Here is a 144,179-nt window from a genome sequence, read left to right on the forward strand (position 1 = left end):
TCGAGTACGTCGAGTACGTCAAGTACATCGAGTACGTCGAGTACGTCGAGTACGTCGAGTACGTCATGTATGTTGTGTATGTTGTGTACGTTTTGTACGTTGTGTACGTTGAGTATGTTCAGTACATTCAGTATGATGTGTGTGGTGAGTATGTCGAGTACATTGAGTACGTTGAGTGGTGTTTTTGAAATAAGTTTAGTTAAAAATAGCTTTAAACTGAAAGATTAATTTTGATGTCAAGTTTTACAAAGTTTGTAAAAGCTTTGCTTGAGTTAGGCTTGGTTATACCATAATAAAATTGGTAGGGTATATTCCTATTTAAAACTTGTGGCAAAATTATTTTAATATAATTGGCAGAGTTTATTTACCATCTTTCTGACTGCGGATGTTGTATACTAAACAAGTATACTTTGTGATTCTTAGGTTGCAACTAGTTGCAAAAACTGTTACAAATAATGTATTATAGTAGCAGTAAACAATATATTGTTACTTTCTAAAAAAAGCTATACGTTCAAATTATGTTTTGTAAATGCTTGCATGTAGTTCTCTTATCGCTTAATGATATTTAGCAGTTAGTTAGTTTTGACCTAGTTTTAATCTTGCTTTATTGAGGTTAAAACAATGTTAAAGCAATGTTAAAGCAATTTTAAGCAAAGTATAAATAATAGTTTGTAATTTAAACAATCCAACCGATAATTTGTAGACTCACAAAACATTTTTAAAGTCAAATGGTAGTTATGAGATTGATGAGACTTTTGTTGAAGTTATGCTTTCAAACATTCGGATATGACTGGTAAGTTATATGACTCCATACTTCAATCGACTAGACAATTCAATTTAAATTTAATAGCAGAATTCATGAATTTTGTAAGTAAAATATGACAAAGTGATTTGCAGAATGAACATGTGGATGTATCTATTTTGGTTTCTAATAGACAAATAGCAGCACGAGTCTGCTAATGAAACTAAAATGTTAAGAAAGCAAACAGTGCATTGTTGCTCGCCATACTTCCAATTTATGTTTAGTAAGTGTTTGCGTACAACCGAGCAATGTCTTTCCTAGTGTCAACTAAAGATATTTAGCCATTGGTCCATTTTAAAAAAAAGCTTTAACGTTGTTTTAGCGTATTGACAAACTAATCACAGTAAATGACATTTGAGCAAATCATCTAATGACTGCAATAGCTGAAGTGTAACACAAAATCAAAAGCCGAATCTATTTTAGTGACACTTTCAATTTGCAGAAAACAAAAAAAGAAAGACTTTCAGCTTAAAAACTCAAAAATGATCACAAGAGTTAAAATGGTGAAAAAGAGACAGCAAGACTGTTGGCCTAATCAAGTGAAACCAGCTCATCTAAAGATCAATCACTAACCAAAGCTACACATCATTCAATAAGGATAATCAGTTTTACTTTGTTATTCTTTTCTTTTTGCATAATAACTTTTCTTTCTTTTTTTTCTTTCTTGATGTAGCCATAGAAAATGAATTATTAATTTCAGAAGTTGGAGTTGTTTTTGCTTCATTTGAGTTTGCTGAATTTGTGTCTGCTCCAATAGCTGGATCGATTGTAAGTCGAGCAGCAATGCCACACATTAGACTATCGATGAAGCCATTTTACTACCTAAAGTAGTTGGTTAGTGGGGTACTATGAGTCAAGTTTATTTACTCCTCATGGCATTTGCAACGGCTTTCATTTCTTTGGATAAATTTCAGCTTACATTTAAATTTTCTATAGAGCAGAACAGTGTAAAACCAGTTTGAAGAACAAGCTAACAAATCATGATAATCTTGCTCATTAAATTTTAGAACTTTTGTAAAGGACTGTGCTATTATAATATATGCTAATGAACAACAACCCAAGCTTACATAATTTACTGATAATCTTGCTTGAAAATAATTTTTCATCAACAACAAATTCGTTAGATTATATATATATCTATAACTGCATTGACAATAATTTTAATTCAAACATAAATATCTCCCAAATTATTCCATAGGAATATCATGAAAAGCGAAGCAATTACAAAAATGGCAACAGTTGGTCATTCAAATCAAATAAATAGTTTGACAGACATTGAGTAAAATACATTTCTCCATTAAGTCAATCTGCATGTATATCAGCGTATTGAGAAGATTTTTTGTTAGGCCAAAAATGAGCTTTGTTTAGTTTTTTACATTAGCAAACATTTAGCTATCCCAATCGTAACCTATTACAATGCGTGCGATCTTCACTACGTCTATCACGAATAAAATATAATATTGACAGAGTTCTCATTACCTAGCAACACAATGGAGTTGAAGGCTAGCAAGCATTCTCATTGGATAAAGATTTCATTGTGTGTAGCAACTCAAGAATTTGAATAGGAAGTCTGTATCAAAGGAACATATGATGCTAAAGCGTGAAGAAAACCGCAACGTATAATGTAACGTAATAGAAAACCGCAACGTATGATGTAACGTAATAGAAAACCGTACTCACAGTATTCAGTTTTAAAAAATCAAGCTTTAGTGAGCAGTCATTTATCTAAATTACATTGAATATGTCAACACTAAAAGGACCAGTAACTTTTGTAATTATAAACAAACTTTCTTTAAACAAAAAAAAGTCTTACCAACTACAATGGGTTTCCAAAACTTGTGTACCTTTTTGTATTTTTTTATTTTATGTTCATCATAAAATAACGACCATAAAATAAAAATTATAGGAGTAAAAATAGGTTTCGGTTTAAGAATCCCATTTTTACTTCTATTAACTTCTATTAATCTTATTTAGTACTTCAAATCTGTATTAAATATTTTAATACAGTTAAACCTATAGCTGTTACATTGGGTTCAGCTTAACTACCTTCTATTTTAAATTACAACATTTTATATTGCATATCAGTATATGCCATTTAACAAAGCTGTGTGTTGTGGGTAGATGCTATAATAGTTGATAGAGCTGGAATTTCTTTTGGGTGAGGTTTTTTCCTTTTTGCTACATAAATTCTAAGCAATTCCTTTTAATTATGCTCAAACCAGCCTACATCCTCATTGGCTTATAAGATACATTTTAATCAAAGCTTGGAGACCAGTTATGAGTGGCAGTTTTTGGTTGTCATGAAATGGCAGCTCTCTAATTTTTTATTTGTTAATACTAAAAGGAAATATTTTTTGAATCTTTAGAACATGTCAAAAATTTGTTATCTTTTGGCAGTCAGGGGTTGATTGTAAAATAAGTATTAACGTTCCCTGAACCTGAATAAATTTTATTAAAAGAATGTTACAGTAGAGTATAGCTCTATTGATTTTAAATTTGCAAATTTGTTGTTTTAAATTTGAAAGCTAAATTCCTTCTGAGAAACCTTTTCAGAGTTTGCAAGCAAATTTGTAGTAGTTAGGGTTGTTAATAATTCCTATTCTTTTTGTGAGCAAAAGTAATCTCTTCAAGCCATACGAGAAAACTCTGTAGATACCCAGGCATCTAATTAGACAGTAAATGGAATCGGAGCGGAAGCCTCTGAAAAAGCCAATTTCACTCTCTCAAATTCCTCCTTTTGAACGGTATTTTAATACGATTCAGTATTTTTCCCATCAGTTTCTGGAAATTTGTAAAGAATTGGCCAAAAAATTCTAAGTATTTATTGCTTAGGCGCTTATTGCAACCAGTTGATGCAACTTTAAGTTTTGCAATTTGTTCTTGTACTATCATTTGTCAGCATAGATAAAGATTTTGAATGTTTGAATACAACTTTTACAAGTATCATCAAAGTCTTAGGTATTGAAGAAATTTTAAAAAACTATTGTGTAGAAAAATGTCTAGCACTGCACAAAAGATGAAAAAAAACATACAGTTACATACGTTAACATTTGCTGAAATGTAGTTTCAAACCAGAACAACTATGGAAACATTATCTTATTTCTTTAAAAGAATTTATGATTCTTTAGTGAAATTATTTGGATTTTTTAATCTGTTACATCTGCGGCTTGCTAATAGTCAAAAGCTACTATGAGGATAAAGCTAGCAAAACTTTTTTAAACCGCTTTTTGCAGGTTTACCAATTTAATGAAAACTGAGGGTATATCCGTGTTCAGCTGCCTTGTAATTAAATGTGTTGCCGACATTTGATTAGTCATTTTAAATGCTTCAAGTATTAGTCTAACAATGAAAGCCTCTGGCTATAAATCACCTACTACTCTGGTGCGCACAATATTTTCTGACATGCCGTATTAGTCATTGTCACTAGCAGATGCGTTGCTCCCTTGTGTATGACAAAGTCAGATGACAGAGTAGATATATTGACTTTATACAATTTTTTTGTGTCGTTGTTAGTTTTCGCTTTTGGAGTAGAACCACTTGCATTTTAAACATTTACCATTCTATCATAGCTTATCTTATGTCTACAACAAGCTAGGCAATAACTTGCATATTGTATATAATGTAATATCAAAATTTTGCGACTTTTTTATTAGTTTCATGTGTTTGTTAGTTTATAAAAAATTAGCTATTGTTTTTTTATGTTTGATTGCCTTAAACATCAAAAACAATAGCAAATTTTACAAGTCGGTAGACAGCACAAGCTTTTTCCAAGTCACTTAGAGTTTAAAGCTTTTGTGAGTTAAACAGAAATTGAATTAATTGCTAGTGACAATAGCTCTCTGTTTACCTTTGATGAATATTACCGGCTTATTTTAAGTAATGCAATTAAACACATAGCATTTGCATCATATTACCTACAGAGCAATGAGCAAGCAGATTGGTTAGTTTAAATGATCAAGTTATCACAAAAGGAAATCAGTGAACCATGCGAACAGACAGTGAATAGATTATTATTTTGTTGCACAAGATCTCAGACTAATAACGGAAAACGCCCTAAAAATTGCTCTATTGTTGAAACTCAAGTGACTAGCAGGCATACCTGTAAACAAATCTAATTAGACAATGCCAGATCTGAAACTGAGTCATTGGTCTGGTACCAACACTACCTGTCACTAAACAGAAAATGCTTAGTTAAAAAAGTGGTCAATGCTATAGGAAGCAGGATTTTTTATGTTCAAAATGCAAAAAATCATGAATACAGCTACAACATGATCATGATCAATTACACCCTTGATCATTTCTAGGCCATCAAGAGGATAATCAAGCCAGTAAGAAAAGTTGGGTAACGAAACTCAACCAGTTCATTCTCTATATCTAGACTTGACTCAGTTTAAAGTAATGAATCAGAAAAGAGATAAAAAACAGCAATGTTCCAATCATTCAAGTTGATACACCTATTTTTGTTAAACGTTCAATAATGATAAATCAAAAGTGGTACTCCATCATGACAGTTTCAAAGACATAAAATTCAAATAGATTGAAGTGAAATAGACATTTTCCAAATTTTCTGAAAGACAAGTCAGAATAAGCTCTACACTACTACTCTTTCCCTCTTCTTCTCCCTCTTTCTCTCCTTTTCCCCCCGTCTCTCTCCCTCCATTTCCCTCTCTCCTCTCCTTCTCTCCCCCTCTCCCTCTCCCGCTCTTTTCCTCTTTTTCCCTTTCTCTCCTATTCTCTCTTCCTTTCTCTCTCTCTCACCCTTTTTCTCCCTTTTTCCTCCCTTTCTCTTTCATTTCATTAGCTTAGACTAAGACAATTTGTAGATGAGGTGGTGCAACAAATATAGCAATAATCTTTTCATGCACAATAAAAAGTTATCTTCTCGGAATCTTGTTACACATAATTAGTGGTTATCTACTCATACATTACTATATAACTCATCAATGCACTTGCTTACTGACCTCCATACATGCACATAAATTCTATTAATGATGCACCTGAATAAAAAAGCAAATCATTCAGCCGAGTCGACTACCAGAGTAGCTTATGACCGTGACCAAAAACTGGTCTGTTGTATGTCACACGCGAATTTGTGTAAACCATCTAGGATACCGTCGTAATTACTATCGCTGACCTCATCTATCTACCGCTACAGGTACTAACATAACAAGAGGCATAGTCATAGGTATGTATTCTTTTTCAAGTTGTTGTGATTCCAGCAAGTGACCTTTTACTATAGCATGAAATTTTAACCATCAATCTTTGAAGAAAGTAGCAATTTTTTTCTGAAAAGAGGTCAAACTCTATGCTCGCTTCTTTAGTCTAACTTTCATTAACTAATATGCACAATCATACAATATTTTAACTGTTTAAGAAACTGTGGGAAAACAAAGCTAGAACACAATAAGCCAAACAGATCAAAAAATAAGTAGAAATACTATGTAGACGAAGTTAGATTAAAAAGAGTAAGGGACTGAGATTAAAGAGGATGGTATTTTTTAGTAAAGTGTATCTGTGACCGTCTAAAGAAGAGTTAATGCAAATACATGTATATCTACGTATTAATGGTTTTCAGTGTGATGCATTTAAAGATAAACTTGAGGGTAACAGGAAAAATCCTTATCAGAAGTTTGTGAAACAAACATAAGCTGTAACTGTGGAAGAATAGCATATGCAATGTAAATTAATTAAGATAAACCTGAATAAAATGTGAGTAACAAAGATTCAGCTTAATTGCAGGTTTTTTTAAGATTAGGTGAGTCTAGGAGACATAGTAATTGCAATGGATATACGTATTTATGAGAATTTGAGTCACATTGCTATTGAAAAGAGGTTCAATTGGAAAAATTAGCAATTCATTCAAACGTCAAGTACGTGAAGTCACATCGGTGACAGATTTACGTAGTTATCAGTCTTAGTCATTATTAGTCTTAAATTATTAATCTTAAGTTTTATGGTATCCTTCCATATATTGTTGGAGTATGCTGGTAGTTGGACTGTTTAAGTAGGTAGTACTAATTCTGTCAGTTTCTTTGTCACTATAAAAATAAGGCTTCTGCTTTTGCTCTATTTGAGCGTTATAACTGTGATCAAGTTTTCTCTATTTCACTTCAAAACATACTGGCAGTCAGGTCATCTTAACCATTAACAACATTCGCAAGTATTAAAAATGCGCTCTGGTGAAATCTACTAAAGATTTATGTAAAATCATCTTTCAAAGCATGTTGTGCTAAATTGAGCCAGCTGTTGTCATGGCAACCTAACAAATATATACCATGACATGTCTTGTGAGGTTATCATGAGTCGCAATTATTAAGTACTTGTACACTGAACGAGCTTTAGCAGGCTAGTAGTTTCTAGTTGGTTATACCGGATATCAGAGCTAGTTAACTTTTTAAGGTGATCGTTTAATACAGCAACACATGATTCATTTTACTCGCTAACAGAGAATGTATGTAAGGGTGGATAAAACTCAACCTTTTGGAGTCTCAAACTTCTATAGCCATTTGGCAATCTTGAGCTAATGAGTTCAGCCAAGTAAGTTGCTCAACATTTATACTTATATCATATACTGTAGCAATATCTAGCCAAGTCGAGCTTGAAAATGGTTGTCTTGTTTTTAATCTTTAATGAGCAGCCTGCTAGACAACAACAACCAAAAGGTAACACTAAAAGGCAAGCAAGTTTCGCATAGCAAAGTTGCTGCTTTCAAAGTTTGCGAGAATGTTAATGAGCTAGGGTTTTTTCCGGAAACCTGTCATTTTTTTGTTTTACTCGACTAATGATAGGCTTTCTTGATGAATGATATATGACATTGCTGAAATTATAACTGATTAAGATTTGATGTGTTTCTATAATGAAAAAGTTGTAAATGCATATAGGTAAGTGACACTTGTACGTACAAAAACACCATCATGATACTTTAAAATTAACCAAATCGTACAAGGAAAAAGTGTTTTGGCCAGTTCATTGTACATTATATTAGCAGTGGATTGGAGGTCGTTAAATAACGTATGGGTCAAGCAAGTAGTTTTTGCATGGCTTATTGTAGTTCCATTATTCTGTACATGTACATTGCATTGTTGCAACATTGTTCAACTTTTATATTGTCAATAATATATATATGCACATTGTGTAATGGCAATATAATAATAGTTAATACACTTAATTAATTTTGTCAACTTTTGTACATAGAGAGGTTGTCATAAAATGGGAAACTGGTAGCAAGGCTTACTTAATATGGTGTAATAAAGTACACCTATAACTAAAATTAGTAATTTGTTATTTATATATAAGCATATATATATATATTGTATATATATATATATATATAAATATATATATATATATTTATGTGTGTATATACTGTATAAGCATACACACGCACACAAGCACACACATACATATATATATATATGTACGCGACATACGTAGGTGCTGGCAATGTACGTCAGCACATTGACTTTCCTAAAGTCTGTGGCGCAACTTAGTTGTTTCATGGCAGGAAGTCAACTCTCATTGGTAATGGGATTTGTGTCCCTTGCCTGAGCTCTGAGCTGCACTGATGAGGCTTCAATAGCCGAAACAGTACTGTCTGTAGCATGAGTATATCTGTATATATGTATATATATATATATATATATATATATATATATATATATATATATATATATATATATATATATATATATATATATATATATATATATATATACATATATATGTATATATCTGTGTATCTGTGTATCTGTGTATCTGTGTATCTGTGTATCTGTGTATCTGTGTATATATATCTGTGTATCTGTATATGTATATAAATATATAAATAGTCATGGGCAAAAGTATGAAGCTGGCCTGTGTACTTGCATGACATATACATTACATACATTGCATATGAGGGTATATGTATTACTAGATACACGTATATGCGTAAATATGTATTAATATATAATACATAAAGTTTGTATGCATTATCATATATTAATGTACAATAGCGTATATATATTAATACTAACTCGGCATTGTCGGTGGTAAAAGCTTTTGCCATAATTTTCCCATGACCAACCAGAGCGGAGCGAAGTTTGAGAGTTTTTATCTCAAATGCATGTGCACACAACTCCCAAAGATTATTCATCAACAATGAGACGAACCCTTGTTTTGAAATCTCATCAACAAATTTAACCATCGTTTTGTAGTGTCGTTAAAGTATAATAAAGATACAAAACACATATAAACCTATTTAAATATGTTACCAAGTCGTTGTAAATTGTCGTTATTATCATAAAACTTACCCATCTGATCGGATTATACACAAATAGACAGATTTATTTGGACGAAAATTGCCACAAAACGTTTGAAAAGCTCGGTTTAATAAAAGGTAAGACCGCAAATTGAAACGCCAATAAAGCCGTGCGACAGATAGTAGAACTATTTAGCGCATTTCACCAGGAAACTTTGCTAATTTCATCAGTCTATGGCCTTGTTTACTTGTAATCGAATTTATTCGAAGGTTTCTGTAATAAACGTGGACCGTTTGAAGCGTAGACCGATTTACAGGTACGAAATTGTGGTACAAAGTTTATCGGCCTATGTTTTTTGTCCAATCACCGAAGGTTTTATTGAACTATTTAAAACGTTAGCCAAAATTCTTTACAACTTTTGCACAAGCTAGGGCCGAACTACAAGCCCCTTTATGACGAGGCATTCCTCTCAATCTAACATTGGGGTTTGCCAATACACAAGAGTCATGGTCCTACTACGGCTAATGCTGTCATTGATATAGGCCACCACGGAATGACCGCTGGAATATCGTTTGTTGCTCTCTCTCGAGTTCGAAACATCAATGACTTACTTGTTAACAACTTCGCTAGGGAGTGCATCACTCGATTAGCTATCAATGACCAAATCTTGCAACACAAAAGAGAGGAGACTAGACTGCGCGACATTTAACAGATACTGTATAGCTTACTTATAACAGACATTGTAATATCAACAATTAACCAATAACTTGTATACCTGGTTTCAACCCAACATTACCTCCAAAATAAATTGTTAGTCGCACCTTTTTAGAGTCGTGCTTCCTCAAATTTATTTTATATCATCTCAAACAAGTCTCATTTACACTATACTTGGTCAATTCCTGCTGAGAACTACTTTTTTAACAATCAACAGTACCCTTTTTTTTTCCATTATCACTTTGGTCGTGGGCGGTATGACAGTGGAATTTCTAGTTATATATTTAACGTACAACAACAGTTAGCATTTTTATTATCAAACTTCAAAAAAGGAGAAAAGCGTTTTGTGCAGTTTAAATAAACTAAAAGCGAAAAGAAAATAACTGTATAGGTTTTAAAACTTTGTCAAACAACTGTAACATTCAAACTTCGAAACATAAAAAAAGGTTTTGTGCAAGCCAAAAAAATTAAGAAACAAAATACAACAAATATAAAAGTGTTTAAATGTAAATGTGAAATAATTAGCAAGTAGTAGCTAAGTTAAATCTGTTTTGCCACGTTTACAATGAAAGCTGATTCAGTAATGATACAATCAATATAAACTAAGAAAACAAAATTATAATTCTGAGTATGTCGGATTATTAATAACAGTTTGGGCATACATGTAGAAGTGTGTGTGTGTGTGCGTGTGCGTGTGTGTGCGTGTGCGTGTATGTGTGCGTGTGTGTGCGTGTGTGCGTGTGTGCGTGTGTGCGTGTGTGCGCGTGTGTGTGCATGTGTGTGTGCGTGTAGGTGTGTGTGCGTGTGTGTACATGCATGTGTGTGTGTGTGTGCATGTGTGTGTGCGTGTGTGCATGAGTGTGTGTGTGCGTGTGCATGCGTGTGTGCGTGTGCGTGTGCGTGTGTGTGCGCGTGTGTGTGTATAAAGGTTACTGTTCCAGCAGAAGCAATCCATCAAAACTTTGATTACAGTGATACTGGTACCTCTTGATACTGGTACCATTGTAAAATTGGATATTGGACTCTCTTTGCCTGACCAAACGGAGAGAATGTAGAGACTATTCTTACTCGAGATATTACAATATTTCTGGATTCAGCAACTGAACCTTACGGAAAACTGGATATAGGAGCTCACAAAAGCGCGAAAAAGCATCGCGTTTCATAGAGTTAATAGAGGTATTAAAATTTCAGCTAATACTTCATTCAGTGTGTGCCACCGAGAAAAAGGTTGTATAGAGTATATAGTAAGAGTAATAAATTGTAAGAGCTTGCGTATTCTCATGGATAGAGAACTGGATTGCAAACCTTTGGCCGCAATCTTGGTGAGATTGAGTCCATCAGGGCGCAAAGCTTTACTTCAAATATTTTAATAGTTATAGCTCAACACACCAAAGAACAGGCAGATGACAAACTTTGAGAATTATATAGACATATTATTATACTTATGTATGCATAGATCGCAATTGCGATATTCATGCAATCGCGTTGCTATCTTCAAGTTTCTACCTGAAGATTGAAACCTGATTGCATGAAACTGTTAGTAGTAATGATTTTAACCTGTAGTTTTTAATAAACTTCATACACGTCTCTAATTTAATTGATTTTTGAGCACTTTTCTTTACAGTGTAAACTACATATACTATTAATATATATATATATATATTATAAAAATGCATATGTATCAATATATCATCATATACATACATATATGTATGCATGTGCACACGTAAAGTCATATGTATGTTTGTTTGTATGTATGTACATGTAAGCCTGTATGTATATTTATATGCATTTACATAGAAGTTAGTATGTTTTAATATATCATATATTGATATGTGCATATGTATGTATGTATGTATGTATGTATGTATGTATGTATGTACGTATGTACGTATGTATGTATGTATGTACATATGTACGTATGTACGTATGTACGTATGTATGTACGTACGTACGTATGTATGTATGTATGTATGTATGTATGTATGTATGTATGTATGTATGTATGTATGTATGTATGTATGTATGTATGTATGTATGTATGTATGTATGTATCTATGTATGCAGGTAACTATGTTCATACATATTCATGCGCCTGTGTACGAGTTTATGTATGTACATATGTATGTATATACAGATGTATGTATATATTTATGCATGCATGTACATATGTATGTACATTTGTACAAGCATATGTACATGGGTAAAGAGGTATACCTACACACATATGTATGTACATATGTATGTACCTATGTATGTGCATATGTATGTACATAAGTACTCATGTATACATGTATGAGTACGTTAGAATTTTATCCGTAATTTCATTTTAAACAGAAATGTTTTCTAAGTTATGCCAAACAAAAAATTTTGATGTCTATTAATTATGAAATGTACAACAAAAAATTTCTTTAAAATAAGTTTTGGTAAAAACAAATTCCCTGCTAAGGATGGGCCCCTAAAATTGTTTTAGTTAGTTCGACTCCATAATAGAAGATGAAACTGCTGGCATGATTGTTACAAGTCCTCCGCCACTTACAAAAGTGACTTAGTATATTCCTGTTGTTTATTGGGCGCTTACCAAGTAGAAACCCACGCAAACCTACGGCATTTATCGTTGATCGCTTGCTTGCACTCCATTTATATCTTGATCCTTGTCAAACTTGTTTTTTAAACATTTTGTGGTTACATGAGTTCATGATAAATTATACTAATCAGTTAGCCTACAGTTTCGCGTAGTTTCATGGTTGACTTAGTATTTCATGCATACTGACTTTTTATTAGTTTGTACCGCATGTTTATTTCTTAGGTAATTTCATATCTCATTTTGTGTGTTTCTGCTTCCAACTCGCCAATTTTCTTCTATTGATTTATAGACTTTTCATGTAGAATAGAAGAGAAGCGAAAACTTTTTATGTGATGAAATATAGTGATGAAACCACTGATCGGTATGGTCAGACATGGCTGCCTGCTTCAAAGCATATTCTAGGTGTTATAAGAGCTGTGGATTTTAGCTCAAGCAGAGATTGCTGTGTTCTGGTAAAATGCGCTGTAAAAATTACTGTTCTAAGGGCAAATTTTTCGTGCTTCCTGAAGAGGGCTGCCTAACAAACCTAAAGCCGGGCTTCTCCGGCAGGGCTGCTTAAAAGTTTTTTTTTGGCAACCAGCCTGACTTTCTCAAAATGGGACTGTCTGATAATGGCAAGAGACCTCAACCTCATAGGACAAGGTAGGACAAAGTGTGAGTCTCACGTCGAGTGTTTACAGCTGTACATTCGCAAGAGTAAAAAGTCAGCCCGCGGACAGCTAAGTGCTTCTTCACTGAGAAGCCTTGAATAATTGTATTTTTAAAAGAAAAGCTCCTGAATACTTGGAAGCTTTGTTCTGAACAATGACACTATGTTTTTTTATGAACATGGCCTAAAGGGAAAGTTGGCCAACTTGTAAACCAGGCGCTAGCACAGGTGATAGCATTGTGATTCAGACCGCCAAGGTCAAGCTTTCTACTTTGCTCAATAAAGGGAAAAGGTCTATTCTACAGTTTCTTCTTTATATTGGGTTAAAAAATGCCCAAGAAGTCATGCAGAATTTATTCAACGTTGCAAAAAAATTTGAGTGCAACAAGAAGTCTGGCACTCTGAGTCCGAGGTCTGAAAATACAGGGTCTGAATGCAACTTGCTCTCCCACAGGAGTTCTAAATCAAAAATCTTTACTCTCAATCAAAGGGAAGGGTGTGACCTGGATTGGCTTAACTCAGGCCGAACCATCTCAAATTTTTGAGTGCATAATGAAAATGTTTAGGAAAGGTCACCACCAAAGGTATAAAAAAGAAAAAAGGAAGGAAGTAAGTAAGAACACCCTCTGCATCTTGCCTATATGTGTACAGCTCTATTTTAATCTAAATGCTAATATACATAATACATACATATATATAAATGTGTATAATTATATGTATATACATATATATAAATGTATATAATTATATGTATATATATAAATATATATTTATATACATAAATATATATACATATATATATGTATATATACATGTATATATATATATATATATATATATATATATATATATATATATATATATATATATATATATATATATATATATATATATATATATATATATATATATATATATATATATATATATATATATATATATATATATATATATATATATATATATATATGTACAAATATTGATCTTGAACAAGCTTTTTGATTGAGATTTTGTGTAAGGCATAGTAAAGAAGTCTTTCGAACTTCCTTTGCAATATTTTAAACTTTTTGATTACCAACAAGTTATGCAGTTTGTTACTAACAATAAAATAATACAACAATAAATAGTGCATAACTAACTTTAAAAAATGAACCACACTTTTAAATTGTTTAGTAATGCCTGTATGTCTGTTCGATGGTAGCTGAAAATATCCTGTATTTAGTTGGTTATTAATCTAGCGTTAATCTTGCTTAAGAAATATGAGAAATCAATCACAGGAAATGATAGCAGAGCAGTTTATTGAATGGCAATCAATATCTGAAGCATAAACATAATGCATTTGCAGGTCCTGATTTTAGTTTTATGACAATTTCTATTTGCAGAAAAAAGAAACCACATATTTCAGCTTAGAAATTCAAAATGGATACAGAAACTTTTGATAACAAAGAGGAGACAGCAAGACTATTGGCTGATGCCAGTGAGGCAGACTCCTCTAAAGATGACTCTCCAACCAAAGTTAAACGTCATTCAATGCTCACTATTATTCTAACTTTAATACTATTCTCATTCTGCATAGACACCTTTCTTTTTCCATTCTTCCCCAATGTAGCCACAGAAAAAGGATTATTGATTTCGGAAATTGGATTCGTTTTTGCTTCATTCGACTTTGCTAGATTTGTGACTGCTCCAATAGCTGGATCAATGGTAAGTTGCAGAGCAAGAAAATAAATTTTAATTACTAATATTAATCATTTTTATACAAAGAAAAATTTGTTGCATATGTACTGAGAATCAGATTCATTTAGTCCTAAGTCCATTTCAAAGAATGTCATAATTTGAAAATACAATTTTCTCTGTCAACTAATTTTGCGCCAGAGCAATTAATCTGCAATTGAGTATTTTGTTAGGTTTAACAGCCATGTTGATGAGTTTAATTTAGCGAAACCAGCAAAAAAAGCCTACAAAATATAATAATCAGGCTTATGAAGCTTTAGAATTTAAGGAAAATGGTAATATTCTAAATTCTAAAATTCTAAATTAAAATCTAACGTACAGCAGCAAGAAGTTAACAAAATTACTTGATATTAAATAAGCTTCAAAGAACAAGAAAATATTTTTGTAAAAAGTGAAAGGTGATAACAATTTGCCAACTAGAAAAGGTCTCTAAAATCTGTTTGACCTTCACTATGCAGGTACTAGTTTTAAATTTTATTGCTGTAGTATATAGTACTTAATTTGCTTCTATTCATGTCAACTTAATTTAGCAATATGGCTCTGTTTTGAAAATTTTTAAGCGGTTAAAAACTTTATTACGGCAGTTTCTAGTTGATTAGTTTCAGCCTTTAAAACGGTGACATTTCGTGTTGCAGTTCACTATATGCCAACCAAAGAAGCAATGTGCTGTAGGTGCTTTAATAGCTGGTGGCGCTTGCATATCCTTTGGGTAAGTTTTATGACGTCGTACTACACAAATCTCAAGTGTTGCTTTTAATTAACAACATTTAACTGATGGTTAAATGTTAACAACATTTAATTAGTGGTTGCTACTCAGTAGCAACCACTAAGAAAATAATCACTGGCTTATAAGCTACTTTCTAATAAAATTTTGGAGGCAATAGTTGAGTGACTGTCATTATGTGCCATGGGCAGACAACTTTCAATTTTTCATGTAATAGCAAAAAGGATTGTTTTTGATTGACACCTCGAAAGTGTCTCATTTATTGACAGTCAAGGGTTAATTGAACAATAATAAATCATGTTCCCTAATCTTGAATACAGCGAAATATCATTGTTTAAAAGTGCTGCACTGACCTATATACCTTTGTCGGTTTGGATTAGGTAAATTTCCTGTCTCACATGTAACACTAGAAAGTTTCAATAGTGTTCCCACACAAATCTATACAAGTTGAGACTATTGCTAACCCTAATCGTGGTTTACATGTATGTAAAATTGCTCTTTTCAAGCTTCATGAAAAGGCATCTGTATATACACGGATGACTGTTTTCATGCAATGAAAGAGTTGGCACAAAGGCCCATTGAAATATTTTGTTTTATGCTCTTAAATTTCTCATTATAAATACTACTTGGACAATATTTTAGTATTTTCAGCACTTTGGCTTCTGGATATTAAAAAAAAATCTGGTGATTATTGCTAAAAAAATTTCCAACTAATTAACTGGTCAGAAGCATAGGTATAGGTTTTAGTAATTTCCAAAACATTGATGAAAATAACTTTATGGTTGTTTTTATTTTTTCAGGGTCAACAGTTCTGTCAGTTTTAAGCTAACCAAGTAGCGTGACTTCTGAACAACTCTCTAATAATGAGTAATACTCCCTACCCTTGAATACCACTAAATGTCAATGTTCGAAAGTGTTACACTGGCCTATAACCTGGTTGGTTTTGGATATGTGAATTTTCTGTGTCACATGTAAAAGCTGAGGCACACTAAAGGAGAAGCAGCAAATTTTTAAGACAAACTTATACAAGTTGTGGCTATTACTAATCTTAATTCTTTTTTGTAAACTTGCTATTTTCAAGCCACACAAACATTTGGTTTATACTCGGGCATCTTTTTTCATATCAAATAGAATTGGTACTCTTACCTCTTGAGATACCCTGTTTTACAGTTTTAAATTTATCATTATGATCAGGATTCCAAAATGGTTTGATATAGTCGGCCTATTAGCTGACAGTTATTTAAAAAGTTTCTAGTCATCAAAGGCAAAATTTTGTCGATATATATAAATTATTAGTCAAAAAAATCGGTATAGGCTCTTGAAGATTTGAAGACATTGAGGATAAGCACATTTTTGGGGGCTTTGTACTTTATCTGGGTCAGCCATATTATTGTTTTTAATGCAACCCAGAATGTGAATTTTGAGCAGTTGACTTTACACTTATTTGTAGTCAGAGCCACTAATGTTTTATTTAGTTGGTTCAAAACTTCTTAGCGAGGTTGATTTTGAGTATTTTGCATTGCAACTATAGATAATAATTTTGTTCATCTAGCAGACCAACCTTTGATGCTTATTGTTTGTTTTATCAAAGCTCTATAGTATGTACGGAATTGACCGGTTTTTCAAAGGTATTTGCCATAGACTAAAAAGCTGACAGGCAAGCTTATTTACTTTGTTCAATTATTTGATCAATCATTGTTTTTATTTACACAAGCTACTATCCTACCGTATTGTTTTTTTAATAAATACTTTGATGATTTGGTAATAGTTTCAAGTATAATAATGTCTCCAACATTATTGCATTTAACTACATTAGCTGTTTGTGAACTCAAAAGTTGGATGAGGTTCCTCACCGTTTACAAATGAACTTGATTAAGAAAATTTTTTTTAGTGCTTGTCAGCTTAACTGGAACAAAAATTGTCTCAAAGATTTTAATTCCTGCGCTGTACTAAAGCTAACTACATATGTATAGTGGCAGTTACATAGCTCTTGATTACTACAAAGTGGCTCTCAAAGCAAAACTATTACTAAAACATTGACTGATTTATTCAAAAATATTCTAAGGTTTTTTAATTCAAGTGACTCTGTGTTTGTAGTCTGTTGTCTTTATTACTGGTTAATAATTAGAAGCCACTGTCAGAATACAGCTAGCAAGCTTGGCTTATCAAACATCTTTTTTACAGGCTTACCAACTTAATAAAAACAGACAGCCTGTTTTTTGTCAGCTGTCTGATAATTAGATGTATTGCTGGTATAGGATCAGCTATGTTGAATGTCTCAGGAACCAGTCTATTAATGAAGGCATCAGGCTATGAATCGCCAACTATTGTGGTGAGTACAATATTCTATGAACCAGCATGTTAGTCAATTTTCCTAAGAAATGAATCACTCAATCCTTGCTGATTTCTTTGCTTTTGGATAGCTGGAGTAGGTCACAACTAATTTTTTTTAAGTTACAGCATCACTACTTTCTCTCAATAATATTTTAATAGGAGCTTGTAAAAAGATTTTAATTTTTTTATATCTTTTAACCGGTCTTCGATTGTCGTTTTTTCAAAGAGCAAAAAACAAATAGTCAGAAAAAGAGGGCTAGATTTTAAAATAAACTGAATTACTTATACTAAAAGTTTAACTTACGTACTGAAGTTTAACATTTTTGTATCATTTTCTTTTAAATTATTCTAAAAAAAACCTTAGAAACAATTACTTTCTAAATAACTCAAAATGTAGCTTAACATTTTTTGTATTATTTTCAATTTTGACAACTTCTTTCATTAGAAAATTTTCAAGAAACTTCCAACCTTTGATACCTATTATATGTGTACTGTTGTAAGACCATTACATGTTTATAAACATGTAATTACATGTTTTTAAACATTTAATTACATTTTTGTTCTAAATATTGCTTGTAGGCATTTGTGGAAACAGCCAACATGGTTGGATTTTCCATTGGACCGGCAATAGGAGCGTTTCTCTTTCAAGTAAGTTTGTGTATTGTTTACTTTGTAAAATTTATGAGAAACAAGTCAAGTCAAAAAACAGGAAATGAAATCAAGACAAAGTTTTAAAGTTTAAAGCAGCACCATGGTTTGGCAATATAAAAAATATGTTAACTAAGTAAGATATTATTAACTTATTAACTTATAAGATCAGCGAGCATAAAACTTCCCTTTTAAAGGGTCACTAATTACACAAAAAAGTAAAAACTTTATTAGAAAAAAATTATCTAAGTTGCAACTTGCCAAGATTTTAAAAGTGTTTCTGTAAGATGCTATTATTTTAGGACAAAGTCTGATACAGCAACCAACCTGTGTTGAAAATTTACAAATAACCCTTCTAGCTATGAGCTCAAAATTGCACACAAATTCTTCTCAACACTAAAAATCGATGCAAAGTTACTCAAATAAATCATTAAAATTTAATGATACAGGACAAAAAATGTGTGAAACTGAGGTTATTTTTATGATTCTAATATCACTCAATGTCAATAACGTTTGTTTTTGACGGAATAATGATTTAAGCTGATCGTAACACATAATAAGTAGCTCAAATTCAAATAGCACCTCTTTTTTCCCTATTTTAATACTACTAACACCCTCGGTAATCTAGCGCACCAAAATAGATCATCATGAGTAATCAGTATATTGAGACTTATTGAGTGTATTATTAGGGCCGCTGAGGGGTGTAATGGTGGCCTGAATGCAGTGCAATCGAAATTTTGGCGTTGATTCCCCTGAGAGGTAATCTTTTCTTCTAGCGCACATTTTTAAGTCGTGAAAACCTAATCTTTGTCAGAGACGCATAGAAATCGTTTCAACTTTTGAAGCCCACAGTCTATAAAATATATTTTAAAACCAAGTTAATTATCATAATTTTTTACTTTTGCCAATGCCATCAAAAATACAGCAAATGTGTTGTAAAATAAAATTGAACCCTTTTTGCTATTTTTGAAAAGGGCATGGCCGAATCAAACGATTTTTAATATCATAACAGTTGATGACATTATTACTACTAAACAAATATGAATCATACTTTTCAGTAGTATTAATGGTCAATAAAAACCACCCAAGTTTCAAACAGTAGATAAGTAAAAATTCATAGCAGTAATGAGCTTTAAACGTCTGGTCATTGCTAAAAATAAACTGCAATAACAGACAATAGATTTTGCAAAGCGAAACTACACTTGAGAAAGGTTTTATTAATTTTTGCCTCAACGCATGCAGATGATTGTTTATTTTTGTTCAAGTATAGATATTATATGGTAAATTAGAGCTCTTGTGTTTAAAGTGTCGGTCTTTAAATCAGAGTGGCTGAGTTTAATTCTTGCGTCAGGCCATCTTATTCTTGGTGCTTTTGGTATGGCTTCGGACAGACTGCAGCATGGACACAGTTCTTATTACAGTAAAGATTATTTCAAAATTTATTCTTACTGTTTGTAAAAAAAGGAACAAACGCATTACATACAACTGCAAACATTGAAGTACACAAACATTGCAGGAGTATAGACTTTTTTTTCTAATTTGACTATCAACTAAATAGTTATAGTTTTCTGAAGTTTTAGCCTTTTAACTGCCTAATATGTATCCAAATAAACCTTCAGTTTGTAGGATATATCTTGATGTTTGCAATTCTTGGAGCTTGTCTGATGGTTGCTGTGCCAATCTTTTGTTGCGTTGTTCCTAAAATTGGTAAGTTCACCCTGATGCAGAGGTTTGTTATAATGAAACTTACAAATGTTAGTTTGACTTGGCTGCACAAACAGAGTGTTCATACTCTAGAACGAAGCTAACATGTGTATATCTATATATGTAGTTATAGCAGATTATTCTTATTTGAAAAAATGCTACATAGCAAAGGCAGCGCATAATTTATTGAGTGATTCAGATGGTTTTTTGCCTAAAGTTATACCTGCTGTTAGATGTAAGAGAAAGTGTCTATTTGCCAAAAAAGCCTCAGCCATTCTCATTTGTGCTATTATGTATTTCACTTTTATTACAGAAGATGAAAGTTCAAAGATAAGTGGTGGTTTCTTCTCCTTTTTCTCAATTCCAGGACTGCTTCTCATGTTTGGCACTTGGATATTTATAAAGCTCTCAGAGACAAGCAGAAGTACCGAGCTCACCAGCTACTATCATTCTACTGTAAGTAAAAAACTTTGCTAAATTTGAGTATTGCAGTATGGTGAGAACTTTGGCCTACACTTCAGACATTTGTTTGTCACGTTTCAGCAATTAATAGTGACTTGTATGAATCAGTTTGCATTGGTTTTTGGTGTTGAGAATAATACGTTATGTACCCAATTTGCGGCACCCAAAGTGATTGAAAAGTTTGATCAGTATGGAGTTATATTTCCTCCACTACATTGTGAGATTTTCCAGCAAAGAATTTGTGCCTAATATGTGTTGAATGTTTAATGTACTAACGCCAAAATTAAAAAAAAAGTTGCTCTTCGAGTTTTAAAAACTTATCAAGCTTTTGGAAAAAGATAATTTCGGTGAATTTTAGAAGTGTGAGATTCATGACTGATGAGCTCCACATCACATATTTTTTCATGAACAATCTCTTGCACTTGTATTTTAACTAGATATCTAAAAACAAATTACAAAAAACTCTAGTTAACTGTAACCAATTAGATTTTGGTGTTGTTTATCATTTAAAGACTAGGCCCAAGATATTGCTGCCAATTGTTTGCATACTCAATCTTGCGCCCAGGCAAGATTGTATTTTACTTTGCTTTTTTCATATTTGCTTACCCAAAGATACAAAATAATAAATATGAATTGCTTTCTGCATTTAATTTTTCAGTATAATTTTCAAGTTTTAAACAAATCAATCTGTTAGTTTTTTAGTTATTACTGACAGACCAATGGCATTTATAGCTGATTGAGAAATGTAAAATGGCTGCTGAAATAACACTGATTTATAGTTTTTAATGATTAAAATTTTTAGTCATGAATAATCTACAATAAATGATTAAAGCTACCACTTTTTTAGCTATCACAATTGTTCTTTAGTTACCTGTAATATTTAACTTCTTAGAAAACTGCCAAACACTTTATTCTATAGATTTTTTGGATTCTTCAGCTGAACTCTACAAGTTCAGAGCTTCAAAATAATATTCAACTAAAAATGACTTTTATTTTTCTACATGCCTTAGCAGTCAAGTTAGTTGTTTATGCAGTTTAGGATCAAAACTTCGAGTTCTATATACACGGTTATGGTAAAAAGTGCTACACTGTATACATGCCCAGTATTTAACGAAGGAGTTGTTTCCTCAACATATTAAACATGCATAATCTTCAAGTTGTCATTACGGAGTGTTAAAATGACTTCTCACGTTTCAGTTTGGTTCAACCTCATCAACCATGGGCTTGCTGTTTACTATCTGGTCTATATGTTCTGCCGTGGGAACTGTTTGCATCGCCAAGTTCGTTAGTAAGGCAAGTCTATCTACTAAATAATTACCACCACTCTTTATTAATTGTAAGTCTAGCTAGTAATTTATTAACTTTGCTGTACATTGCTTTGACAATAGTCTACTTAAGTATTAATGTATACATGCACTATCACCATTTTCAAATCTTGCACTCCTGCATTATATTGCTTGTGTAATAGAATCCTACTGTAGTAAATTACCTATTCTATAGCAACAATACCTTAGTACAATATGAAAATACAACACAAAAAATGTCAACCGATAACGTTGTCATGCCACATAATAGAGTATCCATGCGAGTGTGAACATTCACTCTTGTGATGATGTACTAGTAGGATAATACAAAAGTGTCATTACTTGATAGAGTTGTAATGTAGTAGCATCATCATTTAAAATTGGGCTAATGTAAAATTACGATTAGAGCATTTTTTGCTTTTATAGTCCATTATTTTGATGGTGACATCAATGCAAGGCACATCCCTTTTGACTTCATGCTGTACAGCAAACGATTAATTTGTAATCTTTCGGAAAGTGCTATATCATTTATCTTGGGCAAGAATCACATTAGGGTTCATAGTATAAGATTTTATAAACATTATTAATGAACTTTAAGAAATGAGTAAATATGTTTGATTAAAAATTAACTTGTTTACATATGTTTATTTATAATTGCATTTTGGAGAAATCCTGAGCCATAGACTCTGATTTAAAAGACATAATTGGATGTAAATAGTGTGTATACAACTATTTCTAAAATATGTTTTACATTTAGTCTATACTGTAAGCTCTAATGCATTGAGTGCCAAGCTCATGACTAACAAGCTTGTAGCCTTCCTCCTAGACATACAATGTTTTCAATTTTGTCAATATTAGTCTTTCTATAATATAATCTAAATAATTTGTTTTAGAAAAAAGCACCATATATCCTATTAGCAGTGTGGGCTATTTCTCTTCCTCTCATTCTACTTCTAGCACCTTCTCCTCCTCTTAGTTACTTCTTCAGAGGGAAAAGGTTAGTATAAAATAATTACATTCTTTCCTAAACATGTAGCTAAAAACTAGTTGGTGGGTAACTACGTAGTGGGAGAAGAAAGTCTAAATCTAGTTGTCTAGATAGCAACAATAATTAGCCATATTTACAGCTGTAGTCTAAATATTCTGTGCAGCAATATGAAGTGTAGCTATTGTCTAGATATTCTCGCAACAGCACAGGATTGTTTTAATGCTCTGACAAGACATATGCATGCAACCAATAAACCTTTTGTCCAGTTTAAAAATCTAGCGACATTCATAATTGTTCTACCATTAACATAAGATAGCTTCAATGGTATGTAGCTTGGGTGGTGTGCATCTTCGGTGAGCTGGAAATTAGAGAATGCTAACTTAAAGTTATTTGCTAGTTTTAGCTATTTCTACCCAATACAACAAACAAACGGGACTTTGTTGAATTTTTATTTGATATTATAAACTGATTGTTTTGTTTGTCTCAGACCACATTTACTATACATACATTTACTTTAGAAACAAATTTTGTAGGCTTTCTTCTTGCCACATATGCATACTCGTTTTATATACACAAAATGTGTTTGTACTATAGCTATTTAGTCAACCCTTTCATCTCATTCTGTCGCTGAAAATAAAGATAGGCCAACTAAATTAATGTATTGGGCCGCCACTAACACTCCTAAGCCTACCAATTCACTCTTATACAGCCATGTGCATATGCTTGTTCTAAAACCATGTTTACCTTGAATACATTTGTCAATGAATATAAATTTATTTGTTACATCTTTATTTATAACATCCAAACACCTCTATGTTGCACAAAGACTAGGCTTAAACGGAAACATATTGCTCGTTAAATTATTATTAATAATGATGGCATCTGGAGATAGATCTGAGTAATCAGAATAAACTGAAAAGCCTAGAAAACAAAGGAAAGATGGTAGTGCACAAAAGAAGGCTAAAAAGCCAAAGGCTTTTAGCAACACAACCGGAGAAAATTGCTTATGCAAACGGTAAAAGTGCTTTGAAATTGTGGGTGCAGCTGACACGCAAAAATTATTTACTGATTTTAATCAATTTTACACCACAAAGAATCGACAAGATGCTTATTTATCTTTGCTAATAACTGTGGGTAAAGTGGAGAGAAAAAATCCCTGCTAGGAGTCACATTCTTACCGAAGTTGTGAAGTTAGATTTGTTCTGTAATAGATACGCTAGACAGAACACAAGCTATACACCCATTTACTATTTTCATTGGCTTGTCCATGAGAAAACTTTTTTAATAAGATCACAATAAGCTATGCGTAGACATTCTTACATGCAATGTGGTTGAGACATTATTGCGGCGAATTGCAAGTCAGATATAGACCTACCGTCTGATTGGGTAAAGTTGTTCTAAAATGCTCGCAAACATCCTAAACCCTTTAATGTAAATCATCTCAGCAGCTCAAAATTCTTTAATAACACATAATATATTAAACAGATGTACCAGACAATTTGCCCAATAAAAACTAGGCCTATACGTCAAGTGAAAGTTGCGAATACGGAAAGCAAAGTCATGGTGTTTTATAGAGAATCCTGGAATGGCAGTTACATCGAGAGTGCTATTAAAAACCATCTAAGCTTCCTCGTTGAACTCAATCAACTTGCATTACCACCAGTCCATTGCCAATCAGCAAAGCAAAATACCAAGATTTGCAAGTCCTTAGACAATTTTGCAAATTCGAAAATCAACCATTTTTTTGACAATCTTACAACCAGTGATGTTGTGACCGCAGATAGTGATGAAATTTAGACATTATAGTGAAACTTTAAAATTCTATTAATTACTGGTTGTGTTAATGTAATTATATTATAGCTAAATATAGTTTAAAGTTAAAAAAAATATCATTTTTTATTGAGCAAAACCTTTTTCGTGCATTTAAATGGAAAAATAGGTGATGTCCTTTGCCAACATGCGTGTTCATTTTTTACTACTGAATTACAAAAAACCAATATCCAGAGTTAAAAATGTTATTTTGTAAGCACAAAACTATGTATTTGTCATTGAAGTTACTTATCTTTTCATAAACTGTATTTTTATTGCATGAGCTAGTCTCAAAACCTAAAAATGGATTTTTTCAAATCTGCAAAAGTGTGACATCACTGGTTTTTCTATTCTGGTCTTCAAGTGTTCTACCGGTGGCCCGGAATTATACAGGATCATCGCCAGGAAAGTGAAGCTAAGAAATGTTAGCAGATGGGACAAAGCTGCTGTTCTATAGAATCATCAGACCGTCCAACCGGTTGAAGAACATTGAAACTAAAGAGGCCTTTTATAAGTAGCCACTTGAGAAAATATGAAATATTGAGCACGTCAGTCTTGAGGGAGCACCAATGCTCCCTAAAAATCGGATCTGTACAGACCAGCAGAGACGATTGCTGCAAAGTGCAATAGCTAAATGACATAGTTGAACAGGAGTAAGGATGGAAATTCCATTACATTGCTACATCACCATTAGCAGCTATTGTCCCAAGGGGCTGTCAAAGCATTTTTTGCGGATCTCATGTGACGAGTAGCCTGAACCGACCCGGGTTCAAAGGCAAGGTTATAGCTGGGTGTTTCAACTTGAAAGGACAGTCATTGAACCTCAGTTTTGGTAACACCATTAGCACATACACCAGGGTTGAGACTCACTAGGTTGGCAAAAAAGCCACTTGCTATGGATGCTCATCTAAGCCTTCACCAATAGAGAGCCGGCCAACATGGTAAACCTGTTTGAATTAGCCCAACTTTAGTATCTACAAAACCAGCCTAGGCAACGAGGTGGGCTGTGCTACTAACCCCTTGTGCAACCGTGTTCATCTCAGTGACAGAGAGGTGGGGAGGACTTTGAAAGTCAAACATTCCATCCTGCTCGATGAAGGGACACGTCTCACTTGACAAACCTCTCATGAGCTTGAGTTGAAAAAAAGAGAAAGACAGAGAGGCAACTACAAGGTTTGCTCAGAAAAGTTCTCATCAAATTAGTAGGAGGGGTTGGAGCTAACTTGTAGTGCTAGTAAAAAGAAGAGGAAGTCACATCTTTTTATTAACTATCGACATTGAAACGTTGTTACTGAACAAGATTTGAAATCTTAGCTAAGTTCCAGTATGCTATGGATCACTGAGCCAGATTATTTCAGAAAAATGCCTGCAATGTAAAGTCATTGAGTTGAGGCATGGTTAACCAACCAAAAAAAAGCTTGCCATAGAAAGCCAGGCCTTGCTAGGTAGACTCGAGGGAAATCCAACAGCTGTGTCAGGGATCACCTAGACTGTGTACAAAGCAGTCAGTCATGTGGGCTCTACTGATGCCGCTACGACAGCTGGGGAGAGGGTTGACCCAGAGCTGACCTAGGCCACCCTTAGACTATGCGATAGGGCTCGGGTAAAGATTCACGGTTAGCCTGACAAGGAGTTGGCCCTAATGCAGACTACAGGCCAGGGACCTGTGGCCAAAATGTATCAAGCATTCCTTTAAGCAAAAGCAGACTGAAATACAATTAGAGCCAGGAGACAAGCAGTTTTGGCAGCTGCACAGCCTCTCATCTGGCCATCCTCCAACTACGACTGAATGGAGTGTGACAGGCCCAGGCAGTTCTCACAGTGAGCCTTGGTGGTTTACTGTCTGCCCAACAACAAAAGAGAGAGCACCATGTAGCAAACAAATGCTTTTGCCTGCTTAGGTGTAAAAAAGCAACCAGCTGCCTTTGCCTTTGATGGTGCTTGAAAGAGATGAGAGCGGCAGTAAGAAGTCTGGTTGAGAGCCATGCAGTATTTCAGGCAGCAAAATATGGAGGGACAAGGACAGCCAGAGATTGACAAGGGTTGTATTCAAGACGCCCTTGACAGAAAGTGGCCATGCACCTAGTAGAATTAATACAAAAAGCACTAAGAGGGTACAAGTGGATAGTAGTGCTGACCAACTACTTCATCAAATGGCAAAACACCTTGGCCTTCCTAGAAACCATGGTGTCAGTTGTGGCTATTGCTTCAGATGAGACAATCTTTTGTTATATGAGCTTGGAGAAACAGAGTCAGACGTACCAAAAGGCACAGTTGAAGAGTCAACTAATGACCAAGCTGTGCTAACTATGGCGTGTGAAGAGGCTGCACAGCACTCCTTATCACATGCAAGCTGATGAAGTACATGTAGTTGAGTAAAATAATCAGCAACTAACCGATTACTCAATCAGCAACTCACTTTGAGATTTATTACTGATGCAAAGCCAAGAGGATTGAGATAGATTGCTTTTCAATTGGTGTGCCTGTATAAAGGAACTCCTTGCTCAATGATGAAATAATTGTCTAACCTGCTGATGCTAGGCCAATAGTTGTAATTGCCCGATCAGCCGGAGTATTATTCACTACTATGAAAGGCTCATCCAACACACGATTGTTATAAGACACTCCAGTGGTCAAAAAAAGTGTATAATATCTTTTGTGACAAGTAGTTTTCTATCAGGCAAAAAGACAAAAAGGAGCCACCCCTCCATGCCTCAGGATAGTGGTTGTTGTTGATGAATAAGCAAAAGAAAACACAAAACTACCAGCAAAGTTCATGGAATCATACCAAGTTATACAAGCTAAGATTCACCTGACATTCCTTATAAAAAGACGGGGACAGAACTCGATTTATGTAAATTGAGAGCTTTTTAAAACCTTATCTTGTCTGCTCAGAGGGGTTGTGATGAGCCACTTCTACCATTGAGCATTGTCAAAGTTTTCACATAAAAGGACAAAAGCCAGAAAAAATGAAGCTTAAGCCGAGTTGGAAATTGAGCTGGAGTTGGCCAAGCCAAGAGCAAAAGTAACAAAAAACTCGAAGTTTAGTAAATAATTGGCAGATCAGCTAGAAGAGTTTTGAAATAACAACTAGGCATTCCGGAACGGTTAGCCAAGTCTCTGAATTCAGGGCCAGTAGCCCAAGCAATAATTTAGCATAACCCTCTGCTATCTTGAACTACTCTCAATCTGACAGATATACATGTAGATAGAGAATGTGGCTATCCAGTATAGTTGTCAATACTGAGCCACATTTCCTGAGGGATGCAGAGACCGAGAGAAGGCGCCAAACTTAAAAGATAAGTAGAACGAAGCCATTAGCACTCGCACACCACGACGAGCAAGTACTATACAGGATACTTATTGATCTTCGTCTGGCAAACCACCTTACGAACATGTCACTATGGCTCGACGAGGTAAGACTGTTAATTCCTTTAAAGACATGCTGAGCCAGATAATGCTATTAGAGGCAGCAGCAGAAAGATGCTTGGGACCTCTTTGAAGTGGTCAAGAGGTCTGTACCTGTGTGTCAGAGCAGGAGCAAGATAGACTCACATGAGGCAGTAGGGTCCTCCAACAACAAAGAATGAGAGCATATTGGCTAGGCTGCCTCCATAAGCAACTCTTTTTCCAACCACAAAAAACTCTTATTGAGTCACATCTAGTTGGGGCTCTGTTTTCCATCAATTGATTAAAAGCAGCAAAGATTGTTCTTCATAGGAAATAGTTAATGTTACCAGCAAGGCAAGTGAATATGAGCCTCTACTATACAAAATTCACCAGAACTTCAATTGGCTAGAGCAAGTCAAGCAAGCCAAGTTTGCCAAAAGGGCTTGTATGAGCATGCCTGACCGACACTGAGCTGACTTAGGAATTGTGCTTAGCCATAAGGCCGATAGAGTTGCTAGAGCCAGCTCAGCAATCTTGAGTTGCTTTCCTACAATTGAATCGGTCTGGATCTGCTAAAGTGCTGAATCGAGCCAGTGTCCAGTTTACTTACCAAACTGACAAGACGTGCAGAGGAGATCACAACACGGCCTAAGTTATGCACAGTGCAAATGTCCAGCGTGCTATTCCACGGACCCACAGACGAGTCTATGAGCTGCTGCCAGAAAGAGCAAGCCCGTCAGCTATAGGAAGATGGCTGTTGTCAGTAGGAGTTTTCAATCGGATCTGAGAAACTAAAAGAGGAGGTCTGAACCTTTGCTGAATCAAATGAAAAGCCTGACAGCACTAATCTAGTCCATACTGGTCTCTACTCCCGACGCTTAATGGTGCTCTCAAAGCATCTACTGAAAGAAGTAGTGTGGTGGCCAAATGCGATGCCATTGTTCAGCTACAGGAAACAGCTGACGCAAACAACACCATGATTGAGTAAAACCCCGACTAGGTAAAAGAAACAGCTCCTGGTAAAACACTCCGTCGTCCAAGATTTGGCTACTGAGACAACCCTACAATTGAGGGGCAAAGTCAAGAAAAATCCAGGAGCTATATAAGATCACCTTAGAATCGACTAAAAGCATAGCACCTGAAAGTCTTTTGCTGTGCAGTTACTCATATGCTTATTGCATTATTGACTGTACCATTGCACATTTGCTGCAAAATATATACTTGTTTGCTTTGTACACAAGTGGTCTGATTCTTGGGGAGCAAGTAGAGAAACTTATTCAATTTATTTACACTGGCAGTGATTTCTGGGTATGAGTAACAGTTCAATAGTTTAAGCTATCTAATATTTTAACTCTGGCATGGTTGTTCTCATGTTTTAGGTTCTTCCTGCTCTCTGCAACAATCTATGGCATCATTTCATTTATTGCTGGCTTTTTCTATATTCTTCCATTCTCCATGGCTCTACAGATAGCTAGGTAATAACTTCAACGCTCTAAACCCTACAAAAAAGTTGTTTGGTCTTGATTTGTTCATTAGATGCCTTATTACTTAGTTGAATTATTTTGCATATGTCTTATGAGGCTGTCTAAGTTTTTAAGTATTTTACAGTTTCTTTTTCTATAGGTGGAGTATGTTTTGTATTTTGTTTAGAATAGTGAACTATTAAGAACAATTAAAACAAACAAATCGTATATGGTTAATGTGAAAATTTATTCAAACATTTTTTGCAACCGTTTGAAGATTTTAGCTGTGATAAAGGTAAAGATTGATAACCTTTTTAGACAGATATAGTTTATATAACCTGAACAAATGCTAGAATGTCAAGATGACCTTGACTTGGCAACTTAAAATTTAGATGGCAACAGGCAAGGGCAGAACATAACATTAGAGACATAATGATAGACGGTTAAGTTTATACCTGGTCCAAAGACGTTTTCATACTAAAACATTTTTGGCACTTCTCGGAAAGTCTAATTTAATTTCAGAAATGCTTTAAAAATTAATCGGGCATCAATAATAAGTGCATGGTGCAAAATTCCTAACACCCCTAAAATTTGCAATAAATCATAGCAATCACCTAATCAGTCATTAGTCAATAAGCCAGTCAGTCAGCCAGTCAGTCAATTGGTCAATCAGTCAGTCAGTCAGTCAGTCAGTCAGTCAGCCAGTCAGTCAGTCAGCCAGTCAGTCAGTCAATCAGTCTGTTGGCTTCAGCTAGATTGCTTTAACTGATTAAAAATTTGAAATAATTATTGTTGTATACAATTTGTTTATTTGTGGTTGCTGTAAGTTGACCGATAGCATAAAACTAATAAATTATCTAAATTTGTGAGTTTTTAAAATCTTTAGCTAGTCAGCAGAGTGGTAATGTTTTTGTGTTTAAACTCATCTGGGCAAAAAGGTGAACTGGAACATAATGTTTTCAGCAATAAAGTGCTTGACACTGTGTGATAGCAATAAATCAGATAAGCAATACACTATGATAAATTATAGGATGGGTTTGGTGAATTTGCAAGTAATAGACAGCCTTAAAACAATTAGTTTTGAGCTGTGTTTACAACAGCCAATTTTCAAACAGAGTTTTGGTTGTGAATAGCAATACAATTTTATGGGAGTTATTGGCCCGGGTTTAGATGAAGAGTGGGCAGTTTTGCCATTTTTTGCAGGCTCTGATTAAGTCATCTGATACACTTTTAGTGAGTCAAAATTTACGCTAACACAAATTTTTCTTACACGTTTTTTTGCAAAAGTTTCTATTGAATTGAAAAAAAATTTTTCCTGCTTATTTTATGTTTAATTATGGATAACTACAAAAAAACATTTGTTGCTAACATAAACTCCTTCCATTATTATTGGTGCGACATAATCATGTGAGCAGATGACTCAATTCTTTTGTCTTTGTGATAATAGTGGAACATGAGCTATTATTCTGTTAATAGCGCCCTTTAGGGATGCTATTAACAGAATTATAACTATTAATATACACAACAGGATGCTATGCTATCACCACACCAACAACATATGCTATCAACCAACTTGATGATTATGTTATGGTGGCCTTCAGGAGTGCTATCAACAAAACTAGTCTTTGCATTTGAGGCTATAAAAGAAGCTGTGCACAAAATTTGAAACAAGTATGGCATTCACTTTAAATGAAAATGGTTAATTTGCCGTAAAAGGGATTTCATTGGCTGCTCAATTGGAAATTTTTCTCGAATCTTCTACCAAGCAGACCCAGCCCAATGAAATTTATCTCTTGACAAATTCCGTTTTGAGCTTATTCGAGCCTTTTTACGTGAGGCTTTTATCCAACTTGGTTAGTGGAAAAAGCGGTCTAGGCAATTAACATGAAATCAGCTGGTTTTAAAGCAGTTTTATGCAAAGTAACTCTAGTGTTGAATTTTTTAGATTAAAATAGTACTTTGTTAATATTTTTGGTCTGTTCCAAATTATCAAACTTCAAGCTAAAATTGTGCAAACTGTTTTAGCAATATTATTGTAACGGGGGTTTTGTCTCCTTTTCTATATGCTGCTTTGAACTTTTATACTGTTTAGGTTAAAAGGTTACCCTGAAGACAGTCTGCATACATATGGATTGCTGACTGGACTCATGAACAGTGGTCTCTGTTTAGGAAGCACTATCGGTCCAGTTCTGTCTGGAGTCATCTCCGACTACGCGGGTTTTCCCTGTGTTGAAAGTGTTATTGCTCTCTTAGCTACATTAATGGTTAGTATGCTTATAGTTATGTTTCACAGCATTTACGGTGGGATGTTTCTGTACGCTTTTAAATTATGAAATTATACAGAAACAAAATATTCTTATTTAAAGCTATCAGCAAAAGCATAAAAACTCACCTAAAACAACTTCTCCTAGTCAGGCCTTGTAAATACCCTAACTAGCAAAGATAATACTGTACGTAAAAGCTTTTTGGCAGCTACACAAGAAAGGGTTGTGAACTCTTGAATAGTAAGGGTCAGATTGGACTAGGTAGATGCATTAGCTTGCTAAGCAAATGTGTCATAGTTTCTGGCTAATTCTCCATTTCAAGCGTGATATTGTTTCTCTAGCAAGATAGAGTGAACACCAACACAATTGCTAGTAGTGATGGTAACCTCACACTCAACCCTTTGTTGACAAACCTCCGACTTGTAAAACAATCAGCACAACATAATGTGCATCTGCGAGTTCTACGCGAGATATAACTAAGGTGCTGGCTTGTGGAATACTGCAAGTAAGAAAAAAATAAAGATATGTTTCTGTAGAAAATGAGTTTTTGATTATTCACATAAGGAAACGGTGATTATAAAATGTTGGATAAAAAAATTGTGCCGTACAAATTTCAAATAGTTCAGTGTATACCTTAAACAGCTCTGAAAACATGAAAAGTTGCTAACCTGCAATTTTTTGATCCCAGAAAGGACCTTCTAGACTTTTCTGAAAGAAAAATAGTTTTGAGTGTTGAGTTGTCTCAGAGAGTTGTCAAAGCCTTAGTTATTAGAGTTTTGTTTTTAAAGATAGTTGATAGCTACCAGCACTACTTGGCCTAACAAAAAAAACTTAATATAAAGCTATTTATATAAAGAAAGTTACTACAGCTGCACGCTCTGAAAAAAATCAAAAAAATGACTATTCTTGAATTTTTCACAGCTGCTTTGTTGAGTGCCTAAGATCACATTTTATGCACTCAAGAATGGATCTACAAGCTAATGGCAGGAGCTGATGGGTGCTTAAATACCGCATTGAATCTGTCAATTTTACTAACTATTACCACTGCTTTTTTGCATATTATACCTAAACCCTAAAGGTGGTGTGCTGAAAAAACCAGATGGATGTTAGTTTGACAGCGCACCAAAATAAATTCATTTTGAAATAGACAACAAAAACCTTTATGCAAAGAAAAAAAATGAACATTGATTTGTTAATACACTTTTTTGGTCTACATGGATGCCATTTGATTGAATTATGGTATAGAAAATGTGAAAAGCTTATCTTGTAAAAAGCGTACCGTACTGCATGCAAATCGCCTAAGAACATCAACAGTTACTATTATTGACATTAAAAATCTGCAAGTACCTGAGGATTATGCAAAGCGCCTTTAACCATGAATGCAAAGTTCATCACAAGTATATTACAGTTACAAAAAATCCCATTAGCATACTCTACAAAACCAGCTCAATGCCTGAAACTAAATCGCTACAAGCAATGCCTACACAACGTTGGTAACAAATTACCCAGCAAGCATAACATGGTGGAATAGATATTCCATCAAGGAAAGATATATAGCAATTTGCAAGTTTCTGATCATGCACAGTGCGCAGTATCCTATAACCAACATTTCCTGGCTGTGTTGCCCTTTGGTAAAAAAGATGGTGGAAGGGGAAGGCTTAAAATGTGCAACAGACAGTAAAAGAAGAATAGAGCTTTTAAGCCGAAAGAGCCTTCATGATTAAAACTGACAAGTTTCTAGCTCCGCTAATGGCTATATTCTATAGCAACAGACAATTCCTCTCAATATCTATAGCAATAAAACTACACACTGATGATTAGGCACCTGATTAGCACACCAAACATTTCCACTGCCCCTACTGCTGGCAGACATTCGAATTCTACACTCTCCACCAGACCTATTTGCGACTGGACAATGATGACTGTCGAATGAAGCAGATCAAAATGAGTGATAATGCACAGCTCATAATGCAAAAAAAATGGGAGCAAAGAAAAATTAGCTCAATTCAACGTACTCAAAACAGTCACTAACTACTTTACATAGTGCATAACACAATGCATAGCGGCAAGCATGGCCAAATGTAATTTAAAACGAAATAGCATGAAATTTCACATACACAAATGTGAAAAACCTTGATATATGCAATATAAAATATTTCACAATGATCTACATGAAACAGTTAAATATGAGTCCAAAATAATCACAACACAGAAGCATGGGCTTCTAAGGATGCAAGTCTAAGCATAAATCTATAACATTAAAATGATTTTAGATGCTGACTGTGCAAGGATGCACCAGAGCCTGTTTGATGTATATTCAGTGGTGCAAACAGCCAGCAAGCATTGAATACACAAATCAGCATATTCCTAAAACAAATGTAGCTTGAGGAAACCTTCTTGAAAAGTATGGCTGCAACAAGTCCCACATTGGCAAGTCGCTTGTTATAAAGTCAACAAGATGGCCATGATATGCTGCTTTAGAATTTCTACACTCAGACATGCAAGCACATTTTGGGAAAACATATATGTGTTGTGTTAGTAAACAAGAGGAGCAAGAGAACTATTATTACAGATGTAACAGTACCTAGTGACTACAACATAGCAAAAACAACAGGAAGTATACAAATATATTTCACATAAAAAAACATTAAAAAATGCTGGCATAAAAACAGTGTAATTCTCTAAGTCATCAGAGCATTGGGTGCCAAGTTATCCACAGCACACATCAAATTTGATTATCCACCTACCACCAGCAATCAACAGTAGAGAGTTGCTGTAAAACATGCTAAAGGGTTCGACTAGTATTTTGACAAATGCTCTCAAACTACCGTGTCTTTGTTAAGAATCCCGAACTTGAGAAGATTTACCGCCCACTTGGTTTAAAAGGAGGAAGAAAACAATTTCTTATATATAACACATTATATTTTATACTTTATTAAAGTGCACTGTATTTTATGTATTATGTCATATGAGACTCAAATATTTACATTCCCAAACTGCACATTTCTATTGCAATGTTGTGTTAATAAACACTTTGAACTCAGTGTACTGCAAAGCTGGCAAAATATTTTTTAAAACTTATGCTTGGTAAAGTAGATGGAATATTTAAGAACACAATGCTACTGGAAAAAAAATCTACTATAAACAAGAATGTTATGAAGTCAGGTATGATTATCTAGCCAGGCTTGTTTTAGAGGCAAGATTTTCAAAGTTTGCCTAAAGATTTTGGTAGCTAGGTGCTTTAGTGGCAGGTTTGGTGAGTAATTTGGACACACTAACTGTTGGTTATCTGTCAATTGTGGAAAGAGTAGTGAGGCCAAAATTCTAGCAGGTATCCACAAGAACACAAAGTAGCATCTGGAAAAGTTATGTGCTGAGAAAAACTAGTTCCATTTTCAGCATAAATAAACTTCACAACCATTTTAACAAGCAGCTTGTTAAAACTTCAAAACTGTTTAAGCGCTTAGCTTTGAAACTGGTTCTCCATAAGTTTTAAATTATTTTAACCAAAATTTGCTCATTATTTGTAGATAATCTTTCATGGAAGTCATTTGCTATATCTGAAATCAACCAATCAGCTATCAGCACTTTTAATGGAGGATAAGGTGGATGTCGAAATGGTAAAAGATAATAATGAAGACATGGTAACTAAGCAAGTAGTGGAAGCCTGTTCGGAGAGAATGAAGTCTTGCCTAGATAAATCAATAGTCAGCACTGAATCACAGCAGCCACCATATGAAGACTGAAATAACCTGCACTAACTCTGTTGTTATTATTTTTATAAATTCTGTTTATCACTTCTTATAATAAAGATATGGTATAACAAACATACCAAATATAAAAAATATGTAGTCTCATATAAAAATAGCTCTTATTTTATCAATATTTAACAGTTACCAAATTAAATATTGTTTCATACCACAGGTTACTATTCAGCTTTGCAGTGAGATGACTAACAAGAATACTACTTTTTTAAAAATATTGTCAAGTTTTAAATAACCAGTAGAAACTCTGCAAAAAATACCTTTTTTATGGCTGTTATTCAAAATTTGTCTTATAAACACAAATTAGAATCTACAACATTCCAGTATATTTGTTGTGTATATGGTGCCTGGTTGTTACTGCAGGGCATACCCAGTGCAATATACAGAACATACGCAAGCCAATGAAGCAGTCCTAGTTTTTATATATCTAAACAGTCACTTAATATGCATATCTTTCAACGATTGCTAAGTGTTACAATTCAGAAGCATGAAGCAGCTCTCCAGAAATTAATTGTCGCTCCTTTTTGTTCTTAGTGATTTTTTTCATTTTTTTCTTCTTCTCAATCAGAGTAGCAACTGGAATTCTCATCTGGTCTCTGTTTGCTGTCCCGGGCAGGTTCTGATCAATCTGGTGGTTTGGCACCAGAAGGCTCGTCAGTTGCCCATTTGGGGTGAAATTAACTTTTCTCACTCATCTATGATAGCGGTAGTTGTAGATAATTACTAAGATGCCCACACATAGTTTCTTCAGATTGAGGTTGGTCATAGTCAGAGTAGTATTCATTCACAATTTTGTAATAGTTTGTGTTTAAATTCTACAGTTTGACTCTACCAATTAAGTAATGGGCTTTCTTGCTGAGATTCTATTACAATTAATTCTTGCTCAAACCACAGTGGTTATGCCATCCGTCTTTTGAGCAAATACAGCTAACTTAGAAAAAATGTTATCCTGTAAATAGCTGTCCAACAAATACGGTTTGTCTTGCCCTTTATTGTAAAAGAAAGTATCAGGATGATTGCTAACTGTAATGAAAATGCTTGTCGTGCCAAATTTTTGTGTGGTATTTTATGTTTTGTAATAGCTTAAAATTTTGAATATATTTTACATACGGAACTAATCTTTTGCAATTACTAAGTTTGTCAAAAGTGTGTGTTTAGTTTCTACAAATTGTTAAAATATATCTCGATGAAACTACAACTTTTGGATTGTCTTTTTCAACTCATTTCACAATAGTTAGGATTGGTTTAGCAACCATTAGGTTTAGAGATCGTTGTTGATAAGGTAGGTAATTAGCTGCTACCTGGCAGTTAAACTTGCAACTGCTTTAAGAAAGATGAAGCAACTACAAATCTATAGTGTTCAATAGATGATGTGTATACAATAGTTGATGGTATTCAATGGTTGGTGGTGTTATTCAATGGTTGTTTATATTTAATGGTTAATGGGCTGACAACTTCATTTTATTTTACAATAATCTTTTTAAATTCTTACGATAGGAATCATTTAAACTGGTCAGTTTGCTATCTTTTTAACTTGCCCAATAAAACAGGCAATGAAAAGGTCTACCCACGCCTGGTTGTCACCCAGTGGTAAACATTGCCTATCATTAGTTTGTTTTATAAGGCTTAATATAGTCTGTGGTGTAGCAGGCATGCTACCATGGTAAGGAATAAATGCTCAGTTGTGCTCATCCTAACAGTAATTGGTTTCCCATACCATAGCAGTGAAACAACTCCCCCAACAGCACTAGTAAAAAATGTGACCTGATTACGAATACATCCTCTATGAGAGATCATGTCATTGGCTGTCGCTAAACTGGTCCACTTAGCAGTAGAACTGCTGTAATGTAATGGTGAGTCTCTCAAACATCTCTTAATGCTTCAATAATCAAATAGCATCATTAAAATTGATGCTTCTTAATTCATTTGTCTTTTTGAAATATACATTTCACTGGTATTGAATTCAGTATATATCAACACAGCATTCGTATTAAAAGTGTACTAGTTTTACTTAAATTTACGGCGCCAATCTGTACGATAGTTACCCTAGTAATTGAACTGAATGAAGTAAGACAATGTGTTGGTAAACTTGTCGGAGGCGCAGTAGACTCGTTTAAATTTGTCAAATAAACTTTTCGGTAAATACAAAATAAACACTTTATTACAAATTAAGGCATGGTGCTAAATCTAATGTAATCTAATTTTGGATTTTCTTCATAGACACCCAAAAGAAAAAACGGATGAGAAAATTACTATTTTAATACTTTAATAGAATACCACAATTTTGTTTTTGTTTCTTAAATTTTCATCTTTTTTGCGTAATGGATATTGCACTTCAGATTTTATGTAAGGGTAGTTATGAAATTGAAGTTATTGTGCGATGTCATTAGTAATACTATTCTTTTAATTTTACCTGGTGTAAGTCTTTAAAAAACCAAAATACTGAATTTATGTAAGATCCTAATGTAGGTCAAAATGGCATTCACACCTTGACATAATAATAGACAAGTCTTAAATTTTACAGTAGTTAATAATCCAATGTTAAGCAGAAATTATAAAAATTTTGCTCACCCACATAAGTGCCAGCTTTTAGGTAACATAGATTAGCAAAATTAATCTGTTGAAGATCTTAACATATAATATAATAATATAGTTTTTAAAACTAGTATGTACATGTAATTATTTTGTGGTTTGGCAGCAAATGGCAGTTTGCATAAGTTTTTAAAGCCATGAATAGCTTTCTCCTACTCAGTCGGAGGAAGTGTGGTAACACAATAGTTGACTGATTAAAAAAATATCAGTCTACTTTACCATTAGAACTGGCAATTAAATTTTCTGTCTTTTGGATGAAGGGCAAGTGACAAAATGTTGTCCGAAACCAATTCTTTCCGCCTCACTACCAAGAAAGATTAAAGATATAACTAGAAAAAAGAAGAACACAACTGATATAGCTGATGAAATTGGCTTTCTACTCCGTAGAACATTAAATTGAAAGTGTAAAAAATGCATTTTACTTGTGTCAGGAGTTGTTAAGTAGAAAGCTCAAAGTCAGCACTACAACCACAAACTCAGCAGAACGCTATACTTACTGACAACTAGCAGTACCTAATGATAGATTGGGATGTGTTCAAAATGGGCTAATAAACACATCATCTAACTCTTTAACAAGTATTGTCAGCCTTGGAGTTCTAAAATACAAATGACCAAGTTCAATAACATCCTACCAAATTTGAAATAATAGCTGAAGTTTAGTCAGATCTCTGAAACTGTTGGGCGGCGAAAAACCGTCAAACACTAGCAAAATTGGCATCGGATTGAGAATTTCCTCTACACACACTTTGTGTTCAGAAATATTAAACATGTCACATTGCGTAGTTTAAATTTGAAGTCTTCTCATATCAAGGTTTGACAAAGAGCCAGCTTTAAACAATATATGACTTTGGGTGAGCATCAATTCCTCACTACTACAGACCATTGCACCACTGTGAGCATACCTAAAGTTACAGTCTCCTATTTCTACTGACCTATATGTTCTCTCACACCTGCAACCCTACTTTACCAAGTACAAAAAAACTATGTTAATACAATTAAGCTATTTAAGCTAATTCAACCACAAAGCTAATTTTTTGATTAACTCCAGCAGCTGATATAAGCGTGCAGCTCATAGAAAAAATAACTGCTTTGGCGAATCTGGAATTTTTTGCTTTTCTATGCCGATGAAATAATGGCCTTTTTCAAAGATTTTGATTCGCAAATCTAATGAGGCTCCACGTTACAACAACTCTGACAAATTTAAAACTTAAGCCAAACATGTGTGAGCTGCTGCAGAAAAAGGGCACGTATTTTGAGCATATTCTTAGATGCTATGTCAAGACTTCCACAACTGTGTGAACAAGTTCACTGCAATCAGCTGCAAATTTTTGATGCTTTTTGAAGACTTTTTATGCTTTTAAAAAAGAACTATCCAAGAAAATGACTGCCTGTTATAAGGTATCCTAATAGTTATCCTTTACAATCTACAACCTTTTTATTTGAAGAACTGCATCATAAACATGTTGAAATAATAAAGATAAACAGCTGCTGAAAATATTTCTAGTAACCTGAACTGAATGAAGGCAGACACTGCTACAAGCAATACCAAAAATGTCTCCTGATTCGAAATAAACTTCCTTCTATCACACACCACTGGGAACAAGCAGATGGACCTTAGCAGAGAGTGCATTTGTAATTTGCAAGGCCACTGGGTGAGAACATGTTTCTGTTTACCATTGATGCATACTGCGAATGACAGGAAATATATCTTCTTCATTCAAATAATGCACTAGCTATAATAACAACATGCAAAATTTTGTTGGCAATAAATTGTCTTACCTTAATATTTGCCAGTGACAATGGCTCTCAGTTTACCTCTTCTGATTTCAAACCCTTTCCTTTGAAAAATGAAATTAAACACATAGCATTTGTTCCGTATTACGCACAGAGAAAGGGGCAGGAAATGATTAGTATAAAAATTCAAGTCATCATGGAAGGTAAGAGTTGGGCTAGGTAAGTAGAGAGTAGATAGACCTTTGCGTAAAGAGTGCACAACAGCTCACATCATTATTAGGTAGTTAGCTCAGAACTGCTCTGTGGTCTAAACTCAAACCATTAATAGCCATGCTTGTAGACCAGTCTGTGTAAAAATCACAATGTAGCAATAGATATATAATCTGGAACCAAAAATTAAAAAAACACCAAACAGAAAACAAACACCAGTTAACTGAGGAAGTGGTCAATGCTATACATGTATGTAAGAGTAAAGCACGTTTTTGGAATATACCACTATATACCACTATCAACCGCACCCTCAATCAACTCAATGCCATCAAGAGGAACAACAAGACAATGAGTGTAACCAGGTGACAAAACCAACCAGCCCATTCTCCACATCAAAACTTGACTCAGTCTGAAGAAACAAATCAAAATAGAGATTGTGTGAGAAATTAAGTAACAAAGACTCAAGTTAATACATATACCAGTGCTGAAAATTCACCACCCAAAGTGCCAAAAATGCTCTATCACAAAGATTTTAGACTCATCACAATAAGCAGGATTAATTTGGGCTAGATATTTTTTGCATATTTAGAAGACCTTGCCAAAATAATTTATACACTACTATCCTTTCTTCAACCTTTTTAGCAATCCCCTATTTTGAAATTCTACAGAGAGGTTGGTATAATGTATATAGCGTCATTTTTTATATTTATCATATCTAGTAGTTATCTTCTTTTTTCAGTGTTACAAACAAGTAGTGGTTATCTACTCATAATATTATATCACCTATCAATGCATATGCCTATAAACCTCCACCCATGCCAATGACTTGTATTAATCATGCACACAAATAAAAAGACCAATCATTCAACCGTGTCTGCTACTAGAGTAACTTCATGATTAGCGGCTTAATCCTCGTCTACTGTATGTCACACAACCATGTGAGCACGTCGTTTGCACGAGATTGCCGTAACTACTATTTCTGATGCTGTCTATCTATTGCTACAGGTAAGAAAATAACAGTTAGCACAACCCTTTTAGATATTTATTATTTATTCTATCTCGTTGCTGCGATTCTGGTAAGTAACATTTCATTGCAAAATGACAGTTTAACAGTCACTCTTAAGAGTAGGAACTTATTTTCCTGAGATGGTGTCATATTCCATTTTCCATTTTTGTGTTTTAATATTTTTTTGCTAATCTCCACATCTGTCAAACAATTGTTGGCAAATTAAAAGACTGCATAAAGTCCCGGTATAAAAAAGCAACTCGAAAAGATCAAAAATAGGCAAATACGTTATGTAGTGCAAGTTAGATGGAAAACGGAAAAGGGTCAGAAGGGTGGCTGAAATGATAATGAGGGGTTTGAATCTTATAGACGCGTTAGTCTGTGGTAGGTGTAAAGATAATTCAACGTAAATGAGTTTACATGTAGATAGTTTTTTGCGCGATGCATTCAAAGATAAAGTTGGAATTAATAAAAAAGAACCAGTGAAAGTTAGATGGGTTGAGTTTGCAAAACGTACATAAGTTGTAGCTGTGATTTAATCTGCGCATATTAACTAAAATAGGTTTGAATGAAAAATGAGTAACAGGGAGTCAGTTCAATTGCAAAGATCGTTTGTGAATCAGCTGAGTCTAGAAGACATTTTAGTTAACATGGTTACATCTATGTATGAGAATTTATATCACGGAGTCATTGGAAAGCTAAGCTAAACTCGAAAGACTAGCAAATAAATTTCAAGAACTTGAAGTCAATTCAGTCACAAAATTAGTTGTCATCGGTTAATGTTAAAGATGATTGTTGATAAGGCGTTCAGAAAAAAAACATTTCGGTATCCTTTCATATGTTGTTGCAGTATTTTAGTAGCTGGACTATTTAAATAGTTTGCAGCAATTCTATTTGGTCTGTTTGACGCTATCGACACCAAAATAGCACCTCGATTTTTCTGAGCAATTTAAACCCGATCAAATTTTGAAGATTTCAATTTTGAAACATAATGGTAGTCAGATTACCCTAAACAGTAGCAACAATTGCAAATGAGGAAAAAGCGAATACACTCTGATAAAATTTACTCAAGTTTGATGTAAGTTCATCCTTAAAAGAGTGCCACACTGAATTAAAGCTGGTTGTTGTCATGACAACATTGGCAATTACAAATGCTCTATCAGATCTTTAGAGGTTATCATGATTAGCAATTATTTAGTACTTAAGGAATGCAAGTCTTAGCAAGTTAGTGGTTTTTAGTAGGCTAAACTGGATACAAGAGCTTATTAATGTTCAAAGTTGAGCAGTTAATACAGCAACGCATGATTCATGCCTCTGGCTAGCAGAGAACATACGAACGAGTAGATACAGTCTAACCTTTTTTTGATTTCAAATAATTATGCTTGGGTTTTTGGTAATCATGGGCTAAATTAATCACTTAAGTAAGATGCTCAGTTTCATACTTGCAGCATATATTGTTGCAAAACCTAGACAAGTTAAGTGTAGAAACAGTTGTCCTGTTTTTAATACTTAATCAGCTGCCAGCCAAACAACAATTCCAGTGAGATAATATTGCAAGGCAAGCGAATGTTGGACAGCCAAAGTGTTGCTCTTAAATTTTTTGGTAGTGTTGATGGGCTAAGGTCTTTTTTGCAATACAAATTTTTTTTAGAACTGTCAATGCATGTATTTCTATAGACAGTCATAGATTTTAATGATTAATGGTAGAAAATGATGTCAAAAATGCATCTAGGTAAACCATACTTGTCCATAAAAATAAACATTGATTTTTAAAATAGGAAATGACAGTAAAGCAAATTAATTTTGTTTAAACACTTTTATATTGCTTTTAAAAAAGCATATGCATATATCTTTGGATTATCTATAATGAAGCGAAGCTTACATGGAAAGATTCTTTTGCGCAACCCAAATCATGCTAGCTAATTTTTAAAGGCTGTCAATAACTTGTCGATCAACCAAATAGTTACTGCATGATTTAGTGTATTTTCAATGTTCTGCAAATTTATTTTTTTTAAATTAATCAATTTCATGTGCTATCAAAAATAATAGCTATTACACTAAATTAATTTTTTAAAACTTTTGTAGATACCGAATTTCTCTTAAAATAAAAAACTGCAATCAAGCCTCAGCTATTATAACGAGATAAAATCTGCAGACAACTTAATATTAAGAATTTATTAAAGTGTCTTGTAAGCAAGATAAACAGTTTAAAATTAAAAGTGTTTACTGTGTTTTACTGTTAATTATTTGTCAAAATTATTAATTTTAAATGATTTAACTAGTTTTAACAAGTTGTAAAGTATTACATCACATTTAGTATGAGAACTGCCAATTTATAAAATTAATTAATAATTACACAATTAATAAATTTAATAGAACAATAAAATAGTAATTTTATTTTTATTGCTTTGTGCACTCAATTATGCATATTTGAAAAGTAATTTCAGATTTTAGCGATTATTAATTTTTAACTAATATTTTGGCTATGTACATACACATGTAAGTGTGGACATGTGTACATATTTAGGATACATATGTGCATATATACATACATACGTATGTATGTATGTATGTACGTATGTACGTATGTACGTATGTACGTATGTACGTACGTACGTATGTACGTACGTACGTATGTACGTACGTACGTATGTACGTACGTACGTATGTACGTACGTATGTACGTACGTATGTACGTATGTACGTACGTATGTACGTACGTATGTACGTACGTATGTACGTATGTATGTACGCATGTACGTATGTACGTATGTATGTACGTATGTATGTACGTATGTACGTATGTATGTACGTATGTACGTATGTACGTATGTATGTACGTATGTATGTACGTATGTACGTATGTATGTACGTATGTACATACGTACGTACGTATGTACGTACGTATGTACGCATGTATGTACGTATGTACGTACGTATGTACGTACGTATGTACGTACGTATGTACGTACGTATGTACGTACGTATGTACGTATGTATTATACCTATGTATGTACGTATGCATGTAACTATGTATGTACGTATGTATGTATGTACGTATGTATGTATGTACGTATGTGTGCATGTACGTATGTGTGCATGTACGTATGTTCATATGTACACAAGTACATATGTATGTCACCTTTTTATCAATAACCTGATTAAAAATAACTGTTTTCCAAGTCATGTCATATAGAAATCATGAAATAAAAAAGGGCATAAGTTAGGAAATAAAATCAAACAATTGGTTTGACAAATTGTGTTTAAAATACTTTTTGTTGCAAAAAGAACATGTACTAGGTAAAAACCGATTAACTAGCTAGCAATGGTGTTTTCACAATATTACTAAGAGAATTCAAGCAATTTGTTTGTGTCATGTAAGCTGATTTGTGTTAGAAAATGGTGAATAGCATGTAAAAACTAAACATGCAAAACATGAAACATTTCGGAACCTATAGTTGGTGTAATATAAATGTTTAGCTTTTGGGCAGAGTAAGAAAATGCAAAGATTTAAAAAGATTGTTTGTTCAAGTAAAATATGGTTAAATAGGAAAGTTCCAAAATTTTTACAGCCTATTTCATGCTTCAGTGCACTCTAATAGAGTCAGTTCTCACATGTTATTGCATTATATAGTATTATACAATGCCCAATTTAAATAAATTGAGATAACTTTTTACTGAAAATAACTAAACTCAAAACAAAGTGTCAAAATTAAAAACTGTTACAAATTTGAGTTTCAGCACATATTTAGACTGTTTGCATATGCATATTGTTTTCTCATTTTGCCTTTTCAGGTGAAATACTGCTTTCAATTTTTTTATATTTAAAAAAATACCATGATTAGTTCCAAAATTGAACAAGTAATCTTAAAAGTGTGCAAAGAAATGTAATGATTAAATAGTTATACTGTTTTTGAGCAAGAAATTTAGTTAAATATTAGAATTACAGCTTATATCATAAAAAAAATTCACGAAAGTATCTATCCATTATAAAATGTATGATGAAAAACGGTCTTTAGAATAACTTTAGCCAAAAATAGATTCACTGTTTAGAATAGTCCCGGAAAAGTGTTTTAGTTAGGCCTGACTCCATACTGGAAAATAAAAATGCAGGCATGGTGGTTACAAGTTTTCTAGCACTTACAAAAAGAAGCAATTTATGTTTCTTTGTCATAAGGTTACCGGTCACTTACCATGCAGCAACCCACTTAGACTTACTGCATTGAGTAAGAATAAGTCTCTTACACCGTATTCCTGTTGCTATCCTTACTAAACTTGATAATTTAACATTTTTGTGGCAACATAAGCTCATGATAAATCTTACTAGGCAGTCTGTTTAAAACTGCTATGCAGTTTTATGGTTGATTTAGTTTTTCATGTATGTTGCCTTTTTAGTACTGTAAATGCATGATGTACGCATAGGTCCTAGCTGATTTAAACACACATCTTGTGATTCTATTTCCACCTCAAAATTTCACTTCTAATGATTTTGTAGCTTCTCATTTCTATGTATGTACATAGGGCAAAATGAACAGTTCCTAAATGTTATGATATGAAAGGTATCATTAAGCTAATTAACACTCTGCAATGCTTTCTTCCAATTTGAATGAATCAAAAAATTAAGTTTCTATTTAAAATTATTTTCAAGTTAAGGTATACCTGAATTTATAAGACCATTGTTTTAGTACTTCTGGCGTAAATTAATTTATGAGCGGTGAAAGGTATGACTATAAACTTCAAACTTCTGACTAGTCTGTGTTCATTCAAAGACATTAATGAAAACTGGCACAAATAATATTAATTAGCTTAAACAACAATGTGTAGAAGTAGTGTGGTCTATTCTTAATCAAATACATGTATGTCCTCTGTGGCCTGAGCAACGCAAATAATGGTAATATACATGTACACCACTTATGTGAGGATTTTACAAAGCCTCTTCCATAATTCGAATGTAAAAGCAAAAATAGCATAAATGGAATGACAGACTCTAATACATAACACCTTTTCGGAGAAGTTTCAAATTGACAAACAGTATGTGATAGATTAATTATGTATAATTGTAAAATTGCGCTCTATAGTTTTAGTGAATTAAAGAAATAACCAGTGTGACAATGAACTCAAATTATAAGTATGATAACCAGACCCCCCGAAATAATATGAAAAATGAAGCTAGCCATTGTGTTAACTTCCCTTTGGTTTATTTTGGAGTGATTTTTACTTACTGCCGATACACCAGTTAGCGCTGGAAGGAGCTCGAATACTCTGAGCATTACCAAAAACCAAAATTAACTTCTACAACTATCTTGCTCAAGAGCAAATAAAACTTTAACCAGCCAATACTCAAGGTTAGTGTTGAGTATGTAATAAAGTTATTTCAGGCTAACCGAAACTTTTGGATCCCTCAAACTGCATGAAATGTACAAATTTTTTTTCATGGGATTATTGTTCTCTTCTTTAATAATTAGTAGTTGAAATTCTAAGCATATGTTTTAGTAAAAATATAACTTTTAGAATGTTGAGACGTTTTTTCAATATTGCAAAGAAAAAGTGCAAACCGTGCCTTTTTACTTGGAAATAAAGAGTCAAACTTTCATTTTAATTTTAGAACTTGCTTGCATAAAACCAAACAATGTATTTCTGTAGGATATAAACAACAGGTATGAAAATAAAGCTGAGAGTGCTCCAGCCTAACTATTTAGTTCTTTTGCAATATGAAAGGTTTCTTGGCCTTCCTGAGAACAGCGAGGAAGACCCAGCTATGGTGCATGCACTTAAACAACCTCATTCCACAAGCTACTTTCTTTTGAAAAAACTTTAAAGCCAGCCTGTGTGTTTCTGTTTTATACCAATTACACAAAGAACTTGCTGAACAAAAATTTGTTTGGTTGGTAGTTAGAAACTGTGTATAAGCAAATGGAGAAAAGTGGCAGTCATATGCTGTACGCAGATGGGACCAGGTTTTCTTTATGAGAAGGGATTTAGTTTTTTATCTTGCTATGAGACTCAAATATAAAAGAAGACTTTGTGGTTATTCAGATTTGTGAAGACGGCACTTCTGTCATTCCTTGCTACTCACCAAATTGTTTTGGAGTTTGAGCAGCCTTGATTTGGGGGAATGCCTACCTGCCTGTTGTAAATCAAAATGCGTGTATTATAAGATAATGTGATTCTGGCTGAGGCAGAAATGGCAGTTGGCTTATTATTTAAAACTACTGTCCTTCGGGATAAATAAAGAGCTAGCCGAGAAGCCCATTTTTTGCAACCAGCCTGACATGTTCAGAGCTGAACAGTCAGGTAGTAATAAGGTGCCTCAACCTCACTGGGAAAACCTTAATCCTTTAATCAAGTCTTCCTCACTAGACATACGCAGGAGTAAAAATCTAACAGGCCTCTTTAGCGAGGACCCTTCAAGAAAGCCATATTGAAAGAAAGAATACTTGCGTATGTTGAGACCCTGTTTCCAGCAGCCAGATTGAAAATCAAAAAGCTGGGATGGCAGGAAAAATTGGCCAACCAGCACACTCCTTACAATGCAGTCAGCGCAATAGAATAATGTGAGTAAGACCTGCAAAGTAAAGCGTTCTATCTTGCTCAAGAAGAAAGCCAAGCCCATCTGACAACATTCTCAGAAACTGGGCTAAAAAACGCCCATGAAACCACCCATAATTTTCTTAATGAAAACGAAAAAGGACGAGAGCAATAGGAAGACTGCCGCCTTGAGTCTTGGGGACAAAAACTACAGGCCTGAACTCAGCTGGCGTTCAACTGAGTTCTAATTAAAAAGTCGTACTCTCAGCATGGTATTGTGTAACTGAGATTGATTCAATTTGGGCTGAATGATTGAAATTTTGAGAAAACGACCAAACAGTTCGAAAAAAAGTAGAGCTAAGGCTATAAAAAGACGAAAGAGAAAATGTAAAAGCACCCTTGCACCTTGGTTATGTGTGTATGCAGTTATAGTTTATCATATATGCTATTATACACATAATGATCTTGAGCAAGTTTTTTGATTGAGACTTATTGCAGTGCATACTAAATGTGTCTTTTTTAATTTCTTTACAATATTTTGTGGCACTCCAGTAGCAACTAGTAGTAAAATTTGCTAATATCAATAAAATATTGCTACAGTAAATAGCGCATCGTCGTCTGTGACAAATGAACTATGCTTTCAAATTAGTTTTTTTAAATACTGGTATTTCTTTCTGTGGTAAACTGTAAATATTTAGCAATTGGTTAGTTATTACATATTATCAATCATGATTTATCAAATTGAAAATCCAATTACAAAAAGTCATAGCAAAGAAGGTCATTGAATGACAATCAATCAATCAATCAATCTAAATTTGGTTATGTGAAACTTTTTATTTATAGAAAAAAAAGAAATAACATATTTCAACTTAGAAGTTCAACATGGATACAGACACTTTAGATAATGAAGAAGAGACGGCAAGACTGCTGGCCAACGCCAGTAAAACAGGCTCCTCTGAAGATGTCTCGCTAACCAAAGTTAAACATCATTCAATGCTGGCAATCATTCTAACTTTGATCCTTTTTCCATTCTGTATAGACACCCTTCTTTTTCCATTCTTTCCTAATATAGCAACAGAAAAAGGATTAATGATTTCAGAAATTGGAGTTGTCTTTGCTTCTTTCGACTTTGCTAGATTTGTGACTGCTCCAATAGCTGGATCAATGGTAAGTTTTTGAGCAAAAAGAAAAATTTTAGAATCATTATTAGTCATTTAAATACATAGAAAAGCTGCTTGCAGTTGTACTGGAAATGACAACTATTCAGTCCTAATCACATTTGCAAAGAATGTTGTCTTTAAAATTCAATTTGCTTTGTCACCTGGTTTTTCAATAAAGCAGAATGGTTTAACATGGCATTGGCAAATTAAAGCAAGTAATCTGACATTGAATGTTGTGTTAGAGTTAACAAATGTATTGATAAATTTAAATTAAAGAATAAATGCTAAGAACCATGCTAAAATGGGTTGTAAAGTTTTAGAAATTTTATGGAAATAGTGATATTTTAAAGTACAAATTAACATGTGACAGCAAGGAGTGAATGTAGCTTATTAATCTTGTTGATCTTAATCATGATAATAATGTAAAAACATAAAAGATTATAAATACTTGACAACTCAAACAAGTATCTAACATTTTTAGCATTTTAATCATGCAGGCACTTCTTTTGTATTATAAAATATTTTGTTCACTCTTTTTTGTGTCAACTTTATTTAGCAGCCTGACTCTGTTTTGAAAGTTTATGCAAGTAGCAGTATTGTAGCAATTTTTTGTTAACTAGCTTAAGCTTTTAACCGGGTAACATTTAATGTTGCAGTTCAATATATGCCAACCAAAGAAGCAATGTGCTGTTGGTGCTGTAATAGCTGGTGGCGCTTGCATATCCTTTGGGTGAGTTTTATGACTTTGTACTACACAAATCTCAATCATTGCCTTTGGGTAACAACAATTAATTACTCATTAAGTAGCGATCAAAATCCTCAATGGCTTATAAAAAAACTTTTATTGCAAATTTTGAGGCCATAGCTTAGTGCCCGTTTTTAGCTGTCATGCGCTGACAACTTCAAATTTGTATGTATCAATAAAAGAAAAAAGTGATCATTTGACATGTCGGAAGTGTGTAATCTAATCAAAGTCAGGAGTTGATCGAAGATTAACAAGTAAAGTTTCTTAAACATGAATACAGCTAAATATTATTGTTAATATCACTGGCCAATAACCTGTACGGTTTGGACTAGGTAAATTTCCTGTTTTACATGTAAAAGCTGAAGCACCTTAAAGAAATATCCATGCGATTTGCAGACAATTATATAGTAGTTGTTGCTATTACTAATCATATTTCATTTTTTAGTAAAATTTATTTTTTCAAGCTAAATCAACAAAAAATTAGGTATACTTGGGCATCATTTTTTGTATCAAATGGAGTCAGTACTTGTACCTATTAAAATGACCTGTTTTACTGTCTCAAATTTATCATTATAATCAGGATTATAAAATGATTTGATATATTTTGTTTATTAGCAACAGTTGTTTAAAAAGTTTCTAGTCATTAAAGGTGAAAATATGTCTATGTGAAATATTAGTCGAAAGGATTGGTATAGGCACTGCAAAAATTAAAAGGCTCTTGCAGATTTCATGACATTGACAAGAAAAACATGTTTGTGTTTTTTATTGTATCTGGGTCAGCCATTCTGTTGTTTCTAAGCCAACCAGATGGGGTGATCTCTGAGCAGCGGTCTTTTCACTCATCCATATTTACAGTCACTAATCATTTTTTTAGGTGTCAAAAACTACTCAGATCATTTGGTTTTAGTCTCTTCCTTACAATTATGGATCAGGATATCGTTCATTCGAATGAAAAATCCTAGATCCTCTATGTTTGTTGTATCAATTCTGCACTGCAGGAGTCATATTCCCTAAGTTTTTTACATGTTTTTGCAGTAGGCTTACAAACTGACTGGCAGGCTTATTAACTCCGTTCAACTAGTGGTTCATTCAACTTTCTTTCCAATAACATGATCTACATACTCTTCTACTGCAGTTATTTCCTAGTGTAAACTTGTAGTATTTGTTGATAATTTCAAGTTTATTAGTGTGTTTAGCATTATGGTTTTAGTCACATTAAATGTTTTCAGAAAGATATTTAAAAAGTGAATAAGGTTACTAATATACAAAAAATTAACTTACCTTTTGAATTCTTATTTTAATAACTACCATCTTGCCTGGAATGAAAAATGACTCAGAAAATTTAATTTCTGCTTTGCACTAATGCCAACCAAAAATAGTGACAGCTAGTTAACTCTCAAATACTAAAACTACGCTTGACCCAAACCATCGCAAATATCTTTATTTTTTTCTCTAGAAATAGAATAATTTTCATCGAAATTATTTCATGTTTTTAATCAGTTTGATATGTTGCTATGACTAGGTAATAGTCAGAAGCTATTACCAGAAAAATATTTTGCTAACTAATGCAGTTAGCAAATTTGGCTTGTTAAATTTCTTTTTACAGGTTCACAATTTTAATAAAAAATGAGGATCTGTTTTTCGTCAGCTGCCTAGTAATTAGATGTGTTGCCGGTATAGGATCAGCCATGTTGAATGTCTCAGGAACTAGTCTATTAATGAAGGCCTCAGGTTATGAATCACCAACTATCGTGGTAAGTACAATATTTTATGAAACAGCATGTTAGTCTCTTCTGCTATAATATAAAGTTATCACAAAGATTATATCACTTCATTGTGGAACAGCTTGCATTTACCAAAGACTTGTCAATGGAATTTCTTTGCTGACCAGTTATAACAGGCAGCATTATTCCACTTGAATTTTTTTGTTTTTAGATAGCTGGTATCTTTGGCGCAACTTATTTCCCTAAAATTACATAATCACTACCTTCTGATGAGCTTATTTCATTATAAAATTGTACATATTTTTGACACTTATTAACTACCTAATTTGTTTACATCATAGGTTTTTATATATTCTTTGATTACTGTTTTCTTATAAAATACAAAAAACCATTAAAAAACGGACTGAATTGTAAGAAAATACTAATTAGATATATTAAGAGTTTACCATAAACATTAATATTTCTATCTTTTTTTCCTTGAAATTACACTAGTTAAAACCTTATTAAGAATTTTTCGTATCAATTTTTCTAGCTTCACACTTTTGTAATAGTTTTACTACTGAAAACTTTATTCATTGCAAATTGTTTTATGAAACTTTCAAAATCTTTACATGGGTTAGCATTTATAAATTGATTGCATATAAATGTTTTTAAAAATATTTAAAACTACATTTATCACAAGTTCTCAGGGTAAATAGAGATCGATGGATTTATACAAATAAACAAAACAAACTGCTATAGTTGTGCCTGGCGGCCAGGATGAGGTACAAAAAAGTAACATTAGTATGAGCACTGTAATAGCACATATAAAAACTTGTTTCAAAAATATGTTGTTTGCAAATTTTCATGTGACTGCTAGATTTAAAAAAACTTTCGAAACCTTACTCTCATTTTCCATTTACATTTTTCTTCTTCTATCTCACATCCTAATAAATTACGCACACTAGACATTCTATTTCTGAACGAACTCTGAGCGAGCTTTGATACCTTATCTATATGTATACAACATTGATATTTGTATATATATACATATATATATATTAATATATATATACATATATATAAATATATATATATAAATATACATATGTAAATATATATATACATATATATATATATATATATATACATATATATATATATATATATATATATATATACATAAATCTCAAAGTTGGTGCATCTGTGAACTTGTGTATGCATGTGCGTATATGTGCATCTGTGCGTGTATGGGTGTCCGGCTACAGCTATTGAAATCTCAAAAGTTAAATCCCGAATTATGCAGGACTTGAACTCATGAAGATCACTACTGCAGGTTTGTAATGTAATCGTCTCACCACGAGTATACGAAGGCCCTCACAATTCATTGCACTTACCATATACTGTATACCAGTACACCCTTTCCTTGATTTCACCCTGTAAATGACGTATTAACTGAAAATCTATTAACTCTATGAAACGGTATACTTTTTTCCGTTTTCGTGAAATTATATTTCCAGTTTTTTGTAAGGTTCAATTGCTAGTTTAGTAAAAGCCAATACTTTTCACGCGGACAGTTGTATTATATTGACTAGTAGTAGCCGCTACACTCTCTCTTCTTTTGGTCCAACAGAGGCAGTCTCATATCTCATTTTTATATTTGTATCAGTATTGAGAGTTACCAGTATCATCATATTCAAAGCTAATTAAAGCTTTCGCTGGAACAGTAATTTTTTTATATACACACTTCTATGCACGAATTGTTATTATTAATTCCACATATTCAGAATTTCTATATTTTTTTTTCAGTTCATATTACTTTTGTACTTAACCAAATTATATTTTGTTGTAATCATAGCAAAACAAATTTAATTTAACTATTACTTGCTAATTGTATCATATTTACATTTAAACACTTTTATAGTTGTTTTTTGTTGGTTCCTATTTTATTTTACATGCAAAAAACATTGATCCAATGATATGAAGTTGGAAAGTCACAGCTGTGTAACCAAGTTTAAAAACTTTTACAGTTGTTCTATTTTTGCTCTCAATTTGCTTAAACTGCACAAAACCCTTTCCTCGTGATAAGATGCCTAATAGTTAGAAGACTAATTGTTGTTATATAGTCAATAAATAAAAACATTTAATGAAGACTTGTGTTACCGAGTATGTACATAGTATATATGTACATGTATATGTACATGAATATATATAAATATAAATATGTACATGTATATATTTATATGTTACATGTATAAATAAATAGATATATGTATATATACATCTACTTATATATACATGATATATGTTTACATGTATATATCAATATATATTTATATGGATATATAAATATTTATTGGTATATGAATATATATGTATATGTGTGTACTGCTGCAAGGTTATATTTGTTCTAAATGCCACTTGCAGGCATTTGTGGAAACAGCCAACATGGTTGGATTCTCCATCGGACCAGCAATAGGAGCATTTCTCTTTCAAGTGGGTTTGCACATTTATTACCTTGTAAAACCTATGAGTGAAAAGTATAGTCCAATGAATTTAAACTTGGAGCAAATAAAAATTTACAACTCGCAATGAAAACAATATGATGTTTCAGTGTTTAGAGTATGTAGCAGCTAAGCTTATTTATATAAAGAAAATGTTCAATAAATCATTAAACTTGAAAGCCCATCAAGCGTAAGGCTTACCTTTCACATAGTCACCATTTGCACAAAAGTTAAAATACATTATTCGGCATACAGATTTCCTAGGTTGTAACTTTCTAAGCTTTCAAAGATGTTCCTGCAATATTGTATTATCTTAGCAGAATACTTTATAGAATTATAACAACAAACCAATATTCAAGATTTAAGAAGCGCTTCTCTACGTAGTTAAAGCACTAACAGAAAAATGCGTACTATTTCTTTTCAACACAAACGATTGATGCAAAGTTACTCAAAAAAATCATTGTGAAATGATGATCCATGACAGAAAAGTGTGTGGGTCATATTCTAACGGGTTTATAATGAATCCAATCTTGGTTAATGTCTACAAAGTTTACTTTTTAATGTAGAATGATGTAACCTGATTTCAACACATAAGTTGTCTAAATTCTGGAGGCATTTTTTTCTAGCTTGCTGCAAATTATTTAAAAGTTTACCATCATTTCCGTGTAACAAAAGAACAAATACTTTATGTATAACTGCAAACATTTGAGTACGCAAACATTGAAAAAGTATAAAAAATTTTCCACGTTTCACAATCGATCAATATTTGAAGTTATTTATAGTTTTAGCACTCTCACTGCCTACCTAACATGTAATCAAATAAAACTTCAGTTTGTAGGATATGGCATGATGTTTGGAGTTCTTGGAGTCTGCCTGGTTATTGTTGTGCCAATATTTTGTTGTCTTGTTCCTAAAATTGGTAAGTTTACAATGATTCAGATGTTAGTTATAATTGAACTTATGGTTTTAAGTTTGACTTAGCTGCACACGCAAAATACTAATATTGTATGAACAAGCTAATGCATGTACGTATACCTATATATTTACATTATAAAGAATTATTCCTGTTTGCAAAACTATTATACACAGACCATAGGAAGTTTATAATTTATTGGGTAACTCAAAGTTTTTTGTTGAAAGTTCTACCTGTTGTAAGATGTAAATCAAAACATTTATATGCAAAGAAGGCTTAATCATTTTTATTTGTGTTATTATTTATTTCATTTTTATTACAGAAGAAGGTAGTTCAAAGATAAGTGGTGGCTTTTTCTCCTTTCTCTCGATTCCAGGATTGTTTCTCATGTTTGGCACTTGGATCTTTATAAAGCTTTCAGTGACAAGCCGAAGTACAGAGATGACCAGCTACTATCATTCTGCTGTAAGTAGAAAGCTTTGCTCACTTTGAGTATTTTGATAAGAGCTTCAGCGTACACCTTAAACATTTGTCCGTAAATCACAATTAAAAGCACTTTGTGTGAATAAATTTGCATCGATTATTGGAGCCAAAAACAATGTTTGGAGTTTACAGCTCTTGAAGTGGTTGAAAATTCAGATTGATAAAGATTTATTTCTTTCTAGACAACATCATGAGATTTTTGGGAACTAACTCATTGCCTATTAGGTGATAAATATTTGATATACTAATGTCAAAAACATGAAGAAAGTTGTTCTTTGAGTTTGAACAACTTATAGTGTGTTAGAAAAAGGTAATACCATTTTACGGTCAGCAGTAAGTTTTACTGACTTTGAGCTGTTATGAGACTTATGTCTTATGAGCAACACATCCTACATGTTTTTGTGAACCATCACTTGTATTCAGGTTATTTTTACTGAGCACCTTGAAAAAAAATTACACAAAGCTGTGGTTAACTGTAGCCAACGTAATTTTGGTGATGGTTACACTTCGAAGGCTAGCTCCAGAATAGTTTCGCAAACCGGTTGCCTACGAATCGGTTGCCTACATCTTAATACGTAAGATGGTATTTTACTTTGCTTTTTTTTTATATTTAGTTCACAGAGAACTAGTAAATACTAATTATTAATTGCTTTCTGCATCTGGACTGTCAGTGCAATTTTCAAGTTCTGAACAAATTGATTTATTAGTTTTTGAGATCTCACCGACATACCAGCGGCACCTTCAGCAGATCGGAAAATCTGAAACAGTTGCTGACAGAAAACCAATTTTTAATTAAACACTGAATAAAGTTCTTAGACATTAAATAGCAGCAAAAATGAATAATCAAAGCTAAAAAAAAATTTTCTCAGCACCAAAGTTTTAGATTCAAACAATTTGTTTGTTGTATTTCTAAAAAATTTCCACATTCTATAAGGCTTGGTGTTCAGCAGTGACTAGTTTGTTTCAGTTACAATTAAAATTTCAGTTTTGGTAAAATTGATTATGATTTTTGGTTCTTTTTATTTTTGAATTCTAAAAATTTAGAGCTTCAGAAAGGCCTTCAGCTCAAATGAATTTAGCTTTTCCACATCTGAAAATTGTTTATGCAGTTTAGGACTAAAGATTTTACTTTCATATACTTAAATGCGCTAGAAATGTTAAATACTATAGAAATTGATGGCGTTTAAAAAATGAGTTATCTTCTCAACAAATTAAATAAGCATAATATTTATGTTATTATTACAGAGTGCAAAAATGTCTTCACATGTTTCAGTTTGGTTCAACCTCATCAACCATGGGCTTGCTGTTTACGATCTGGTCTATATGTTCTGCTGTGGGAACTCTTTGCATTGCCAAGTTTGTTAACAAAGTAAGTATTTCCTGTAAAGTAGTTACTGATGACTTTTATTACGTGTGCCTCTAGAAAGTAATTTATTAAACTTGTCTCTATCTCGCTTAGATCATAATCTACTTAAGTAGTAATGTAGACATGCAGTTCTAATATTACTTAATCCTGCACTCATGCGACGGATAGGTTGTATGATAGTAGAGCGCTATAGCAAAATACCTATACCATAGTAACAATACCAGAGAGAACTCAACTTCAAGAGAGAACTCAGGTTGTATCTTTTAACATGTGAATAAAACCGATGACGACAAGCCCAACGCCACGACTAGCTATGCTGTTGCGTATTATGGGCTTCAGCAGTCTTTCAACTTTTTTTGCTCAACTAATTTTGTTGATGAAAATGAATCACAAATTGATCAAATCAAATACCTAAGTAAAATTTGACAGTGCAATACAAGACAGCTTTATCAATTACATCATCATATGATAAGGGATCTATGCAGAAGTGTGATTATGCACTAATAGAATGATACAACGGTGACTTTACTTGATGGGTTATCATGCAATCATTTGTATTGTGCTAATACTAGCATTTTAGCCTCCATAGTCATTTATTTTAGGCATTTTACATGGGTACATTCTTTTCAATTTCAAAATGTACAAAAGACAATTATATAGTGATTTGTGACAATTAATATGTGAATTACTATAATTGTTGGGCATTTGATCACATTATGGGTCATACTATACAATTTTACAAACAATAGTCATGATCTTTAAGAGAAGAGTGAATATGTTTGTTGAAGAATGAATGTATTTACATATTTGAATTTTCAAACTCCTTTTGGAAAATTCTTAAGCCGTGAACTCTGATTTGAAGGGCATAATTACATGTAAATAGTGTATGCACAATTGTTTCTAAAAGTATATAGTATATATTTTGTAGATACTATTAGGCCAATGCATCGAGCGTCGTGCTTATGACTGGTACACTTGTAGTTTTCTGACTGAAAATAGAATGTCTGCAATTTTGTCAGTATTTGCTTTTTTATAACATAATGTAAATAATTTGTTGTAGAAAAAAGCGCCTTATATCCTGTTAGTAGTGTGGGCTATTTCCATTCCTTTCATTCTACTTCTAGGACCTTCTCCTCCTATAAGTTACCTATTCGGAGGAAAAAGGTTAGTATCATATAATTACATGTCTTAATAAACGTGTAGCTGAAAATTAGTTGGTAGGAAAATTCCTTCATGGATAAGCAAGTCTAAATCTATAACTTTTAGTTTTCTAGTCCGCAACTGTAAAGGAAATTTCTAGTTTTTTTACTCTCCAATGAAATGCAAGAATAAATAGACTGACGGCGCTAGCCACAAAAATATATATATGCCTGAAACATGTTTATAAATATTGACACACGCACGCACGCGCGCGCACATACATATATATATATATATATATATATATATATATATATATATGTATATATATATATATATATAATACTTTATTGGCAATAATTCATATTCATATATTCAATATATATATAATTATATTCATAATTCATATTCATATATTCAATATATATATATATATATATATATATATGTATATATATATATATTTAGTACACATATAATATTTAATATATATATATATATCTATATATATATATATTTAGTACATATATAATATTTAGTATATATATACATATATATATATAATATATATATTATTTGTTGAGGTTAGGAATTACATTACATTTTTATAAATGTTGGGAATTAATTGGCTTCACAAAAGTCTAAGCCACATTGGCAATGTTCACTTTGGGAACCAACTGTGCATTATATAACTGCCTCAATTGTATTAAAATTGATATGATCTGTCACATTTTATGCAAAATATACATGTATACTCATTTGCTCTGTACTACAATTGTCTGATTCTTGGGAAGCGAGTTAAGAAATTTAGTCAGTTTTGTTACAACTAGTATTCTCTGGGGATATGAGTAACTGTTCAGTAGTTGAAGCCTTGTATTTTTTTAAACCTGGTAAGACTGTTTTATGTTTTAGGTTCTTCCTGCTCTCTGCAACCGTTTATGGCATCATTTCATTCATTGCTGGCTTTTTCTATATTCTTCCATTCTCCATGGCTCTACAGATAGCCAGGTAATAACCTCAAGGCTGTAAACCCTATAAAAAACATTACACACTTTTGCAGTTTTGGTCCTGATTTGCTGTTTAGATGCCTTACTACTTAGTTTAAACAATATCATATATATATATATATATATATATGATATTGTTTAAACTCTGCCTCTATGGGAAAGCCCAATTTTTTAGTATTTCGTAGTTTTTTCTTAAAGGTGGAGTACAGTTTTTTTTGGAAAAATTTAATTATTAAGAACATTTCAACGAACTAGGCACAGATTGTTAATATGAAAATTTATTTAAACATTTTTTGCAATCATTTAACATTTTTACATGTGATAAAGGTGAAGGTTCATAATCTTTTTGAACAGAGATATTTTATTTAATATAAACAAATGCTTGTGTCTCAACATTACTTGTTCTGCAACATAACGTCTAGCTTGCATAAAGTTATAGCAGAGCATAAAACTAGAAACTTACCGTTGGATGCTTAAGTTTATACCTACTCCAAAAATGTGGTTACAGTAAAATAATTTTGGTACTTCTTAGAAAATGAAGTTTATTTTTAAAAATTGCTTTCAAAATAAATCAGGCATAAATACTACATACATAGTACAAAAAACATAATATGACTAAATATAATTCAGTCGATCAGTCAATCGGTTGATCGGTCGATCAGTCGATCGGTCGATCGGTCGATCGGTCGATCGGTCGATCGGTCGATCGGTCGATCGGTCAATTGGTCAATCAGTCGGTCCAGTAGTCATTCAGTTGGTCAAAGAATCATTTAGTCATTGAGTAAGTCAGCATGTCAGTGTGTGAGCTGCAGCTTAACTGTTTTAAATGGTTAGAGATGTTTATTGGTGGTTGAAGTAGATTGACCGATAGCCTAAAACTAATAAATTAACGGAATTTTCGAGTTTTCAATATCTTTAGCTAGTACACAAAGTAGTAATGTATTTATGTTTGAACTCATCTGGGCCGAGTTTTTAACTAAAATCACTAGTAGTGATGAAAGGCTTTTCTCTATGTAATAAAGGCAAATCAACTAAAGGAGAAACTAGGAAAAAATTATAGAAATGAGTTGATGAATTTGCTAATAAGAGATCAACCTAAACCAGTTAGTCTTGAACTGTGTTAAGCCAAGTCAATTTGCAAACAGGGTTTTGTTGCCAATATCTAAAAGATTTTATGGAAGTTTTTGGCCCAATTTTTTCTGTTCACGCCAGAATGAGTTTGCACCGATAATGGCCATTTTCCCGTTTTTATTTTCAGGGTCAGATAACTTTAGCTGATACATTTTTAGTGTGCGATGCTTTGCATTATGCTGCCTGTTTCCAACAAATTTTTTGAGGAAATCTTTTAGCTAGCTAGACAATTTCTTACACTGTCATGTTTGTGTTCAATTATGAATAACTATAAGGAAGGATCTATCTTTCTAACATCAACTGTTTCAATTATTTTTACAGCAGCATAATAATTGAAGCATATCTTTCAATTATTATGACATTGCTATAATAAACCACTATGAACTACGATTCTATTGATAGGATCCTTGAGAGTTGGTAATAATAGAATCATACCTATTAATATCAAAAGCAGAGTGCTAGGCTTTCACAACAACATGCTTTATCAACGGAATCAGTGATTTTGGTGATAGAACTCATCAGTAGCTGTTGTGCAATCAACAAAGCTATTCCTCGAATTTGAGGCTGTGGCAAAAATCGTGCACGAAAAAGTGAAAAATTTGACATTAACTCTGAATGAAAATAGTTAATTGGCTATAAAAGTAATGTATTTTGTGGGCTACTCAAGTTGAAAATGGTCTAGAATCATCCCGTGATTGACTATAGCCAATCAAATTTATCTTTTGACAAAATCGGTTTTGGGCCAAATTGCTCTTTTCACACAAGATGATCTTTGGTTGGTGGGTTATATCATCTTTTGCAAAGTTTTTTAAATATTTGCACAATATCAACTACAGTAGTTTCAATGCTGATTAATGCATAGTTATTAGTATTAAATTTTTCTAGTTTAAAGTAGTACTTTGTTAGTATTTCTGATTTATCTCAAATTATTGGACAAAAAAATAAAATCATGTGTAATGTTTTAGCCAAATTTGTGTTAAGAAAGTTTTGTTTTTCCTTTATATATTGCTTTGAACTTTGTTATTTTTCAGATTAAAAGGTTACCCTGAAGACAGTCTACATACATATGGATTGCTGACAGGACTGATGAACAGTGGTCTCTGTTTAGGAAGCACTATTGGTCCAGTTCTGTCTGGAGTCATCTCAGACTACGCAGGTTTTCCCTGTGTTCAGAGTGTTATTGCTCTCTTAGCTACATTAATGGTTAGTATGATTATGATTACACTTTGCAAAATTTTCATCTTAATTTTTTTGTACTGAAATGTTTTGACAGTTACAGAGAAAGAGTGGTGAAATGTGAAATACTCAATGTAAGGTTAGACCATATAGATGTATCAGCTTCCGAAGCTGAGGTTTCATATTGTCTGGCCAATTTTTTTCCAGCAAAACTTTGTATCTCCAGCATGATAGAGGGGAGACCAAACAATTACTAGTAGCAATGATAACCTCACACTAAAGGCTTTTTTGACAAACATCCTACTTCTAGAACAATCAGCAAAACTATATGTGCATCTCACAGTTCTATGCAAGATATGACTAAAGTGCTAGTTAATAAAATACTGCAACTGAAAGAAAATCTCACAGATGTTTCTATAAAAAAAATAGTTTTTGATTATTCACATAAACATAGATGATTCTTAAATATCATTGTTTGGTGAAGCATTTATGCAGTGTCGATTTCAAACAGTCTAGAGAACACATTAAACTGGACATAAAACATGAAAGGTTGTTAACCCACAAATTTTGAGTACCAGAGATGACATTCTGCTTTGTTTGGGAGGAAAGGTAGTCTTTGCTGTTGAGTTGTTTCAAAGAGTAGTCATGGTCTCGTTAGTTGGACAGCTGCTATGGGATGGCAACCAGCACTGCTTGGCCCAACAACAAGAGGAAATTAGCCTATATTGCGTTGATTAAAAATCAGTTACTATAATTGAATGCTCTGAAAAAAGACCACAAAAGGCCTATATTTGAGTTTTCCATAGCTGGTAATTTAGGTTTCTAAGATGTTCCGATATGCACTTTGCCCTTGTGACACTCCTCAAGCATCAATGACCCACTCAAAAACTGATCTAGAGGCTAATGGCAGTGGCTGTGAGTGCTAAAATGAAACATGGTATGTTCCAATGTGACACCTTATTACACCTGTTTTTTTGCATCTCATTTAAACCATTAAGGCAGTGTGCTAAAAAAACAAAGTGGATGTTATTTTAAAAGCACAACAACATAAACTTCTTTTGACATAAATGGTGTCAACTTGTATGCAAAGAAGAAAAGGAACATTGATTTGTTAATATATATTTTCTAGTTCTAGATGAATGCAAATTGCATGACATATGGTTTTGAAATTTGGAAAATTTATCCGAAAGAAAAATGTACCGTGCTGCCCATGCAGATTGCTTAAAGGCCAAATTCTTTAAAGGACCATTAAGCAATGCAAAAAACACACTCAGCAAGTTTTACAAAACTCGTCAATCCCAAAACCTAAATGCCAAATAACGTGCAGGTACATACTTTCATACGACACTGTAGAAAGAGCTCATCCGTGAGTTGCTGTATAGCTTATATGTCATAGTACTGAGAAGCCAATAAAACTGTTAATCTGATAGCTTTAATACCATGGCAAAAGCATCACTTGCCTCGATTTGTCTCACCATTGCCTTAGACATCGTTAGGCTACATAAGACCTCAAAACACGATTACACACCAGTCAATGCCAAAACCTAAATAGCAACAATCAACGCCTACATACTGTTAGTAATAAGATACCAAGCAACCACAGCATGTTGAAATAGATATTTCATTAATTAGAGAAAACATATGGCAACTTGCAACTTGATGATTAGGTGCAGTGCATTGTACTCCATTACCTACTTTTCTTAAATGTGCTGTCCTTTAGTGGAAAATATGGCTGCATGGAAATATTTAAAATGTACAATAGAGATTGAAAGAAGTCTGGAGCGTGTAAGCTGAGGTAGCCTTTATGATTACAGACAAGTGGCTAGCTCCGCTAATAGCTATATTTTATAGCAACCGACAATTCTTCTCAATATCTACATGTAAAACAATGAAATCACACACTAATAATTAGGTACCTAACTGGCACACCAAACTTTTCCACGGTTTCCAGTGTTAGTAGGTTTCCGAGTTTTACACTCTCCATCATATGTGCATGTACTTGTGGTGAAAATTGGATGATTTAAGATGAAGCAGGTCAGAAAGAGTGGTAATACACAGTTTGTAATACAAAAGCAAGAGTTGTTGTAAACAACAGTTGCTGCAAAGCACGCTATGGCAAATGGCTAATGTTTTGGCACAAGCGTGGAAAATCCTATGTCTTTGTTGAAAATCCGGAGGTTGATAAGAAAATACCACTGGCTTGGGTTAACAGGTGTGAGAAAATGATTTTATGTGTAATGTGTTGTTGACTTTACTTTATTAAATTACATTATATTTCATGGGTTATGTCATGTGAGACTCAAGTATTGAGATCCTCAGAGCTGCACCTTTCTATTGCAATGCGGTGTTAGTGAGAAACTAAAATTGAGGCATACTGCAGCCTGGCAAAATATTTGTTGATCTTACAATTGCTAAAGTAAATAGCATATTTAAGAACATAATGCTGCTGAAAAACAAGTCTACAATGACAAAGACTGTAATGTTGTCGGATATTACAATCTTGCTGGCTTGTTTTACGACAAAATTTTTAAATAGTATGCCAACAGATTTGGTAGCTTCCTGCTTTAGAGGCAGGATTGTTAAGTAATTACGCCACAGTAACTGATGGTTATCTATCAATTGCAAAAGGCATAGTGAAGTTACAGTTTTTGTAGGTATCTGCAAGAATGCAAAGTAGCATCTGGCAAAGTGATGGACTGAGAACAGAGTTCATATTTCAGCTTAAATGAGCTTCATAACATTTTAGGGCTAGCTAACTTGTTAAAACTTTGAAAACTTCTTATACCTTTAGAAACAACTTTCTTTAGTTTTTAATTTAACTACTAATGTGTGCTCATTGTTTGTAGATAATCTTTCACGGAAGTCATTTACTATACCTGAAATCGACCAATCAGCTCTCAGCGCTTTTGATGGAAAATAAGGTAGATGCCGAAATAGTAAAAACTAATAATGAAGACGTGGTAACTAAAAGAGTAGTGGAAGCCTGTTCGGAGAGAATGAAGTCTTGTCTAAATAAATCAATAGTCAGCACTGAAGCACAGCAGCCACCATATGTAGATGAAGATAATCTGTACTAAGCACATTTTATTGACATTTTTATAAGTCTTGTTTATCCGTTCTGATAATAAAACACAGTTCTGATGATCAAGCATTACACAAGAAACATCCTTATCAGCCTTCAAATTTTTTCATAAGAAAAATTTAAATAGCGTTTTTGATAAACAGTTCATCAACTAGACACGGAATTTTTTTTGCAGTTTACTGGTTCACTGGGCAATATCGGAGAACAACTAACAAATTTACCACTTTTTAAAGATGTAAAAGTTTAAAAATAGGGCAACATTTTTGAAAAAAAGTTTTTATTTTTACTGATTTGAATACCAAATCTGTATAATGATTATAAAAGTTTATAAAAGTCATGTATTTCGCTGCACGTATATAAATTTTTGCGGTTGCAGGGATTCCCTTGGCAATATGCTTTGTGACTGAATATACTGAAAATAGACTTATAGTTATCATCTGATTGCATTGAAAATATTGAATAAGTATTTAAAACTTGTTCAATATCAAGAGTATCGCCCAATAGTATCACCTGAATGAAATTAGTGATGAATACCATTCCAAACCATTTGTATTAGAAAGAAACTACTCTACTAAAGAATTATAGTTTTGCAGTTTATTTTTAATAGCACCTGTTTTGTTGATGTTACTTTCAACTAAATACTGTACATGTAACTTTCAAAAATTTCACTGTCAGGTTAGAGGTGTCTTCAAAGTTTTTGGTCATTGCAATTTAAATGATAACTTCTTCATATTGTTGTTTAGCTACAGCTGAAAGGTTTTAGTGTGTTTTTTACCTAATAGTACAATGGCAGTCTCGTACTCTGTATGAGAGATCGTTGTGTGTAATCACTATGTGCAAAGTTATTCTTTGATACTGCAAGATGGTTCTACGATGTAGCGGTTAAGCATTTGCCTGGGAGCTCAGATATTTTTCTTTGACTTCTGTGTAGGCTGTTCTTCGGTTTTAAGATTTTAGCTTGGCTTTGGACTGACACCCGAGCATACTTTTTATCGTAGTAAGGGTTATCCAATACCAAACTGCTTACAACTAAGCCTTTACTATATCAAAATTTAGGCTGCCAATGCCATGATTGGATTCATCATATTCGATACTCTTTCCTATACGTATATCAGGTTTGGTGCAGTATTTTGTTAAGGAGATTTCCTGAGCAATTAATAACAGAATCTCTTGCCAACTTTCAACTAAAGCCACTAAAACACTAAAAGTAAAGCAACTAAAGCACTAGAACAGAAGCAGCTTTTACTCCAAGCTTTAGACTCACAAGAACAATTCGGACTTAATGCATGAAAAAGGCCAAAGTTTGTTCTGCACGCATGGTACGTATATGGCTCTCTTAATGCATATATGTGTTAGGTGTACGCTTATGTGTAGTTGTACATGTGTACTTAGATGTACTTGTGTATGTTTGTTAGCCCAAAGTGTAAGAAATCCTATTCAATAAAGGAGGATGTTCATTCAACGAATGAACATCATTCAAGGAATGAAATAGTAGCTCTAACTACAGCTAATGTATAGATGCTCATACTTATGTTCATATGTACATGTATGCATATACATGTATGTATGTACCAATATATGTATGTACAAATTTATGTACATGTACATATACATTTACATGTACCTTTGTTAGTATGTGAAAATGTATGTATGCACTTATGTATGTATATATGCATGTACACGTATATGTACTATGTACATGTATATGCATGAACAAATGTAGGCAAGTATGTATGTGCGTATGCATATATTTATGAATGTACATATGTGCATATATTGCTAATGATATGTCAGTACATATACACTTACATATGTGTACATATATTTGCATATAAAGGTACACATGTTTACATATGAGCATAAATATGAGCAAATGTATGTACATAATTACACACATATATGTCAATGTATATATGTACATTGATATGCACATGTACATGCAAACATATGTACACATGTGTGTATGCATGCATGTACATACGGGTGCATGTATGTACACAGGTATGTAAGTATGAATATATGTATCTATGTACACGCATTCATGTGTATGAATGTGTGTTTGTGTGTATGTATGTGTGTACATGTGTATGTATGTGTATATGTGTGTATGTATGTGTGTACATGTGTATGTATGTGTGTATTTGTGTATGTATGTGTGTATGTATGTGCGTACATACGTACATACGCACGCACATACATATTTATGTATGTATGTATTTATGTGTTTATGTACATATGCATGTGCCTGTGTATCGGTGTACATTTGTATCTATGCATGTGGGTATGCACATATGTATGTATATATGTATGTATCATGTATATACATGTGTATGTTTGTATGTGTGTATGTACATATGAACGCATGTACATACGCACACTTTTACTTACATATGCACACATAAACTTATGTACACATGTGAGTACATAGAGTACACATGTGTGTACGTATGTATGTACTGTTCGGACATATGTATGTATGCTCATGAGTGTTTGCTTGTGCCTTTGTGTTCTTGTGTGTGTCATTTGCTTTCATTTTAATGGTGGTAAAAACTAGCTGTCCTAAGTATACATTTTTTGCCGTAAGCCTCCGATGAGAGCAGATTGTAAAGACTCATCTATATACATGTACAGTGAATCTCGGATAACTCGCCGTCGGATAGCTCAAACTCTTGGTTAACTTGCATGGATTTGTTTGATCTGCTCCCAGGCAATGATAAATTGCTTTAGATAACTCGACCTTAACTTCGTTAACTCAAACAGTTTTTCTCCAACGGCTACCAAAACGGTTGCTATCGCTTTAGAATATCACTTTATTCCAATCCATAGAGATAAACATCAACTTTTAGTAGTTCTTAAGCGTCTTCGTTACCACTATTGGCAAAATATGTTCGTTAACAACTTTTTTATGAGTTTGCAAAAAATCAAATTTTACCAAAAATTCGCTTGAAGATAGTTTTCCGAAAGCAAGGAGAATTGAGGTAACCTTCAGATAAACTTAAAGACAAATCGGCAAAATTGGTTTTTTGTTAAAATGCTGTAAAGAAAAATATGTCTTTTTTTACTGAGCGTTTCAACCGCGATCAAGTTTTGCCTTTTTTAATCTGAAAACGTCTAGGCAGTCACATCACCTAAAACAAACAAACAAATCTCAAGTACAACAATAGGAAAATATTTATACTTTCTGATAAAAATTGTTAAAAAATTACATGAGAGGTCCATTAATTTGCAACGAGCAATCAATGCTTTTGATTTATACATAGTTTGTATATGTACCGATAAATACATGCACTTGTGACAGTGTTCTCATAACTTGATTAATCTGATAGCTTGAACACTTTCTCTCAGTCTGAAGGTCGAGTTAGCCGAGTTTCACTGTATACGTATATATTTTTCAAAGTATGTCTGTATGTATGCATTCTAGCCATAGCTATTAAAGCCTTGAAATAACAATTCCTTATCAAAGTAAACTTGATCTCAGATGCTAACATTCGCCAATCCGAGGCCTTACCCCATCGGCCACATAGAATGTGTTGATAGCTTGCCGATATAAAATGCTATACAAGAGCACATACCCCATGGCTGTGCTTATCACACATAACTAGTGATGCCCACTAGTTGGCTTTCTAAAATTTTTCATTGGCAATCTGGCAGGCTAATAGCAATTGACAGGTAATTCTCATTACTTCCCATTTTTATAAGCTGATTTCTAATATTCGGTCTTTATATAAACTTCAAAGTTGGATGTAAGTACCTGTACAGTATGTTTAGTTGTAGCTAATAACATTTTGGAATCAAAAGCTCACATTCTGCTGAATTTGAACTTATAGTGATCACAATCGCAGGTTTGTAATCCAATTGTCTAATCATGAGTATAAAACGGCTCGTATGATTCATAGTTCTTACTATATTGTGTATACACCCTCATCAGAATACCCACGCTAAATGAAGTATTTATTTAAACTCCATCGCCTTTATTTAAATCTGTCAAAAAATATGCTTTTGCGTCTTCACCGTACTAGTGCTTATTTGTTTTCCTCAAAATGAGATTCTTAATAAATTATCTCGAGTTTAACTTTTTGAGTTGGTATCTCAGTTTAGCGTCATCTGTTGTAGTAAAAACCGGCTCAAAAACAAAAAAGTGATAAAATTTTAGTTAAAATTCTAATAAAATGTATATCAAATCTTCTTTTAATTATGTTTTTTATTAAGCTAAATTTATAAAAGTTTGTTTCAGCATTTATGTTTCCCGTCAGTCTTGAACATAAGGACTTTGCACGTAGCACATTGAAACGTTACATTTCCTTGAGGATCATAACCACAAAATTTGGTTAAGTATATGTAGGTAAGTATAGTTGCTAAGACTAACTTGTTTTGCCAAGGCTATATTGTTTTGCCACCATTTTTTATGATGTTGAATTTGAGGATTTTGACCAGGCAGTGACTGCTTTAGATAACTCTGATGGATTTTTATATCACTCTTTGCGTCTATACAATGTTTTTGCCCCATGGTGCCAATGCTGAAACCAATTAAAATCATATAATAGTGAACCAAGTATTTTTTCATTGTAATCATATTAAAACAAAGTATATTCAGCCGTTAATCGCAAATGATTTCATATTCCGATTTAAAAACTTTTACAGTCTTATTTTTTGCCTAATTTATTTAAAAAAATTCATCTTTCAGGGTATGAATTTCCAAAATTGCACTTGTTTAAAAATTAAATGAACTTTTAGTTTTTTTTAATTCATTTAAACTGCACAAAACAACTTTTCTCATTAATGAAGTTTAAAAGATAGAATGGTAAATGTTTTATATGTTAAATAATAAAAAACCTTTGGTCCAAAGACTTTTTTATTACCCAGGCAACGTCAGGCATTTATTCATGTATTTATATACTGTAGGTATGTGAATTATATCTGAAAAAATTAACATCATCCTATTGCATAATTATTTACTTGAATATTTTAATGAATCCTTGGCACTTTTGACTAAAACTCGCAACATTAGGAAACTTTCTTGTGCATACTGAGGCTATACAAAAACAACATAGAAACACATATACATCTTACCTCAACTTCAGCAAACAAATCTGTGACTAACATTTTATTATATTAGGATGTTTCAAATGTGATTGGTAAAAATTTTATTTTTTAGATACATTAGGCAACCAAACTTTTCACATGAATTTATGTTTTGAAGACTGTTTCGACTTCATGGTAATTAAACATAGACAATTTAACAAAACGGTCCTAGTCTTTTTATAACAAAATGTTTGTTTAGTACGCATAGCCTCTTGCCATTGGTAAATGTACCAACCAGAGGCCTAAAGCAATTCTTCTATAGTTTACTACTCCTTCCCTTTCTTGTTCTTTTTGCTTTTCTTTTTCTTTTTCTTCTTTTTCTTTTCTGAGTCGTAGTAACTGCCATCTTCTGGTTTATATTTGCTATCAGTGACTTCTGTTTCGGGGTAAACCCGGCTGGTTGATGCTAGAAAGTTTGATTGACCACTTGGGGCTGGAAGTAAGTTCTTGCTACTCATCAGGGATGGCGGTCGTGGTAGAGGATTGGAAGGATGCCGGCTCATAGCTCCTTGAGATTGAGGTGGCTGATAAGCTGAGTTATAGTCATTTGTTTTTTCATAATAGTTTGAGTGAATATCATTGTATTCACCCTGTCGTTCAGTCTGTTGGCGTTCTTGCTGAGTTCCCATTGCAGAACCTGCTCCAATCACAGCAGTCACGCCATCAAGGCCTTGAGCACCACCAGCTGGTATTTGGAAAGCGTCATTGTGTACATAACCATCCGTCAAAAACTTTTTGTCTAGTCCCTTGTTGTACAAGAACCCAATAAGAATGATTGCTAACTGCAAAGATAAATGCTCATAGATCAATTTTCTGTTCATAAGCTTGTAATGTTTTGCGTTAGTTTAAAATTCTGAAATTATTTCACATAAAAAATTATCTTTTGTGATTACCAATATTTTTTCAAAAATTGTTTGCTTATTTTTAATGAATCGTTAACACATATTGCAATGGAGCTGCAATCCCTTGTTTGTCCTTCTCTACTAATTGCAATGTTAGAAAATACTTGTTTAGCATCCTTCGAATTAAAATAATTGTTAACGATGTTTATACTTAACTGTTACTTACTAATTAAGGCATTGGCTGGCCAAAACAGAGTGAATTAACCACATAGTTAAATAAACCACAAATCAACAACAATATTTCTAAAACGGCTGTTAGACTGAAAACAATATTTCATACCACGATAATGCCTTCAAATAATCCCACGAACAAACGAGCGGAGCGAATGTTTGAGAGTTTTTATGATAAATGCATGTGCACACAACTTACGAAAGTTATTCATCAACAATGTCGCAAAACCCTTGCATCGAAATCTGATCAACAAATTTAACCATTTTTGTGTAGATTCGTTAAAGTATAATAACAATACAAAACACATACAAACCTATTTAAAAATGTTACCAAGTTTTTGAAATATTACCGCAATATCTTAAAACTGACCCATCTGATCGGATTATACATAAATAGACAGATTAATTTGGCCAAAAATTGTTATTAAAATTGGCCAAGCCTTACTTTGATCAACATTAAGACCGTCAAACAAAACGCCGAGCAACAGAAAGAAGGACAATTAAGTTGTGCGCATTTTACCAAAAAATAACGTGCACATTTCACCAGTCTATAGCATTGTCGAATTGGCGACGGTTTTTGTAATTAACGTAGAAGTACAGAAATCGTTTCTTTTTTGCCGATTTCAAAGAATCTGACTTTTTGGAAACTTTTGATTACTTTGGTATTCTAACTGATGTCCACAGCAGTGAAAGTATTGGAAATGACAATGATATTTTTTTTTAACGATTCTTATGAGATTATTACAATATTTAATTATAAGTTTGGATATTCTTCTTGATACTTCTTGATATTGTTAGCTATGACGTTATGAAATGTAAAGAAAATTGTGCATTGGTTTTCTATTATTACTGTATTAATAATATTGGTTATTCTAATAATATCGGTGCATTTTACTTATAGTATGGGCCAATATTGCATTTTACCCTATTGCAGAGGAAGAGATATAAACATATAATCTTTTCTTTTCATTATTGCTGTTTGTTGTATATAATAACACCCATACCCAGTACATTATAGCTACCATTGCAGTTATCCTATTGCACTGCAGTGCCATTTGACTGCTAATATTGCATTTCTCAACCATCAGTACCCTTTCTTTTTTCTAATATAACTTTAGCCGTGGGCTGTATGACAGTGGAATTTCTAGTTTATAGTACAGTAGTAATAAATTTAATTAGCCCACTTGATACCTGTTAGACTTCTCAAACAAAACGGGCATTAAAACAGTGTACATACATGTGCTCGTTGACTTAATGTAATCATTGTTTACTAGGATATTGTTTTATAAAGGGCCTTGAACTCTCTGGCATGGCAAGCATCTGATCACAATGCTAGAAAACAATGCTGAAATAAGCTACTGCTAGTGATACTTCTGTTTTCTCACTATAGCAGTAATACTACTCCAGTCACCCTTCCAATATAAAAAACTGCTAACATACTACCAAACCACATTCAGCATAAGAGCAGCGAATACAAACTAGACCCCTAAAGTGCAACACTGCATTTTACTGAATGAGAAAGCTTGACATATGCGTCAACTTCCTTGCCGGTTTGAGCTGGTAAAGGAGACAGAGGCAGAAAACCATTTTCATGATCTACTCAACAAGAAGCTCAATAGAACACCGAAGATGACTGGAGTTCTCCTGTGGTGTTGACCTAGAAGAAGGACAAAAAGTAGCAGTTTGTTGTTGACTATTGCTGGCTAAACTTGGTCACAGGGCAGGGCACTTGCTCTGATCCGCAGACTAACAACAGCTTCAATGTCCTTTCTAGCAGCATGCTTTTGTCTGCTAAATCTTGTCAGTCGCTACCGGCAAGTGCTTTTACATATGAAATGCCAGTATACAAGTGAAGCCAGAATTTGCAGCTACCACAGTTTTTGGTGAGAGATATTTGTGTTGTTTTAGTGGACTTTTGTTTCAACCATTTTTGGAGGCTAATGGAGCAGGCGCTGATTTGCCTTAATTAGCAAACGTTGCTACTCTACCTGAACAGCAACCAGTGATTGCACCAAATTTGGAAACACGCATACCCTGATCAGATTATATGTTCTAGAAGCTAAAGCAGGGCACAAGCCAGCCAAGTGCAAGCTTTTTTAGTCACTAATGTGTTTCTTAGTTTATGTGGCAAACTAATAAAGGGTAGCAACTAAACTTGAGAATATATTGGTCATTTGGAAATGGCCGACTCGTGAGGAACTTGAGGAGCTGCTAGGCCTTCATGGCCCTAAAGGATATTGCAATCAGTGCATTTTAGGCCTTTTCAATACATCATGGCCATTGCACAGACTGATGGAAACAGGAGAGAAGTGAACATGAAGAGAGGAAGAACAATCCACAATTAATGATCTGAAGGAATGAATCTCCTCCTTCCCGACCTGGGATACTCAATACCAAGTCAGTTGCAAATCTTAGATATAATTGTAAGCAAATTTGGGGCAAGAGCAGCATTTTCCTAAAATTGGGAAAGTGCAAAAATGGTGATTTTTTACTGCGTGAAACCCCTGACACCTACAAGCTAACACTATTGTGTCACATAGCAGAAGTTGCTAGCTATAGTCCATGCTGTGAAGCGCTTTCAAACATACCCATTTGGCCGGCAGTTCCTAATCAAAACAAACCATACCACACCTTGCTGGTTGTGTTGGAGGAAAGAACAGTCTGACCATGTACCATGATGGCTGGATATTTTGTTGGAGTTCTAATACATACCAAAACACTATTGTATGTTGCGCAGAAAGACCCTGATATCCCTATCGCCAGATCTGTGAAGATTGTCAGCAGGACAAACTCATTGGGCTAAGGAATGGTAAACTCATTCAGAAAGAACTACCCTAAGAAGGCTAGCTCTTGTCACAAAAATTAAATTGTAACCAAACAGTCCTGTTAACGCTTGTTAAGACCACTTACCAAATAATCAAAATTATGGGCAAACTTGCTGCTTTTGAAAAGAAACCTGGGAGGTTGGCCCAGGACCAGCTAATGCTACCTAAGAACTTTGTAACACAGCACGAATGAAGACCCAAGGTTACATTGGTAAGGAGCTTTCACAGATGTAGGCCACCAGCAGAGGGCATGTGGTCACAATGTACTTAACACTTCTAAGAGAGAGAGAAGCTGACCAATGAGCCACCGGAGCTGGAGAATTAAGAGCTTTGACAATTGCGCAAAATCTGACTTTTGTCTAAATGAAGCCAAATTGATTTTTGAAAGCCCGGAATTTAAGCTAGGACTAGGTGAGGTGGTGCGCAGCTTTCCCACCAGCTGTCACAAAAAATGCCAAGTAGTAAGCACATGAATTTACCTGTTCTGGGGTGGCGAGGCCAACCACTTTCTCTAGTTTAACCTGAAATTGGGTTAGGCTACCAAGAGATCAGGCCAAGAGACAGGTAAAAAGCTGCAAGGTGTGCCAAGCAGCAAAGCACAGTTGGTAAAAAATGGTTGGAAGCAGTCAGAGGCTGTATGCCAGACATCTCTTCCAAAAAGTAGCAACAGGTTTGGAGAAGCCACAGCCATCAACACTGAAAAGTAAAAAATACATACTAGTGTTAACACACCAGTATGCGCTTTTGCCAGAATTCTCACCCGATGTTGAAATGCTTTGGTCGTCATAAAATCCATGGCGCCAGTGTTAGTTAGCGCAATGATCAAACAAGTTTTCTGCTACACTAGTTGGCCAGAATCAGGTCCACAAAGACCAAAGACCATAGTTCAAGAGTCAACTAAAATTGAGCTGAGTCAACTCTTTGATATTGAGAAACCTTTAGTCCTTGATATTCCAAGACAATCAGCCCAGCTGAGAAGATCAGAAGTGCCAGCTCCTGCAGTCTCTCAGCACAATCTTCCATTGGCTCGAGAAACTAGAAAGCTAGATTGGTATGGATAATTGACATGTCTAATACAAAGGCAGTCAATTCATTTCGATTTCATTGAAAGAATATCAAAACAAAAGAAAAGCACTGAGCTCAAAATTTTGCCATGGAATGATGATTTTCAATCTAGGGTGATATCATGCAGGTTCAGCGCCAATCCTTTTTTGATATCACTCAGCCAAACTTGTGACAACCTTTCTATTCAGTTTTTATCAAGTCGTAGTAAAGCGAGCTAAGCGATTTTTTAGATGAAATAATTAACTAACTAAGGCACTTACAGGCAGGCTAGAACAAGCAGCTATAGCGTTCTAGTCTTGGAAAAAATACTTTGTGGCCACACGCCAGGGCATATTCAGGGCCGACTAAAACAAGGCATTTGAGTCCTCCGCCAAGGAGAAGACGCCAAACGTGGAGTGCTATTCAGGCACTGACTTTGTAAGTGATTATTCTTTTAAAGACAGGAAGTTCTACATCAAATCACACTTGGTTAACACTTGAACCTCTAGCGCAAGCTGGCCAAAGCCGACTGCCATTGGATAGGAGAGACCCAAGGATGATGAGGAGGAGATACCAGCCAGTCAAGTTTAGGTGAATTTGTAACATTTGACATTTAAAGAACTTTAACTGACTGGAGAAGGCAGAAAAAGCTGAGCGCTCAGCCCGTGCTGGTGTCTTTCAGGTTACTCTAGAGACTGAGCCCCAAGGAGCCACCATCCACCAGACTACCAGTTGTTACCAAGTCACCCACGCTCCAGTTTATTCGAGTAGAGAAAACACCAGCCTGAAAACAGCTGAAATTATTGTACATACATGTAGCATAATTATGCATTAAAAGTGTACTAGTCTTACTTACGTTTACAGCTCCAAACCCAACAACTGTTAGGATAATAGTTGAGCTAATTGGAGTCAGAAAATCTGTGGATGAAGTTGTTAGAGGTGCAATAGGCTCATCTAAACCTGTCAAGAAAAGTTTACTTGAAATAAAAAATAACATACTCTATCAAAAATAAAGGGGTTATGCTAAAACTTTAAAGTAGCTATTTCTTAATAGTTCACTCATGCAAATTTTACTTATAAAATATACAAGTTAGGATGAAGCTTCTAAACTGCATTCAAAAGCAGAATCTACAATAGACAAGCCTTAACTTTTGTAAGAATTTTATTCTAATATTAAGCAAAGTTTACATAAATTAAGCTTACCCAAATACACATCAATTTTATAGACAAAATATTTTAACAATAATCGATGACCTGTGAAAAGAAGTTTGGCACATGTTGAATAATAATATAATCACTTATAAATGAAATTGCTGAAATTTACTGCACCTTGACAAAAACTAAAATATAAGTAGGGCCTACTGTAATATATGTGAAATCCCTTTTGTGTGATTACTAGTAACCTTTTTTAAGGTCAATGTTAAATCACAGTAGATGTTAATCGACACTTGAAAAGGTGATTCTGTGACATAACCTCGAATGGAATGGAAAGTGTTGAGCAGCAGATCCTCAAATGTTGTGATTAGGAGAGGTTTTCATTGGTCTATTTCTAAGCAGTCTATTAACTCCTAAGTATTTTGTGCAAAACATATTTAAATTATTTACTTACTCAGTTATATATATGTTTACATCTGTTAGCCATTTTTCTCACTGAATAGCTTTTGTAAATATTCAAGAGTACTGGACATTTTGTTTTCATTCGATTGGGATTTTTAGACTATTTGCTTATTTTTGACTAGCTGAATGTATCCACAACAACTTTGACACTCAGCTTGATTCAAAACTACTGCAAAACTGTGTATAATGTAGAGAAGGAATTGAACAATAACTAAAAAATTATTTTTCACCTACAAGGCAAATAAGTTGTAGTCAGCAGTAGTAACAGCATTAGCAGTAGTCAGCCATTAGCAGTAACAGCAACATTCGGTACCGCCTCATATCGTGTTTACCCAAATTTCTAATCTCAATGTCTGAGAGAGCTCCTGGAAAAAAAGCTGGTAACAACATAAATGTTTATAAAGAACCAATTTCTATAAGTCTGGAAAGAGCTCCAAAAATGTGTCTTCATTCCAACAGCAAAACCAAACCACCTTGACTACAACAAAAGTCAAAGAAACCTGCTAACATCGGTAACTCAAAAGGATATTATGCAAGCATGAAGAATCACTGAAGCAAAAACACGGAAACTCTCAAAAGTCAAAATAACCTTCCTCACATGCAAAACAGCAAAGCTACATGTAAGTTAAAGGAGAAGTTAAGGCTGAACCCCCGCTGTAATTGGAGGAGAATGATCAATAAGAGAGAAAGAGCAACCCGAGTGACTAGGTGACTATGACTTAAATTACAAAACAGAAAGCAACAGCAGAATCAGTTTGATTGTTTTATAAATCAAATCCTATCAGTACAAACTATAACCGCCATAGAAAACCAAACACCACCCAAACAAAAAGTCAAACATGTTAAAAAAGTGACAACACTAAACAAGTGCTAGGTGTTTAAGAAACTCCTAGAAGACCTAGAAAATCTAGCAGAAACATTTGTAATGAAATATAACAGTATGTGCATGCAAAGACCTTTAAAGGTTTACTTGCAAAAAATTCACATTACAGTTATTTGTTATCAAAAGATTCACCATGTGTTACTCTGCTGTTTTGTAGGTGCAAAATATGTGGAAATGTGATTAAAAGCTCTTAAAAGCTCTAAAACAAACAGTTAATCGCTGCCATCACAAAACCGCAGTAGATCGCAATCAGTTTATTTATCTGACGCAGTTAGTACATTTAGTTATTGTTTTAACATTATAGCCTCATAGTAGACTATATCATAGCTGCAACATTTCTATTCTATTTCACACTATGAAAACTTGTGAAATGAAAAATTGCTTTCACAAGCTGTCAGACCAGCTGGACCAGCGGTCAAACCAATCAGACTGATGGGCAACTAAGTCATTTTTGATTGTTGCGGCATAGAGACATCATTCGCATTTACTGTCTGGCCTGGAGCTGCGTTTATTTCTTCTGGCTAAATTTAACAGATATGTGATATTTCTAACAACCGATTCTGGCTAAATCTAAACTAGTGTTTTTCTCTATCTTCTCGACTTCTCCTCTCTGTTTTTCTCTCTTTTTCTTTTATTTATTTCTGTTTATTCCGCTTTTTCTCTTCTTTCTCTTCTCTTTTCTATTCTGCACATTTTACTTTTCCTGTCTCTCCGTCTCCCTGTTTTCCCGTCTTCTCATCTTTTTGTTTTTCCCGTTTTTTCTCTTCTCTTCTCCCTGTCTCCCTATCTCTCCGTCTCTCCGTCTCCCCATCTCTCCATTTCTCCGTCTCTCCGTCTCTCCATCTCTCCATTTTTCCATTTCTTCGTCTCTCCGTCTCTCCGTTTCTCCGTCTCTCCATCTTTCCGTCTATCCGTATTTTTGTTCCTTCTCTCTATCTTTCCGTCTCTTGATCACTCTGTTCTTTGACCTTTCCGTCGGCCCATCCCTTTGTCCCTTCGTCTCTCCGTCCCCCGTCCCCCTGTCTCCCGGTCCCTCCTCCCCGTCTTTCCGTCCATCTGTCCCTCCATCTCTCCGTCTCTTTTTTCAGTCATCATTTTTTATTCCTTCATCTTTTGGTCTTTTCTGTGGCTTTCTCAGAACTTTGCAACCTCTCTCTCTGCCTCTCGCTCTTCACCTTTTTTTCTATTTTTTATCTCCTGCTTCTTTCTCGCACTCTCACTTTCTTTCTATTTTATAAAACTCTTGAATGACAATATCTGACAGATTAAAAAAATATCAGTCTGCTTCATGATCACAAAAAAATAAAAATGACCATGTCTTTAATGCGCATCTGCTGCTAAAGCAGAAAAAAGCTAGTTATTCATGTACTCAATTTTAGTAAATATAAAATCCGAGTAATCAAAGAGTTAGTTTTACACCTACCATTCGTTGTCATCGCATCCGTCTTTATGCCTCCAACCGTTACTAGGGATGTATTCCCAATGAAAGGGATTCCCGTTGACATTTTGGATAGAAGTAGTTGAAACAGACTTTAAAGTATAATAATTTATTGTCAATACATGCTTGTATCGAAAGAGCAACCAAAACACTAAAATAGATAAAAATATTTAAATTAGATCTTGCAGTAATAATCTTATGACATTGATGCAAAATACTTTTTTCGAATGTCTATTTCAAAAGTAATTTTTTATGACTATGTTTGTTGGACAATCAAGTTTTTTTTTAAACTAAAAATGCGCGAAATTGATCTGTATGCTATAAAAGCTATAATTCTTAAAGCTCTCTAAGAACTAAGCAAACTTTTAAATGGCTCAAATTAACTGTTAGAATTTTTTAATGTTAAATATCAAAATATATTTAATATGGTGCGTTCCAGCTGCATTAAAATAAATATTATCTGCAGTTCATTCCAGCTATACCTTTCTAAATTTCTAACAATCACTTTCCAATTACTGTTCTCTCGGTGTCTTTAGAAATTGTGTCATCTCAACTTATTAGCCTTGCATGATAACAAATAGTTTGCAATGTTTTGATTTTTTTTTATTCTATGGGTTGCACTGAATTTTTTTTCAACATTTCTGAAAATGAGCGTTTTTTAAACGCCAAAATGTGTGGTACTCAAATTAATATTTTTGTTTAAAAGGTTGTGAATGTAAGAGTTGTTTTGTTAGTTAACTTATTTGCAACTACTCAAGAGTTAACTCAACATATATTTTGCAAGTTACCTTGCAAAGTGTATTGTAGCTAAGCTACCAACGCAAGTTCTCTCGTCTTGCAAATTTATCCATTCCAAGTACCGTTATTTCTAATTTATAGAAAACAATTTTTATTAATTCGAAAAAAAAAATTTTGGTTGATCAAAAAAACTTACAATATGCCTTAATGATGTCTCTGGCAAAAGTTATAAACAAAATACTAAACCGACAACAAGGTCTACCTAAACCTAAAATCATCACAGTGACGTTAAATTTCATCGTTCGCCATCAATTTTCTTCAGCTCCAGAAATAAATATTGTGATGGAAGAGCATCACGAACAGAGCCGGTGCCAGCGTGACGAGCAATTGGCAGGCTGAGCCGGGCCTTCCCTATTGCCCTGAGGCCTGGCCGGGAAAAAAAAGACAAAGGTGACTCAGAGTATGCGGGTCAGGTAGCAGCAAATGTTACGGCAGGAAACAGAAATCGCTAGGGGGCAGGGCCAATGGGCGAGAAGAGCATAAACGGAAGAACATGTTAGAAAGGCAAGCAGAGCAGCGCAGCTCCCTGCATACGATAGCGTTGTATAACAATTTTGTTTATTATTTATATATGCATGCTTGACCATTGTTAAGATAGTGCAAATGTATTTATCACATAAATATATGTTGTATGCTCTGATAACAAGTCGGTCTTCGGGATTTATTTGGCTTGTAGATAACCATGAAGGTGGCATTGCAAAATACTTCACAATATGCGCATTAAAAAGTGGTAAGACATTGAAAGACTGCATAAATAAAATTAAAACATATTTTATGTTTCAAAATTTTATTATTTTTTATTTTAGCCAATTTTAATCGTTATGCTAAAATGAAAGTGCACTTTTTAAAAAGTCAGCCGTAGTCAGACTTAAGTTATCATTTACTTTTTATTGGATCACATCAAATCTTAGAATTGTCAATAAAGCCTGAAAAGTTAAGAACAGAATTATTAAACCAGTATTTATTATTTAAAACATGATTCTGACAGTTTACTCAAGTTTTATTAGCATATAGATTAGCTATGCTTTGGTTTAAAGGATGATACTCACGAGAAAAAGTTCGAAATTAGCGTTTCATGATTTTTACATTCATGACTAACTGTTGCTTATAAAACTATTATTTAACTATTATTAACTGTGTAATGTTTGTAGCCAAACAATAGTTCTCGCTAACCTACTTGTATTTTCAACCTTTCATTGTAAAAAAACTAACTTTCTTTCCGCAAATAAAAAAATTTTGAAAATCAAAAATTATCTAAAACTACCTTCTTTGAGACAGATTTCTACATGTAAGTAATATGAAATCTCTATCTTAATTTTATACCATTTGAAAAAGGAGTTGTGACTATTTATTTTTTTAAATCGAATGAGTAACCTGTCTCAATTTAGTTTCTTGTAGTAGTGAGTTAAATTATAGCATTTTTTGGAGAAATGGCTGATATTTGAGGTACATGTAGATTGCATGAAAATAGACGGTTGCAAGTGAGTTAGTAATTGTTTTTAAAAGGCTGAACTTTTGCCACAATGGTTAGTACACAAAATATGTCAAAAATGTGTAATATTTCACATTGACCTAAATCAAATGGGGTTTGATTTTACAAAATTTCCAAACTGGTAAAACTTGATTTTATTGTTATAATGATGCTTGTTCTAATTCACCTTTAGATATGAAACGCACAAAAATCATTAATTCAATTGATATAAATAATATTGATGACAATAAATTATAGTAGTAGCAATAGTAAGGATATTTTTATTAATAAGAACTATCCGATATCTCGTACAGTTTCTCTATTTGTATAAAGAGATCTAAGTACCAAGAACTGGCCAGAGAGACAGCGAAACGGAGAACAACATTAGTGCAACATGTGCTATATGTTGTGATTAAAACATTGGCGTGGCTCATTTAAAAAGGAAGTAAAGAAAGTTTTACATAAGGAAGAAGGATTCAGAGAGACCACAGTTTTCAGCTCTGTAGGAAGCTGTGAGGGTATACGGAAAGTACATGGCATGTGGGGCAAAGTAACTTTACCAGATACTAGTACTACCAAACAAAAAGCTGAGCGAAACTAACATTGAATAGTAAAAATTTATATTGTTACTATAAATGAAAACTGACAGAAACAATGAGACTCAGTCGAAAGACAAAGAACTCACTTGAACTGTTAAAAAACAGCATGCAAGCTTGAAACACTGAGCTGTAATACTTCAAGGAAAAAGTTGAGCAGGTGGACATAAAAACTTTCGGAGAGATTTATTATCACCTCCCTTCTTGGGGACTGCACTATCTCACTTTAAATTTTACTGAAGTAGGTAGCTCATTGGTACAAGTTGTTTCAATGCAAAAAGGTCCACCATATTTTATACATGGATGACTCGAAGCTTTATGGAAAGTCTAAAACAGAGCCGGAGGCTCTAGTAAACACAGGTAAAATATATAAAAGTGACATACCAATAAATTTTGAATTGCAAAATTGTGCTACATTGGTGAACTAAAGCGATATAAAAAAAAATCCGGCAAAAAAATAATGGAAAGACAGGTTTTGCAAGGCATAGGTGACAAGTCTCATAAATACCAAGGAGTAATGGAGGCAGGTTAAATTAAAATGGAACATATAAAAAAAGCCAAAAAATAAATATTATCAAATGATTAGCAAAGAGCTGAGTCAAAACTGAACAAAATTAATTTAGTCCCAGCAATAAATGCATAGAAAGTGGCAGCAGTATAATGTCTAGCACGAATAGTTGATTGGACTGTTGATGAGCTGAAAGTGATGGAGCGGAACACCAGAAAACGGATGAGGATGAACCGTGCGCTCCACCCAAAAGCACATGTAGATAGAGTGTATATCAGCAAAATATAAGAGGTAAAGGAATGATTAAAATTTAGTAATATGCAATGATCATGCCATACAGTTTGTAAGGCAATGTATAACAAATTAGTTTAGAAGCACATTCTATTTTTTTGTGAAAGACAAGACAGCTGGATAGCAAAAAAGGAAGTAATGTCGAAAATCTCGAGGGATAAAAAAAGGCCATTTTTTGTCAGTTTCTAAGAAATATAAAATAAACAGACACCAACTTTTGGAATTGGTAGAGAACTTAATGGCTGAATAATTGAAAAGAGAAACAAGAGGATCAACTTTAGCTGCTAAAGATCAGGCACTTTTTACAAGATATTACAACAGGAACATATCAAATGAAATGGCCATCAACAAGTTGAAGGTATTTAATGAGTATGATGAGATGGTAATGAACCTGTTCACTGAATGTGAGAAGTTAGCACAGGGAAAGTAGAAAAAGAAACATAATCATGTGGCTTGAACCATTCACCGATATTTGTGTGGTACTATGGATTTCAGAAAAGTAAGAACTGATTTTAACAATCGGCTAACTCAGTATTAGAAACTGACAATGAAAAGATATTTTGTGATTTAAATCTAGTGCTAGTTGTTGGATTACTGATTGGATGGCTCTACTAAAAGTAGAAGTAAAGGTTGATGTTTATTGGTGCAGCATCCAGCCCAGTTAATGTGGTCTAACATCTTCGGGAAAGTATTGTCTAGCCAAGCCTAGTGGAACAAGGACAATGACAGAAAAAAACAGCAGCTCATGCTGTGATAAAACTAATATTAACAATAATAACTGAAAGTTTAATAGTAACAGCCAATGGTCAGATAAACTGACAAGCTATAAAAAGCATAACTTGATGATCAAGTCAAGACTAAGGGTGTAAACTGCAAAGAAAAAGATGAAACTGCAAGTCACCTGATTAATGAACATTCAAAATATTTGCCAATCTGAGTAAGAACACAGGCTTGATATAGTAGTGGCGGGAGCATATGCAAGAACCACATTCTATCATGCACTAAGAAGTGTTATAGCCATTATGCTTAACCAGTGATTGATAATAAAACTGTAGAACTACTCTGGAATTTTAATTTTCAAACCGACCACGTGATTGATGCATGCAAACAAGATCTAGCACTTGTAGACCAACAAGCAAAAGAATAATAGTTTGTTGCTTTATCAGGAGATTTTACAAGAATAAATCGGTAAAATTGAAAAATATAAAAAAACGGATTTCAATATGGAAGGCTGTGGTCTGTAATTTAAAAATAACCGCAATAATCATTGATATTTTGCAAACCATAAGCAATGACCTAACCTAATGCCTGAATAAAATAGAGGCTGACATGTATTCTGAAACAGTACCAAAATCAATTTTTCGAAGACAATAAAAACTTTAAAAGGCTGCTTTAGCTGTTTTCCATTATGTGACAACCCATTGGTTCTTAAATAACATTTATGCTCACTAGTGGAACGACTGCGCCAACTATATTATGGACAACAATAATATTGATCTAAAGTGATATAACAAACTTAAATAATAAATAAAAAGTTAAAAAAAGATTTTAAATATAGTTTTTAAATGCAGTATATGATTTATGGTGATGTACTTAGAACAAAAACTAGAATGTATAACTTTCAAAGAGAAAAGATTATTCTAAATTTTTGACTTGTAGTCTAATTTCTAAAACCTTTCTGTAAAAGTGAGATTAGTATCAATTGTCAAATATTTTTCCTTTGGTTTTTTCTTCTTCATTTCTTAGCTAATAGGCCAAAATAGTTTAAATTGTGAGTAGCATGTAATTAATTTAAAATATGTTTTTTTCAGTCAATTCTGATTAGTTTTGTGTTTATTGCATGTTAGTTATAAAACAAGAAGCAAATTAACTAATGAACTGAACATTGAAAACGGAAAATGTTCATTTTTTGAAGTGATTTTTGAGCTTGATCATTTTAAATTGGTCAATTTTAATGAATGAAAGGGTTAAGTTAGTCACAGCATGCAAAATCAATAAATTTTTATGCAAATTTGTTTTTAAAATCTTTTCAACAGATAATGACTAATGCATTAAACTGTGTCATGATTTAGTTTGTTCATAGTCCATGCTATTTATTAGTGCTTATAGTGCATTGAAAGATCAAACCTTTGGCATATGAAAATTTTGTGAGGTGACAGATCTTGGCAGCAAGATAATTATTAAAGACTGTTAACTATTTATTTTCCTACACCTAATTTATATTGGTTTATTACGGAGAACTAAAAAACCTAAGACTATTCTAAGCTACATGCACATGGAAACTTTTTGGCCCCTTTCAATTTTTTTTTGCTGAAGATAGTCAAAATCAATAAAACATCCAAAAATTAACCAATTTTTTTCCAATTTTAGTTGCCGCAACTTCTGTGACTGCTTGCACAGACATATTTTTTAACTTGTTTGACCATGCTTTTAAAATATCACCTTTACTCGTCTCTTTTTGGAATCAGTGTAATTATTGGTAAATCTATTGGGTGCAGCTGTACTTACCAAAAAACTGATGTTTTATGGGTGGTCTGTTTCACAGATTACTGGTAAACTTTCTGCAAGATATTTAAGTGATAAATATGTCAAACATGTGGTGCGTATCGGAACTAGGTTTCACTGTGATGAAAAAACTCACAAAGTAAAAAGCTCATCAAATAAATGCTATTCATAAATTCTTAGGCAGCTTATAGAATTCAATGTATGTTATAAATGTGACCAGGTATGATAAATTTTTTATTGGCCTAGCAAACATGTTTTGTGCGTATATGTAGCTAAATTTGGAGTCTTTTTCCTGTGATGACAAATATCCCATCTCAGAATCTCTGCATAGATGTGTACATGGGTGTATGCATCTATGCATCAAATAGTAATTAACACATTTTGCTACGCCTAAATATGCAAAATATGTGATTAATATTGAGTTACAATATCAAATTTTTCTCTTTTTTTGCCGATCTTTTTTATTTTTGACAACATTAGTTTGCATATTAATAAAATTTTCTTGTTTCCACCAAATTTTTTTTTTGAAGAGCAGCAGCACAGTTGCTATTCAAAAAAAAAATTTTCTAAGCTTGAGTTTTGTAAGCTTACCTTTGAAAATTGTCTTTTATTTGATTAAATTGAATGCGCTAAATTTCATATGCAGTTTTGCATAGAATTAATACAGTTCACAAACTTCATAGCAATAATTATTTTATAACAGGTGTCGGGTATTTTCTTGGTGCAGCTCACACTTTGGCAAACATTTGACCTGTCTTTATCTACTTCCTCGATGTTAATTTATCTTAGTTTTAAGGGCCACAGTTAATTTATATTTTTAAATTTGCAATTTATCGGTGGCAAATTGAAAGATTTAGATTCAAAAAACTCTCGAAACTTCAAATATTGAAATTGTTTAAGAAATAATAGATTGTATTAAATATTAGGGCATTGAGTAAATATATTCTTAAATTGCAGTTTTTTGTACACTTATTTAATGAGAATATTCAGCTCCATCCAAGCAGCTTACTAAAGTTATCTATTTGTTGAAAATTACTTTTGTTTCAACTCGGGTTTTGTTGGTAATTTTTATTTTAAGCGGGGATTATTCTTAAAAAAAAAGCTTCCTCAACCCTTCAGCTTGACAAAAGGTTTATTTCAAAAATGGCGAAACTGACTGGATTTTGTTCCCCGAAAAGTACCACCGACTCTAGCCAGCTTACAAAGGGGGCAGAATATTGGGCAGATTATATAAACCTATGATGAAGACAGAAAACAAGCTGAATTTTTCAGAATTGCTTGAAGTGAAAATGAAAGACAGTAATATAAAATGTGTGGTTGAGTAAAAACTGCTTCTTGATGGTGTACCAGGTATTAATTCACCGTAGCTCACTGTATAAATGTTCAGGAAAAACAAGATGAACTAAATAATAAAACAGTAAAAAAATCCTATCAGACTACAGTAAATAAATTTTTTTACTAAAATGCTCTCAGCATTCTACCGCCGTTTTCAAAAATATCTCAAAATAAAATACTATATTTGAAACAAAATAAAATATTTGAATGATATTTTATAATCTATATTCTTTTTTCAAGTCTCTTTTGTTTTTCAAAGCTGACGATTAAATTACACACAACATGCCAACTTAATTTCAAAATTTTCTTTCAAGTGCAAATATATGTGAATGCATTGCAGTTAAATTTGAAAAATGGTTATTCAAATTCATCTTAATAAAACTTATCTTTTACTTTCATCAATTATCAATGTAGCAGCCATAACTCAGTGGTTAGTGCACTAGTATATAATCAGTAGATCAGAGGTTCGAATTCCAGAAGGACCATTGGTGGTGATAGGAGGGGCCTCCAGCCAAATCGCTCCTGTACCAAATATTATGTGCAGATGGACACAGTATATTTAGTTCCAAAATATATCTGGTTTGCAATAAAGTGTCATGCATGCATCAAAAAGTGAATAAATCTTGGTAATTAAATATGGTTCTTTGAATCTATGTTGCTCCGGTACATTTGAAATCACATTTAAACCTTCAAATAAAAGCAATAAGTTTAGAATAATGTAAAGGTAGTTCACCACTGAGTTGAGCCTGAAAAATCCTATTACCACTGTTTTGCAAGCCACAGGTTCATTAATTTAATATAGTAGTGACAAACGTTCAAAGGGAAAAATTGAGAAATTGGCAGAGAGCTCAGAGAGCAACTCGTTGAAATTAATCAGCAAAAAGTAAAACAAAACAAACTAGAGAGGTTTGATGGCAGCAGTACTGCTATGAACCGAGCATGAGGGTATCGAATCTCAAGCAGAAGCTGTCATTGAGAAATAAATGGGCTCCAAAGAGATGTACACCAAATTTCAAGTTTCACCAGATATCTGCTGCAAACAGCTTTCTTTGTGTGCATGAATATTATCATTCCCAGTTCTTTTAATTATACAATCAATCAAAAATACAAAAGATCGTGTTTTGGTAGCTGCCTTTCAGACTGATTTATAACATGCTCCCATCAACTAACCCACCACATTGGCATCCTCTTTGGCTAAAAGATTAGCATCAAAAAATTGACTACTTTTTTTTACTCCCATTAAAGCAATGGCGTGTCCTAAATTTTTGCCGAGGAAGCTAGACTTGGTGTGTTAAAAGTTTAGGGGGCCATTTTTAGTGGACATCTTTTTACATAAAACAGCAATTATTTAAATAGATTTCACCGAACCAATCTACTTTTCATATTTGCTTTTTGAGTTTAATTTCAGCTATCTTAAGCATGTTTGTTTGGTTCATTTGAAACATGCACATCAAAATTGCATTGACATTATAATTAAAGTTCAATAATTACCCGACTTTACTTTTTTAACCCTAGTTTTTTGTAACAGTTGAACAGAAGTAAATGTATTCTTGGGTGCAAACTACATTTGAAGCATACATAACATCTCACCATGGCATTTTAATATTTGTAGAATTTTTAAACACATTTACAGAAAAATGAACAATTAATAGGCATATCAACAAGGGCAGAGCTCATTTAAAACATGCCAGTAAATATAAACGTTGATAGGATATTTAAATGTTTAACATGCAGGTAAGAGCGCTTCTGCTCAATTTATTAACCCTTTGAACCTTGGTAGTGTTTCTCAGTGCGGGTCAGTAACCCTAAGTAATCTGTCCAGCGATCCAAAGTTTTAAACAGGGATTACATATAACTAAACATGTTCATAATACAATGATATTTGGTAAAACATTGGTAGAAAGGTTGAGCAACAGAATTAAAATCAGGGCAACCTCACTCAGGCCAAGCTAAAACTGTTACTTGATTATAGTAGCCTAGCCACCTCTAATTCAACTATACTTCCGACAATATCAGCGTAAAAGCTGTTAATACAGACACTCTATCATACAGCCAATTGCAGACTGTGGGTATACCAATGCAACCCAAAGAGCGCCAATAAATCAGACTTGATATAACAGCCAATAGCAGACTGTGTATATACAAGCGCAACTCCAATAAGAGCCGACAATACAAATTCTATATACTACAGCCGATAGCAAACTGTATAAATACTACTGCAATCCCAGCAAAAAAGCCGATAATACATACTCTATATATTACAGCCAATAGCATACTGTATACATACCAATGCAACCCCAACAAAAGCCGATAAGTCAGACTCCATATAACAGCCGATAGCAGACTGTGTATATACAAGCGCAACTCCAGCAAGAGCCGATAATACTGATTCTATATACTACAGCCGATATCAGACTGTAAAAATACTACCGCAATGCCAGTCAATTAGCCAATAATACAGACTCTATATATTACAGCAGATAGCATGCTGTATATATACCAATGCAACTCCATAAAAAGCCGATAAATCAGACTCTATATAACAGCCGATAGCAGGTTGTGTATATACAAGCCCGACTCCAACAAGAGCCGATAATACAAAATCTATATACTACAGCCGATATCAGACTGTATAAATACTACCGCAATCCCAGCAAATGAGCTGATAATACAGACTCTATATATTACAGCCAATAGCATACTGTATATATACCAGTGCGACCCTGACAAGTGCCGATAAGCCAGACTCTATATAACAGCCGATAGCTGACTGTATGTATACTAGCACACCTTATAAGCCAAGCTGTCTAGGTTACAAAAGAAGATCTGTTGTACTTGAATAAATTTATTGTGATATCATAGTATGCCTCACCATACTAGCCAAGTTTTGACTGCTCCTTAAATGCAAAAACAACCGTTTATATAAGTTAGCAGAAAAAAACACAACAAATGATTGGTGGTTACAAGTAGTTGAAATATGTAAGTCAAAATGACAGTTACTTAAAAAAACGCTATTTACAAGTAAATGCATAATATAAAACTTTTCCTACATTGTTGTAATGCATTAACTAGTATGGGAAAAACGTTAATAATAAAACAAAAAACAATGAATATTCTTTCTTGAAGTTCAATGGATTTTTTCTTTGTACGTCCAAGATAGTGTGTACCTTATAATTCCTTTAGCTAGGGTGTTTTAGCTTGCATTTATTCTGTTCTACGTTAGCCGCTGGAATTTAAATTTTTTAGTTAGATGAATCAGCCCTGATTGACTCGCTAGTGCAGTTTTAGCCTTTGCTCCCGTCTTTTTTTGGCCTTGCTCAATGCCATCAACATTTAATAAGGAGTTGTCTTTTCGCTTTGGTGGCGGAAAGTCTTTTTTGTAAATTTTTGCGCAATTTTATTGCACAACCAATATCAAATTTCATCAAACAGAAAAAGCAGTGTGTCACCATTGTTCGGGCCAAAACTATAAAAGTTTGTACGATTTAAAAAAAAACTTGCAAAAACCTTTACAGTAGCATCATATTTATCGAGGACATGTCCATCATCTTTTCATGACTCAAAATATATTGAAAAATTATAGTTAGTGCCATAAAACTATTTATTTGTATCCCAATCATTTATGACCTAGTACCAACAAACGAGTCGTATCATTTTTTTCTCGATACTGTTCTAAAAAAAGTTGAATATTAAATCGAAGCAAGTAAAGGTATTTGAAAACTATTACAAATGGATGAGACACTTCTGGTCAAACATTCTGTGCAAGAATTAATCTGATTGGTTTATGCTGTTACTTAAAAACTGTTTTTTGTAAACAAAGCTATGTGAATGCCAGAATTCTGGCTGTTAGGAATTTTGACCAATCTACGTAATTCTAGAAAATCAACCAGTTAAATCTACAGGCGGGCCAGATATTATTGATTTTATGAGTGAGGCGAGGGGCCAAATGAAAGATGACCCTGGGCCGCATTTGGCCTACGAGCCAGGCTTTGGACATGTCTGCATTAAAGGCTCTCAATGAACAAACAAATTTTCCTTGGTTGCTAGGGTGTTCTGTATACATTTGGCCACAAACAGATGCAATTTTTTGCCTTCTTATGATTTGGTACGTTGAGGTTTCACTATTGCCATGCTTCTTGACTTGAGTGCATACACTACAGTTCAAGTGCCGACAAACTGTTTGAATAATGTAAAAAGGTAAGAACAAAAATAGACATCTTATATGCAAAGCTAATCATTATTGTTGCATTATGGGATGCATTTTAAGATAACGGTAATATAGCTGAGACTGAAAACAATATTAAAAGCAAAGTTTTAAATGCCTCATACCTTATATTTAAAATTTAAGTCTATAAATATTAAAACACATTAAATTTGAAGGATATATTAGTAATGTCCAGAGCAAGTTTTAATTGGCTTGTTTGTACCTAAAGTTTGATAGAAGCTCTACATGCATTTAGGGATGCCTGGATCGTAGTAAAAATACTTTGTTTTACCCACCTTCTAATAGTCTTTGGATGGAATAGACTGGTAAAAGTAAGGTTCATATTTATCCATCTATTAACTTTATTTTTGTCAATAAACAATCATGTATTATTTAACTATGTATATTTTACAACACTGTCATTCTTCATTGGCTGTAAATGTCTTACACTCTTCTGATGCTATTATTAAACACAGGTATGGCTCGTGTATATTAATAGCTTTTCAGGCTGCTCTTCAATCAGTTGTGCACATCCATAACAATAATATATCGTACTAATAGAAAACATGTATAAGAAAAAGGATAAAAGGCTTCATCAGTCCAAGATTTAGTTATTATTGTTCTGTAAACGACATAAAGAAGGGTTCACATGAGCAAATATAAACTAATAATCTGTTTTTCTTCTACTGAAAATGAAGTACAGCATGAAAAAAAACACATGAAAAATTAAGTATTCGCTAAAACTGTTTCCAGATTCATATGAAAAGCATGTCATATGTACTATCATATTGGTTGCAGCGTTTTAGATTGACAATATAAATGAAAATATGTCATGCATGCTATCATATTGATTGCAGCTTTACACAATAAATAAAGTTAAATCAAAACATATCTAGTCTAAATGAGTAGAATCAAATAAAGATTAAAATAAAGTTTGGTTCCTTTTTAAAGTCAAAACCAAAGGTGCGTCTAGAATTATATGGTTTTGAATGTATTGTAGAGAAGAAAAGATTTATTTTGGTAAATTTTGAAATTGTGTGGGACGATTTTAAGTATTACAAATACTTTTTGAGCAATGTTACAACAAGTTAATGAAAGCCAAGTTTTGACATGCTACCAAAACAATGTAACTGGCAACATCAGCAATAGAAAATGTTTGTTTTGAAATAGTAATAAGCAAACAAGTTTTGTTGGCTAGGCAATGGCCATTGTACGTTTATAGGAAATTAACATCAGTGCAATATTTTTTTCCTCTATTTCATTCAGTTTGTAAATGGGAATAAAATGGATTTACAGAAACACCTTGAGATACAAGTGCCTGAAAAAACAGGCACCTACAGAAACGGAAAAACTCCAAGCAAATTTTCGCTTTGAGGTACGAGACAAATTTAAGACACAAATCTACAAAATGATTTTCAATGGAACCAATTATAGGTAGTTGAGTGACTAAAACATCACTTATAAGAACAGCATGACTCAGTTTAAAAATTTCATTATGGTTCAGTTAGTTTAAAATTTTTTTTTAAAGACTGGCTAAAAAGAAAGACAAAAGCAAGTCAGAAAATGAGAAACGAAAGTATAAAAAATGATAATGAGAAAAAAATTAAAATGAAGATCATTACAACTTAAAATTAAAACTTGTTTTAAGTGCTTTTATAGTATGCTATGTTATTTTAGGTTACTTTTAAACTTTGTTTAAATATTATATTACGTAGTGTTAAAAAGGTCTAGTGTACCAAAAATACCGTCATCAAATTTCTCGCACAGCGCCACAGCCAGTACTCTATGTTTAGAAAATAAAAATTCCATATCGTGCTGTAAATAACGATGTCACATTTTGATACAGATTATAACAATTAGATAGGTGTTTGTTAGTTTATGAGCATGGATGGCAAAATAGAACAATTGAAAACATGTCATTTGCATCCTCCTACTAGATTACGGTTTTGAGAAGGTGGAACGATATTGATTTGCATTGAGTTAGTTTGAATAGAAAAGGTTTGATTTGAGGTACGATTGAACTGATATACACTGTATTATTTCAGTCACAAAATGCATCCAGCTCATACATCAAAGTATTACTGTAGGGTAGTCTAAAAGTTGTTTGACAAAATGTGAACTTTTTAATAATTAAAGTATTTTGTTCAAACTTAGCAAAACATCAAATCCTTTGTAGTGCCAGTCTAAACACATCTTTGGGTTTGTAAAAATGTTTAACCTGATAATCAATATGCGATTTTGTTTTCTTTAAAGGCAGTAACAGAGTTGCGAGCATTTCTCTTCATTATCAACAGCGAGAGCTTCATCAGACCAAGTTCTATGAACTCTATGAGGGTTAGAAAACTTGTCCCAAGGCAGATTCCAAGTGTGCCTCCAAGGTTTACTGCAAGATGTATAGTCATTGGTGACAATAGGAAATACAATAGAATATAGCTCCTACATTTTGTAAAAATCAGTATTGACATCACTGAGCAGCCGTTTTCGTAAAACCAGATTTTACTATTAATGATATTTCTCATTTGAAAGCAATAAAAATTCAAAAAAACTGTTTCTTATGAAAAGGGCATTTTGTTGCATTTTCAAATATTCACAATATTTTGAAAGTCATTTTTCGGTTGGTAATTATTTTTGTAAACTTTTTGTAAAGTCACTTATTAATATGCAGATTTTTTCTAAGGTCCGACTAACATCATTTTTGATGGCCAGTTATCAAATAAAAATTTATGATAAAAAACGCTTTATAAAGTATAATTACTTTCTGCTAATTTATAAAAAAAAATTGAAAAGTATATCTAGCTGTAAGCTGTTTTCAATAAAAAGAAAGTATTATCATTTATCAGTACATTTGATAACATTTTTGTCTAGCGGACATGTAATTACCATGTAATTACTCATTAAAACAATCCTTCAACTACATGATTAGCTCATAGATAGGTATTATGAGATATAATATTGCTTTATGTTAAGCACGACTGTATTTTTATTGCATGCACTCCTATAAAAAAGTAGTATGATCTTTGATACTGCCACTGTCTCTCATGGATATATATATATATATATATATATATATATATATGTAAATATATATATATATATATAAATTGTTTCCTCACCCCGGACACCCCGTATGGGTGGTAAATTCTGCTCTAACTCGGGTCTCCTACTAGAGACCTGGGAGTTTGAGCACTCGCCTCAATATCTTAGCTGTTCGCAATAGCGCACTTTTTTTTGCAACTTATCTGAGTTGATTGTTGTTGGTATTTGGGTAAGCCACATTTTATGCGCTGGTGTTATTGCGCCCAATGCCCCATTGACTACTGGGATTACAGTTGTTCTTACATTCCAGCATTTTTCAATCTCTTCTCCAAGAGGGAGATGTTTCTCTACCTTTTCTTTTTCTTTGTAGTCATTGGGTACTGCTATATCTATTATAGTAGCCCTCTTGTTCTCCTTGTCTACCACCACTATATCTGGTTGGTTTGCTGAGACATGCTTGTCAGTCCGGATGTAGAAGTCACAGAGGATCTTAGCGCGGTCATTTTCATTGACTTTACCAGGAGCTTTCCACCAGTGTTGTGGTTTATTAAGGCCATACTCGTCACATAGACTTCTATACACAACACCTGCGACATGATTATGCCGCTCAGTGTATGCGTTTCCTGCTAGCTGCTTGCATCCAGTGATGATGTGTTGGATGGTCTCAGGTGCATCTTTGCACAGTCTGCATCTAGGATCGTCTCTAGTGTGATAGGTTTTCGTTTGGAGTTGCCTTGTTGGGAGCACTTGCTCCTGGGCTGCCATGATTAGCGACTCTGTATTGGCCGTTAGGTTTCCTTTGTTCAGCCACATATATGTCTGGTGAAGACCGCCAACCTTAGATATTTGTTGGTGGTAAGCACCATGAAGAAGTTTCGTGTGTCAGTCAATTTCTCCATCATCAGGGTGTAGGTCTGTTGTAAGAGCAGCCGATTGAAATTCAGCTAGCAACTTATCTGAAATAGCCATGGAGGCTGCATATGCTTTGATGCTTTGCTCCTCGTCTTTTACTGTCTGCTGTACACTTTAATATACTAAATCTATCTATACTAAATTTATATATACTTAAATTTATATATATATATATATATATATGTGTGTGCAGGTGCACTTCTATATAGCTGTAGATGCAATTCCTGATCCAAATAGTTTAATTGTTTGCGCGAAAAGTATTTGGCTCTTACATATTTACCAAAAGTAATCATGTGAGTGCAGCAGCTTATTTGAAGTTGATATAGTGTGCTTAAAAACTATGAATTAAAAAAGGCCTAAGAAATAGTTTTTAAAAGATCAAAAAATGGAAATTGCAAAAGGTGTTATTAATTAAGATAAAAATTGCACATTTCGCATTTGCAAAAAGGCTATAAGTACATATAAAGTAAGCATGATGAAACTTCTTAGAATTAATTAGCTTTGCAGTTATACATGTTTGTTGGTAGACATGGGATTTAAATGTCACAAGTTCAAATCTGCTAAGAAGATGCATTTTTCATTGCTACGATGTCATTGCTATAACTCGAAAGCTGGGTAATATATATTTATTGTTTTATATCATATATATAGACTTTTTTACATATATTAATTTAAATATATAACCATGCTTATAGGCCTTATATTTACATAAGTAAAATTAAACATATATACTTTAACTTATACAAATGTAGGCCTTTTTAAACAGTATAGATATAGGTTTATTTACTACCACAATTTTGGTGTTATAACTTGAAATTTATCAAATTAAATCGATTTCAAATAAACATTCGACAATATTTAAAATTTTCTTTTAGTTAAATAAGTATTTGCCTAACAACATAAAAATAAGATTTGTAAGCTGTGTGCTCTGGCAAATTAAAACAATTATCACAAACATTTCACTAGTAGCTATTGGCTTACGTAGAAGCTACTCGTACAAAGTACTGAGATGCAATTTAAAATAAAAAATCATGTTTTTTGTAGACAATCTGTCAGCAAACTAATCTTTTCTAGTGCGCATTGGGTGAGTCTAGTAAATTTGAAAAAGGTATCAACAGAACCAATTAGTACTTAATGATGATGTCAGATTCTCTGTTGTATAAAATTCAATGCAAACATCAACTGATATTATAATCGCTACTTATTTTTAATAGAATTACTAAATGTTCAATTTGCAGACTCTGACTTACTAATCATGTCTACTCCTGTATAGGCAATGCTTTCTTCAAGGTACTCATATGCCATCTCGCCATAGTAGATATTAATGATCAAGTAATTTTCTTTCCACTGTTCTATACAACCTTTAAACAAACAGGTAAATTAAATTCTTTTTTACTGCTGTCTAGTTGCCATAAAAAGCAATCATTTTGTTTTCTTTGTTGATTTTTAGCAAAAAATTAAATTAGATCACTTTTTTGTTGCCTTGTTTTTGAACTATTGCATGACACTGTTTATGGTCCGTCCCTCTATACCATAAAAATAGAGAATGGCTGGCCAAAACATGACGTTATAGCACAAAATCGCAGGGAAATACAGTTTGTTGATGATCAACTTTCAGTCAACAAAAAATAAGGTCATCTAAAGAAAATGGCAAATCTTAAAAATACACTAAATTTTTTTTAGGAAATTTTGTTAACTAAACTTTAAAAAAACATTTCAAATATAAATCACTGTAAAAACCTTGTAAATATTGTTGTAAGTTACTTTGAAGTCAGCTCTGAAGCTTTGAATACAGAAAAATTTTAATTAAACCTTATTTTACACATTTATTATATTGTTTTGTGGTACAGCTGTATTGCTACAATATATAAAAATAATTAATGTTGGTCACATACAAAAATTTTTAAAAGCGATCTCTTTTCTTGCCTTGTTAAATTGACTTTCTGGTTTTTCAGTATTGTGACACTGTCAAAAAATGCAAACAAGCATGTTATTTTTGTCCTAGTTCAAAAATTTGCAAGACACACTATTTTACCTCATTTTTAGCATATATTTGTTGACAGCCTTAACAATAAAATTCAAAATTCACATAATTATTTTGTGCAAACATAGCTAGAAGTAGAAAATATTTTGTAATTGACAGAATTTTCATAGTTGGGCTTATCTTGTCCATACTCTGGCATACTGGTACACTATTTTATACAATAATGAAATAGTTGATACGTAAAGTAAACACAGATGTTAGTGTTGCTACTGTAGGGCTCTACTCACTATTATCACAGAGAGTTGAATCTTTGTTCCAATGTGGACTTGGAAATTTGTTGAAGGAGAGGCCAGCGGTATAGCGAACCTCGTGACAAACAGACTTACATTCACAACTCTGCAGCAGGTCTGCATTTACAATAAACTCATCTGCAGGAGAAAAAGAAAGATTTACAATAAATTTTGTAGAAATTTGTTTCTTGAAAAATAAATTAACAAAACCATAAAATTATACGTATTGCATTAAAGGGTTTCTTCCAGTAAGAAAACTAATCATTGTTTTTTATTAGTAGAATAACTCAAAGCTAGCATTACCATTTGCTAGTAATTTTGTAAAAGGTCTTGTCATTACAGCAAATTTAAAAAGAAAAGCCTAGAATGTAATACAGAAAGTAGTTGAGCATTTTTATTAAGCTCAACTTCCACTCTGGTGACTATGAAAAAGGTAAAACAAACAGGTACTTACTTTTAGCATTTATTCCACACTCGATCATCTCTTGAACCAAGCACGTCTGGGACACGTTTAGCGCTGTCAAGCAGAACGTAAAAGTATCAATTTTTTGAAGCTTTAACGAGATCGTTTGAGTTTTGAATCAGCTTTGTTTCTATTTTGATTCAACTTTAAATAACTCAATCATCAAGATAATTTCGTCAAAATATTATTTCGAGTTTTACTTATTTTGAGCGAAATTTAAAGAATTTTTGTGTTAAACTTTTTAAAAATTGAAAAGTTTTCTTCATTTATGGCTCATAAGAAATGCTTAAATATAGTGCTAGAAACCATAACGCAATACTTAAAGGTTACCATGCATAAGCTCTCAGCCCTCTTTCCACCAAACCTCAATGACATATGTGATGTTAGAAACCGTTTGGGTGCATATGACTAGCTTAGTTTCTATCTTATGTCATTTCCTTGTAGTGTATACACTTATGTATATGTATATATATATATATATATATATATATATATATATATATATATATATATATATATATATATTATCTGTAATACATAATGCAACTGAATTGGAACAGATTATTGGTGTTTGAATTAGCTGAGCCGAGCAGAGAACGCCGAGTAAAAATGACAAAAGCGGAGTTAAGCCAAATTAACTCATTGGTCCTACTATACTATTAGGGAAGCATCTATTCAATTCAAACCATTAGCGGAGTAAGATGCACAGTTTCTTCAAGTACATGTAATGTGCCATATTTCTGGATTTTGTATTTCTTTAGCCTGTAATATTGGGTTCAGAAAAAATAGTCATATTTAATACTTTAATATTCAATGTTTATGTTTTTAATCTTTAGGTATTGTTTTTAGATTTCAAAATAGACTGAAATAGGTACCTTCGCTTTTTGTGGAAAAGCGAGATGTTTGACAAAATGGTATCGAACCATTTGGTGCTCAATCACCAAATCCAATCAAAATATGGTCGAGCACAAAACTTTCACAGTTCATGTCTAGAACCAAAAAAGTTGTAAAATGTGTTTGAACTATCATATACTTAATTTTTCACTCCCTTCACTTCAATTTAAAACAATTTTCTCAATGAAATGATAAAGTGCTAGCTTGATAAATCAAAATATTTATGTGTATAACAATTATCTTATTCAGTACACATTCTGCTACAACATATACTAGATTTTGCTGCAAAACACTAAAATTATATGTCCAACTTTTTAGTGAGATGGTAAAGGTTTGGTGTATCTATGATTCTTGAATAGCAATAACTGTATAAATCAAGTTAAAAATTATTCTTTGTATGAGAAGAAACAAAATTTTGAGAAAATTTTGTTCATTATCGTAAAATGCATGAGGTTTACTCACGGGGATCAAACATATCTTTGCATCCACATTTCTTGAGAACATGTGCAACTTTGCACTCATTCTTACATGCTGAATAGGAGTAGACTGGGTAGTGATGTAAAGGGTTCGGTAGGTTATCAGTATTAAAGCAGTCTGCCTGCCCATCATCAGCATATGGAGGTCTTCGCTTTATCTAAGGGAAACATGTAGTGTTATGTTACCAAAAAGAACCTTATCAACCTCCTTTTACGCTATGTAGCAGCTAGTTAAAACATTCTGCCATTACCAAGAACAATGCAGGCAAAAATTCACAACCCTAAAAGTTTATCATGAAACCACTTTTTTCTTCCAGTAAGTTTACTTTTAATGTAAGGCAAAGCCATGAAAAATATGGCTGTGGCATTTTAAATAAAATGAGTTGAATTGTATAAATTTCATTTTAACTATTCATTTTTCATACTTTGAAAAGGTGCCATCAAATTAAAACGTTTAATGCTGGAATTATGACACCAGACCTCTTTTCTTTGCACAAGAAACTGAGTTTCTTGGCCTGGAGAAATTCCATAACTTAGCTCTGTCATAAGGGGAACCTGGGAGGCATCGTGCAAGACAACCCAAAACAAACTCGTTTTAGAACACTTTTTTGCACTTTCATTAAAAAATTGACTTGCTAATCAACAACCAGTGCTACAAATTATCAATGTATATGCTATGGTTAATAAAGTACCAATTTTTAAAAATTGTGCCAGAAGCAGGAGACATACAACCCCTCAAATTCAGTTTGCGAATTGGTAATTTTTATATTTCAACGCTACCTAGCTCGCAAAATGCTGCTTTAAAGATTTTACAAAATTGCGCAAAAGTCGTTATTTTTTTTTCGCAAGGTATGTAAAATTTATTTCATTTATCAGTCATCAATATCTTGAAATAACTTGATTTACAAGTGATAAAAGAAACTTTTCAGACTCTACAACAGTAAATAATAATGTCAGTAAATTTGATTGGAACACTCGTCTTTACTCACAGAGAAACCTTCAGAGTAAGAATATGGTCCAATGTAATACTCAGCAACCATGGTGTTCAGCACAAAAGTTACTCCTCCATTGTAACCTGGTGTGTGAGTCAGAAAGCTTCCAATATTGTCAAACTGAAAGCACTATCCTGAAATATTCAATTGAATCGTTACTGATGTAATTAAACTGACAGGGTTAAAAAAACCTGTATCAACTGTTTTATTTATAACTTCATTAGTACTCTGTCAGTATAAAGTATCATTGGATGTCATCAGGTGTAATAAATATGTGTGAATGTATTCTAAAAAGAAAGGGGTTAGTTGATTGCTGCTGTTGCTATAGTGTCAGTCTGCCATGCTGAAAGTTGTGACAGTGAATCCTGCATGATGCAATCTATTTCCCAAACGTTAAATCAGAGGCTTCAGACAGATAGGCAAATTTGGCTCTTATCATACTAATTATTGTATTGCTTGACTCAGAATTTAAATAAACAGGTTTTACTGAGTAAATTGTTCAAACTTTAAACTCTCAACTTTTATATTGATAACACATGTATGTGTAGGTACTTACTCTATGTTATTAAGGTTTGGGATAAATTATAAAAGTTGCTGATATAATTTTAGAATAACTTTATGTATACATGCATTATATACATCTATACATGCATTATATACATTAATTAATATATTATTATATGTATTGCTCTTCTTAAAGTATAAATAAATAAATTTTACGGAGTATTAAAAATGTAATTAAATGCTATTATTCGGTGCTAATTATTAATGCCATTCAAGTGATCAACTGTTAGATTTCATTTTACCGGATAAAAGTATGGTCACTTAAGTACAGTCAAACATGGATAACTCGAACTTCAAGGGACCGAGCAAAAGTATTCGAATTATCAGAGCGTTCAAGTTATCAGAGCACTGCCACAAGTCCATATATTTACTTATTTATTAGTAGATACATGTACATATACAAACTATAATATAAATCAAAAGCACAAATGGCTTGTTTCAAATTAAATGCTTCTAATGTAAAGTTTAAAACGTTTTCATGAAAAAGTATAGAGATTTTTCTATCACTTGAGATTGGTTTGTTGTTTGAGGTGATGTTATTGCCAGGACGTTTTTCAGATTGACATTGGCAAAACTTGATCGTTGTTGAAATGCTCAAAAGAAAAGAAATTTTTTTTCATTTGGGGTTTTACCCACGATCAATTTTGTCATTTTTTCTTGAAGTTTATGCAGATTACCGTACTTTACCTGGGATTCGTTAAGAGCAACACTCCGAGGCAGTTCAATTAGAAGTTTTACGAGGTTTTACGGTACATTCTATATCACTCTTGCTTTTTTAATAGATACTTATTGAATGTACACACGTATTCTGTGTTTAGGTCAAACGATGAATAGTTTTTTGTAGCTCAGACAACGTTAGCCTGTCTTGACAAGCTGTTGTTTTTGCGTAGTTGTCCCCCCGTCAAGCTGCGAGCAACAACAGCTTGTCACAAGACGTACTGCACCTGATGCATCAGCTGCACTTATAAGGAGTTGTTCTCTTTCGTCTACGCGGCTCGGCTGCGATGTTATTCCGGTCGCTCCATTGGTAATCATAACGGATTTCACGCAAAAATTTATGTAGAAAACTTAAGATAAGAACGTTTAACTGGCGACCCCTCTCTGCAGTAAATTTTATTAGAATTTGAGAACTTAGGCAACAACAGCGACTAAACATGTCGTTATTTGTGCGCTCAGTCAGTTTTATTTCTATTTTTGTATCAGTCAGTTTTATTTGTTCTTATGGATTTTATTTTGAGTTTATTTTATTCTTAAGTTCTACTAAAGTTTATCACAGAAACTGGTCTATGGTTAAACGTTGTAATCTTGTTTTTTTCTACATAAATTTTTGCGTGAAATCCGTTATGATTACCAATGGAGCGACCGACATAACATCGCGGCCGAGTTGCGTAGACGGAAGAGAACAACTCCCTATATGTGCAGCTGATGCATCAGGTGCAGTACGTCTTGTGACAAGCTGTTGTTGCTCCCCGCTCAACGGGGGGACAACTACGCAAAAACAACAGCTTGTCAAGACAGGCTAAGACAACGTATACGTTTAATTACAACAATTTTAAGACGTTTTAAACATTCAACATTCCGACGTTGATTCAGCACGGAATCAACGTCGGAAAACTATTCATCACGGGCTAGCCGGGTCACGCACTCAAGGATTTTTGCCACGCACATACAAAACAACATGCGATTTTTGTTTTGTATGTGCTTGGCGAAAATCCTTGCGCGCGTGACCCGGCTAGCCCGTGCTATTCATCGTATCGCAGTATAAATCAATTTTCACCAAACTTTTAGAAAAGTCATTGACAAAAATATTTTGCCGATGGTGGTAATAACGATGCTTATGAATTACGAAAAGATGAAGTTTACCTCTATGGCTTTGAATAAAGTGATTTGCTAAAGCGATAACAACCGTTTCGGTAGCCGTTGGGCAAAAAAACAGTTCGAATTAACAGTGTTGAGTTCGAGTTATCTATAGCAATTTATCATTACGTGGGAACGGACCAAAGGAAATGTTCAAATTAACCTTGTGTTCGAGTTATCCGTGGACGAGTTATCCATGTTTGACTGTACTTATTTTATATTATTATAGTTAAATATTCAAAAAAACTTTAATAAAAGTTATCTTTTTGGCATCAATTTGTAAACAATTGTTCAATTTTTCAATAAAATCTTTGATTTTGAAACAATTGATTTACGGACTTATCCCTATTTGCTGTTGAATGTTTTTTATATATTGATTTCAACAGAAACTGTTTATGATGTAAAAACGGTTGCATTATAAATTGAAATAAACTTGCCCAGGTGTTGGCAAGATAACAGTCAGAAAGCCTTTAAAAATTGAAAGGAACGGTGATAAAACTTTAAAGTGGCTTTCTCAAAATAGTTTAGCTATGAAACGAATGCCTTTTTAGACTTAGTCAAACTCTTTGTCATGACATTTTTTGTTTAACGCGTTTAAGAAGTCAAGCAGTTTTAAAACTAAAAGTTTATTCATAAAGTCAAATTGGCAGTGCTTACATTGAGCTTAATTTTACAATTAAGCATTTTAAACAGTGTGAAACTGGCCATTCGTTACCTTGAGCTCCGGCATTTATGACACCCAAGAAAAGTTAGAAAACAGATTTTTTCTCGCAAGGTTTCTGTTTCTTCTTGCAAGGCTTCTGTTTTCTGTTTACATATTATATTAGTTGCTTCTTACTAAATGCTACCTACAGTGCAGTCTTAAAACTATGAAAAAGATCATTCTTCATATTGCTACAAGTTTAAGCCCAATAGTGACTTACATGTAGCATAAGTCCACTAATGGAAATTAAAATTTCCACCATAAAAACTGTATTTAAAAGCAAACTTTGAAACATTTTAGATGTCTGTTAGTTTTATAAAAGCATAAATTTTAGTGCTATAATTTTAGCAAAATACATCTTTAAATGTTTTACTTATGCTAAAGTCACAGTCTTGCTGTTCACCAAAGCAATGTATATCACTTACTGAAACATGATTGTCTTCCTGTTTTTATTAAAGGTACTTATTACTAACATATTTTAACTGAATCATATGTTTAGTGCAAAAAAAACTGAAAAAAGTAAATTAAAGTTATGATAGTAAATTTTGACTGTGTAACTAGTGTGTAAAAGCATTATTGGTTCTAACCCTTTGTGGATTGTTTTTAGGTCTACCGATTAGCTGGAGCAAATCCCATTATAATTACTAGCCCGGTAAATAAACATTTGAGCTGTTCGAAGTAGAAGTAAAAATGAAGAAGACTAGCAGATATCTATGGCAAAGTGCAGACTTCTGTGCTTTGTGCTAATATTGATGAAGGCAGGTTTACAGATTGTCAGCAAATTTCGCAGTTGTCCTCTCAGATATTATTCATTGAGTAGATGCACTGTAAATCGAAGGCATTGTCAAAGCATTGCAGGTACTTTGGAAAATATTGCAGACGTCAAGTTCTTTCAATAGTTTTCCGAGCATCTACGACAGTCTGTGCAATGTATACAACTTCAGCAATAGATATTAGCTTTCACCAATTATAGCTAGATCCATTATTTTCTATGACAGTTGCTGTGGGACTAGTACTTCCTCATTTTTCCAACCGCGTCATTCAACGGGAATACTATGTCATGGTTGTGAAACATGTCATTAGGAAAACAGCTAGCAAAGAAACTTACTATTTTTATAACAACAGGATAGTCATTCTTTGACAAACTAATAATCACAAATTATACACTTTTCTTATAAGCGCAAAATTTCAAGGATGGTCATTAGGCAATAACAAAAACACTGCCACTGCTGAGAGTGTAGGGCAAATATCAGATCACAGGATTTTCAAGCTATAAGTACCCTGGTTGGTTTTGAGCTTTATTGAAGCTGATATCATCCGGGTAGGTGTAGGTTCGTCCCACACACCACAAACTGGGATACTTTAACAAAAGAACATGAATGTTGCGAAATGTGTAGCAAAATGATTAGTTAATTTATTAAAATTAAAATTTAACTCTACAATAACTATTAAACTGTTAATATTAGAGTTTTTTTATTAAAGTCTTTGCAGAATGATATCACTTGTATCATAAAATCAATTCTGATATCAAAAATACTTTTGTAAAATTTAAAAACTATAAACGTATGGCTGAAACAATCTATCATAAAATCACTTTACAGAATTCCCATATAGCGATGTCATAGCAACATGTGTGCATCAAAGCATGTGTCAAAGCAGTACTTTTAGTTGACAAGCAGATCATGTTTACATGGGTGCTTTTGTAGCTGAATGTTTTGTTCCCAATGTCAAGATTGACAAACAACCTTGACATTTGTATTTGACTTTAAGAAGTGAAAGAAAAATGAAGCTATGAATCAACATGAAAAACACAGTTATACGCACACACACACCCACACACACACACACGCGCACGCGCACGCGCACACACACACACCCACGCACACACACGGGCGCACAAGCACACGGGCGCACAAGCACACACGCTCACCTGCATGCATGCACGCTCACACACAAAAGCAGCAAAAATGGTTACTCAGACGGTTTCCATCATACAGGAGTGGCTAATAGCACGTGTTTTGCTTGTAAACAGAAACACTGAATTACGACAGAGTAAAAATTATATGGCTGTTTGTCATGAGAGCAGTGCAGAGACATATGGAGAGTGTTGCTGACTTATCACTGTATAGAAATTTAATGAAAAGAAAATCAATATGATTTGACAAGGTCTTGTTTAAATTGACGTTGTCATCGTTCTATTCTTTCATCGTTAGCTGGAATAGAATCATTAATTGCTGTGTTCTTTAGTAATTATTACATTTTTGTGCACCATATGCTGTAGCGAATTCCCTGGTTCGTAGTTATATTGTCACATACGGGTGATGAGGCATAGCGTATATTCTATTAAAAGTTTATTATATATGCTTATCAACACCGTGAAACTACAATAAAACAACAACTCGATTGTCGATAAAGGTTATTGAAAGTATGCTAATTATACAGGTAGTCATTTGCAAAGCCATTTAGAATCATATAAAATAAAACACATAAAATGAAAGATGTAATATTTACCTTAATAACACATCCAAGACATTGCTAAATAGTATGTGATTCTCCTTCTGTTTAATTCTTGATTATATGTGTATGCGATAGATATTGGTGTAATGATGAAACTTAATACAGATAAAAGAAAGTATCAGCATCAAAAAATGAGGCTTAAAAACTACATGATGTTGGCTCAAAGGCTGACAAAACAATGACACCAAATCAAACGTATAGCACTGTGGTTAGTCAGACAGACCACACAAGACCATTAGACCACCCAAGATCAACAGATCAACTGGCATTCACTCTGGGCAGGAGCAGTGGATCACACAGGGTTACTAGATATTGCAGTGCACTATCAAATGAGAAAATTTAACAGACAGCAGAACTTTACACTCCCACCTTAAATTTTCATAATTTTCAACATGATTGGTGCTAGCACATATCATTTGATTTGACTGGTAAAAGTTTAATCAATTTCACAACTGGTCTGATTAGAAATTGTCCAGAGTTTTTTGCCTGTATGCGGTTGCCTAACAGTACTTTAGCTGAGCGTATTTGTCCATCTTGAGATGTGTAACAATCAGAAACTCGGGCTTTTAACCAGACATTTCTTATTGTTTAGTCATCTTTGATTAATACGATGTCACCTACTGCTATATTATTTGTTGTCTTGTGAACCCACTTTTGACGAAAATGCAGTGGAGATAAGCATTCTGTCTTCCATCTTTTCCAGAATACATTAGCGATGTGTTGAACCGCACGCCAGCGCTTGCGACTGTACATATCGGACTCATCAAAGCTTCCAGGGGGCGGTAGGGTAACATCAGATTTCATAGTCAAAAGCATGTTAGGACTTAGAGGCAGGTCTTCTTCAGTAACCACAGATAATGGTCTGGAGTTTATGATGGCCATAAATTTGTACATCAAGGTGCGAAGGTGGCTTGTGTCAAGCCTATCACTATGAGACTTCAAAAGAGACTGAAGGACATTTCTAGCAGTTTGGATCATACGTTCCCAAACGCCACCCATGTGACTGGCGCTGGGAGGATTGAGTTTAAACTCAAGCACACCTTTTTTCTGTTAAATCATGAACAGCTCCAACAAAGTTGGTGCCCTGGTCACACCAGATTTTTCTAATAGGCCCGCGAATGGCTATAACATCTCGAATTCCGTTCACAAAGGCTGTTGTGCTCATATCGTCCAAAACTTCAAAGTGCACTGCTCTGCTCGTGAGGCACGTTACCATGAGTCCATATCGTTTTAGTTCTGTCCTTCTATCTTTGACCACGAATGGTCCAAAACAATCGATCCCACAATAGCTGAAGGGAAGCGATTGGCTAGATCTTTCATGAGGAAGTGAGGCCATTTGGGGTGTTGGAGGTTTAGCTCGGTGGGATCGACAAGTAATACAGTGGTGTATCAAAGAGGCGATTATACTTCTGGCACCTATTATCCAGTACCCAGAACATCTCATCATGGCTAATGCAAAGCATCTTCCTTGATGGGCCACTTGCTCATGAAGATGCTGAAGAAGAAAGCGAGGAAAATGGCCACTTTTGGACAGTAGAATTGGATGTTTTTCAGAAAAATTGAGAGCTGTGCTGCGATTGAGGCGACATCCTATTCTCATTACTCCATTTTTATCCAGGAAAGGGTTCAGGTTAAAAACTGTACTATTTGAATTTAGTGGCTGCACTTTTGTCAGATATTGCACTTCTGGAAAATGCTCAGCTTGTATGCATTTAACTATGTACGGGAGAGGTGCGTTAACTGGCAGTTGAGTGCCCTTTAACTTGGCTACTCTATTGAAAAAGAATTTAGAGACTTTGATAGCTTTATTCCAACTAGAGAATTGCTGTTGTCGCTGATAGAGAGTTTGACTGGGACTAGAAATTGTTTGGACACAAAGGGATTTGGCTTCAGGGTCATCAGGTTTTACTTCAGGTGTCAACTGATCAGGAAATTGCATAGGTTCCTTCAAGAGAAAGTCCGGAGCTGTAAGCCAGTTAAATTTTAACAGCTGAGTGATAGTCAGGCCTCTTGAAGCGTGATCGGCAGGGTTTTGATCTGTAGGGACATAGTGCCAATTTTAAGGACTTGAATTGTCTCTCACCTGCTGAACTCTATTAGTCACATAGAGATGAAACTTTTTAGTTGTGTTTTAATGTACCCAAGAACAATTTGAGAATCTGTCCAAAAGGTTTCTGTGGTATCAATCTCTAGCTCAGATTTAATAAATCTAGACAGTTTAGCTGAGGTAGCCGCTGCTTGCAGTTCCAAGCGCGAAATGGTTATTGGCTTGATTGGAGCTACTTTGCTCTTGCTCATTACAAGTGAACAATTTACTTGTCCTTGTGTGTTAACTAGTCTGAGATAACTAACCTCACCATAACTACGAGTACTTGCGTCACAGAAGTGATGTAGCTCAGCTTTAAAGATGTCGCCAAAGTCTGTCGGTTGATAACATCTTTGGATGCTTATGTTTGTTAAGTCTAGAATAGAAGTTTTCCATTCCTTCCATATTGACAATAAATCACATGTCAGGGGATCATCTCAAGAAGCTGAACTTCTACAAATATCCTGTAGAATGTTTTTGCCAATTAAAATATATGGCGAGAGGAATCCAAGAGGGTCAAAGATTGAGGCCACTGTAGATAGTATACCCCTTCGGGTGTCTGGTTTTGTAGCAGTGTCATGGTGAAAAGTAAAATTATCTTTTTCAGTGTCCCATAGAATACCAAGTGATTGCTCTTGGGGAAGCGGATCAGAAGATAGGTCAAGACTAGCAAGGGCACGGGCGCACTCACTTCTTGAAAGTTGGGACATCACTTCATGGCTGTTGGAAGCTATTTTGTGAAATCCTAACTGGCCGGCAGCACATAGGTCACGTGTCTCATAAATGAGAGAAACTGCTTCAGCCTCATTGAAGACACTAGTGAGACCGTCATCAACATAAAAGTTGTGGTGAACAAATTGATGAGATGCAGAATGGCCAGACAATAATGAATTATATTGATTGGCGAGAAATCGAAGTTCGTATGTTGTGCAAGCGGGGGAAGATCTAGCCCCGAAAAGATGCACTGTCATTTTGAAAGTAGCTAGATTTTCATCACAATCATACCAAATAAACCGTAAATAGTCTTGGTGCTCTGGTTTCACATTGAATTGGTGAAACATCCATTCTATATCACCCATGAAGGCTACGGGGTTCAAACGAAATCTATGAAGAATGCCTTGAAGATCATTCATGTGATCGGGTCCTTGTAGTAGAAAGTCATTTAAACTGATTCCTCCCATTTTAGCAGCGCAATCAAACACAATGCGAATACAGTCAGACTTGCGAGGATGAAAGACACCGAAATGAGGAATATACCAAGAGTTGGTAGTGTCGTTGGTTGCCAGAACTGCTTTCCCTTTTGTGATGATGTCAGTCATAAATTCATGGTATTGCAGTTTATATATTGCATCTTTTTTGAACTTTTTTTCAAGAAGATGAAATCTGCATTGCAGTGGTTTTTGTGTCAATGCTGAGCGGTTTAGCTTTGAATGGTAATGGCATTGCTATGTAACCCTGTGTATATTTATGAATTTGCTCTTTCATAATTTTTAGGAATTTGAGATCATCGATTGACATTGTCTTTATCTCATCAGTGTTATTTATTTGAAAGTCAGAACTAAGAACTTTTAGTATTTGTTGTTCGAATTTTTCTGTGTTGGTGAAATCAGGAGTTTCTGTTTTGATTTTAAAAGAGATACATTTTCTAGTTGTTGGTTGTTGTACTGCCAAGTTCATTATTGTCCCAGATTGAATGGTATGAGCGCAACTGTTGTAGTTGTGTGCAGAGTTTGTGGCGTTTCCCATCAAGATCCAACCCAAGTCAGTGAGATGAGCAAAGGGTTCATAATCTTCTCTACTGATTTCTTGTTTAGATATAAACACATGTAGAAGATTGCTTCCAATCAACAATCCAAGCTCGAGGCTGGCTGCTTTTTGAGCAGAAATGAACTGAGAGGCAAGATGTTGTAAGTGTGGCCAGTTTTGCACTGATGTGGCATTGGGTATCTCTTCTGAGTTGAAAGGTGTTTTGCTTGTGCTTATGCACGGTGGAAGTGTACTTGCTCTACTCTGATAGAAGACACGAACCAGCAGTTCTGAGGCCGCCTGGCGCATTGAATCAGTGCCCTCAGTATCAGTAAGTGTACCAATTTTCATAGCTGCATCACAGGTCTGTACATTGAGCTTGTCAAGGATATTTTGAGTGATGAAGGTTTGATTTGAACATGAGTCTAGCAGGGCAAACACCATAACTTCTTTTTCAGAATTCTCTTGAGCTGAAATATACACTGGTATTGTCCATGACATAATATTAGCTGGTCTGGTGTCGGAACAGTTTAGGGCTGTTGCTGATTTCTTACTGTCTGTTTGTATTATTTCCATAGGAATCTTACTTTTGCTGTCTTTATCTTTTACGGAGTATTCATGAAATACTGTGAGGTGCTGTTGGTCGCAATTTTTCTTTGTGCATTTCTCTGAAAACCGACAATCAGTTATTCGGTGTCCAGGCTTAGAACATGCAAAACATAAGTTATGGCTCATGAAAAACCTTTTGATTTCGGAGTGTATTTGCTTACCAAGCTTGAAACAAGTACCCATCGTATGATTGTTCATGTTGCAGTTCAAGCATGGGTATTTGTTTTGTTTCAGACCATTGGCATTGCAACTATTGTGAGACTTACCATCAGCTGTAGTTGCTGTCGAAAAAGACATGACTTTGTTGATTTTGTCGCTTTAACCTTTTACTGACTTATCTGTTTTTCCAAAGTCTTGATACGCCTTAGTCAGTGTGTTGTTTAATGTGTCAGATTCATGAACTAGGAAGTCGATGAATTCTTGGAGTGGTGGAAACTTGCTCCATTTCTTCTCCAGTTTTGTGGCCTTTGCTGTCCATCTGTGAGCAATATGTAATGGAAGTTTTTGTATCAGCCGCTTGTTTACAGATTTGGAACCAAGGTTCAAATCACTATCACATTCTGAACAAACTTCAAGAATGTCAATGAAGTCTTCTAACTGTTCGCCATTATTTGCTTCAATTTTTTGCCAGCCGAGTAACTTTTCCTCCATGGCTTCCGCTACTATTTCTGGTTTGCTATATTTGGTGTCTAGTATCTTCTAGGCAAGCATTCATGCACTTTCTGTTTTTCTAAAGCTAAGGCCTTTTATATTTTTTGCCAGGCCTTGCCTGTAACATACATGTATTACTGCAGTTTGAGCCATTTTTTGCATGGTGTGCATAAACTGAAATCAAAGGTTTCGAAAAAGGAGGCCTTCCACTGCCGATACTTAAGTGTCTCACCCTTAAATATGGGTGGTTCATCAGGATGCTGGCGAACCGTGTTGATTGCTTCAGCAAGAGCAACAGGATCAAAGACTGTAGTAGGGGTACTAGAAATCGTCACAGGAGAACTATCTGGGGAAGCTCTTGGAAAGCGCAGTGGTGTGATCACCTCATTGGCAGGCCGTTGTGATGTTTGTCGGAATAACTCATTTGAGTCTTTTAGCTGTGTTTGTCCTAAATTTAACTTATTTGTGACAGGAGGGCGCAACAATGACTCATTGTTATCTTCCAACTCTTCTGCTATTGCTTGTGCATAAATCTGCTCACGTTGGCGTTCAGCTTTTAACCCTGCTTTTAAATTAGCTTGTGCTATCAGACTTTTATTCCTTTGAACTTGTGTCTGAAGTTGGAGGCTTTCCTCCTCAAGTTTTTGAAATTTTATCTTGGCTTGAAGCTGGGCTTGTTTAGTTGCAGCAACAGCTTTGCCTCAGCCTGCATGATTTTAGGTGACTGAGAAAGTCTGCTCGAGCCTGATTTGCTAGACCTGGATTGTCTAGAGAAAAGAAAGGATGAATTTTTGGATTTTATGCTTTCTATGTCTGGCTCAGCGTGCTTGGTTCTTCTTACCAACTCATTCATATGAATTTCTAACTGGTCGATAACCTTCCTGTTATCAGCAAGCACGTGATCTATTTCTACAATGTCTTCCTTGTCAGGTTCTAAGTCGCTTTCATGAGCTTCTTTGTATGCACCATGCGGTTTTGTGATATTAACTGCACCTAATGTGATTTCTCCATGCATGCTGTTAAGCTGTTCATAGGAAAATTCAATAGAGTTATCTCGCAAGTTATTTAATATAGCTTTGTGACTTACACTGAGATTTTCAATAGTTGCTTGTAACTCAGACTTAATTGACTGTATTTTTAGTCTTGGTGAAAACCTCCTACTGGTAGATTCTTTGCTGTGAACAGAAGCGAGTTCTTCGGCATCAGACATGATTTAGCTTAGAAGAAAAAGCTTGGAACTCTACTCGTATTGATTTAATCCAATGAATTCGAGGACACAACTCTAAGAAAGTGGCAACGTGATCTGCACTATGGTCAAACCTGTCAGAATTTTCAGCTGAAAATTGTTCTATTTTTTAACTTGTTTATAGCTATCTTACTAAAAATGCCAAAATTTTAAGGCAATGCACTAGGTTTAATTACAGTAGTTTTTACTGATGGCAATCAATAAAGGATTAGTTTTGAAATTCATACCACAAATTTTCTCTGCAAGGAATCAATTGAGACTATCACCTTTGTATGCTTCACTGCCCAATGACCAGAATTTGCACTAGTAGAATTGCTTATTTGCTAATGCATACTATTCAGTGAACAATTCAACTAGCTGCATAGAAGGATTTATAAATCACTAAAAACAAAACACAAAACAAAGTCAATTGCTGTTGTTTAAAGAAAACAGAAAAGGTAATGCGACTTATCAAGTTGGAAGTCAATATGTCTTTGGCTGCGTGGCTCTAGCTGCTCGACTCTGGTTCCTTGGCACCACTTGGCACCATAAAATGAAATAGAATCTTCTTTAGCTCTCAGAATGGTAGCAAAGTAAACAATTGTTTCAATGTGCATTTTATTTGGTTAGAACATAATCACAAATATTCAATAACTTATGTAATACCACGTTACATACATAAAAGTGCAATCATATTACAGGGTACATAAGATATTTTTTATATACACTGTATAAACAAATACAGAATAATTAATGATGTAATTTGGAGAAGATTTTTTTTCGTTTCGTGAGTATGTTACTATTTCGTCTTAACACGACAAAACTACGATAAACATCTATGTGAATACGTTATGCTAGTTTGATGAAAGATCTCATATTTTAATTAAAGATTTGCCTAAAAAGATGTTTGTGTTTTATTTTGTTACAAAATAAAGATTTTGTAACAAAATAAAACTTTTTGTAATAAAATAACATTTTTGTAACAAAATTTTGTAATAAAATATTTTGTTACAAAAAAGATTACAGACTCAATTTCTAACAAACTAAACATCGGCACTTGCTTAAAACCTCGTCGCCTAGTGCCGACAAAACATTTGTATTTCCGGATTAAGCTCCACCTCTACAAAACGACCCAGAAACTGACCAGGTTTTGAGCCACTGCCATTATACCTGACCGAATTTTTAGGATGTTGTTTTCAGGTCAAGCATTTTATACCACTAAACCGCAGCTTCTCTCAATTATCTTGAAAAACAAGAGAGATTAAAGAATAGTTCCTATCTTACTGGTTAAGTTAAAACAAAGCCTGGAACAGCCAATTGAGAGCACTGTTTTACATGCATTCTTTTATTTTATGATAGTATTTGTGTTTAAGGATATTTATATGTAAGTACAATGTATTAAATTTTGTATGTAAGAAAATTCAGATTTGAAATTTTGAATTTTTCATCTCCAAAATGATAATTAAAAAATATCTAGCTAGTCTTTATTACTTTTATTAAACAAAGTAACCTTACACAAGTTTTAGATACTAGTAGTTGCATTACAAAAGTAACTTCGAATACAGATTTGTTTTGGCTGCCTGTAAAAAATATTCCACAAAAAGCTAGGAAATCATGACCAGTACAGTAGTAAGTTCAATCATTCTTAAATGTTAGCAGTCCCTGTAGGCAGACGAAAACTTGTTATATAGAAAAAACAATTATTAAAATGTGTCCTTAAATATTAAAATCTATACACTACTCAAGACTCAGTATTATAATTTTTTTTAAGTGACGATAGGTTTTCTGTCAACTTTATTTCCTTTCTGAAGCAGCAGTGAAAGACGGATGAGGCCATACTCTATCAACTCCGTGAGTGTGAGAAAACTGGCTCCAATACAGACTCCAAGTGTACCTCCAACACTTGCTGTAAGACAGTCATAATTTTGATAAAGTTTATATTTCTGAAGTCCAACTATTTCTGAAACTGTTCAAGATGACCTGATAACAGCTGTTGGTAAAGTAGTAACTTTTTAAACAAATCCTCAGTCGAAATACCGACTGAGAAGAAGCTGGTCAAGTAAAATTAATTAGTTTGTTGATGTCTTCAACTTTTCCTGAATATAACAAATTATGAAAATTATACTTTTTTGTATCTTCTACTTTTAAAAGCTGCCATTAAAACCTTGCTTTGGTGTTTATGTTTTCATTTTATAATGATCTGCCTTAAACCCCATTTTGAGTGCGTTCAAAATGTTGTACACATTGTTCAGGACAATTGAGTCAGATAGGCCTGGTTGGCAGTAGTGAATGCCTTTTGATACATCAGTAAAAAGACCAGGAAGAGACCTTTGTTAGCAGCTAATTTTTTAGACTACTACAATCCAATTATTCAAATAATTATCTGTGATCAGTGCTAAACGTTTTCTATTATAATTTTTTTTCGGCATTCATTTGAATCTATGAAGTATCTACTGTCTAAATTGCAAAATTTTGTTTTCGGTTAACTGAAAAATTATGGGTAAGAATAGGTCGAAACTAGCGTGGTAGGAGTCACCAATCACTGTGTATAGGAAGGCTCATCCTTCAAGCTGAGCCAACATGGCTCACACAGTTAAGTTACTAAACAATGAAAAATAAAAAAGCAGATTCGGTTTGGAGGAAGCATAGCTTGCTCCACCAAAGAGTCTATACAAAAAAAATCTCACAAGACAGTAGTAGAGCTCATGTGCCACTTCACAATGTTTTGTAAAATACCTAATTGAATGCCATGAGGCTTTGTTTTTCAACCTTTCCTCTATAATCGTGGCAGCCAATCGGAGACGGCGTTCAAATAGAGGCTGATGGTGTTTTTTTCAAATGGCTTGTCATAGTCTTAAAAACTAAAAACTAAACTTAGCCTTAATACTGGCAAAGTGAATGCCGCCTATTCTTTGCTCTCCTGTTTACAGTGGAGTGATATTAAACCTTTCGGAGACATTAAATCTGCTAACATGCCTCCAACTTGTCAAAAATCTCTTAATAAATGTGCATCGAGAAAGATAATATAAGTGAGAAACATCTCTACCAGTGGATATCTATCGCTTGCAATTGGCCTGCAACACTATTATAGACTGTGTCTTTTTTTGCAGTTTGCTGGAATTTTCAGTTTTCATCTCATTTTAAATTTGAAGCATATTTTGGTTTTATATTTGTGTTCACCTTTGTTGAATAAACTCTCATCGCACTCCCTGAAAGGTTTGCTAGTTTGCAGCCAAAACTAGCATTTTATGCACAATATAAGTGGAGTTATTAGAAGGATGTTATTAAATAGTGCGCTATAAATCTGCATATTTATAAGTTATACAACAATAAATCATCAAATGAGTTAAATATATATTTATGAAGGAGTGACCTAAAAGAATCATACTTATATAACATGCAGAAACCAAAAAACTTTTTAAAACAAAAATATTTCCATCGTTTGCTTGGATAGCTGTGTTCTTATTGCTGCTTTTGATGAAACGAACACCTTCTAGTTGTCCAATACCTTCCACAATACCCTCTGGCCTCAACTCTTCATCTGCACTGCTGAACTAGTCAATACTAGTGTCCAAACATTTTTTTAGCAGAGAAAAACTTTCACGCACTGTATTTAACACCACTGCAACGCGTAAAAGTTTGATCAACACAACCTTTGGTCAAAAACTTGCAAACTGGTTTTATATGCATGTCCTTCAAAGTATTACGACTACGTTAAACAAAGAACTACTATTAGCCTAAGACAGTAATTATTTCTATAGCGTTGCTTTGACAATTCATCTACCATCGTAAATTTAAGCCGGTTTTTATATAGGCCTACGCAAGCTGCTTTGAATTAAGAAGACCGCATTAAACAGAGAACTACTACTAGCCTGAAACTGTTTTTAATTATCTCTACGGTGTTGCTTTCAAAGATTTGACATGAAAAATGAAAGGCTTTGGAATGGAGCGACGAGATAAGTCATTGTTATTGATATAAACGATTTATTATTAAAACGATTTCGTGGACACTATTCTCCTGATCAGTTAATACTATGGGCTCATAAAGATTACATAATGTAAAAGTGGTGGTCAAAGGGAGGTGGTGTTCAATTAGAGAGTGGCGGTCTATTTTTTAATCCTGCTCTCAGGATAGGAGTCAATTAGAGATGGCGTTCAAATAGAGGTAATGTTCAATTAGAGGTTTTTGGTAATTTTGTGCATTCTGGTACATCGCTTACATACATGTAGTACATACACATACAAATGCACATACATATACATAAATATTTTGATTGCCATTGTGAAGGTGATTTGCGAGTGGTGGGCTGTGAGGTAAATGATTTCACAGAATATCTTTGACCTTTATTTAATTTGATACCCTGTTTAATAGTGAATGTTTGGTGTGCATAGAAAATTAAAAACCTTTGCAGAAGCACTTCAACTTTTATGAATAGAAAGACATTACATCGGTTGCTGAGAATTGTTCTCGTATAAATAAAATGAGTTTCATCTCCATTTCATTTTCGGTTGCATTATTTTAAAATAGTTTGCGTACAAAAAATTGGTCATATATATATTTTAAGGTCCCACTGCTGGGTTGTTTTAAATTTGACATTCATATAATAAAATTGTTTGCTAATAATTTTTATAAACTTGAAAGTGTTTTTAATGATCTTTCTGGGTAAAAAAAGGAGTGGAGTAGATCTGTTTAGTTTTCAACTTACCAACTGAATAATTTATGCTACAGGATACTATTAATTGGATGTTAAAAAGAATGCAAAGTTTGCACCTGTTATATAATGAAGGTTTTTTGCTCACCTATGAGGTCATATCCTTTGTACATGACATCCTCCTCAAGCAGCTCGTATGTCATCTCACCATAAACTATATGCAGCCTTGCAAGGTTCTTCCTGGAATGCTCAAAGCATTCTGAAAGAATAAAGAAGTTATATAAACATGTTAAGACAATTAAAATTAATTAAATTAAAAAATAATTTAGGTAATACAGTTTTTGAGTTAAACTGTTTGTTTTGCTGATCAGTCAGTGCAATTATTATTACGTCTTTTTTAGGATCACCAAGTGGTATATGATTCTAGTGCTAGTCAAAGGCGATTAGTTTTAAAACAATATCTTATTAAAAGTTACACTATTTATGACAAGAAAATAAAGCTGTGACAATTCAATAACTATAAGGAAGATTACCTCAAAAGTCGTTTTTTATTATTTGTTTTAGCGAATATGAACGCAATAAAATTGACAAGCTTTGCACCTCATAAAATAATATCGTATAGTGCAAACAAACAGCAAGTGCTTACCATCAAATAATTCAATATTTGCCAGTCTGTTTAACCAGTTCACGTTGAGACTTCACATAGTTAAAAACAAGCACGTACCAGAGTCACATCCAGCAATTTCTACCATTTTCTTGCTAGGGTAAGTAGTGGAAGACAGTCTAGCAGTGTACTGAACTTCCTTACATGTAGCTCTGCAGTTACACTTGTGCAGATTTTCTGGATTCTTCCAAAACTCAGCTTAACAAAAAGTAACAGAAGGTTAACTTTGAGGTTAAACTATGTACATTGCTACTGATGGTTAGAAACCATAAAATAATCAAGATTAAACTTTAGTAATTAAAAAAGTTAAATGTTTTAAACAAGTGTTTTTAAGTTATTTGACTTTTTCTTGAGGTTTATTCTGGTTTGAGAAAAGTTAGAGCGAATCACTAAATTATATCAGCTTGTCTCTATCCATGTTTGTTTGACTATGATAGTGTGTGTTCTCACCGTTTTATGCAATTGTATGCTAGAAACTGCTGTAAATTTAAATTGGTACAAAATTATTTTTGCTATTTTCTGTATGTATATAAGCTAACTGCTATAGTTTATTGTACAAACTATGCGAAGCAGTTTATTCAAGCAAATCTTGGTTTTAAAAATATTTCCGATTTGGAGAAAAACCTTAGAACATATTACCCATTAATATAATGAAAGTTTTGTGTTCACTAGAACAACCACATAAAATAGTATGGGAGTAATATTATTCTTTGTACATACAGGCCGCCGGAACAGAGCACTCAAGCATCTCTTGAGTATAGCAAGATCTTGATCCATTCAATGCTAAAATCAAAACTATCACAAAATAATGCTGTTTGGTGCAAGAAAATCATAAAAGATATCAAGTTGGTGAAAAGCTAACTGTTAACAAAATGCATTTAAGTTACGCGCTCTAGGCTTAATCTTCAGCAAAAAAATTTGAAATGCATAATTTTTAGGTATCTTGTATTGATTGCATTGTTTTATGGCTTAGATGAATGATTTACAGAAATCAATATTTGTAAGGACTAAAATAGATAAAAGTATGAAGCTAAATAGTTCTGGTACTTTTTCCCACTACAAAGCTGATAAAATAGCAATAATAAAATATATTACTCAGAAGTATTTTAATAAATGACTACTTTTTTCACATTTCAGAAGCAAGCACATAAGTATTCACAATAATCTTCCACCTTGTTGCAAGTGAAATAAAAAAATTGTTGATTTTAATGGTTAATTATGAATTTGAAACATTACCAAAAAACCATAGCATAACTAACATTAGAACAGTTTTTACCTAATTGATTTTCAGCGCAAAAAAATGTACTCCGTTATCTCAGTACCCTTCAATCTTTTTGCAGGTTTTTTTTCTGGGAGTTTAACTGCGGTATATCTTTATTTGCAAAAACTTCTTAGAATTGTAACGGTACCTTATGTATCAGTGCCATTATTAGAAAATTTAAATGAATTTATAAGCTTATAACGCTATACTTACTCATAGTAAGACTTTCACTCTGTAATAATTGTTTAAATCTTACTCACAGTGGTCAAAGACATCTTTGCATCCACATCTCTTAAGAACATGCGCAACTTTGCACTCACTCTTACATGCTGAATAAGAATAAAATGGGTAATAGTGTAAAGGGTTTGGTAGATTATCAGTATCGAAGCAGTCTGCCTGCCCACCATCAGCATATGGAGGAACTCTTTTTATCTGAAAATTACAGAAAAGCCATGGTGTTGTTTTATTGCAAAGATTTTATTGGCGCAAATGCAAATACACATCATGTGTTAAATATGCAAGACAGTCAGATACTACTTCAAGACATTAATGAAGTAATTCAGTGTTGTTGATATAAGAAAATCTTTTGAAAACTGACAAAAAATAGTCTAACTAACGAATCACCAAACTTTGTTAGCATCTTTTGACCAATGGGAAGTGATTTATGACCGTAGCTTTGTGTATAATCTTACTTTTTTTCTTAACTAGGGCTAGTAAAAACTTGTCGAAGCTGAGTTAAATTACTAACCTCTTTTCGTTGCAAAATGAATTGGGTCACCTCTCCAGGCTTAACTCCATAGCTGAGATCCAAAAGCAAAGGAACTTGGTTAGCGTCATGGACAGCAACCTACTCAGCATAATATTGTGGTAAATGTACCAATTGTCCAGCCATTGATACTAACAGTAAATTTAAACTTTGATTGATGAGATAGAAACTCAATGACACACGGACAACTAACACCTTTCCAACATTCAAGAAAAAATGTACACTCCATAAGCTCTTCATGCTAAACAAAGTTTTCAGTTAGTTTCATCTAAGCTCATTTGTGCAAATTGATCTACATATGCAAGCAATCGCGCTCAATCACATGCACGCAGGCACTCACTTACACATGCACACGCACACGCACACGCACCCGCTAAAAAATTAATTTGATCCATACTTTAATAACTTTCACTTCACAAGCCACAGGCAACCAGGCAACAATTCCTCCAACACACCGGACAATATATACAAAACACTTTACTGTTGGTAATTCACAACTAATTTTGGTCAAGCAAATATAGATGTGTTTTCATCAGGTGCTACCACAAGAACTTGGAATGATGAAATTTCAAGCTAAGCTTTTAATAGTTTTTGATTTTTTGATTTTGATTTTGATTTGATTTGATTTGATTTTTATTGCGTAATAATAACATGACAATATGAGTAAAAAAATACACAGAGTAGCAATAGGACATGCCAGATAGCCAGAGGCTAGAGTCAAGGCAGCCCCAGCAAGCAGTAGGAAAAGAAACAGAATCAGCGATAAGCGCACACTCCGGAGCACCAGAGTCAGGAAGGACAGTCCCAGGACGCCCACAGGCGCTCTACCAACTTCGCCTTCAGCTGACCCGGAGCAGAGCCCGCACAATCACTCAAAAATTTATTATATAATTTCATTGCACTAAAAAATATCGATCTCTGTCCCTTAGAAGACAATGAGTTAACAATCACGTTTCAATTATTATTGGGTAATCATCATCAACCAATGATAAATTTTCAGAGGCTTTAACTAAGTCACCCGACATTATCAAAAAAGTACCACATGATTGATGGAAAATTTTTAAAATGTTGTTAGTAAAAATAGGAATGCGGAAAATTCCCAATTTAAACCAAATAAATAGGAGAGGTCAAACAAAAACTAGGTCACAAAATAACCTAGGTTGATGAACTTATTGCTTGTTCAGTTTTTAGAAAGAAAATGAACTGCTTTTAAGATTTATGAATGTATAGATAAAATTTGTGATGAATGTATGGTTTGTATGGCAAAATCAGTACCAATTGCTATAGGCCAAACCATATTTATACCAAAATTTAAAGGTTGGTCATGCAATCAATTCCTTAAATACAACATAAAGCGTATCAATAAAGATTCTACAAATGGCCATAAAAGAACAAGCAGAAATGATTGATGCTTTAGATAAGAACGCAAGGAACATACATGTACAGTAATGTATCGGGATCAGTTGATTAGCTCATCACTGATGATAATTATTTTTAAAAATGAGTGGAACAGTAAGCCAAACCTTTTAGTCATTTACTATGAGTACCATAAAACTTGTGAGAAAATACAGCATACCTGAATAATTAAAGATTATACATTGATGCAGTAGAAATTATAATCAATAATTAAAAGATACTTCAGGTAAGTGAAGACAATTATCTTCCGAGAAAAAAATAAATAAACATCAAAAGAGTATTTTTTTAACTATCTTGTTTTTTATCTACAATATTACTATAAAGCAAATAATATTAACAATAACAAGTAAACCCATTAGCAAACCTCATACTGATCAAACTTCTTCAACTTATATCTCAAATCTTGCCTGAAGTAGCACCAGAAAAAATTCATGAATATCTATAACACGTGTCTATATCATTAGAAATAAAGCGCTAACTGGAAGAAAAAAATGAGACATTGAAGAACAACTGATCGTTGATGAAACTATTTTGTGACTACTATTGACCTCTGACCTTTTTAAGTGTTTTACTGTTTCACTTGTAACTAATAAATAGAGACAGTTTAGCTCTAGATGTAAAGCAATAAACACCATTTCATTAATTAGCGATACACATTGATATACTACGCTAAACTACTATAGGCCTACACTACAAATTATACACACAATAACAATCATACTACAAAACCACTTTAGGACTCCGTAACTCCAAATAGTAACTCAACTATGAGACTAGCGTAATATTTTATACAGTAAATTTTGAAACTAATTGATTTGGCAAAAGTTTGATTGAAAACGTTTTTCTAAATATTCTAAAACTTACTGAAAACCCTTCAGTATAAGAGGTTGGTCCGACAAAATATTCATCTACTAAGGCATCCATTACTACTGTAAGTCCTCCGCTAATACCAGGGGTGTTAGTATAGAAACTTCCGTTCTTATTAAACTGATGACAGAAACCTAAAATTCAAACATACATTAAATTGTTCTCCATAGTCAAGAAAGCTAGACACTGTATGCGGTAATGCAGAGTAGATCTATTCCACCTTTTCTTATCGCATTTAAGAAATATAATTAATATACAAACATGAAAATTCACAGAGAACTTATTGTAAGTTTTTATCAAACATTTTGTTTGAAATTTGAGACAGCTCATCTGGATGCCTTAATTAGACTGTTTCTTAAAAAAAACTTATATACCAGTAAAATATATAGTTATTGTAAAACATTAGTCATTTAAATAAAAAACGGATGATTTGGAGTATGACTCGCTAACATATGAAATCATTTCTGAGTTTATTGATTGATGCCGAGTATAAATATTAACATCAAACCCTAATTTACTATAATACTTAGTATAATACATATATTATTATAGTATTCTTAACTGGGACACTTATGATAGCATAATCTAGTGGTAATATTAATCATTACTTTACAGAACAGATAGTCGGCCTAATAAACAAACTATTTGGTTTTCATCAGCGGGATTCATCGCTCTTCCTTCCTTCTGTTCAAAATTTTTTTGCAGTTAGACAATATATCCCGTCTTACATGCGCATATATGTTTTTATGATCTTTGTAATTTGGTATCTTTTAGAGCTGAAACTTTGTCGGACTAATCAAACCTTAGTTAAATGTTTATCACCTCTCCTGGTTCACATACTCATGGCAAATAAAGTGAAATTATTTTCTGTTGTATTAAATAAAATCAAAATACCAATCTTTAACACTTTTACATGAAACTTGTTCGGAGGTTGTCATGTTACTGTTATGTCACGGCATAATCTTTAGAAATTGTCGATATCATCATTTGTCAAGAGAATTCAATAAATTTATAGTACCACACATTTAGAAGTGTCGATGTTTAGAAACTCTAAAACATTCCAACCTGCGTCAGTACGTTCCGACTGGAGCAGCTCGGAGCATGGTACATCGACTCCTCGCACCTGGCAAAATGAGAAGGTTTCATTCAAGCTGTGAGACATCCTCATCATATACTTCTCATTTTGTTCAGTGCTGATGTTGCTGTATTTTGATAGTGAAGAGAGTATAGGATCACTCCAATTGTACCTTGCAAATCAAAGCAGTTGCTTCATTATAAGTTCAACAAAAAGCTTAACAACTCTTCTAACTCATTGCTTACCTCCACTACCAATGAGTCAGAACTGCTTTTTCAGTCTGGTTAAATTTCTTTCACATAATTCGTTATATAGTGGACATTGAGAACCGGTTCGTTTGCTAGTATCTCCAAGATTACTAGCATCTGAAGAAAGAGCCTTGCTCAGAATGCTGCTCCTACCTCAATTTTTTCATATGTCAGGGCACTTGTATGTTGAGGTAATACGGCATTAGTTGTCTTTTTAGAAATTCTTTTTTGCTGATTTTTAGTAATATATTTTCTTGATGCATTGGTTCATCATGCACTAGAGACAATTTAAAGTTGCCAGTTTTCATTTCACGACGATTTCAAGCTATGAAAAGTTTTCTTGTTTTTCACCAAACTAAAAATGCTAATAAAAGTTATACAGACTAATTTTTCCACTAACCTTAAAACCATGTCTCTCACAAGGATTTCAACACATTAGAAAAGTCAAAGAAAATAATTCTAACTAACTATGTTTCTGCAAAGTGGGGTTAATTGGCTACCTAGTACGCTCCGCTAATGTGAGTGGATCTTTTTTTGGCACGGGAGCAAATCAAGCCAGATCCTCTATCTGATTTCTTATGATGAAGACCTAACAACTGACATGCTGCTTACCAATTAGGAGTACTAACAAATACACAACTTTACTTATACAAGTACTACCTTCATAATCTTAGGTTTAAACTTCAAAATCAAACTTGTACCCAGGTATGTTAAAAATTTACATAAGACATACCGTGCGTCCTCAAGTTATGATGTCACTGTTATTCTTTTTATCCCTGCTATTTTTTGCAATACAAAAAAGAACATGATGTTTTTTTGTTCTTGTCATACAAATACTATTTTGCCTTACGAATTAAACAAAAAATTTACTCAATATTCTAATTTGGCTGTTGGTGCACTTTGTACGTCAAAATCACAACAATGCCTAAATGTTTTTTGCCAAAAAACTTCACAATTCCTGAAGAATATTTAATGACCGAATTCTCTCAGTTCAGCATTCCTCGTGTGAAAATTGGTACGTAATATTCTCCCTTCAACACTAGTACCAATCTTGGTTTGCAATCTCTTTGAACAGAAGGTCAGATATCAGAAATATCTTTTTAGTCTGCTAGTAAAAATTTGCGTGCTTACGAGAAAAGCATTACTCGAGCTTCTTTGCCACATTAGCTTAAAAAATGTTTCAACGAGGTCAGCTTAAAGTTATAGTGGAAACGGACTAACAACTGACAGGTGATGAAATTTTAACAATTAAAAAGTTGAAGATTTGTATAATGGTAATAAAAGCTCACTGGAAATTGGCTTCTAGTGTGCATTAGTTACCTAAATTGAATTAAGTTAAATTCAAAGTTTGTTGTAAATCTGTCGCAAAGGTAAGAACTCTTTATGGTTTAAACTGCACATAATACACCATACCGTTACACGCCATTGAAGATCATAACCACTCGTCAGACTAAAGTTACTGTAGGTAACCATAATTGCTAAAGTTTGCATACTAGATTATTAATAATTGTTAATCTGTACTTATATAAAATTTTGATTATTTTTCATCAAAGGGTTTTTGCATTATACAAATATCATTACTTTCTATACCACTCTACATGACATTTTCAAAAGCATTGACAGTTTCTTTTTTTGAAATTGAAACCATTGTGGACTGAGTTTGTGTGTCAAATCTTTTACAAGCTGTTATATTATAGCTAAGACAGATCACTAGATCCTACAAAAATCGGCTTCGTAAAAACAACTTTTTGGAATTATATCCAGTTAACATTCGAAGCAACATACAACAGCAGCTATGTAATGTGGTTCAGCTAAAATCCAATTGTAATAAAAATTTGTGTTTTTTACTTGCCGGGGTCAAGAAGGTTTTATATATATATATATATATATATATATATATATATATATATATATATATATATAATACCTCCATAACCTTTTTCTCTAAATTCTGAGTGTTATTGTGCATAAAGGGTAAAAAAATGTGGATGTCTTTTGCATTAAATAAGTAAGCTGAGGCGCTGGGACAGGATTAAATACTTTGACCTCTTGAATAGATGTGTCAAGGTCGTGACAGATAAAGCTTGAAAAAGTAATTAGGAGTCAGTCAAAGATTAACACGAACAATTTTTCATATGACCGTCAACTTCAGAAAAAAATGACTTTTGAAAACTATTCTTAGCTGTTGTTTTAAGTAAAGACGACATCTGATTTATGGTGTCACTTACTCTTTCAACACAGTTCCTTGTTCAAGCTATACTGTAATGTTCCTTATCAAATATGTACATTTTTCAAACTTGTATACATGTGATTTCAGTGCGGAAATATTGAAGTAACAATAAACTGAATATAACAACAGATACCACCTACAAAAACTTTGTTGGTAGTTATTATATGACTTTCTGCTTTTTAGCTTTAATATTATACTAGTGGAACTACCCGGCGTCGCTCGGGTAATAAAATTTATTTGGACAAAAGATTTACTTGTATTTAACATATAACAACATTTGCAATTCAAATTTTTAAACTTTTTTAAACTTTAATCATGAGAAAATGTTTGTGTGCAATTCAAATAAATTAAAAGAAGCAAGAAAACAACTGCAAGGATTTTGAAGCTTTTTCAAACAACCACAACTTTAAAATTTCATTTCATGAAATGAGTGTTTTGTTAAAATAAATTAGAAAAAAAAGGTAAATATGTTTAAATGTAAATCTGAAATTATTAGCAATTAATGGCTCAATACAGTCTGTTTAGCTAGGATTACAATGAAGAGTTACTTGGTATACAACTATATGGTTTTTGTTCGTTTCAGGGTTGGCATCATTAGGTGAAAAAATTGTATAGACGTATAGAGTGGTATAGAAACCCATAGTAATTATTTAATGCAATCACTGCCTGTTAAAAGTCATCAAAGTTTTCATCATTAAATAATAGTATCTAAACAATATATCAAGCTTAGTAACTATAGTTACCTACAATATCTTTAGCGCAATTTGTCAGTATGATCTGGGAGAAAATTTAACATTACAATGTGCTACATGAAGAGTGCTTGCCTTCAAGACAGACGTGTAACATAAACCCTGAATCTAACTGACACGAATTTAGCTTATTAAAACCTACTTGAAAGAAGCTTTCGTATGCATTTTAGGAGACTTTTAAGTAAAAGTTTCCTAAATGGCAATGTTTTAGTGTTGAAACTTATAACTAAAAGATTTATCACTTGTCTGTTAATTGTAGTTACCGTAGCAGATGAGACTGAACTGAAATATAATCGCCAAATAATAATTTCAATAAAGATTATTATTATTATTATTGATAACGTTTTGCAGACAACAAATTAGCCCTATTACCCGTGGAGACAAAAAACATCGGGTTTCATAGAAGTATTATTATCAGAATTAAAGAAACATAGTGTGACTTGAAAAAAGTATTTGTATCAGCTGAAATAGTTTAGGAGAGCAAATAAATGTTCAGTGTACATGTGAAATAAATAGCAAGTATGTAAACTACGAAACCGATGATTTTGTAATGATACAATTAATACAAATTGAGAAAACCTAATCAAAATCGTCATTTCATCTGTAATTAGTACACCAATTACCAAATTTTGATTTCGGGAAAATCTATTGTTGATACCATTGTGCTAAAATGAAATTAGCCCTAGGATGGCAAGGACAAAAAATCATCGCGTGTCATAGAGCTAAAAAAGTTCGGGGAGTTTCAATTAATACCTCATTTTGTGTAAAAACGGGAAATAATGTATATGTTAACTAGTATGGGCTATGTATAGCACAAGCTATCGTGGTCTTGCGATTAGAAAATCGGATTGCAATCCTGCGATCGCAATCTTCGTAAGTTCTAATCCAGCATAGTGTGAATCTTGAATTGCGAAATTTTAATAGTTATAGCTGGACATACCGTAAGACAGACTTTCGCATACATATGTATAAAAAAGTCTCTTTGAGCAGTTGTTTGAACACATATATCTACTATATAAATGGCAATCGTTGTCTGTCTGTCTGATTGATTGTCCGCCTTATAGAGTACAGTAATTTTCCGACTACTACCAGCTACTAGGTATCTAGGGCGCATTAACGGGAATCGACGGTTAATTCACGCACTATACATAACCTACCTATTCATCGGTTTTACTCAAAATCACGTCACCTTCGATTAGCGCGTGCCTCTTTACGGCGCCCAACGACACTGGCGCGTTTGAAACAGTAAATTTGCTGCCTATACAGCTATACAAATGTACTAATCATTAAATAAAATAAGTTATTGAGTAGTAATTTACATGCGATTAATTTTTACTGCCAACGTGTACCGAGAAGGTCACGCGAACATTGGTTTCTTGCGGTCACTGGAAAACGCAGTTCTCTCCTACTAAATTTCCACATAAAAAAGGTAAGTATTTCTTAATCAATGTTGTATTGTATATGAATTGCCACACTTCCACTACATAACCCTTTCACTCGCGTCCGTGTACAAATTTAGCTATCGGCCTACTGCCAGCCATTTTGCCGATATTGCTTAATATGTATACATTATTTTTTCAATTTCAATCTCGATCTAGAACGTTTGTTTTGGTTATATACTTCATTTTGCCAACATGTTAACAAGCACTGTTTTACAAAAAATTCGTTGTGTCTATAATTTGTGTATTTTAATTATCTGTGTAATCACAAAAATTTGATATGGCTATAATTTCATCAACATAAGTAGTTATTTGTTTTTCAACTCGGACGCATTTAATGAAGTCGCACAAAAAATCTTCGTTTTTAAGTTGGAAATTCTCAAACGGAGATTTAAAGTTAAATTTCAGGCTAATTTCATAGAGAAATCTTTAGACAACACTGTCACTACTATAAAAGTCTTAAAGATCGTTGGTTATGTTATCAACGAATAATAAAATTCAGTTGCTAGCAATTGCTGGGAAAGTCGCAAATATTGCGTCTACGGCGGTCGACCATAGAAAACGCATAAATGAGTCTACTTCGGTGAAAGGGTTAAAAACATTGGACTTGCCACTGTTTGTGATTGTAAACATGTTCATTTCTTTCTGCAGCTGAGTTACTTTTACTTATTTTCCAGCTACGAGTACTACAGAACTTGCACGGGTACTGCTACTGCGTTTTACCTACTAAATTTCTACACCGAAAAAGTTTGTATTGTTGTATGTTATTGCTATTTACTATGTTATTGCTATTGCTATTTTAATTATATGTGTAATCACACAAATCTGAATCGTTTATGTCATCAACATAAGTAATTGTTTTTTAACTCGGTGGCATTTTCACAACTTACACAAAAATGGTTGTTTTTAATCACTTCGGGTACAATTGCATAATCCAATTTCACATTCAAGTACAATTAAATCATGATGCTCTACAGATTATGACATGGGTCAACAAAAGTCATTTTAACTGTAGAACCACTCCCATTTTTACATAGAACACTTATACTTTTTGGAAAGCAGAGAAAATTCTGTATCTGATCGTATTATCTTTATTTCAAAAATTAAAACTAATAAATATTGAAAGTAGCATGAAATAGCGGTTTTATTAAAATTCGTGTTCTACGAACATATTTGACTAATAAGGGTAGCATGAAAACGTATAAAAGTATATATAATAAACAATTAAAACATTATACTGTGTGCACAATGCAATCTACAGTCTCTTCCATAGCTGTTAACTTATCTTCGTCACCACTCTACTGGAAGTCTGCCATTTCTATCACTGAATCAAAGCTTATACGCTTCAACTACTAGCTACTACGTGTTGTTACTAACTGATCGAGATGTTGAACTTTGAACTGTTGAACTTTGAACGCAAATTACTCAAAATTCTTTTATTTGACCATAGCTGTTTGACCAGTCCAATGTCTGCAAACATGTCTGAAGGTCATGCTTAGCTTTGTAGATATAGTGTAACTGTCAGCAGGCTCTAAATGTAGATTGATGAGTAATGCAACTAGGCAAAGCCTAAAAACTGGCTGATGAACTTGAGAAGAATATACTCGAAGCCGGTATAGTGGTGCATGCACCCGAAGGGGTTAAGTTGGAAATTCTCAAACAAAGATTTAAAATTAAATTTTAGGCTAATTTTATAGAGAAATCTTTGGATAACACTGTCACTTCATACAAGTCTTAAAAATCGTTGGTTATTTTATCAACGAACAATAAAATTCAGTTACTAGCAATTGCTGGGAAAGTCCCAAAAATGTGTCTATGGCGGTCGACCATAGAAAACGCATGAATGAGTCTACTTCAGTGAAAGGGTTGAAAACGTTGGATTTGCCACTGTTGGTGATAATAAACATGTTCATTTCCTTCCGCAGCCGAGTTACTTTTACTTTTTTTTCAGCTACAAGTACTACAGAACTACAGCTACTACAGAACTTGCACGGGCACTCCAAGTCTGGCGATAGGCGACGGTGAGAAGAAAGTGAGCAGCGTATCTTACAAAAAAGCACACCATCTCATTCAATTTTAGAAATGCTTGAAGCAGTACAATGCCTTCCAAAAAGCCTACTGAACAAACACAATAACAGATTGATTACCGTAGATAGAGATCGAATTTGTGAAGCAGCAGCAAGACGAGCAGAAACTGCAGAGCAAACGCAGCTACGCCCACAACGAAACGGAACTGCTGCTGCGCTGCTAGAACAGCAGAAACCGCCGAACAAACACGCGTACATCGAGAGCAGGCCAGAATAGATGCTGCAGCCGCTAGAAGTGCAGAGACTACTAAACCGACCCCAGCAGTAACTCAAACGGCTCAGAGCAGCTGCTACATCGGCCAGACGTGCAAAAACCTCCGAGCGGATGCAGCGGCGACAAGAACATGATGCACTAGCTACAACAGCTGCTCACTGAGCTGAATTTTCAGAGCGGATGAAACGGCGACAACAGCGAGATGCACTAACTACAGCAGCTGCTACCAGGCGCCGTGTATGGACAGAAAACTTCGCGCTTGACTACAGTCATGCAACACAGCATAGGGTTGAATTTTTTTTATGGGACGAATGTCCAAAAATGCTCCAGATGTAACACCTTACATTGAAAAGGCGAGAGGCCATATATGTAGTTTATATAGTAGATTTTATTGATAATAAATTTTATCAACAACCGCATTACTGCTGCACAGTTTGTATATATGTACCATGTCAAAACACAGGCTATAGACGAAGAACTGGTGAGTCATGATTAGTGTTTCAAGCATGCAGAAGTCTCACTTCAATAAAAGCTGGCGATAGCTAAGCAGTGCAACAGCAAAATATTTTCTAGAATTTCTTAAAATATGTAAAACTTTTCCATACTGCCAGTTTGAAGAGCGTCAGTTTGCCTAGCAATGTCAATTTCATTATCAGTTCTGTGTACAAAATTAGGACAATGCCGATTTGAGTAGTTCGAGACTGATGCATTGTAGACTAGCTGTAAACACATTGCATATCTCCAATGGGCTCTCAAACATTATTGACATGTACAACTGCATATGTGTATGCAGGCAGATCAGCACAAAAATTTCAGTAGATTGCATATTTAGAGTTGTTTTACGGTATGAAAGACAACTCTCAATAAAACTATTGCCTTACGTAAATCTGTTCCCGAACACGGGTAATGCAGCTAGTACTGTATATACTATCTTATTTATACTTGTCATTAAGAGTTTCTTTTAATGTTGTTGTAATTAATGCCAAGTGTTCTCATATTTGAAAAGGTCTATAAAAAAGATAGATATTAATCACACTTCTATCACAGCCACACTTTCTAAGCTTTTTTAAAATGATGTAATGAAGCCTGATCATATCGTTTATAACAAAAAACTGTTCACAGGAAGTTGAAATTACCATCTTCGGTTAAAGTTGTGTTTCTTGATTTTGTAAGGTCTGTCAAAAGTTTTTGCTTGCATTTCTTTGCTACAAGTGAAGCATTTCTTATTTATTCATATCACAATGTCTCTTAATAAAACTCCTGTAGAACTGGCAATGACTTAGGCTGGTTATACAGCAATTGCACTAGAGCAGGCATGTCCAACAGGCAACCCTAAGACCGCATCCGGCCCTCAGCTTGATTTTTTAGGGTCCCCGAAGGCAGGCATTTAAATTTTTTTTACCAGTTTATTTTTTTCTAAGGTTATAGTCAGCGGACACCGCAGCTATGGGTAGTACACATAAAACTGTACCAACTAATTTTATTGAAAATTTCGAATTCCTTATCTGCTTTTTAGAAATTCCCTTACTGCTTATATTTCTATTAGCTGGTTAAACCTCCTAAACGGAAAACCCCAATCTGAGCAAGCGATTGTTCTGCAGGTTGCTGGATGCTAGGTCAATGCATATTGCTCAGTTACAATTATGGCCACACGCAGTAAGGTTGACCATGATGCACGAGTATTTAATAGCTGGTGGAAATTGCAATACTTTATCAAATGCCACAGGGAGAGCCAAGCAATCTGCATCATATGAATTCAAGTAACTGCTGTGCTCAAAAAGTACAACATAAGGCGGCATTATACAGCTCAACATAGCGCATATGAGCAATACTCAGGTCATGACAGACAGGAGAAATACGACTCGCTATCATCCAATTTGCAGCAACATTTTACAATATATGAAAAGATTAGCAAAAAAGCCACAGAATGCAGTCTCGCTATTGCTCAACTAACTGGTCAATGACAACTACCATTTCAACATGCCGAATTTGCTAAGGAGGTAAGAATTTTTAATTTGCTGTCAAATAAGGGTTGCACAAAACCACTATAGGTGTAAAGTTAACGACCTTAAAAGACAGAGGCAAGTTATAACTCTTTGCATAGCCTGGTATACCTAAAGCTAAAATTATAAAGTTTGACAAACTTTGTGTGGTTTGCCATTGCCATTGTTATCATATTTTAGTAACTATCAATTATATTTGTTTTAACCATGCTTATTATTTTTAGGCACTAGCAGTGTTTGTGGATAAATTCTGCCCTGATAAAAAGAACAATTTAGAAAGTGTTGTTCTGATAAGAAATACCATTGCAAGCAGAGTGGAAAATCTGAGTAAGGACATTGAGCGTACAATGAAAGCCCACATTTAGAAGTTTGTATATTTAAGCATAGCATTAAATGAAAGCACAGCTCTGCCTGACTCTTTTCAGCTTACAATTATAACACAGGGCGTTGACAATGAGTTCAACGTTCCTGAGGATTTCCTAACAATGAGTAGTCTTTATGGCACCACAGCTGGAAAAGATGTATATGAGAGTCTATTAAAATAACTTGTTGAGTTCAGCCTACCGCTGGAGGAGATGTCTGGCATTTGTACAGATGGAGGGCCTGCGATGGCAGGAAAAACCACTGGGCTGATAGGGTTTTTGCTTAACTCTAACTGCTGAGATGTTTCTCTTGTGATGTACAATTGTTTCATACATCAGTGAAACTGCAGCGCAAACTCTGAGAATGGATTGTGTTATGGGTCTGGTTTTATCCACTGTTAACTTTATTCAATCACGAGCATTGAGCCACGACAATTCAAACTTATACTTGAAGAGATAGAATGTGAATACAAATATGTAGCATATTACTGTAAAGTCAGGTGGCTCAGCAGTGCTAAAACATGGTATGCTACCAGAGATTTATTTATTTATGCGAAACCAGGGTCATGAGTGTGATGAGTTCAAAGAACAATTCTAGTTCAGTGATTTGGCATTTATAGCTGCTATCACAGAGCAGATGTCAGTGGTGCACCTTCAGCTACAGGGAAAGAAACTGGACCTATCTCAACTCTTGAGTTACATCACTGCATTCAGGACAAAACTTGAGCTATAGAAGCAACAACTTCGAGAAGAGAATTATGCTCCCTTTAAAACTCTGTCAGAGAGTCGGCAGAATGGCCAATGCTTTGATGTCAACTCTGAGCAATATGCCAACATCGTATCAGATCTATCAGCTAAATTTGCAAAAATATTTTTTCAGTTTGCAGAAACTAAAAAGAAGATAGAAATGTTTACCGATCCATTTTCTGACAACTCTTGCAGTGCAGCAGCTAAGTTACAGATGGAGCTCATTAACTTGCAGGTTAACAAACGTCTCAAACAACAACACCTCAGCAATAAACCCATAGAGTTTTAGCATGATTTTTTTCCAGCTGGCACATATCGAGCTCTACATAAACATGCTCTTCAAAAGGTCAGCCTATTTGACTCTACCTACTTGTATGAGCAGTTCTTCAGTCACATGAAGCACATCAAAGGCAAATATCGCACCAGACTAACCGATTAGCATCTAGCTCAGCAGCTCAGGGTTTTATTTTCAGACATTAACCTGACTTGGACAAAATTGTACAAGAGAAGCAGTACCAGGTGGCTCACTGAGAGTAGTATGCTCAGTACCATTACAATTAAAAAGCCAGCATTTCAATATCTCTTCAACAAGGACACAGCAATTCAATATTATATGATGCTTCTTGTGATTAAATTTATATGCATTTACAACCAACATTTTGACGCATTTTCAATTTTTTAATTACATGTAGTTAAAATAAACATATTGACTGTGGAGAATGAGAATTACACGTGATGGATGAAATCATGTTTGGCAATATATAAAATTATGGTAATTCAATTATATGCAATATATGTAGCAGCTATGTGTGGACCTTAGCCTAGGCTTTACGTGATATGATGACCTCTACTGTAAAAAGGTTTGACACCTCTGCATTGGGTGTTTTTCCATGGGTCTATTTAAGAAAAAAGTCAGCATAGGAGAGTATTTTTTACTGTCTGTTTTCCCTTAGAAGCAGCTGGAAACTTTTCAATTTAATTTTAATCTAATAAAGTTGGAATCAAGTTAAGCTAAGCAAAGGTGTCGGCTAGAACAGGTTTACATTCAACTTTCTAACTTTTCGTATCAATGAAAGATGTGGCACTTTATAGCAAGGAGGCTAGGAGGAAATTCATACTTTTCAGAAATATGTTTTAGTGTAATCAGTATATTGTGTAATGATTTTAGTTCTTTGTTTTGCATAATGTTCTAACATCATTTGTAATGTCTCACTTCATAATTTTGCACGAAAACTGTGCAAGTTTTGTACTAGAGAATAGAGGATTATTATTACTTAAAAGTCTTTGGTGAAAACCTCCTTTAATTTATGTCATAGCCAACCATGGAAACACTTTTCTAGAGATATGGTTTTAATGCTGCAGAAGTGTATTATTTGTTTTCAAAATTATCTAATTTTGCTATGTTTCAAAAAACTTTCAATTGAATTATCCTTATTATGAGTTTTGTAGAGAAGAGGTCGACGACCAACATGTATATAAAAGCTTTTGAAGTTTTTAAGCTTTATTACCCTAATTGCTCGTAATTGAATAAAATAAAAAACTAATAATATTCCAATAATAATGATTTATTGGATTTGATTACAGTTCACGTGGTTCCATATAATGTTTCTGGTAATCCTTAATTCTAAATGTGCTTGGTGACAATTTGCTTTGTGTTAGCTGTAAACATTGCGGAGTGATATTCTATATTACTTAGTTTAAAAGCTCTGAAATAGTATTTAAACTGCATTGGTAGAAGTTGTTGATTAGGTTCGTTGGGTAAGTATGTATGTATGTATGTATGTACGTATGTATGTACGTACGTATGTACGTACGTATGTACGTACGTACGTATGTATGTATGTACGTATGTACGTACGTATGTACGTACGTATGTACATACGTATGTACGTACGTATGTACCTACGTATGTACGTACGTATGTAAGTACGTATGTACGTACGTATGTACGTACGTATGTACGTACGTATGTGCATACATATGTACGTACATACGTATGTACGTATGTACGTACGTACATACGTGCATATGTACGTACGTATGTACGTATGTACGTACATATGTATGTATGTATGTACGTATGTATGTACGTATGTACATAGGTACGTATATACGTAAGTACGTATGTATGTATGTACGTAGGTATGTACATATGTATGTATGTATGTATGTACATATCTATGTATGTATGTACATATGTATGTACATATGTATGTACATATGCATGTATATACGTATGTATGTACGTACATATGCACATATGTGCATATGTACCTATGTATGTTCGTATAAATGTATGTATGTATGTATGTACGTACGTACGTATGTATGTATGTACGTATGCACGTATGTACATATGTACATACCTACGTGTGTATGTATGTATGTATATATGTATATACATATGTGTGTATGTATGTATGTATGTATGTACGTATGTACGTATGTATGTACGTATGTATGTGCGTACATATGTATGTATTTACATATGTATGTATGTACGTATGTACATATGTGCATATGTACGTACCTACAAATGCATGTACGTATGTATGTATGTACGTACAACATATGTACATAGGTGTGTGCGTACATATGTATGTATGCATGTATGTACATATGTATGTATGTATGTACATACGTACATATGTACGAATGTACATACATATGTATATATGTTTGTATGTGCATATTTGCATATGTGCGTATGTACGTATGTACATATGTACGTTTGTACATATGTACATATGTATTTATGTACGCATGTATGTATGCATGTATGTATGAAAGTATGTTGCTTGTATGTATGTATGTATGTATGCATGTATGTATGTGTGTATGTACGAATGTATGTATACATGTAAGTATGCATGTATGTATGCATCTATGTACGCCTGTATGTACATGTGTTTGTATGCGTGTATGTACGTGTGTATGTGCGCGTGTATGTGCGCGTGTAGATAAGCGTGTATGTACACCTGTATGTACGTGTGTATGTGTGTATGTATGCAAGTATTTACACATGTATGTATGTTTGCATGCATGTATCTATGTATGTATGTATGTATGTGGGTACGTGCGTATGTATTTACATACATATATACATATGTATTTACAAACGTATGTACGTATGAGTGTACGTTTGTATTTATGTACGTATGTTATGTACATACATATGTACATATTTACAAATATGCAAATGTACAAATTTACATATGTACCATTGTACATATGTACATTTGTACATATGTACATATGTATGCACACAACATATGTACATAAATACATACGTACACACATACATATGTACATACATATGTATGTTCATACGTACGTATATACGTATCTACATACATAGGTACATACATACGCACATGCGTACGTAAATACTTACATACATACTTACATACATATGTCCATACGTACGTACATATGAACGTACATACATACATACGCGCATGCATAGATCGTATGTACAAATGTCTGTATGTACGTTCGTATGTACATATGTATGTACATATGCACGTATGTACATATGTATGTAGGTACGTAGGTACATATGTACATATGTATGTATGTAGGTAATAAGTAGGTATGTGTGTATGTGTAACAAAAAATTTCTACAATTTCTTTGGAATCACATTCGGTTATAAACAAACCATCATGCAACAGGTGCAGCAATGTTAGGCTGGCCAGAAAAGGATAAAGTTTGAAATGAATTTCTCTTTCTTACTTGTCAGAAGGTGGGGGAAGGTCTCCTCCTAAATATATGTCTTTCAGAACTTCTGTGACTGCTTTTTGAGTTTTGCTGTCTACATCGGGTGAAAAGAGTGCTGACAATTTCCAGTTGTTTTTGTTGCAAATTGTCACAGTCGGGAACTGAAAAAATCAGGGTTAGAGGCTTTCACTCAACAGTTTTTGTGTGATTTGCTTTTCCGTTTTTTCATAATCCAATAGCAAAACTTGTGGCATTAGACTTTTGTGCAGTTATTATAGACTTGTTTACATTGTTCAAATTAAAAAGGACTAACCTGTAAGCAAAAGACATTATACCAAACTTATTAATTTGGTTTAACAATTCATTATTGTACCATTATATTATTATTATCATTATTACGTCTCATTTATATTTTTTTTTGTAATATAATATTATACTATAATTATTTTAATTAATTCCGTCGATTACTCAAAATGCATATTTATATTATGTTTTATTGACAAGAGATTTTAATGATTAATTCTGCTAATGATAACTTTAACAAATTTTAAATAATGTGATCATAACAATCATTTATCCTTTTACTCTTTTATTGATAATTAGAAATCAAAAATAAACAGCGAATCACAAAGCATTATTTTTATGATTGTGTTTATAACACATTAGCTCTGACATCTACATCGATAGTCAATAGGGGTTGTAAATCTTTTCCAGCTACCAATGTCATTATAGCAAAATAGTCAAAATACATTCATTTTTAGCACTAACTTTTGACATCATAAAATGAATAAAGCTGATGCGATCACAAAAATCGATAAGTATTGTCATTATGAATTTTTAAAATATCTGTAGCACAAGTTTCAACCATATCCAAATAAAAATAATCTCAATGTTAACTTTTAAAAAGTTTTCTCATATTTATTTCATCAAACCTTTAAATTGGATGTTGCCTCAGCAATGAAAGAACTCATCTACGTAAGTTTTTGAAAAATGATCATGTTCTGTAATTTTCTGATAGTCATGGGAGGTGTTTTAAACATATTAAAATATACACTTTATTAAATTCTCTGAACATTGCAACTTTAATATAGTTAATTGCTGACTTTTAAAGTCTAATTGACTTTAAAAGTCAGCAATTATTACAAAGCCGACGTTGGATCTACCATTACCATATTTATAATACCTCTTCAAATACTTCAATTTTAACTACAAAACTTGGAATGCATTTAGTCATAGCCTGGGTGTAGTTATGGCAAGTGGCAATTATTTCTTTGGTCACCATAAAAAATAATTTGTTCAATAGTAATGTGAATTGTAAAGTAGTTAGTTGATTTAGAATTTGTTTGGTGTATACTTTGTGTTTGTCGATCGTAAATATTAAATTGGGGTTAAAATAGCTATTTATGCAAACGCATTAGCTTAACTTAACGTTTTATGTTTTTTGAAAAATGTTTCAGTTCATTGAAGATGAAGTGTGAAAGTGTTAATTGTAATTTGGTCAAAGATAAGCATGCACAATCATTCATTTGGGTAAAAAAATATTCTCTGCTGCTCTTTCGGCTATGCACAGTACGAAATTATGATCAATTATGGCAATTGAGACGTCATTTACTTTTTCAATGTGACTTTTTTGTTGCTGGCAAGACTATAACTTATTTTAACAAATGCAGTGCATACCTGCATGCAGTTGAATTTGAAATGTACAGAAAAAATGGCTGTTTACATTCTTTTAAGAAATTAAGGTATTTAGATATGAATCCGTTTTTGTTTAATTTTGGCAAAAGTTTTTTTTAAAGTGTTTTGAGGTTTAAATAAGAAAGCCAAATAATAACATTTTTGAATTAAATAAGTACAAGTAACCAAAAAGTTATCCAAATTTTTAATGAAGTCATTTTTAAGTAATTTAGTGGTATTACATGAATAAATTTTGAAAATAATTGTAAAGCCAGCATTGGTAAACCACTCAAATTAAGTTTTATACCTGCTTTTAATGTATTACTTGCTGAATTTATATGAGACGGATAACTTGCGCATTGCTAGCAAACAGAATATTCTGCAAAAAAAAGCAAGTAAAAAAAAACGGATGCCTTTTTACTCTGTGTTTGGTGTAACCTAGCTGCATCTGCAAAAATCACAAAAACTAATGAGAAGAAAGTTTATATTTGATGGCATAATTGACTAAATTCCGCATAGTTTTCAGGACACAAACACATAATTATTCCAATGTTTACTAACATACTGTTAGTAACAGCATATACAATAATATAAATACATAAATATAAACAAATGGGAAATATTTAAATATTCTTAAATATTATAAATATTACATGCCATACCAACATGTAATATCTAAGTTAAGAAAGAAAATGAAAAGATGCATTTGCAAAATGATGCACTCATACTATTCAGTACCCAAATGGTTGGTATATATTTTGAGTTAAATTTAAAACATTGCAGAATCTATATATTTTTCTCAAAATATGTCAGTTTTCGGTATGTCCAGCTATAGCTATTAAAATTCCAGATTATGCTGACCTTCAACTCACAAAAATTGTCATTACAGATTGACAATTCAACGCTTCAACCACAAGACCACGAGGCTCATTCAATTGCTCCCTCTTTGTACATATCGTATACATCGTTCTCTGTTTTCACACCAAAATGACGTACTAATTACAACTCTATATGAACTCTTTTAGCCCTATGGAGCGTTATGCTTTTTTTGTCCTCGCCGTATTAGGGCCGATTTTTTTCGGCAAAAATATATCAACGATAGACTTTCTCAAAATTAAAATTTGGCTACTAAATTTAATTAACTCTATGAAACACGATGAATTTTTGTGTTTTTGGAAACTTCTATTTCCGGTTTTCGTAAGGATCAAATTTCTAAATCGCGATCAAGGTAAATGCTTTTCACATGGACAATTGTATTATTACTAGTAGGAAGGCCTCTAGATTCTCTCACCGTTTGTTCAGACAAAGACACTACCATATCGCATTTTTACAAATTGTTCTACCAGTATCGTCGTAATCAGGGTTTTGATGGAAAACTGCTGGTGAAAGAGTAACTTTTTGATACACACACTTCTATAGAAGAATTTTTATTAATGATTTAACAAATTCAGAATTTTGGTTTTGTTTTCTCAGTTCCTATTACCTGTATCCTTACTGAATCATCTCTTACTTTCATTTTAGCTAAACATATTTAATTTAGCTATTACTTGCTAATTATTTCATTTTTACATATAAACCCTTTTATAGTCATTCTATTTTTTATTTATTTGGCTTACACAAAACATTTTCCTCATGATATGAAGTTTGAAAGTTACAGTTGTTTGACAAAGTTTGAAAACCTTTACAGTTGTTTTTATTTTTACTCATTATTCATTTCAAAGAAACACAACACTTTTCTTATAATATATAATTTGAATTTTAGAATGGCAAATGTTCTTATATGTTGAATACAAATAAATTTTCCGTGCAAAGACCTTTTAATTTCTTGTATCATTGGATTCAAAGTTTCAATGGATGGCTTTTGGTGGAACAGTAACCTTTTTTATACACTCACAATTCTATGTAAGATTTGTTATTATTAATTCAACATATTCAGGATATTTATTCTGGTTTTTTTCTGTTCGTACTAATTGTATCATACCGAATCATGTTTTATTGTAATCATAGCAAAGCAGACTTGCTTTAACTATTACTTGCAAATTATTTCACATCTACATCTAATTCCTTTTTTAGTTGTTTTATTTATTTCAAATTCTTTAACCTGCAAAAAATTTTCCTTATGATATTAAGTGTAAAAATTACAGTTGTTTGACAAAGTTTGACAATCTTTACAGCTTTTTTTAATTTTTTCTGTTAATTCTTTTCATGTACACAAAGCACTTTTCTCTCGATATGTAATTTGCAAGTTAAAATGGCAAATGCGACTATATGTTGAAAACAAATAAAGTTTCTGTCAACAGATTTTTTGATTATTTGGGCAACGCCGGGTTGTACAGCTAGTGTGTACACAAATATAGAATGACGTCACCAGACACGAGTTCCAGATTAACTTCACCAATGTATGAATTAAATTAAATTTTGAGCATACTGATTGTTGGCATACTTAAAAAAAAATTTTTGCTACCATTGCAAACAGAGGCTTAACCAACTGTCACCATGAGTAGAATGTTTGCAAGCAAATAAAATAGTAAAAAAGCACAATAACACTCGCTTGTAAAACACTCGCTTTGAAACAAATTATAACTTGGTTTGACTTGGTTTTCTTTCTTTGTAGTTTTAAATATAATTCAAAGATTTTCTGAGCTTACTTTTTTAACTTTAGCAGAAATATCAAAATAATAGTTTGTTGAATGCAAATGGCTAAACAAAAGTAGGTCGTTTAATGAATTCTTGTAAAATTTTTGGCCTTAATGCAAAGGATTTCACTCTACAAACATAACTATGTTAGATTTTGAGCAACTGTAGCCCCAATCTGCCGTGCTTGACATAAAAAATACCTGCATTTCTTTAGAGCTTTTAAATTTTATCTTTGTGCTGACAATCTGTCTGCTGTAGTCTCTAAGAAAAAGAAATGCTGCCCAGGTAAAGTATCCTACTCCTATGAGAATCATCATACTCCAGAATATTCTAAAAATAACAGCAACAGAGTGTAAACCAAAGGTTATGACATACCAAGAGTTATCGTGTACAAAAGTAGAAATCCTTTACTACAATGGTTTTCGGTACAGATATCAATTCTGATTAATAATCTAAACCAGTACTCATGAAAGTAGCACTCATATATATATATATATATATATATATATATATATATATATATATATATATATATATATATATATATATATATATATATATATATATATATATATATATATATATATATATATATATATATTTATATATATATATATATATATGAGTGCTACTTTCATGAGTACTGGTTTAGATATATATATATATATACAGTGAAACTCGGATAACTCAAACTTCAAGGGACCGAGCAAAAGTGTTCGAATTATCAGAGTGTTCAAGTTATCAGAGCACTGTCACAAGTCCATGTATTTACTTATTTATTAGTAGATACATGAACATATACAAACTATAATATAAATCAAAAGCACAAATGGCTTGTTTCAAATTAAATGCTTCTAATGTAAAGTTTAAAACGTTTTTATCAAAAAGTATAGAGATTTTTTTATCACTTGAGATTGGTTTGTTGTTTGAGGTGACGTTATTGCCAGGACGTTTTTAGATTGACATTGGCAAAACTTGATCGTTGCTGAAATGCTCAAAGAAAAGACATCTTTTTCTTTTGAGCGTTTTACCCACGATCAATTTTGCCGATCTTTTTTGAAGTTTATGGAAAGATTACCTTACTTTACCTGGGATTCGTTCAGAGCAACACTCCGAGGCAGTTCAATTAAAAGTTTCACGAGGTTTTACGGTACATTGTATATCACTCACGCTTTTTGAATAGATACTTATTGAATGTACACACGTATTTTGTGTTTAGGTCAAACGATGAATAGTTTTTTTTAGCTAAGACAACGTATACGTTTGATTTCAACAATTTTTAAGACGTTTTAAACATTCAACATTCCGACGTTAATTCAACACGGAATCAACGTCGGAAAACTATTCATCACGGGCTAGCCAGGTCACGCACTCAAGGATTTTCGCCACGCAAATACAAAACAAAAACAACATGCTGTTTTTGTTTTGTATGTGCGTGGCGAAAATCCTTGCGCCCGTGACCCGGCTAGCCCGTTCTATTCATCGTATAGCAGTATAAATCAAATTTCACCAAACCTTTAGAACAGTCATTGACAAAAATATTTTGCCGATGAAGGTAATAACGACGCTTATGAATTACGAAAAGTTGAGGTTTACCTCTATGGCTTGGAATTAAGTGATTTTCTAAAGCGATAGCAACCGTTTCGGTAGCCGTTGGGCAAAAAACAGTTCGTTATAACAGTGTTGAATTCGAGTTATATAGAGCCATTTATCATTGCGTGGGAACGGACCAAGCAAATCCAGTCGAGTTAACCATGTGTTCGCTATATCCGAGGGCGAGTTATCCATGTTTCACTGTATATATATATATATATATATATATATATATATATATATATATATATATATATATAGAACTATATTTCCCAACTAGGAGGCTTCTATCAATATGTAATCCATGTTAGGAGGCTCTGAAAAATTAGGAGGCGTCCAGGGAGCCTCCTAATTCTAGCAGTGTTTATAGTGCTTAACAACCCTATAGAAGTATTTTAAACATGATTCCTATAATTGCCTTATATATCTATATTCATATATATGGAAAAGAGGAGACAACTCCAACAAAAATGTGTAATTTTTTATCAATAAATTATAAACTCTAGGAGGCTCTTATATATGGAACTAGGAGGCATATATCAATTTTAAAATATTCTTACTTTTAAGTGTTTTGGTTTCGTTTCAGTTAATAGCACAATCTATTTAAAAACATATTGCAATAAGCTTATGACTAATCATCAGCCAATACAAGGAATTAGCAGCTATGTCGGATACAGTCAGTTTTGCTAATATTCATGATAGCTTTATTAGATTTGAAAAATAAAGTTGTATATTAACAAACTACAATACATTACAATTTATTTGCTGACCCTCTTTATGGTTTTCAAGACTGTCATTTAAGCACTCACTTTTTTTGCACGGTTTCTCATTGATCTGCTCTTTTTTGTGAAAATTCACAATAATTGCACATCATGGTTTCCACTAATGTTTAAGCATGGCTGTAGTAAAAGTTTAAATAAGTCTACAATCAGTACAATTCATATTTTTGCTGCTGTTGCATACAGCCACAAAATAAATCTTTTTTGAAACTTTGCATCCGAATGCAATACCTGAGAGATGGTTTTTTAGTCGAAGAATTGATTTTTTAAATTTATTGAAATAAAGTGGCAAAAGTATAACCACAGTATATAACAGCTAGCGAGATATGGCTGTTATAATGTTGCTGTGGCTGTTAGGACTATTAGTTCTTCACCCATGTAGTCTACTAGAGCTTGGTAGCAGCAGAATAACTACATGTAAGGGAGCACATCACATTTGGTAAGTTGTTCATGTTATTTTAGTCAATTTACAGTTTATTTACTTGAAACATACAGTTGTAGAAAAGCAGTATAAATTTTATTTAATATTGAAATAGGACTAGCGTGAAAAACTATGTTTCAATTATTATAATTTTTAAGGAATGTAGCATAGAACACGTTTGATACATTTTTTTACACTCGTTTATGTCATCCAACTGCTGATATTGTTCTGCATAGAAAAGTCAAGAAAGGGCAACATTATAATACCATAAAGGAGAATATCAAAACTTTTTGTAAAATCCTAATTTTGGACTTTATTATTGTTACACAAATGTTCAGTTTTGTAACATCAACACAGACACGCCAGCTGACAATTAATAATTATTTTAGTGAATCAGTTAATTCTCTAACTTTAATCTATTTTCAGTTATTATTATAATAATTTTTGATGTTTTTTTATAATGATAAGTAAAGTTATTAATGTGGTTCTATCAACAGTCAAAACTGTTATTAGAATAACATGGTCATTATGTTATTGTATTATTGTTATCATTAATAGTGAGAGTTTGCGTATTTCAGTTATGATTTTGTAAGTAATAGTAGTACATGCATAGGCATAAGCAAGTGGGGTATTATAATATGCAGCCTTTGAATTTTAAAACTTTTAGTATTTAGTTTGAATCTTGTGTAGTAATCAAGAGCTTAGCTGTTTTATAGAGCTTCAGAAGTAGGAGGCAGGCATTCAAGTTTGCCAAAAAAAACCTAACCAGTGAACTAAAATGTGTATTTTGCATTCATTTTGGTTTGTAAATCTGTTTATGCTATTTGAATTATCTATTCATTTTTTGTAGAAACTTGGTAAGCATTATTGCCAATATATTCATCAGATGGCAGAGAGTATTAGACAAAGTTGGATGTTCTTTTCTAGAAAAGGTATGTTGCTAATTACACGTTGGTTTGCATAAAAAATATGTCAAAATAATCAAGGTTTCATCTACCGAATTTTATAATATTTTTTAACATGTACATAATTATAGATTACAAACTATAAAACATTATATCAGTAAGGTTGTATTTTAAAATGTAGTAATGTTTGACGTTTTGGCAAAGTTACTATGATAAGCAAAACTTTAAATTCACCAACACAAAATATACTGTACAAAGTTTTACTGTAACTAGCAAATGTATACCTGACGTAAGAATGTAACAGCATGCCCAAAAGTAGTTTTTCTTTGTATAGTTGCAAATAATCAATGACGCTTCATAATCAAATTAATCAATTAGTTATAGATAACTGCTGGATGAGAAGCATTGATGGCCCACACCAAAGACTGATTTGCAGACATCAAATTAAAGGTATGCGATATTGCAATAAGTTGCTGTAAACTAGCACATTATACATGTGAGCCAAAAATTAGTGTGATAATTTGATATAGCCATAGCTTCAGTAAGAAAAGTTGTCAATTTTTACAGGCATTGTATTATTTCAAACGCTTACATAAACCATTATGCCACTTTTGTGTTCTATTCATCTATTATTGGCAGATTACATAATATAAATAGCACAAACCAATCAAAGGAATGTAGCATAGCAAAGAGATTTAGTATTGCTCTTCTTAGTCTTTATGAGTCATGGTTGCAATTGCTTAGCAATTGTATAATTATATAAAATGAATAGTTTTCTATTGTTACCCATTACCACTTTTAGTTACTCAGCCAACACTGAGAGTAATTATCAGATTTGAGATATCATGTTTAGAGGCAGGAGATTGACAAATATTTTGTTGGTTTTTACTCTTACCCTACCGCATGCGATTTTATGCTAAATCTATCAGCAACTGCC

The 144,179-nt window shown here is 33.5% G+C and overlaps 2 protein-coding genes across 7 annotated transcripts; both read left to right on the forward strand.

Annotated features, from left to right (window-relative positions):
* Positions 1–5,851: 5,851 nt before the first annotated feature.
* LOC137401558 (MFS-type transporter SLC18B1-like) lies at positions 5,852–35,917 on the forward strand. Of its 5 annotated transcripts, XM_068087976.1 has the most exons (13): positions 5,873–5,987; positions 7,202–7,339; positions 14,375–14,696; positions 15,362–15,435; positions 17,635–17,782; positions 18,364–18,432; positions 20,052–20,139; positions 20,450–20,592; positions 21,796–21,891; positions 22,796–22,899; positions 29,469–29,564; positions 31,645–31,816; positions 35,347–35,917. In XM_068087976.1, exons 3-13 carry the CDS (start codon positions 14,412–14,414, stop codon positions 35,560–35,562), a joined length of 1,491 nt encoding a protein of 496 aa, XP_067944077.1. In that variant the 5' UTR covers positions 5,873–5,987; positions 7,202–7,339; positions 14,375–14,411; the 3' UTR covers positions 35,563–35,917. The 5 variants fall into 5 exon arrangements, with proteins under 5 accessions (XP_067944079.1, XP_067944077.1, XP_067944076.1 ...); XM_068087978.1 differs by lacking the exon at positions 7,202–7,339 and having other exon boundaries at positions 5,852–5,987; XM_068087975.1 differs by lacking the exon at positions 5,873–5,987 and having other exon boundaries at positions 7,135–7,339.
* A 5,073-nt stretch (positions 35,918–40,990) lies between these two features.
* Positions 40,991–64,120, forward strand: LOC137401788 (MFS-type transporter SLC18B1-like). Of its 2 annotated transcripts, none has more exons than XM_068088274.1 (12): positions 40,991–41,121; positions 48,494–48,817; positions 49,467–49,540; positions 51,162–51,309; positions 53,686–53,754; positions 54,594–54,681; positions 54,998–55,140; positions 56,432–56,527; positions 57,585–57,688; positions 58,577–58,672; positions 60,834–61,005; positions 63,825–64,120. In XM_068088274.1, exons 2-12 carry the CDS (start codon positions 48,533–48,535, stop codon positions 64,053–64,055), a joined length of 1,506 nt encoding a protein of 501 aa, XP_067944375.1. In that variant the 5' UTR covers positions 40,991–41,121; positions 48,494–48,532; the 3' UTR covers positions 64,056–64,120. The 2 variants fall into 2 exon arrangements, with proteins under 2 accessions (XP_067944375.1, XP_067944376.1); XM_068088275.1 differs by having other exon boundaries at positions 55,052–55,140.
* Positions 64,121–144,179: the final 80,059 nt, after the last annotated feature.

Source organism: Watersipora subatra, chromosome 8 (genome assembly GCF_963576615.1).
Source record: "Watersipora subatra chromosome 8, tzWatSuba1.1, whole genome shotgun sequence".
NCBI classification, from domain to species: domain Eukaryota; kingdom Metazoa; phylum Bryozoa; class Gymnolaemata; order Cheilostomatida; family Watersiporidae; genus Watersipora; species Watersipora subatra.

Excerpts from the sequence above, each read along its gene's own strand:
- LOC137401558 (XM_068087978.1), top strand. The coding sequence starts at position 14,412 with ATGGATACAGAAACTTTTGATAACAAAGAGGAGACAGCAAGACTATTG. Across the intron at positions 14,697-15,361 it reads CTCCAATAGCTGGATCAATG|TTCACTATATGCCAACCAAA; the intron begins GTAAGTTGCAGA and ends TTCGTGTTGCAG. Across the intron at positions 18,433-20,051 it reads TAGGAGCGTTTCTCTTTCAA|TTTGTAGGATATATCTTGAT; the intron begins GTAAGTTTGTGT and ends ATAAACCTTCAG.
- LOC137401788 (XM_068088274.1), top strand. The coding sequence starts at position 48,533 with ATGGATACAGACACTTTAGATAATGAAGAAGAGACGGCAAGACTGCTG. Across the intron at positions 48,818-49,466 it reads CTCCAATAGCTGGATCAATG|TTCAATATATGCCAACCAAA; the intron begins GTAAGTTTTTGA and ends TTAATGTTGCAG. Across the intron at positions 55,141-56,431 it reads CCAGCTACTATCATTCTGCT|TTTGGTTCAACCTCATCAAC; the intron begins GTAAGTAGAAAG and ends CACATGTTTCAG.